Here is a 106,278-nt window from a genome sequence, read left to right as displayed (position 1 = left end):
CTTCTTGCCTGGAAAAGTCCATGGACAGAGGAGCCTGGCAGGCTACCGTCCATGGAGTCTCAAAGAGCCAGACACGACTGAGTGACAAAGCAGGGCACAGCACAGAGGTTATCACGCTAAGTTTTTATTGCAGTTTACAGCGAACAGAAAACATGCTCTGAACTATGTCAATCTTTTGAAATTTTTGAGATTTCTTTTCTCTTTGGCTGGCTGAAATGTTTTTATTTTGTCTTCATTTTTGAGAATATTTTTGCTGACCGTAGAATTCTAGGTTGTTACCTTTTTGATCTCTTTACACATTCAAAGTAGGGCTTCTGAGAACTATGTATTTCCAGTTGACTTTTGCTCTTAGGATGCAGCTCTTCATGGTCTCCACTGAAATCCTGGGATATTCATCACAGTCCTCTTTGGCAGGTACTGCACTCTAGGTTTTGTTCCTCAAGTTAATACAGAGAAGATGCCTTTTCTTCGGCGGCATTTGTCCCCGGCATCTGGCAAAATACCACTGTGGGCATCATAGGGAACCTTGATGGAAGGGAACCTGGGGACTGGAGAAGACAGATGCTGGCGAAGGCCATATGAAAGCCCAAGGAGCAGACCAAGGTCAGCAGGCCTCTGCTTCACCCCACACCTCTGACCTTGACCCTGGGATGACAGACCCATAACTAAACAGGCAACTATAGAACATGACTACTCCTTAGCCCTTAGCAGGTCTGACTGTTGCTATTTCAGAAGTTGAGAGGGACCAGGATGGCTGGCCTGGCACCCGCTGGGAGAACAGAGCTGCCATTTTTCAGAGCAGTGGGCCAGGGTCGGGGTGGGGGGAGGCAGATTGGGCAATGTCGGGGGTGGGGGGCACAGGCAGGAGAGATGCCCAGACTGCCCTCTGCCCCCAGAAGGACACGTGCCATGCAGCCAGGCTGCTGTACATGTCAGGCAAATACAAATTGAAGGAAGCTCTACAAAATTGTGACCCTGCAAAAAGGTCACAGTCATGAGGTCAGTGAGAGTCTGAGGAGTGGCCCTGATGGAAGGAGATGAAGATGCTCCTTTCTCCAGGAGCTTCTGGCAGGACAGGTACTTCCACATCCTGGTGCCCACTTACTGGCTGAAGCGGGGTGTGTGCATGTCCCCGACCCCTGATGGGTCTGAGGACCAACAGGGGATGCCTCTGTGTTCTATCCCGGACTCCTTGGTTGCACCGTGGTTGGAGAGGAGGACCCAACTGTGTGTGGGTGTCGCTCACGCACACGCTGAGGGTGATGGGCATCACGTTGGCAACCTCCTCTCCACCGTCTCAGGGGAAACACTTCTTTGCATTGTAATTACAGCATTCCCCTAAGTTGGAGATTCTTTGAGATGAAAACTAGTTTTGAAAACACAGCAGGACTGGGGCACAGCAGTTGCCTCAGCATGTGGAGTCGGGTCAGAAGAGGGGAGGTAAGTCCAGCAGGGGGGCCCGGCGCAGCACCAGGGGACCCCAACTGCACCGGGGGAGGGTGGGGTGTGCCTTGGAAGTCCTGGGCCAGCGCTCCCAATCCGGCAATAGGAACAAGCTTTGGCAATTGTGACATGGAATCGCACGTTGTTGCGGCTGGAGATGCCTTAAATGCAGCCCAGCACCGCTGTCTGGAGAGGTGGGCAGAGCTCCATGTGGGCATTTCTGGCCGAAGTGCCCAGGCCGTCAGAGGGGAACCCACAGTGCTGGTGGTGTCCAGGGCACGCAGCACTGTGGGGAAGGGCAGGCAGTCCAGGGATGCTGGTGAGCCGGTGATACTGGCCAAGAGGGCTCCATTCCACTGGGGTGCCTGGAAGACAGTGTGGAGCTTGTGCCTTGGGGTGAGGGGTCCCCTGAGCAGGGCATCAAGTCCCCAGCTCCCATCTATCCTGTGTGGAAATTGCTCCCACTCCCCACTGCTTCAGCCTGTCCCACTGGTGGGCACACGTGCCTGCGGCCGGGGAAGCGCAGGCCGGCTCAGGGACCCATGGTGGGAGGCCTGGGGAGCAGGTCGAGCCCCTCTGCTGTTCTGTCCCCTGGTGGGGCAGGATGGCTGCACTGGCCTGGCCTCGTGCCCTGGCTCCAGCCCCTGCGAGGGGAGAGTGGGGAGGATGGGGGCTTTCTGGGAGGGTCCTGGGGAGGGCCTCCAGCATACACCTCCCACTCCCCCATCGCTGCTGGGAGCCAGGCAGGGGTTCCCACCCTGTATATGTAGCTGGGTCTGAACTGACACCTCTGGGAGAAGCCCTCCAGGAGCAAGACGGGAAGCTTGAAAGCCAGGGGTCTGGGGAGTGGGAGGGTTGGAGGCAGAAATCCTTTCTCTTCCCTCCTCGGACCTCTTCTGTTCCAGCTCCCAGATGGTCTATAGCAGCAGGATGGACAGCAGAGCAGGGACGGCTGAACTTCAGCCACATAAATATTGAGGGAGTGGAGCGTCCCCCTCCTATCAGAGGCACTGTGGGTCTAAGGTGGTGAGACAAACCTCCACTGCTTTCTCCTGTCTCTGTCCTCCTGCTCTGTGGCCCCAGCATTAAGTGTAGATGTGAGTTTGCAAAGCCGAGCAAGAAAAGGAACATCCAGGGAACCAGAAAGGACCGGATGGATCATGCGAGCTCAAGAAACTGAACCTGAATGGCACGAGCGTTGTTCTAACCCTAATGGCACAAGGAAGATGTGAACGGAAGGAAGGGGCAGACCACCACCCAGCCAGCCTGGCTCCTGCAAAACACACATGCACAGACCCACAGCCCTGCAGGACTGACACAAAGCTGACATGACCCTGAAACCACAACCCACAGAACGCTGGTCAGAATTTGCGCCCTGAATGCAGCTGGGTGAATCACCCACTGAAACAAAAATACCGACATTCCCCAGAGAGCGCAAATAAGATACAGACTCTCATAATACAATTTTCAGAACATCCAGGATATGACCCAAGATTACTCAGTATACAGAGAACCAAGAAAATTTCAGCTTTCCTGAGTGGGTGGGGTGGGGAAACAATCAACAGATGCCAGTGCTGAGATAACTCAGGTATTAGAAATATCTGACAGACTTTAAAGAAGGTATTATCCAAAAATTCCAGGGACTTCCCTGGCAGTCCAATGGTTAAAACTCCATGCTTCCAATGCAGGGGGCCCAGGTTCGATCCCTGGTTGGGAAACTAAGATCCCACATGCTGTGTGGCCAAAAGAAAAAAATGAAAGTTCCAAGTGGGAGTAGGCACTTTCCAAAGATTGGAAAGGTAGGAACTATTAGTAAGAAATAGAAGATAGCCTTAAAAACCAAATGGTAGTTTTACTGATATCCTGGAAAATTAAATAACCAAAATAAAAATCTCATTAGTGAGCTCAAGAGCAGATTGAAGGTGTCGGCAAAAGAGGCTTATGAAGTTGAGGACAGGTCAATAGAAATTATCCATTACAAACACTAAAGAGGAAGAAAATGTTTACCAGCATGAATAGAGCTTCAGCAGTCTATGGGACAATTTCAAAAAGTCTTTCCTGTCATTGGATTTTCAGAGGGAAATGAGAAAGTGTTACAGAAAAAGAAGAAGAAGGGGGAGACAAAGGAAGAAAAAGAAGAGATAATGGCTGAGACTTTCCCAAATTTGTCAAAGACACAGGTTTATGAAACTCACTGAACCCCAAAACAAGTAAATTCTAAGAAATCCACATCAAGGTACTGCTAAAAAACTAAAGACAAAGGAAAAAAAACCTGAGAGCCTTTAGACAAAAGACATAATTTACAGAAGAACAAAGATTGGAACAACTGCAAATTTCTCAACAGGAACAGAGAAGCTAGAAGCAAGTGGAATAAGACTTTGAATTCTGAGAGATAAGAACTGCCAAACCAGAATCCCATAGTCAGGGGAAATATATGTTAGGAATAATCATGATATGAAGATGTTATCAGCTGAGGACAGGTTTATGATATCTCATTGCCAGCAGACTTGCTCTGGAAGAAGGGCTAAGGGAATTCTTCAACAGGGAGAAATTTTCTGAGTTCTTTATGGGCTGAGTAAACTTGGACTGCATTCTGGGCATATGAAAATTGTATTATGAGACTCTGTCTTACTTATCTCCTATGGGGAAAGTTGGTATTTTTGTTTGGGAGGATGGAGGAAGGGGTTCCACGTGAGTGATACAGGAGCCTCTGGAAGGAGAGCGGTCCCGCCCATGCCTCTGATATTCAGAGCTATGAGATAATAAATGTGTGTTGTCTTAAGCCATTGTTGGTGGTAGCTTGTCACCACAGCCCCCGGGAGCTAACCAGCTGCCCAGAGAGGAGAGGTCGCTGCCAAGGAGGCTGGGGGAGAGCCTGAAGGGACCTGCTGGGGCTGGAGCCCTGCAGCGGGGGCTTCTTCATCTCTCCCCTTACTCTCCTCCTCCAGACCAGGAAAGTTCAGGACGTGTGATGAGACAGGAGGCAGGGCAGATTGAGGGCCGCCAGAGAAAGAAGACATGTCTCTCTCCCACAGGCAGGCCTCTGATTTGGAGAACTGCATCTCCAAATGCCTTCTAAGCTCTGGGCATCTGAAGACCCTGCCTAGATGGTGGTACCGGTTGGAGGCTATGTGTCTACTGTCCGAGTGCCCCAGAGGGTCGCAGGGACGGGCAACACCACTGGCCCATCCACAAGGACAGCAGGACGTGAACACAGAACTGCGTTGAGGCCACACCCGCAAGTTTCCTTACGGGGCACACCCTCCATTTTCTGGGGAACCTCAGCTTTTCCGGGGAGTCCCAGACACCTCTCACAGCAAAGAAATAGCAGGAGGAAGATGCCAAGGTTTGGGCTCGTGGACAAGCTTGCATCCTGGCCAGCCCGGGAAGTGGAGAGGGGACCCACCGGGGGAAAATCTGAGGATGATCACAGAGACAGAACATGATGTTCGGGGCTCCACCTCGTTCCACTGCCCTGGGACCCAGTGCTCCCATGTCCCCATCGCTTCCTGCCCCTCCAGGCCTCCCACGGCCTGGCTGGGCTGAATTCAGTGGACGGAAACCCCAGGCTAGCTCCCACTCAGAGACACTAGGCTAGCAGGAGGGTCTAGCCTGCCCAGATAGCACCACCCCAGAGAGACAGGGGGTTTGGTGGGTGTGTGTATTTGAGACGAGGAGGCCTGGGAGGAGGACGCGAGTCTGCCCAGCTCTCCCAGCGGGCTCTCACCTGTAAGATCAAGAGGAGGAGAACGGCTGTGGGTGTGGGTGGTGCCCGGCTGCCTTGAATCCACTGGGCAGAGTGGCCCCAGGGAGGGCGAGCCACGATGGTCAGACCCCGGCAGGGCCCCCGGCTGCTGCTGGCTGTTGTGGGTGCTCTGGTGGCCCTCAGCTATCAATTAAAGCGGAAGAGCTTCATACTCGTCTACGAGGTGCCTGTGTCAGACCCCGTGGTGGTCACCACCATGGACTTTTTGACCAAGGACTTCAACAAGAAGAATGAGGACCTATACAACTTCAGGATCGTGCGTGTCCTGAAGGCCGTGAAGAGGGTCAGTGCCCCCCCCCTCCCCTCGTGCCCCTCTCTGGGGATCTGTTGGCTCAGGGCAGCCATGCAAGTGAACTCAGTCTCGTTTAGTCCAAAGTGGGTGTTTCAGGAGAAGCAGAAATCTCCGGGAGTGGATGAAGTGCAGTCGCTTAAATGATATCCAAGACAAGGGCTGCACATCCTGGTTCAAGGGCCTGAGCTGCGGGAAGGGGACTCCTGGGCACCGGGAGACCGTGTGTGTGCACGTCAGGGGCTGTCTCCATGCAGGGCAGCAGCACCCAGCACCCACAGCTGAGACGGGCTGGCTCTCAGAGTCTAGCCTGCTGCTCTCTGCCCTATGCATCAGCAACACATGGATCACCAAGTGTGACTTTGCCCACGGAGTGGCTTCTGGGGAATTCTGCTTAAATGGCAGAGGGGCCAGGGGAGGCAACCAGGAAGGAGAGAGGGGAACCCATGGGTCTGTCCAAGGAGGGCCTTCAACCTGGGATGCCCCATGAGGAGCTCCCACCCCCGGAAGCGACAGAGATGGGAGAGGGGTCCTTCATCCATCATCCTTGCCTCCCACAGACGACCGACCACCTAGAGTATCAGGTCAACCTGGAGATGCGGCGGACTACCTGCCTCAAGTCGGAGCTGACCAACTGCTCCTTCCAGGAAGGGAAGCTCTACAAGGTACTGGGCACATCACCAAGAAAGGGCTCACTTCCCGGGACTCTGCTCCTCAGTTGTTGGAAGAATGATGGGGAGGCAGGGGGTCCAGATAGGGGAGCAGAAGTGGCTGAACTGCAGGGTTGGGGTGGAGCACTCTGGCCCCAGGCAAGTAGCTGGTTATAATAATATTTTAGCAGCTGGGGGACTTTGCTGGTGCACCCACTGAATATCTGAACATCAGCCTGTTGTGAACACACAGTCACTAGGCTGTAGGCTCTGTTCCTTTCACCAGCAGTGTTGAGGCTAACAAGAGGAAGCGATAGGAAAATGGGTCAGAAATAGTTCAACCAGAGGTGGAGTGGGTCAGGGAGGGGAGAAGCCTGCAGGCACGTGACCTGGTGAAGGAGCCACCTCCCCAAAAATGGCTTCATCCCCACCCAGTTTTCTCATACTGGGAAGGTCAGCTGGGCCATCATCACTCAGGAGGTGGACCATCACACACATACACACACACATGTCAGAAGGGCCCATGTGCTCAGGGGCCTTGAAGACCTCAAGTCCTACAGGCCTGCAAGCTACAGATCTTTACCCAAAGGGACTACATGAGGGTGATCACGTAGTGATCTTGCCTTGGACAGTCCTGGTTGGTGTCTGACTTCCTAGTGTCATTGTTAATACCATCCCCATTTGCTTACAACGTGTCCTAGTTTGGTTCCTAGATTTCTGTTCATCCTAGTTCTAGTGGCCTGCATGTTCTGGACACAAACGTGTCCATCCACAGGCTTCTCCTCCCATGGAAAAGTCTTCAAAATTTAGCAAGTTAGACTTGTTGGTGAAGAAGATCATGAAGTCTATGAAAAGAGTAATTGATGATTACAGTAAACTTAGTCTTGTCACTGTGAGAGATTGAATTGTGGAGTCAGTATTCTGAATTCTATCTTAGGAGAAATGTCAATGTTTAAGCCTCCCACCCTACCATGTCCTCACCCTGGGATTTCCAAGCAAGAGCAGGAAAGCAAAATCACACTATGAAATGATAATAATGTACAAAATCTGTTGATTGAGCTTTCGTTGTTGGAAAAGAAATGGGATCTTGGGAGAGAACCAGGAAGGGGAAGGCGAAGGTGTGATGACAGGTGGATGGACAGATGAAGGAAGGAAGGACAGGAGGAGGGAAGGAGAGGGGATGGGTCACATGGGAGGGAGGTGAAGCAAAGCGTGAAGGGGTGAGGTAGGAGAGCAGGTGGAGGGAGAGAGGGAGGGAACCAAGCGAGGGCAAGTGTGACATGAACAGTGCATGAGTAGAAAAGAAGAGGAAGAAAAAGTCAGTCGTTCCCACAGTTATGTGGGCAGAGAGACACTTTATCTCCAGTCTCCGATTCCAACCACGAGCAGGAGGCGGTTTTGTGGGGGTGGTTTCAGCAGGGACACTATCAAATCCTTAAAATCGAAATAAAGATGGACCCACAAGTTGCCTGGAGGTGGGTTGGGGGGCTGTCATTTCCCCTTCCACATGTCTAACACCTTCTTCTTTCCCCTTTAAAATGTTTACCTTGTGTGTTGATCTTTTCTACATTTTGTTTTGTGTTTATTTTAGAAAATCGATTGCTACTTCTCAGTATTTGTTATTCCCTGGTTTGAAAAGTATAAAGTTCTGGCCCAAAACTGCACAGATGTCTAGGTGTCTCGAAGTGCAGCCCACAGATACTGTGCATCAAGGAGCTCTGCACCCAACAGGAACTCTCAGTGGAGAAAATAAATGTCGGTCAACCTGTGTTCTTCATGCTCTGATGCTTATGATTCCACTCTTTTCCCCCCAGATTCTTTAACTTACAATAAAATGATCTGGAGTTCTTCTGGGCTAGGGAAGGTTGGGGTCTAAGTGAGATGACATGTATAATTCTTGTCCTTATAGCCTATACACCTTCATGATAGCAGAACTTCAACCTCATCTTTATATCAAGTAGGATTGTTTAGACTTTAAAATAAGTTGAGAAAAGGGAGGAGAACAAAGGAAGATGCTCTAATTACTTAACTGAACAGCTAAAAGATACTGACAAGAATGCCTGTGATGACATCTCTGAGATTCCCAGTCTTGCTTGTCTAAAGTGTGAAACAAGAAGAAACAAGGACAAACAATGCAAGTAATTGAAAAGAGGAGGGAACGTGCCTTATTTTTGCAGGCACGAGCACTTTCTGATACCAGACTTCAGAATTAGACTCATACCCCAGCATCAGCAGCACTGGACTAGAGAAGGTCTCTTCTTGGAAGGATTTCTCTCCCACAATTGGCAAACTAACCACAATGATGTTTGGTTTCTTGTTTTCCTTCCTGTGGGAGGAGAAGGATGTGGGCTGTCATGCCCCATTTATTCTTCCCAACAAACCCATCAGATGAATTCCTCCGGGAAGGCAGTGTTTGAGGGTGGAGAGAAACCAGGAATGCTGCATTAAAGGGGGTGCCCTTTCACGGATGTCACGTTAGCAGTGAGAAATAAGCACCCCCACCCACCAGTTTGATTCAGGATGTCAAGTAATGTCACCAGGCTCAGCTCCCCACTCGACTTCCCCCGTGTGGTCTCAAGATGGCACCTGTGGTTCACTGAGTCACATCCGCTGTGGTTCACACAAGGCAGGGGAAGGATGAGCCTCCCCAAGAGGGGAGCAAAAGCCTTGGGGTTTAATGTCTCCGGGGAATTCTAGGGACTCTGTGGGAGACTCATAGGCCCACACAGCAGCCATCGGCTGGCAGAGAGAGAGGCAGCTGGGGCGTTTATCTCCAGATTCAGGCTGCCAGGCATTAATTCCCTGAAACCTCTGGCTCCTGGTGGCTCGAGGGCAGAGCAAGCAGCCAGAGGTGATGGGAACAGGTGTTGGCATTTGGAGCCAGTGTGCACAGAAGGATGAGAAGTGAGAAGACATGGGCAGATACTGAGGGGACATGGCATGGGTGATCTGTAAGCTGACAGCAGCCGCCAAGTACCGAACAGCTAGAGAAGGCTGCAGCTTTGAAAGAACAATTCTTTTTTTTTCAACTTCTACTCTCCCAATGAAAGTTCTGGAGTCCTCAGGACTCCATTTCAGGTGGTGCCCAGGTGAAAGTCCCCTCTACCAACCGTCTGGGAAAATGCTAACCTACAGTCTCCTTATCCTTAAACAAGAATGGCAGTACCTATTTTTCAGAATCATTGTAAAGATTGATGATAAATGCATCTAAGTTGCTCAACACAATGCCTAACACAAAGCCAATATTCAAACAAACATTAGTGATTTGTAAGAACACTGGCAGTAGCAGTGTAATCTAACATTAATCGGCTGTCAACTCTCTTTTGGCATTTTGACTACTTTGTCTGGAGCTGGGGGCTGTGGTGGGGGTGGGTTGGAGAATAAAGGAAAGGCAAGACATGTGTGCTCATTGACCTTGGACTTCCCAGCGCAGTGGGTTTTTGAAATTTCTTATTTTGAAATCACTGTAGATTCAGAGGAAGTTACAGAGAATACAGAATGGTCCCTTTACCCTTCATTTAGTTCCCCGCCCCCCACCATGGTTACATCTTTTGTAATTATAGAAAAATATCACAGGCAGGAAATTGACACCATACAGTGTGTGTGTGTCCTTTCATCCTATATGTAGATTTGTGTGGCCACCTCCACAAAGACCTGCCCGAACTCCACGGCAGTCGCACCCTTTCTTCACCCTCTCATACTTCCAGAAATCACTAACTTCTTCTCCATCTCTATCACTGCACCAATTAAAACATATTGTGTAAATGGAATCATACAGGGCTCTTTGGGAACTGGTAACAATGTCCTTGGGATCCATCCAAGTCATTTCATGCATTAGCAGTAAGTGCCTTTAAACTCCTGAGCGGCATTCCATGGTGTACTCAGTACCAGAGTTAACTATTTGCTTGTTGCAGCTGTGTTAGTTGTTCAAGTTTTGGGCTATTACAAAAGAAGCTTTTATGAGGAATCATGTAAGGCAGTGGTCCCCAACCTTTTTGACTTCAGGGACCAGTTTCATGGAAAACAACTTTTCCATGGGCTGAGGAGGGATGGGGGATGTTTCAGGATGACTCAAGGGCATTACATTTATTGTGCACTTTATTATTATTTTATTACATCAGCTCCACCTCAGATCATCAGGCATTAGATCCTGGAGGTTAGGGACCACTGATGTAAGATTTATGTGTGGAACTAAATTTCATTTCTCTAAGTTAAATGCCCAGGAGCGCAATTGCTGAGTTACGTGGTGAAGCATATTTTAAGATTAAAAAAAAAAAGAAACCACCAAGCTTTTCCAGAGTGGATGTATTATAATGTTGCTCTCTGTCTCTGGTGATGGGCTTCTCTGGTGGCCCAGTGGTAAAGATTTCCCCCGCCAGTGCAGAAGACACAGGAGACACGGGTTCGATCCCTGGGTTGAGAAGATCCCCTGGAGGAGGAAATGGCAACCCACTCCAGTATTCTTGCCTGAGAAATCCCATGGGCAGAGGAGCCTGGTGGGCTACAGACCATAGGGGTGCAAAAGAGTCAGACACAACTTAGAGACTAAACAGCAAAATCATCTCTGGTGACAATCTTTGCTCTGAGGTCAACTTCATCTGATACTAATGTAGGCTCTCCTGCTTTCAATGAATGCTTGCATAATAAAACTTTTTTCACCCTTTTATTTTCAACCTACCTATATCATTATGTTTATGGAAAGTTTCTTGTAGACAGCCCACAGTTGGGTCATTTTCTAAATCCACTCTATCAATCTCTGTCTTTTGATTGGCTCATTGAGACAATTTACATGTGACTTGAACGTACCATGCATATAATTATTAATATGTCAGTGATTATGTCTATTTTGCTATTTGCTCTCTATTCTCTCTGCTTTTTATTTCTGTTTTATTTTTCCTGTGAGTTTCTTGAACATTTTTTAAAAGAATTCCACTTGTATGTATCTATACTGTTTTTGGTTTTTTTCATATATTTTTATACTGTTTTTGCTATGTGTCTCTACATACACTTTTTAGTGGTCACTCTAGATATTACTTTACGTATATATAATTTGGTCTACTCGTATCAATATTCTATTGGTTTGAGAGACGTGTAGACAGTTTATCTCCATTTACATTCCATTTCTAGAAGTCAGCCACTAGGCCGAACTCGGCTGGCATGTTAGGATCTGGACACAGAGGTTTCCTGGAGGCTCTTGGCCTGTGGCAGGGTGATAAGATGCCATTTCAAAGGACTCTCACTCTGATCAATGAGGGAGCGAGGGTAGCAGGCAGTGCCAGGTCCCCAGGCAGCCCCCTGGGACATCAGATTTGCAAAACTGGACATCCCTCTTTTTTGCACAACAATTTCACCACCTTTAACCTTTTACCTCCATTCTCTCTTCTGCCTCAGGACCTTCTGGCAAATGTGAGGTTCTTGCTTGTGTGTTTACTCTCCCCCTTTGAGAATACTCTATCCAGTTGCCATTGTGACTGTGCTGGTGAGACCGGTCCCCAGGGTGGAGGCCAGCTGGTCAGGGGGCAGCGCTCAGCCCACAGACGATCCACTGGTGGTTGAGGGCGCACCTTTTCTGCTCGACTGTGAGTCACATGAGGGAAGACACCATGGGTCTCACTCCCCTAGCCGTGAGCCCGAGAGAGGCTCCAGAACCCTCTTTTCAAGAAAAGCTCCCAAGGCCAGCCCAAGATGGGGTCCTTGGAAAGGCCTGCTGGCAAAGCTGGCCTTGGCTGGAGCCTGGGAACTTGGATGATAAACCATTCCGATGCTGATATAAAACTTTCCCTCAGTGATAAGAGGGCCTCACTATGTCTACAATGTTTATACAAACAATGGGGTTTATGCTGAGCACTTGTTTTCTTTCTGCAAATCTGCAATTTCGGTACATGCTGGGCAGAGGCTGCCCATGTGAGCAGCACTAAGTCCCCGGGGAGATTCCCTGGCACACATTCCATCGAATTCCTAGAGGAATGAGGGGTGTCCCAATAGGTGGCCCCAAGAGGGGATGCTGGAATCCTGTGCCTGATGTCTGTGACGTCTCCCCCAGAGCCTCTTCCCTGTGTTGATTTTGTCCTGTATCCATCACTGTAATAATTACATCCCTGAGCACCCTGAGAGTCCTCCCAGTGAATTCCTGAGCCTGGAGGTGGGCACTGGGACCCCTGACATACTCACAGAGACCGGTGTCAGTCATAGAGTTATCCATACATGGGGCAGAAACTGGGCCCTCCAAGCTCAGGCCAGAGTCAGGAGGTACCTGAACTAAGAAAAGCCTCAGAGATGTGACTGAGGGTGGGAACTAAGTTATGAGATTCCCCCAAAGAATTAACCGCCTTCTGCTCAAATGGCATCAGCTGCCTAAAGACCATCGACTCCGTGCATGAGTGTGAGTGCACATGGGAGAGTTTTGGGTGGCCGTGAATGTGCACGTGTGTGCGAGTGCGGACAAGATCTCGATGAGGGATGAGGGCCTGGCGGATTCTACAGCACAAAGTACAAAGCACAGCGGCCCCAGGTTCCATCAAGGATCTTTACACACAGGCATCTACTCATCCAGGCATGAGTTATTCCAGAGCTGGTAATGGTTCATCCAGGGTAGAGTGTACACCAAAAAGTCGCAAATGAAACTCTGTGGGAGAAGAAAGAGAACAGTCAGCTTTCAGGGAAATGGTTCTTGAAGACGACAGGAAGTGTCTGCCCCTGCCCCCTGCCCCTGCTTGGGGAATCTGGACCCTGCGCTGAGGCCTGACCACACGGGCGAGGTGGGTTCTGCTCACTGGCACATGATGGGGGCGAAGGGGGTGTCCGAGTCAGCATAGGAATGTCATCCTGGGATCCCCCACCCGGTCCTCCTGCACTTCCCTCCCGGGCACAGAGAGAGAGACTCTCAGGCCTGCCACCTTGCAGAAGGGACCAGGAGGAGGGCAGAGGTTGGGAGACAAGGAGGTGACTGGACAATCCAGAGGGTCCCAGGGATGCGGACCAAGACAGAACAAGGTCCCCAAGGAAAGTAAAGCCACTTCCACCTGAGGTCCAGGTGTGGACCAGATGGGCAAGGGGTCCGGCAGCCCAGAGACCTGGGGCCGGGGCGGTGCCAGCCAGGGGCACAGAGATGCCCAGTTACAGCGCTTCCCTTTTCCCCTCCCCGCCCTGGGTGCTGCCCGTGGCGTCAGGCAGCCCCGTGGCCGCGTCCTGGCTCCGCCCCAGCCACAGGGCCCCTGACACCTATCCACGTTTCCTTGTGCAATTTTTACTGTCCCCTAGACTGGAGCCCCTCGGAAGCTGGTTGTCAGCACACACCTTCTTCAGATTCTTCTTGGTCTGAATGGGGCACGAGCGCTTTTTCGTGCTATTCCTCTTGCACTTGGTCCGGCTAAGCTTCACGGTAATCAGGTACTCCACGCCCGTCGTCAGCTACCAAGAAGCAAAGGCTGTTAGCTTTGACTCCCAGCGTGGCTGACACTCTCCGAGAGGAGCTGGGACAGGAGAGGAGCTTCAGGAGCCTCCACCCTGGTCTGTTCCTGGGGCTCAGCCTCCTCCCTACCTGCTGGAGGATGCCCAGTGCCCCCTGATCACCACCTGGGATGTGTGATGCCCAGTCCTTGCTCTGTACCTGCTCTACTGCTGCAGCCACAGGTGGCTTCTTACCTGTCTCCCTCTCATCCTTGGGACCAGAAAGGCAACCTGGCTGCAGTCCCATCATGCACCCAAGTCTGCACCGTGGTCCTCAGAACACGTGGACGGAGCCGTATGGGCTAGTCTAGTTCCTGGGCTCTGCCTCTGTCCTCATCTTCCCTCCCTGCTGCCTTGTCTCAAAGTTAGTAGTCAAAGTGGTGAGAAGGCTGGGTACTCTGTGGGGTGGCTCCTGGGAGGACAGCCCCCAGAAAACCTCAGGGCAGAGCAGCAGGGGAAGGGGACTGGGGTAGGACCACCACCCTGATCCCGGCGTCCCCTGGAAGGATGTCAGGACATGGGCCTGGTCCGACATCAGGATTCAGGGCTCCTGACCCTTCATCTAAGGATCACTCCAACAAGCTAGCAGGACTGGTGCCAAGAGTTTTCTCACTGACCCTCAGCACACCCTGCACGTGTGAAGAAACTAGAATGCTGGCTGCAAAGTTAACTAATCTTTTAGCATGCTCATGCCCGCATGCTCAGTCGCTCAGTCGTGTCCAACTCTTTGCGATCCCATGGACTGTAACCCCCCAGGTTCCTCTGGCCACAGGATTCTCCAGGCAAGAATACTGGAGTGGGTTGCCATTTCCTTCTCCAGGGGATCTTCTCGACCCAAGGATCGAAGCCAGGTCTCCCGCATTGCAGGCAGATTCTATTTTTGTGCATGTAAGCAGATTCTTTACCATCTGAGCCACCAGGAAAGCTTCAGTGTGCTTGGCATTTTCTTATTTATTGTTAGACTTATTTGTTAAATCATAATAGGAATGATCGTGATGATACAAATGTTTTCACAGGTGCTACTTCACTCTGATGTAGCCAACTTCGAAGGTCAGGAAGCTGAGGCCTGGAGAGTCTGGATGACGCTTGACCAAGACCCCACAATTAGGAGGAGCTGGGTGTCAAAACCAGAAGGGGCACCGGGAACTCAGCAAAGACGGCCACTGTGTCCCCTCCCTGCCCTTTGTGAGGTACAGATGGAAACAGTCAATGGGCAGCAGGCCCAGGACTGCCCAGGGGCCTGGCCCCAGGTCACCTAGCCCCTCAGGGGCACACTCTCTCTGTCCACTAATCTGGCTGAATGATATCAGAAGTTCGCTTGTAAACAATTACTTCAGTTAACCGTTAGTGATAGAGGACCGACAGTCCATGGGGTCCCAAAGAGTCGGACTCGACTGAGCGACTTTCACTTTCACTTCACTTTCACCAACTCTGTTACTGGCCTCCTGGAGTTCCAGCTTTATCCCAGAGACCAAGAGGGGGAAGAAAAGGCCAATTTGGGCAGAATTTGGTGAGTGGCTGCCACCTCGTGGCCACGTCACCTCAATGTCCTTGGGCCTGTGTGCTGCCTTCACGCAGCAGAAGTGACTCAGGTGGACCGGCTGCTGTCCGCACCCGGTGAGACCATTCGGGTCACACCAGCACTGCCTGAGGGCCCGCCCCAGCCTGGTCTCCATTCCTGCCACCCCCCTCTCTAACCAGAGCCTTGATCTCCAAGTCAGTCATTTTCCCAAATCCAGCAAATCGAACCACGGTTTATTATGGTCGCCGCCCTAACTCATAGAGTTTACCGTCTAACCTTGAGGGCAGGTTGGACCAACAGAAGTGTTTCTTAAACAGCTTTGCTTTCCTCTATTATCCTTCAACTGATGTATTTCAGAGAAACTTTATATGTTAAACAAAAGGAGAGAGGATGGGTAACTCCAGGTTCTGAAAGGACCGGACTAGAGGCCTTCTGTATCATTCTGGGCTTCTCAAGGACACAGCTATGATCTCCAGATCCAGATTTTCAAGCCCTGGATGTGATCGCTTATATTTTGCCAAAAGAGAGGAATAATAAAGGCAATGAAACCATCCTCGGTTGCTGTCCCTCTGGCAAATTTCTGAATGAAAGCAATTCTTAGGAGAAGAGCAGCTGAGAAGCTCAGGGGATATTCAGGGGGGTCGGGGGCTGAAGGACCCTGTGGGGCCCGCTCCCAGGAGGCCGCCCCCACCCCAGCCTTCTCTGGAAGCCACACCTGTGCCGCTGTCTCACCTGCACCTGGCTGCGGAGCAGCCTGTCCACGCCGAATAGGTAGGAGTCGTTGCTGTTGTTGTTGTAGTTCTCCAATAAGAAGGCGAGCGTGGCGTTCACGTTCTTTGGGCTCTCGGAATCCTGGAAGCCAGGCCACTGTTGATGCCGACCCAGCACCAGCGCCAGGGCCGCCAGCAGCAGCAGAGGGTTCCCCCAGCGTCCAGCTCCCATCTCTGTGGTCTCCTCTCCACGGGGCTTTCCAGGTAGGAAGGTGCCAGCCACGTCCGCTCACTTGCTCTCCCCACCACCCTCGTCAATGCAGGTTCTAGTTCTGCTGCCTGCGTGAAATAGAGAACTGAGACCTTGACCCCTTCTTTCTGGGGCTTGCTCGTGACTTGACTGGAGGACCCACAAGGGACCTGCAGAGGGTCATTCACTTTTCTCAGCCCCTGGGTTCCTCAGTAACTGAGGCAAGTATGATTTCTAAATGCCTCTCTCCCCCGTCATACCCTACAAGGAGGAAAACCCCCAGGACAGACCCCGCAGGCAAGAAGAGGTGATGTATCAGACAGAGAAGGGGCTTCTCTGGTGGCTCAGACAGTAAAGAATGCGCCTGCAATGCAGGAGACGTGGCTTGGATCCCTGGCTCGGGAAGAGCCCCTGGAGAAGGGAATTACTCACTCCAGTATTCTTGCCTAGAGAATTCCATGGACAGAGGAGCCTGGCAGGCTATATAGTCCATGGGGTCACAAAGCCTCAGACGTGACCAACTCCTTTCAGTTTCTTTCATCAGACGGAAAAGAGGCTGTCTGTGGGACTGGGGGAAGGTTACAGAGAAGGTGATGCTTGAACTGGGATGCAAGGGATGAGGGCCTGATATATTCCACTTACCTATAGTGGGTTCCAGCTGTCTAGGCCAGCAATCCACTATTTCCTGTGCTTCCCTTTTGGCACTGGTTCTCTGCCATCCACTGACCACAGAGTTCTGCTGCTGGATCCAACTGTGCCTGCAGGCCCCAGCGCTAGCCCTTACCATCTTGGTGTGACCCCAGCAGAGCTTTGTGAGGTAACCCTGGCCTTTCTGTGAGGGAGCAATGAGCTGTGAGCCTTGTTCAGAAATTAAATCCTGCTGTCCCCCGGAGGTTAGGTGTTACCTGTGCAGGAGGGGAAATTTCCTCTCCACTCTTTGGGTTTCTGTCTGGGCCTAAGAATTAAACTGACAGAAGCCAGATTAACAGGAGAAAGGCTACCAACTTTCTGGGCTTTCACGAGTACCTGGGAGCCTCTGCAAGAAAGTGAAGCCCCAGAGAAGTGACCAGAGCAGGGAGCTTTTGTAACTTGTAGACACAGTAAAACTGTGAAGTAGCCAAGATGAAGGGGTTGAGTTCAGGGCGCTCCGTGGTGAAGGGTAACAGGTTAGTTTACGCAGTCTCCTTGGCTCTGCGTTCGTCTCCAGTTACCGGGACAACCTCTGTTCTCACGTGCAGGGAGGGGATGGTTTCACTTGGGACATTTATCTCCTGCTTCAGGAAGGAAGGACTGGGAGGAGGTCAGAGTGACCTTCCTGCTTCTGCCATTTTCTCAGACTCCTCTGGCTTAAGACCGTCTTTGGGTCAAGGTGCCATATTTGGGGATAGTTTGTCCTGAACCCCATCACCAGCACCCATAAGCCCATAAGAGGTCCCTGTGCTTAAAACACTCATCGAAGTGGGATTCTGAATGGCATTTTGCTCCAGACAAAGAACGCTTGTGGGACAATTATGAAATGTGGATAAAGTCTGTAGACTAATAGCATAAAACTGCTGACACGGATAACCAATAACCCATCTATAATGGGGATAGAAAAGGGCTTTATTTGAGACAAACTGAGGCGTACAGCCAGAGACACAACACCTCAGATGACTCTGAGGAACTTCTGGGAAGGAGCATGGCTGTCAGCAGTTTTATGTCATATCAGAACAAAGAACATCAAACCAGTCAGGGATACATGCCTGCAGGGTTTCAAAAAACTGGATCAGCAAGTATACAGAGTCAGTTCAGCCATGTCCGTGGGAGAGGAGTCTTATCAGCAAGGAGTCTCAGCATTGGCCTCCTAGGAAAGGAGGCATTTATCTCTTATCTTCAGGCATTATAAAATTCTGGACAGTCTGCCCTTTTCTTTAGTGATTAAAGCAGATATACAATGTATGTCTGATGAGCCACAAACAGGCTGTTTTAATTAGCATAAAATTCAACACAACTCATATATAAGCCAGAATGACTAACTCCTACCTCAATGTGTGAACATTTCTTTTATGAATACAAATGTTAACTATTTGGTTTCCACTGTCATCCTAGAATTAACAGAGGATGTTAGCATGCAGGGATGGGAGAACTTGATCCTTTTTGTAAGTCTGAACTGACTTCAAAATAAAGATTAAAATGTTCAAAAATAAATACATAGGATCTTAGTCATTGAGAAGCAGCTTGATACGGTGAGGGAGACCCAGGTTTGTAATTGGTTCTGCTGGGGTCTTTGCTGGATTCTAGGGGAGCTAGTTCATCTCCTCAGCTTCAGATTCTTCATCTATAAGATGAAAACGGGGAAAAAGACTCATCTCAGATTAGGGTGGAGACAATGAAGGGAGGAACCTGTTCTCAAGCCAGGCAAGAACACCCTCCCCCATCATTCTGCCATGACTCTAAACACACACGCCCATGGCCCATTGGACCCCAGGTGTCCTGGAAACTAGGCCACCCTCCAGTGTGAAAGTCTTAACTATACCTGGCGAGGTGTCCTCCCAGACCCCATGGCTTCGTGATTTGTCCAGCTTGGGGAGGCAGCAGCTTTAGAACACTTGAGCCCGGATGGCAGGAGTGCAATCATGAAACAGATACAGAAGGATTCTGAGTTATGTGCGAGAGTGCTTGGGCCTGGACCAGCTCAGCCCTCCCCGGTCGTCTAGATGTACAGCCACCTGGATACGCCATCAGTCTGTGGACCTGGGGAGGGGAAGGTGATATCCACGGGCTGTGTTAGGAAACCCACAAACATACCAAATAGATCTGCTTAAGAAATGTGGGCTGATTATATGCATGGAATAAGGGGCGTATAGGGGCCCTGGTCAAATGCCAGGAAAGGGAAAAGGAGAATGAATACATCCAAGGAAAAGGAGGAAGTGGGATGAAGTAGGAGGCTTCATTAAGTCTATGCCTAAGGGAAAAACAAGAGCATTGGTCACATCTGTGAAAGGAGGAAGTAGCAGCACTCTAGTTCTTTCCAAGAGTAAGGATGAAACAGGGCATGATCGTGGACCAATGTCCTGTCCATGCAAAGTGAGGAACAGGGACTAGACGACATCCCTGGGGCAAGACGAGTCAGGCAGCAGTGTTCCACCCACAAATCAGAGGGCTAAGATGGGCTGTTTCCACAGTTGAGGGAGAAGTTGAGGGCTTAGTCATGTCCATGTGATAAGTGGAAAGCAGGGGTGGTTCTGTCCATGGTAGAAGGGGAAACCAGGGCTTGGTGAAGACCACGGAATAGGGGGAAATGTGGAACACGCTGCGGGGAAAAGCAACAACTTAATGTCCATAAAATAAGGGGAAATGGGGGCTCATCATGTCCATGAAACATGGTACAACTAGCAGGAGAAAAAGACAGACTCATAAAACCCCCAGAAAGAGAAAGCCCGAGGCCCCGATTGCTGTGTGTGGTCATGGGGACAGCTGGGTGAAAACAGAAGAGAAGATATGGCCGTGGCTGGGGAATAAGGGAGAATCTGAAGCCTGGGCACGTCCACAAGGTCAGAGGCCTGATCACATTCAGTGACAGAGCCTGAATAGACCAGGCTGGGCAAAACCACTGCTCATCGTGCTATGGTCTGACTGGACATCAAGTGGGGGTGACTTTGGTACCTGAAGTAGAGCGGGTCCTGGGGAGGGGGGAGTCACATGGCTGGTGAGAGCCAAAGCCCTAGGGTGCCCGGCAGGTTCCAGGACAGGCTGTTCGGGAGCAGGCAGGCAGATAGAGGGCACTCCTGCCTGGCCAGGCTGGGTGCAGACATCCCACGGGGCCGCGGTTGGTCTGGTCTCACCGTGGGGCCTGGGCCACTGTGAGGGGGAGACCACCCAGCAGGAGCCGAGCGTCTAGGTGGGGAGGCCTCGCCACTGCTGCTTGGCCAAGCTTCACCTTCTGAGTATGTAAAGTCAGTGTCATAGTAAAACAGCTTGGAAGATTGTGGATGTTGAATCATAAAAGGTACAGAAGTGCCGGCACAGTGCCTGGGGCTGTTTGCACAAGAAGGAGGTGAGGCAGGTAGAACGGCCCTGGGCTGCTGGCCATTCCTTCCCTCCATCCCTCTGGAATGACTGGCCTGGGGCTGGGACATGGGTCATGGTGTTACACTCTCCTAGCAACCTGCATTGCTCCTGTGCTGGGAGCTGGCACACGAGATCCTACCCATGACAAGGTCATGAGGGAGAAAACCTGACAGGCAAGGCAGACCAGGTTTTCAGGGGTTTCTAAGAGGCCAGCTCACGAGATCCCACCCATGACAAGGTCACGAGGACAGGCAAGGCAAATCAGGTTTTCAGGGATTTCGAAAAGCTGCCCTCGGTGCTCACCTTAAAGATGATATCTGTCTTTCTGATGCCTGCCTCAATAGACTACTCCCTAATTTCTGTGACACAGGCAGAAGGCCTTTCCCAATCTCTTCCCAAATAACAATCAATTTAGAACTTTAATCAATAAGTTTCCCAGGTGGTGGTATTTTATGAGATTATCCAGGGTGAAAGGACTGTTTTAATTTAAACTCCTTTGCTGGTAGTTTGTTAGCCAAATGCCCTTTGTACTAATATGCATGATTGCTTATAATATCCTAATCATAAAATAGCATAAAGAACCTGATTATATAAAAGCCCTAATAGACATAGAGCATTTTTGAGGGGTGAAGGAGTCCTATTAGAAAACATAAGAAAAATTATTCTAAAAGTAGCTATTGGGTTAACATTTGCTTGCTGTGTTTTGCTTGCTGTGTTTTTGCTTTTAATGTGCTAAGGTTGTGTTATAGAAACCATTGTTAATATAGTTAAAGATCTAGAGAAATAAGAACTTAGCCCTAGTGTGGTAACAATGAGATGGTTGTTAATTGTCAGCCAAGAGTGCTAGGCAGAAGCTGCCTCACCGAAGTCGCAGAGTCAGTCTGGGGTAAACTTCTTAGATAAACGCAACTGACAACTTCTGCAGAAGGATTAATTTTTGTATTAACAAGGTTATACTTCTACTCTGTACTGTTGCCCTATGAGACTGCTACCTTTCAGTCACCACAGAAACAGAAAATAGGTTTATATTTACCTGACCTGCATAAAATGTTAACAGGCCCCAAGGCCAGAAGATAATGTACAAGACCCTCATAAACAAAGAAGTATGCAGGAAACACCCTGGTTTCGTGAAGGACAAGCTGACGTAATGTTAAACTATCTTCCCCTTAGAAATGTACTAACTTAGGGTATAAAAGTCACGGTAAAAAATAAAGCATTGCCAGACTCTGCCAGACTCTGCTGCACCCCGCCCCCCGCGTCTGGTCACTCTCTCTCCCTGTCTCTCTCTCTCCCTCGCAGATTTGGCCCTATCAAAGCTGGTCTCACGTGTCTTCTCTCTCTCTCGCCGACGCCGTTCATCCTGAGGGTACCCCCTGGATCCTGCCGAGGCTGGACCCCGGCACTCCTGAGCCTCCCCTCCTCACTTTGGGGGAACAAATGAGCCCCTCCGAACAAAAGGTTGGCCCCCTCTGGGTTCTGCTTTCCACCATCTTCTTGTTTGGTTTGTGTTTGACAAGCTCCTCCTTGTCCTCTGAACAGTTCTGCTCTGGCCTGGCTGCTGACCTGGATAGAACCCAGGCAGGAAGCCAATCGATTTGTGGTTCGTCCTGCTTCCAGAAGCCCTTCAAAGACAGCCCAGCAAGGAGCAGCCCAGGGTGGATGAATGCCTGCCCAGAACGCTCCCAATGGAGGCTATAGAAGGCACTGCCGGCTGGCAGCGGCTGCCCTGGTCCCCGGGCTGAGGCAGAAGGACGTGGCTGATGCTGGCTAGAGGCTTGCTGGTTCCCCATGTGCAGGCCAGCAGCAGAGTGACAGCGGTGACAAGGCACCGCCCTGAAAGGCCCAGGGGAGGTTTGCTCTTTCCAGACTAAGACACCTAAGAAACCACGGGGCTCAGGAGGTCAGAGGTCACGGGGCCAGGTGTTTTGCCTCCATGGGACTTCTGCCTGGGGTGGTGGGTTTTTCACATGCCATTGTCCTCATGCAACCTTTCTACATATGGCGTCCGTAATCCTGTGATGTTGGTTTATCAGCTCCTAAGCAGGCTATAGTGAAGGACAGGGAAGCCTGGTGTGCTGCAGTTCACAGGGTCACAGAGAGTTGGACATGACTTACGACTGACCACCACCAACAAAGCAGGCTATGTCGCTTAAATAGTGGTCAAGACCCATCCTGAAAACAAAGAAGGGGCACCCAGGCCCCGAAGGCCACCGGCTGCCGTCGCCTGGTTTTCTGTGAACATACCTCCATTCTCCCCAGGCAAACAGCAGCAAAAGCTGAAGAGGATCCAGACTTTGTGGCTGTAACCTTCAGGTCTTCAAGCCCTTTGCCCGTGTTTTCTGTTTGGTTGTCGGTCTTCCACTGATTTGTAGAATTTCTTTATCCTTAATAATAATGATTTGTGGGTAGGTGTGCTGTAAATATCCTATTCTGGGTTTTGGTTTCCTCTTTCTGTTTGAGCTATGCTAAGTTGGTAAAAATACATCTTTACTGTTAATGATGTGTGTGTGTGTGTTAGTCACTCAGTCGTGTCCGACTCTTTGTGACCCAACAGACTGTAGCCAGCCACGCTTCTCTGTCCATGGGATTCTCCAGTAAAGAGTACTGGAATGGATTGCCATTCCCTTCTCCAGAGGGTCTTCCCGACCCAGGGATCAAACCCTGGTCTCCTGCATTGCAGGCAGATTCTTTCCTTTTTGAGCTATAGAGAAATCCTTGATGGAGTGAATGTATCAACTTTTTCTCTTACGGTTTGCAGTTCTGATGTCTATTTAGGAAATTAAGGTCATAAAGCTATTTTCCTGTATTTTCACTTAAAACTTCTTAAAGTTTAGCATTTCATATTTATGTCCGTAACTATCAAGATTTTCTTCTTTTGTGCATGGTGTGTTTACTAATGTTTGTTTAGAATTTTTGTATCCATGTTCATATGTGAGACTGGCTCCAAATTGTCCTTTCTCACACTGACCTTTTCTGTTCTGGGTTTCAAGGTTATACGGGCTTCAGACAACGACCCAGGGAGCATGTCTATCTGGGTCCCTGCAGGACACACTAGTTATGCGGGTACCTGCAATGCTGTGGGCGAAGGAGCCCAGGGCACAGGACTATCATTTCCTGCAGGATGAAGGGAGCCTCAGATGGTCATCTGACCAGGAGACCAAGGAAAACTGCCATGATGTTTCTTACCTTCTGCCCTCCACCTCTGGCTGGGCATCTTTTGGCCAAATGCAACAGGAAGTCAGAGGTCACAGCCCCATGGATGCAGTCCATGTAGGTCAGAACTGCAGAGCAGACAGCACCACAAGGCGGCTGGTGAGTGGGGCTGGGGGCAAGGTGGTCTGACATGGAGAGATTTCCCTGCTTTCCTTCTAGGGAAGAGTTGCTAGATTTTTAATTTTTGTCCATTTCTTTTGGGGAATGGGAAGAGAGATTCCCTGATCTGACTTCATTGTCTACCAGACACCCTCCCAAAGTGGTCAATTCTCACCATTAGAGGTAGTTCCGTAAAGTCAGTAGAGATCCTGAATTAACAAAGACTGAACCATCACCCCGCCCCACCTTTCAACCCCCAGGGAAATGCAGGTTTGCTTCCCGTGTTGGTCACCCATCAGTATGTAACTTTCTTGCACACAACATATTTCGTTTGATTTGACATCTCAGTGACTTGTTAACATGGACTTACAGCCCACAACCCCACAACTCATGCCTGAATGGAGCTCATTCAACACATGTGTTTTCTCTGGAGGGCACAGTCCAGCCTTCTCCCCTGAAGACACTACACAGCACTTCAGCATGGTGCTTGGGGGATAGTTTAAATAGTGAAATCACCAACAGAAAGTACAAAGTGGGGAAAACATGACACTAAATAGACGATGAGAAGGACATTGATTTGTAACAAGAGAGCAGCATGGTCTTGTCCTCATGAGCATCGGGCATGTCAAGGTCTCCTGCTCTGCCCATGTCCACAAATGACTGCAAAAGTACCCTGGTATTGATTTGGTTACAAACAGATGTTAGGGAGTAGGCACAGCGGCAAGTATGGAATCCATGGGCAACGAGCGTCACACGTTTCCTGATCCTGTCACCTGTGCAGAGCATGGACGGGAAGAGACCCCACATCCTAGAGCAGCCAGGTCCATGTGACTGCTTCTGGGAAAGCCTTTCTTGCATCTTGGGGTGGACTTGAGTATTTTGGTAACAGCCAAATGTGACAAAACTCAAATATGCCACAATGGTGTACTGATACGTTACATTCGGTGCATGAACTGGATGCTCTAGAATACTAGTGTGCTTTCTTTTTTTATAGCCATATAGTTGTTCTACAATGTTGTGTCAGTTTCTGCCCTACAGCAAAGTGAATGAGCTAGATGTATACATATATCCCCTCCCTCTTGGGTCTCCCTCCCACCCGCTGCATCCCATCCATCTAGGCCATCATAGAGCCCCAAGCTGAGCTCCTTGTGTTACAAAGCAGCTTCCTGCTACCTGTTTTACACACAGCAGTGCACATACATCAATCCCAATCTCACAGTTCATCCCACTCCTCACCACTCCATGTCTACCAGTCCATTTCCTACGTTTCTTAAACACACATTTCCTAGACTCTAGCTTCAGGAGATGCCGACACAGAGAGCTAGGGGGTTAGAGATTGGCATTTCTTGAACATCCTTTGGGAACTGCTTTAATCAACACGCTGATGCTGCCCTTGGAGCTTCTGGGTTGGTCCCGCCACCAAATCCACAGAGGCTGCTCTGCTTCTCAGATGCTCATGCCCACTTTTTGCAGTTTTTCTCTTTACTCCACATTGAGTACTGCCTCTAATTTCCTGCCTCCTTTCCCATTCCTCCTCCAAGTTAGCTTTTGGAAGTCAGAATAATGGATGTAGTGAAAATAAATAAACTCCACCTGAGCATCTAAGGTTTCCTTCTGCCTCTGAAGTGCCTGCACTGTAGGAACTCTGTGACATATGCTTTAGTGACCTTTCTTTCTAGGAGATTGACCCCGTTTGCCTTGCTGTTAAGACAGGCTTCATTTTCTTAGATGTATTTTGTGTGCCAGTGCCCACAGTGTATGTATTAATAGTTTGAAGCTGTCACAAGTTCTCCTTTGGCACTGACTTTCATAATTGCATCACCACCCCTGCTTTAGTATTCCCAAATATAAATGGTCTAGACTTTGCATTACAGAATAACTCCCTCTGGGACAGGCCAGGAAATCACTGGCACTGGAGAGCGTCTGTCTATGAATACTTCTCCTAGGAGAATAGAGGTCGTCCTGGCAGGCAGAGCTGTGTCCTAAGAGATCCACTCCACACTGTGGCCAGCATTATGTCAAGAATAAGAGAGCTCAATGGCTCGCGTCCATTGAAAAGAATCCAGTCAATAGAAGATTATGCACAGACCCTATATATGGAAGTCTTCGGTAACCAAGAAAGAAGACAGACATTAACATGGAGACCGAAAACCAACTCTGAATTTGTCTTGGGGCAAATGCTTCCTTCTTAACTGCCTGGCTCTCCAGATAAACTGGGTCCTCCCTGGAGCTGAGCGGTGGGCGCGTGACCCTCGCAGGGTTAGGGCCCCTGTTTCCCGTGGCCGTCCTGCATCTCTCGCGGAGTTCGCGTGCGGTCGAGCTTTCCTACGGGTACCCGGGCACCCGCCGTGTCCTCACCCGCTCCGTTATCCCGCGCCCCCGATCAAACCCTGGCCACGGTCGGTAGTGCTGGGCAGGGACTCCTGATGCAACGGGATGCTGCCGTTTCAGGCCGTCTTCCCTGGAAGCCGCGGGCCCTTTTCCATCTCCGGCATCTTTAAAAGCCAAGCGCTCTCCTGGCCCGAAGGTCCTACAGAGAGAGTCAGGCACCCGCCTCCAGGCTCCAGCTGCCAGCCGGCTGTGCACCCTTCAGGAAACGAGAGCGGACGTCTCGCGAGCTCCGGCGGACCGAGCGCGGACTACAATTCCCGACAGGCCGCGCGCCGCGCCTCTGCGCCCAGCCACTGCGAGAGGACGGCCGTGGCACCGCCTGGACCACAACTCCCGAGAGGTCGCGCGCCGCGCCTCTGCGCCAGGCCGCTGCGAGAGGGTTAGGAGGTGGGGCGGCGCGTCCGGCCTGCTTAGGAGGTTGTGGTGGGGAACGAGGCCGGCGACATGGACAACGCGGGGAAGGAGAGGGAGGCGGTGCAGCTGATGGCCGAGGCCGAGAAGCGAGTCAAGGCCTCTCACTCCTTCCTCCGAGGGCTGTTTGGGTGAGCGCCTGACCGCGCGTGCCCCGGGGAGGGTTTCCGTCCCGGCCTGGCGGCCCCCAGAGCGCCCCGGGGACCCTCTAATCCCCACACACCCTCCAGAAATTCCCCTAGTCTCCCCGGCTCCCGCTGGGGTCCCCAGAACGCCGCAGGCCCCCCCACGCCCTCCAGGGATCCCCTAGGATCCCCAAAGCCTCCCACCTTACCTCCAGGGGCTCCTGGAATCCCCGGAGCACCCCCCACACCCACCAGGGATCCCCGAAGCCCCAAAACCCTTCCAGGGATGGCCCTAGGACCCTCGGAGCTCCCCACCTTGCCTCCAGGGACCCCCTAGAATCTCCGGAGCCCCCCATCTTGCTTCTAGGGACCCCATAGAATCCCCGGAGTCCCCCACCTTCCCTCCAGGGGCCCCCTAGAATCTCCGGAGCGCCCCCCACGCGCCCACTAGAACCCTTCAGGACGACCCCAGGGCCCCCCACATGCCGTTCCGAGATCTCCTACGACCCTCGGAGGGGGCCCACCTACCCCCCCCCACCCGCCGGGCGGGTGGCGAGTCCCGGGTCCCACTGGCCGAGCACGAGTGTGCATGACCCCGCGGCGGCCACACCTGTTTGTTCTTTCGCCTGGAGTCGGCCCGCCCCTCTCGGGAGCCCCGCGTGGGCGTGAGGCTCGGGGAGAGGCGGGCCCCAGATCCCCGCTCGGGCGCCCGGCCCGCGGTCCGCCGCCCTGTGCCCGCGCGCCTTGCGCCAAGCACACGGGTAATAGCCGTGGGGTGAGTGAGGACGTGCTCTCAACCCGGTGCCATTGCTTCGCCAGAGATTGATGAGATAGCCAGGGTCTCCGGTTGACCTAGGGATAACGCAGCTCCTCGAAGTCTGCGTCTCTTGGAAATCCCGTTCATTTTCACTTAATTCTTCTGCCCCCTCCTAGGGAAGGCCTTAAATTCGGACTTCCCAAAAAGCAGAGCCTGCACTAACAGTTCTTGGAAGAATTCTGGGCGGTTGAGTAGGTGAATGATTCAGCTGTTTAGGATGAGGGAGGCAGAAAATTCCTGGTGGTTTTCTGTATTTTCTTATGAAAGCGAAAGGCCCTTGGCCAACACCCAGAGCATTTGCAAATTCATTTTGGAATCTCCTTGTTTTGCCACCTTCGTTGTTTGAGTTGTGATATTTTACCAGTGTTGATAATCTCCAGGAAACGCTTAAATGCAGGTTTCATGCTGTGCGTAGTATAGGATGCAAAGATGCAGGAAGATAAAGGTTCCTGCCTTCAAGAAGCTCTCTAAGCATTTATCCCAGGTGGTTTCTAAATTTATCATGTGATGTATGGTTTAGAGTATAGCCATGAGTTACAAATTTGTACTCCTTTAAAAGTTGTGACAGTACTATAAGGAACCCTGTCTTATACCTGACCTTAATTAACACCAAGCAGTAACTCCTTTCTCTGGTTCACAAAACAATTACAGTTTATACCAGTGAAATTTAATGTCATAGCACCTCGAACTGGGAGGTGATCTTAATGGCACAGCATTTCCAGTCCGGATCCGCTTCCCTGGAAGAGAATCTGAAATCAACAGAGAAAAAAGCGCCTGACAGCACTTGATGATTCTCAGAGGGATGCTCCCTTCTGGCTCCTTTCGGTGAAGAGGTGTTGCATGGTTGTTCTTGTGAAATTTGACCACATCTTGAACCAGTAATCCTAAAAGGATTTTAGAAATGCTTTTTGTCTTTAGAGAAACATCTTTTCTTCTTCTTCTTCTTCTTGACTGTTGATCACCTGTTTCGTTGAGGAGCATTGTAGGAAGACTTCATCCTCAGCATTCAGCCTCAGTTTGCACGGAAGTCATTGCGTCTTAGGACTGACCTGGATCCAGCGGGTCGGTGTACTGTCCTTGGTCTGGGACCAGGGATAAGTTCCTTAGCCCCTCCGTGCCTCAGTTTCCTGTGCTGTATGAGTGTAAGAGAAGTGAGTGAAGGTTCCATGAATATATGCGTGTAAAATGTTTAGTCTTAAAGATGAGGATTATTAATTAGCATCTTCATCAGAATTATCAAGCCCGGTTATTTATCAAGGAAACAGAGAACCAAACAGATCAAGTTGACTTTGCCAGGATTTCAGAGTCAGAGACTTTTTGGACTGCATCCTTGGGCTTTTAATGAAGTAAAATATCAATATTTGAAAGAGCTTTGCACCATGTAAGGATTATTTATACCGTGGAGGACTGTGTTTTTAGTAATGTTTGTCTCCGGAAAAGCTTGGGGAAGAGGGGTACTCAGAGTTCTTTGAGCTTTAATAGCGTTACATAATTCTTTGAAGCCAACAGCTAGATCTAGTTTCTCTACAATGACAATGGGAAGACAGATTCTGTGTCAGTTTTAGGTGTTCAGAATCTTACCTTACGTCGGGCGTCACTTGCACCTGTCTTCACCCTTCTGGGCTGGGATACATGTGTTAATCCTCCCTGCCCTAGCTCCCTTAGCCAGAGATTTTCCCCTCTACTTGTTTGCCTTTATTTAAACCACAGCGCAGTCCATCTGCATGTCAGACTCCTTAGTTGACAGCACAGGCCCACATGAGCGTCATCGGTGTCACTGAGCCCACCTGTGTAAGAGCTGACGGCGCTTTGCTGGGGCAGGTTATGCTGTTTGGGGCTCTGGTGGTCGTTACAGGCGCTCAGCCTACTTTACTGCAGGTGATTCACGCCTGGGGCTGCTTCACCCAACTGCAGATTAAAACCTGTGTAAGAGTGGATCCCCTTTGCTCAGTGTCGATCCACACACTGTGCCAGTTTTGTGGCAATGCCACCTTCTCACTGCTCCTCTGTGGCTCTTGCTTTTTTGTTGCTTTCAGTAAAATTAGCCAAAAATATGAAGAAGTCAGTCATGCATTCTTTTGTACATAAGGCACAAGTCCAGGCTCACCCGCGAGATAGGTCTGTGTTCCTTGCCTGCATTCCCCTGCAGGAAAGGACCTGCTGAGCCATCGCAGGAAACCGCTGTCATGATAGTCAGTCTTTCTGCTTGACTGACAGATCAACAGTGATGTGTTCTTGGAGTCGTGGAATTCAATTAAAACTTAACTCCTTCGCTGGCTTAGCTTAGTGTAGCAAAATTGCCACCAAAAGGGCTGTGCTTTGATTTTGTTTCCAAAGATGAGCTGTTGAATTTTGTAGTTAACGTCAAATTTTAGTTGGCCATCTTAATGAACTGATAGTCAGTTGACCTAGGTCTGACAGCAAGATGGCATTTCCAGAGCCTGTACTATCTCTGCCACCCTGTTTTAGGAGACCACAGTGGGGAATACTGCCTGTGGAAGAGAGGGGCTTAAGACTGACTGTGGGAGCAGGTTCTGGGTGGTTAACCCTATCTTCCCATGCTCTTGACTGTTCCCCAGGCTCAAAGCTTGTAAAGAGCCATCAATCTGGCACTGTCAATTTAAAGTAAATTTAATGAAAGGTCCTATAGGGTTGTGTGCATGCTCAGTCATGTCTGACTCTTTGTGATCTCCTGGACTGTAGCCCACCAGGCTCCCATGGAATTTTCCAGGCAAGAATATGGGACTGAGTTGCCATTTCCTACTCCAGGGGATCTTTCCCACCCAAGGATCAGACCCATGTCTCATGCATTGACAGGCAGATTCTTCACCACTGCGCCATCTGAGAAGCCTCTTACAGGTTTGCTCAGAAATAACTGAATCTATATTTCTTAGCTACTTGTGAAAATTGGAAGTGTTTCTTAAGCATTGTGGGTCATTAATTATCAGTATTTTTCACTCAGCTTTATTTCGGCAAAGACTGTATTTAAATTTTGCCAAATTATGATGGGGACATATGATGGCATTTGTAAAGCATTTAGGTCCACCTCAGTTACAGTAGATACTCAGATGCAGATTGAACTTTAGAAAAAAAAAATAATATTAAGCTCAGATTTAGACACAGGTGGTATAGTGTAAGAAATATATATGTTATATTTTTATGTATATAATGTATGTTATATGTGAGCCATAATAATATGTACACACACTGTATGTGTGAGTGTGTGTTTTATATATATATATATATATATATATATATATATATATATATGTAAGAAGGCCAAATACAGGTTCTAGTTTACTGGCTTGGTGACCCTGGCCAAGCAAATCATACTCAGAGCTTCTGTTGTTTTTTTTTTTTTTAGCTTTCTCATGGGGAAAGGGAAAGAATTTACTTGTCAGAGCTGTAAGGATTGAATGAGGTGCTGCACAGAGCTATATTATAATCATTTGGTTTTTTGATTTTTAGTGTCAAGTTATTCCGTATATCGAATGATAATCACGATTGGCCTTTCTCTGTTTGCATTTTTGCAGGGTTCACCATGTTCTCTCATTCCTGTGAGCCCTGGGAGGTGCAGAGTCCTTTACCAGTGGTAGGGAGGACCAGGACTGTTGTGGCCTGTGGCTCCCAGGTGTAAGGTCCTGGAGGTCTGCCTTGTTTGGTGGCTGTGGCCCAGCACCTCCCTGGGACTTCAGGGGACTCCACTGAATGCCTCGCAGATGCTGATTTGTTTTCTTGTGCTCTTTTGTTTAATTTGAAGAGCAAAGGTAACAAAGTGAAGGGGAGTCCATGTTTCTTTCTTCTGTGTTTCCTTCAATACCTGTTCATTGTAAATGTAGCAGCTACATATGGTAGGAAATGGCAATAACTGCAAGGAGTACAGAATGGTTTCAGTTGAAAAGTAGAGTTTTCCCTGACTCCTCATGCTCCTAAATCTTACTCAGCAGACGTAACATTTTTAACTTTCTTTTTGATTCTTCTGATGGTTGCTACCATGATTCTAAATAATTTTAGAATACTTTTGCTACCTTACTAATTTAGGTACTGTTTGTTGATTCTGCTGAAAATGAAGAAGGTAGCATGGCTTACGTGACAGTGCATCTTCTTCTGATTTTCGTGATTTCTCAATCTCTAAATACTATCTTTTATATGTAAATAGCATTTAAACTTTATATAATTCTGCTTTAAACTTTTTTGAGATATTTCCCCGTATCTGTGAGTTATAGAGTGACCGTGAAGGTAGTGTTCAAACTGGGATATTTTTGAGATGCCGAGAAGATGGGTATAAACTAGGAGTGTCCCTGCAACCAAGACAGAGGATCATCCTAGTTAAAGGAGACTTTATAATTCATTTTTATGCTTTCACTTTGAGTTCATTTGATCAGCATATAAAATCAGCAGGACTTTTGTATCTTAAGAATTTTTGGTGAGTGATAACATAGGAGTTCACAGTATGGAGATTTTGTAAGCAGAATTTCAGAATGTTAACTGTGTCTGTATTTGAATATTAATAGAAAGTATCTTAGGAATGTTAGTTTAATTAAAATCTAACAAGTTAATAGATCAGTACTTTATTGGATTAAAACATATGTTTTTCACAGTAAGGAGGTATCTGCCAATTCTGGTTTTAATGGGTGTTTTCATTATGGATTGAATGAATATTTTAAGGCCTTTTCAATAACTGTGAGGTAAGCATGACTTTTTTCCTTTAGTTATTAGGACATTAACCAAGGGATATCCTCATACTGAACTGTCCTGGCATCCCTTGAATAACCCCCTGAGTTATAATGCATGAATTTTTAAATGGGCTGTTGGATACTGTTTTAAATGATTTTATTTCAAGTTCTTTTATTTACAGTGTGTGTATGTGTATAGTCTTTTTCAGATTGAAGTACTAATGTCACAGGGGCCTCATAAAAAGAATTTGTAAGTTTTTTTTTTTCTTTCCCATGCTCTGGTCTCTGCATTTTTAAATCGAATCCTCTTAAGTAAAGTCATGTTGAGCTTTTTGGTGTTAGTTTCCTTGATACTTTTCTTTTTTCCCCTGGAAATGTTTAAATGTTTAACCTTCCTATCTCTACTGAGGTCAGTTTTGGTAAATTGTATTTTTAAGGAAATTAATCGTTTCACCCATGAACATGATTGTACAGGTATCTCTTCAAGATCCTGCTTTTCATTCTCTCATGTATGTGCCCCAAAATGAAATTGCTGGATTATGTAGTAATCCCATTTTTAATTTTTTGAGGAACTGCGATACTGTTGTCCACAGCGGTTGTACCATTTTACATTCCTACCAACAATGCACACAGATGCTGATTTCTTTACACGCTTCCTTCTAGCACTTGGTATTTTATAAATAATGCCCATTCTAACAGGTCTGAGGTTATATCTCATTGTAGCTTTGATTTGCATTTCCCTCATTATTAATGCATCTTTTCATATGCCTATTGGCCATTCATATATGTTCTTTGGAGAAATGTCTATTCAAGTCCTTTGTCCATTTTTTAAAATTAATTTATTTTTTACTGCAGGATAATTACTTTACAGGATTTTGCTGTTTTCTGTCAAACCTCAACGTGAATCAGCCATAGGTATACATATGTGCCCTCCTTTTTGAACCTCCCTCCCACCTCCCTCCCCTCTAGGTTGATACAGAGCCCCGTTTGGGTTTCCTGAGCCACACAGCAAATTCCCGTTGGCCATCCATTTTTGGATTGACTTTTTTTTTTGTTATTGAGTTTTAGGAGTTTGCTATGTATTCTTGATGTTAATCCCTTATCAGGTATGTGATTTGAGGATATTTTCTCCCATTCTGTATGTTGCCTGTCTTCTCTGAATAGTGTCTGTGATGCACAGTTTTTTCATTTTCATGAAGTTCAGTTTGTCTCTCTTTCTTTTTTAACCTGTGCCTTTAGTGTCATATCCAAGATACCATTGGCAAATCTAGTGTCATGAAGCTTTTTCTCTGTTTTCTTTTAAGAGTTTTTGCTGTTTTAAGTGTCACATTTAGGTCCTTGATCCATTTTGAGTTAATTTTTGCATAAGGCAGGGCTTCCCTGGTAGCTCAGACGGTAAAGCGTCTGCCTACAATGCAGGAGACCCGGGTTCGATCCCTGGGCTGGGAAGATCCCCTGGAGAAGGAAATGGCAACCCACTCCAGTATTCTTGCCTGGAAAATCCCATGGACTGAGGATCCTGGTGGGCTACAGTCCATGGGGTCGCAAAGAGTAGGACACAACTGAGCGACTTCACTTTACTTCACTTCATGCATAAGGCCGGGGCTTCCCTCACAGCTCAGTCAGTAAAGAATCTGCCTGCACGGCGGGAGACCTGGGTTCGATTCCTGGGTGGGGAAGGTCCCCTGGAAAAGAAAATGGTAACCCTCTCCAGCACTCTTGCCTGGGAAATCCCATGAACAGAGGCGCCTAGCAGGCTACATACAGTCCATGGGGTGACAAGAGTCAGACACGACTTAGCGGCTGAACCACCACCACCATGCGTAAGGCTCCAGCTTCATCCTCTGGCAAGTCAGTATTCGATTTTCCCAGCACAGTTTGTTGAAAAGACTGTCTATTCCTTGTTGAATATTTTTGACACCTTTGTTGAAAATCATTTGACCATAAATACAAAGATTTGTTCATGGGCTTTCTATTCTAGTCAGCTGGTCTGTATGTTTGTCATTATTGCCAGTACCACACTGTTTTGATTACTATAGCTTTGCAGTAAGTTTTGAAATCAGGAAGTGTGAGCCCTCCAGTTTGTTCTTCTTTTTCAAGATTATTTTGGCTTTCAGGGCTCCTGTGATTTTTGCTTTATAAAGAAAGATGGCTGCTGTGTTTGGGTGCCTAGATGTTCACAACCAGTATACTTTCATTTGAATTGTATCTTTAGTATTATGAAGTGAATTTCTCTATTTCATTTGATACTTCTGAGCCCAAATTCTACCTCCTCTAATGCCAGGGTAGCAGTCTTTGCTTTCTTGTTACTGTGATTGCCTGTTTTGGGGCTGTGTTAGGTAAGAGGATTATCTGATGCCTGTGGCCATGTGGCCTGTGCTGCCCGGCCCCAGGGAGAGGGCAGCTCCCCTCCCTTGTCGAGTCCAGGCACAGTGGCCAGGGCTGACTTGGAGGGAGGGAGTGGGAGCAGAAACTGCAGGGGTCGTCTGTGCTGTCACAAGAAGAGTACGCTATTACCCCATGAATCTTCTTTAGTACCCTTTGCCTGATTTCCTTACTTGGGAATCTAGTGTTTTGTCTGCTCTGGGAAGCATGCATTACCTACCTGTGTGCCAGTCAGTGAGCGTGCTCTACTTATCCCTCTATTCAGGGTGTGTGAGTGTCAGGGGGATTCAGGTATTTGTATAGGTCTCTCTCTGCCTACAGTAGGATTATGTCCCCATAAACCCATTGTAAGTCGAAAATGTGTTTAACACACCTACCTGGCCTACCAGAGCGCTTCCATTAGCCTACAGTTGGGCAAAACAATCTAGCACAGAGCCTGTTTTATAGTAGAGTGTTGACTGTCTCATATAATTCATTGAATACAGTACTGAACGTGAAGGTAGAGTGAGTGTCTGGTCCAGAATGATTGTGAGTGTGTCAATGAGCACATGCCTGACTGAGAGCTCAGATGGTGCCCTTGCCAGGCCCGTCACGAGAGAGGGTCTACTGCAGACCGCTCACCTGGGGAAGGGCAAACATTGGAAGTGTACTTTCTCCTGAACTCATATTACCTTTGCAGCATCTTCTGTCCATACGTTGGTGTGGTTTCCTTGATGCCTAGGATTTTGGGGGTGGTTTGGGGCTTGCTGCCACTCCAATTCTGCCTCCACTGTTTCCCAAAACCCTGAGTTTATTTCCAGCTCTGCTTTCTTTCGCTAACTGCCAAGCCTCCTCTCTCCTTCCCTCCCCTAGAAGCACATCTTCTGGAGCCTGACACCTCTAGCCAGGCCCCCCTTCCAGGCCCCCATGCCCTCCAGGTCTCGTACTTGCCTCCTGGATCCCACACTGCAGCCCCTGTCTGAAGGGGTGTTGCTGCCTGTGAACTGTGCTTGTGGGACCCTGCTGCACCCCGTTCTGTGTCTAGGTCTCCCCTCCTGATTGCTAGCAGGGGCTGTCTCCTTAGCTCTGTTGCGTGCCTGCTAAGTCACTTTAGTTGTGTCTGATTCTCTGCGACCCTATGGACTGTCGCCTTCCAGGCTCCTCTGTCCATGAGATTCTTCAGGCAAGAATACTAGAGTGGGTTGCCATGCCCTCCTCCAGGGGATCTTCCTGACCCAGGGATCGAACCTGCGTCTGTTATGTCTCCTGCATCGGCAGGGGGGTTCTTTACCACTAGTGCCACCTGGGAAGCCCCTAGCTCTGCTGGTTCAGGGTTTTTACTGCCCCAGCTTTCTTAAATGAAATCGTGTTGACTTCTGACTCAATGGTCTCCAGTTTGTTGAGTGGATCCAATCCGTTGGTTACATCCACTCCTTGTTGATCTGTGTAGTTCCAGAAGATACAAAGACGTGTTTTTGTATTTAGGCAGCTACCATTGTCCTGTAGGAATCTCAGGTCTCAATGATTAAATTCTGTTTAAAAAAATTAAAGTTATGAAGATTGAAATATAAAAGTTTCTCTTGACAAGTCATGTTGTGTATGAGTCATTTCTGAGTTTATCCAGTAATTCTTATTCTTAGCTTCCTTGTAATATTTAAGTATCTCGGTTTGTTTTACTAAAAGATCCAATCTATACATATCTCCCCTCTACAGGAAGCGTGACCCCTCGTCACACTTGACCCCTCGTGATAAAAATCCCACCAGCTTTCTGTGCTGTACCTGTTTTTGTAACTTTATTTCAAGAAGTTATGCTTAAATGCAGATACTTTGGTCAGACAGTCCTTAAACGTCTCAGATTGTTTCCTGCATTTGAGAATCTGTGATTCTTTTTTGTTAAATAGAAATAAAGTGAGACGTTCTCAGAAGGTGGAATCCCAGGATCCAAGGCAGAGCACGTGGTGGTTGAGGTTGAACCCCCTGCTCAGCTTCTGCTGGTTGCTCTGGGAGTGCTGTGGATCTGGGGGTTGCACTTGTTCTTGCGGGCAAAGGGTCGGGAGCTGATGGATAGCTGCATTTGTCTGTCGGCAGTCCGACTCCAAAGCCTACCTCCTTGCAGCCACACCTCTTGTTACTGGTTTGTGAAAAAGCGAAGGATTTGAGTCAGGCAGTTAGAGGCACCGTGGGCCATTGGTGCCCACGGCTCTTGCCTTCGTACCTCCCCGCCCTCACAGTCCACGTGCTCAGTTACAGTTTGCTGGGGCTTCTAGATAGCTTTCACTCATCACGAGTAAATGCAGGATTTTGGATGAGTCGAGGGCTAATAGTCTTGTCTGCTTGTAGATGTCATCTGAGCTGTCTGGACTAATAGGCTGTGATTTTCCCAGGCTCAGTTTTTCCCTCCTAAACAGGAAGGGGCAGGGAGGAGAGTCAGGGGCTTGGACCCAGCTCTGCTGTTCTGGGCTCCTGGGCGGTGGGGGCGGGGTGGAGCGCGCATGTCGCTCTCACCCCACTTCCTCTGTGGAACCTGGGGTGGGGGTGTCAGGCAATCAGATTTTTCCAGCCTGCAGTTAAATATTTTCTCAGCATTTTGACCTCCTTGGTAAGAACGTTATTTTCCTAATGTTTTCTGGCAGGTTAGTGCCATGTGCTGTTTTTGTTTAGTTGCTAAGTCGTGTCCAACTGTTCTGCAACCTTACGAACTATAGCCCGCTAGGCTCCTTTGTCCATGGGATTTCCCAGGCAAGAATACTGGAGTGGGTTGCCATTTTCTTCTCCAGGTGATCTTGCTGACCCAGAGATCGAACCCTAATCTTCCACGTCTGCTGCACTGGCAGACAGATTCTTTACCACTGAGCTACCCGGGAAGCCTGCCATGTGCTGTACTGTATCACTTATAATGTAGACTCCTCACTGAAACTGGTTTCTGTTTTCAGGGATCTTCTCCCTCAGTTCTAGGGGCTCTGGATAACAATCAGTCAAAAATACTTTTCTTTAAAATTCACAAAAATCAACTTTCACAGGTATAGAACACAGTAGGCATTTGGAGTGACTTAAAAGTAAATGTTTTCAGTTCAAGTTCACTTCAGTCACTCAGTTGTGTCCGACTCTTTGCGACCCCATGAGCAACAGCACGCCAGGCCTCCCTGTCCAACACCAACTCCCAGAGCCTACTCAAACTCATGTCCATTGTGTCGGTGATGCCATCCAACCATCTCATCCTCTGCTGTCCCCTTCTCCTCCTGCCCTCAATCTTTCCCAGCATCAGGGTCTTTTCAAATGAGTCAGCTCTTCACATCAGGTGGCCAAAGTATTGGAGTTTCAGCTTCAACATCAGACCTTCCAGTGAACACCCAGGACTGATCTCCTTTAGGATGGACTGGTTGGATCTTCTTGCAGGCCAAGGAACTCTCAGGAGTCTTCTCCAACACCACAGTTCAAAAGCATCAATTCTTTTTGGTGCTCAGCTTTCTTTATAGTCCAGCTCTCACATCCATACATGACTACTGGAAAATCCATAGCCTTGGCTAGACGGACCTTTGTTGGCAAAGTAATGTCTCTGCTTTTTAGTATGCTGTCTAGGTTGGTCATAACTTTCCTTTCAAGGAGTAAGCGTCTTTTAATTTCACGGCTGCATGGAGCCCCCAAAAATAAAGTCTCTCACTGTTTCCCCATCCATTTGTCATGAAGTGATGGGGCCAGATGCCATGATCGTAGTTTTCTGAATGTTGAGCTTTAAGCCAACTTTTTCAGTCTCCTCTTTCACTTTCATCTTTAGTTCCTCTTCACTTTCTGCCATAAGGGTGGTGTCATCTGCATATCTGAAGTTATTGATATTTCTCCCAGCAATCTTGATTCCAGCTTGTGCTTCACCCAGTCCAGTGTTTCTCATGATGTACTCTGCATATAAGTTAAATAAGCAGGGTGACAATTTTTTCATGAATTCTTTAAGTTGTGTCTGTTTATGACACGTGAGTTCTCTGGTGCTGTTAACGTCAGGATTTTTCTGGTGATTCTGTTCAGTGAGAGGTGAGGGTCTTGAGTCTTGTAGAGTTCATTCATTAGTTTTGTAAATATCGCTGAACCTGACATCAGGTGTCCACTCTGACCACTGACCTTGGCTGGATGACAAGCCATTGACCTCCAGGTACAGTGATTTCCCTTCTGTAATACAGAGACTGCATTCTGCAGTCCATAGGATCACAAAGAGTCAGGCACGACTTCGCAACTGGACAACAACAACATGGAGATGTCATCTTTTGTGGTCGTTGTAATACTGAAGGTGGCATAAGGCACATGGAAACAGCAGCATAAAACTTAGCATGTTGTAGGCGTTCTGTTATTCTTAGCTGAACCTGCTTCTGAAAATAATAGGATAAAGTACATTTAATTAAGCTAGTTTTATTTGGAAACCTCTAATAAGGATGATTGCACTGTAATTACAGTTCAAGATTCCTGGTACGCTTTAGAAAAATAAGACACAGAAAGTGGCAAGCCCTCTGTTAGCTCCAAGGAGCTGTGGCTAAGATTGAAATCTTTCTTGAGTTAGGAATGTTCATCAGAATAATTAGCTTTTTAATTTTTTTATTTTACTTTTTCATCTTTTTAATTTTTCATACTTTATTCTCTATATTGATAGGTTAAGAAAGTGAAATCTTCCTAAGTACTGATTCACAGATAATGCTTATAAGCGACACACAAAGCATTCAGTTTCACAGAGTAATATCAGTGATCCCTTTAAATGCAATTTTAATCCTTACTTTTAGCTAAGTGCAAGACTAATAAAATGAGCTAAATACACACAAAACTTGTATATCCTGAACTACAAAAGTGGTTTCCATAGCCACACATGGTTTTAGTCAAGTATACATTTTCACAATAAATAAATACTAACAAATATGTTAATAAAACACGACCCTAAATGCTTATCTGCCATCAACTTTTTTCAGCAATGCCATTCCTGCTACTGAAAGCACTTTCAGAAGTTTTAATCTGACCTGGGGAAATGAGTTCTTTTAAAACCTGACAAACAGTATATTATAAACCCCAAAGATTTTTAATCCAGTATGTCTTCCAACACAGAACCATTCATAGGAAATTCTTAGTTTCTCAAAAAATAAAAAATTAAATCACTCTTGTTATCTAAAGAAGAGTATTAAAACAAATTATCTTAAGACAAATAAACACTCCTACAAAAGGCTGTATTTTCTAATATCATTTTCTCCTTAAAAGAAACACAAACCAGTTCACCACCTTTTAATAACTTACACTACTGTGGTCTAAAAGCTTTAGAAATACATGAAACACATCTTAGCTATCAAAGTCAAAGGTGCCATTTAGATTTCACATATTAAACAGCTACATTACAACCTACAATGGCACAAGTACACAAATATTAATTCATCATTGAGATGGTCAGGAGTCAGAAGAAACTGAATGGTTTGCAAACCCAAGGTACTTTGACTTACATGTGGTCATTAAAATCTAACATGTAATTCAAGTAGGGTAATGTAATGGCAGGCAATTAAAGGCTCATATATCACTCTAAAATTGAAAACGTGAAAATAAAGCCTGAAAACTTTGTGGTTCTCCATTTTTCATTCACATGGTTAGGTATTAGGCAGGGCCTTACTGTGGAAAATACAGTTATTAAGTATGGTTTCCCCAGAAGATAATGAAACTTCAGAAAGTACAAAAGGTGTCAAGATCCGTAGTTTGCTTCATCAAATGCTTTTCTAGCACGTCTCAATTCTTCATTCATAGTAAGCAAGTCTTTAACCCTAGCAAACTTTCTTGGGTCCTTTTGACTCAAGAAGACGATATCTTCAACTTGTACCCGAGCTTGTCTTCCAATTGACATTGCCTTATGAGTCATTTCAGTGATGAACTCTATGACAAGGTCTTCCAAGAATATCTGATTCAGTATAAGGATTCTGGTCATCTCCAAACCCATACATCATAATTCTTTAGAAAAAAGTCTGTCTTTTACCCTGTCCACCTTCTGCACCTCCTCCAATTTCTTCATTTTCTTCCTCAAAGGTAGGATCCTCTTCATCTGCCATCCCACCAGCCAGCCACCTCTGCTAATTAGCTTTTTTTAAATGTAGCTTTGAAGTGAAGAAAAAGGAGCGTGAAGGTGTGAACGAGAAGTCTTTGCTCCTTCTGCCGCTTTATTGTTGGCGTGGTTTGTTGCCATCCTGTCCCTGGCTGTATGACATACCCACCCACAGGGGATTTTTTTAGAGGAGAGAGAGAGACAGCTTTACTGATATGTAATTCACATACTATACTCTTCACCCATCCAGGGTGTCCAGTTGAGTAGTTTTTAAGCATATTCGCTAAACGATGTAGTTACCACAACAAGTGGTTTTAGCACGTTTTCACCACCCCAGAAAGAAGCTCTGCCTACCCCCTCTATTTCTCTCCGGCGCTCCCAGCTCTAGAACCAGCCTGTTGCAGCCCTTTCCAGTGAATGCTGGGCTCCCCTGGGACTGGCCCTTCACTCCACACGATGTCGTGAAGGCCGTCTGCTTTGTAGCACAGTCAGTGCTTCCTTCAGCACGTCATTCCTTTTTATTGTCTGACCTGCTCCACTGTGTGCACCACCTTCAGTTATCATTTTCAGTTGATGGACATGTGGGTTGTTTCCACTTTTGTCTGTTATAAGCAATGCTTCTGTGAACATTTGTGTACAAGTTTGTGTGTGGACCGATGTTTTTATCTCTCTCAGGTATGTGCCTTGGTGTAGAATTGGGGGTCATACAGTAACTATGTTTAACCTTTTGAGCAGCTGCCATGCTTATCCAGAGTGGCTTTTTATACAATTTGCCCCTTGTACTGGCAGTAAATGAGGGGGCCAGTTTCCTGCATCCTCTCTAACATTCCTTAGTCCTTGCTTTTGATTCTAACCAGCCTGGTGGGAGTAAAGTGCTATCTCATTTGTGGTTTTGATTTGCATTTCTCTGATGTTTAATGATGTTGAGTAGCTTTTCAAGGGCTTATTGGCTATGTCTTTTTTTTAATCTTCTTTGGGGAAGTGTCTATTCAGATCTTTCACCCATTTTTACTTGAATTATTAGTCTTTTTGTTATTGAGTTGTAAGGGTTCTTTATATATTCTAGATACAGATCACTTACGAGGTGATCTGTATATTCCAGAGTTTGTCTGCCTTCAGTACACAAATCTAGTTACAGTGATCATCCTGACTGACTCTGAGTCCAGCCCTACAGTGACAACTCCATGTGGATTATTTCTTCTGATCTTCATAATAACCCAGAGGTAGAGACTGTGTATTACCCTCAGTTTACACATGCAAGATTGGGGACCCAAATAAGTTAAAGAACTAGTCTGGAGTCAGACTGTCAGTGGTGACTGCCCCATGTAGAGTCACACGTGATCCGTGCCTGCCCTCTGCAAGCTTCGTGGCACGGGGGTGCCCCCGCTCCAGACTGCAGTCAGCCTTGGCCTCGCCCTCTCTTAGTCCTTACATCTATTTTCCACTGGGAGTTCCCCGTGGTGTGTGGTGTGTGTTGTGCAGAGCCCATCTTGTTCTGGTTCTCTCTGTTCTTTCTTGTGTATAGAGTAGACACATGAGACAGAGGAGCAGCAGGCGTAGGGGCCTCAGCTTGGTGCAGTGAAAACGCTGTAAGCAGTGAGGTTCCCCCCAAGGGATGTTGTAGAGTGCATTTCCACAGGGTGGGGGCCAGACCCCACGGCCCCTTTCTCGTCAGGTATTATAGTCCTTGAACAGCCTGGTGCATTGCTGCTCCTGCTTCGGGTTTTGTTTTTACTTTTAAGTCTGAACACAAACAGTGCTGAGCTCTTGGACATTAAAAGTGTCAACACATCTTTATCCTTCAAAATTCAGCCTCCTTTGAAAAATATACTTCTCATTCCTCGGGACAAGTAAAACTTCTGTCTACACGCATGGAAAGGATGCTCTTGAGGGTGTAGGCCCTGGGTCCCGCCACAGTGGTGTTTGTGTCTCAGTGCTCTGGCATGCTCACAGGGTGGCGTTTACTCTCTTAGACCTCGATTCCCTCACCTGGAGTAGCAAGGATGATCAGAGTGCCCCGTCCGAGCAGCTGGCAAGGTTCTCTGGCGCTGGTCTGGCACGTCCTAAGTGCTTGGTAGATATCCATTACTTGAGGGATATTTAGGGACGTGGATGGTTGTTACTGTAAAACTTAACCTCATCTTTACATTTTTCTCAGAGGAAACACAAGAATAGAAGAGGCTTGTGAAATGTATACCAGAGCTGCGAACATGTTCAAGATGGCCAAGAACTGGAGTGGTATGTACGAAGGTGTTGTTTGTTTGCTTTCCAGGCAAATAACTTTAAAATCACTTTGAAGAAGGGCATGACTGTCCACCTTCACCTTAGAAAAACTGCTGGCTGTGTGGGTGGGGTGGGGGAGGAGGGCTGTTGATCCAAGGGAGCAAAGCTTGAAATACTGATTGAAGTTTAGGCATAAAGGCGTGTCTGCTTTAGTGTCTGCAAAATACTTACTATAGTGGGCATGTGCTGATTAAAAAGACTTACTATTATTTGGAGTTATGAAGGGTAACCTTTGCTGTTTACTCATGTGCTTAAATAAATTTAGTAAAAGGAGTGAAAGTTGAAGTAAAAGTTACTGAAAAAAATGTTAGATAAATAGGAATGCCTGCTTTTCTTTGCCTAAATCTTGGTGGAGACTTTCTAACCATACTTTACCCTGATAACTGATTGTGGTCCCCTGAGAAATGAGGTAGTGGGGGTGTTACTTCTAAACCCTGACAGACTCTTCATTTTCTAACATAATACTTTTACGCAGGGAAGGTACACAAAATGAAATCAGAATTGTTTTCATTATTGTGAGAGAGGGTGGCTCTTTTCCAACACTGATTCAAGAAGCAGATTCATCCTCTAGCCCTGGAAAAAAGAGGTTACATGAAAGGGTTTTTCTTTAGTGAAGGTGGACATGGCTTTTGACCAGGTAGGATGTGGGTCTCTGGCCCTTTGAGCCTGCAGTTGACCTGAGGTGGGGGCCTTTCCCTCCCAAAGTGTGTTTGTTTCCCCCGGGGCTCTCCCAGCTTGATGGAGATGTCCGTGCCACGCCGAGTCATGTGAACGTAAGGTGTGCGATCTGTCTACTTGTTTCTAAGGCGGATGCTTCCAAGTCAGTTCCATGAAGTAGATGCTGTTGTGCAAGTGGCCCTGAAAGGTCCTTTCTGGCTGTAAAATTCTTTTTAAAACATTTAGATAAGAAAGGTATGTTCTGTTTCCAAAGTGCCTTTGCCCCTGAATTATAATGTATTTTAAAAGAGAGGAGAAAAGAGGATCAGCGTTCACCTCTCTTTTTGGTTCAGGTCCTGTCAGCATTGTTGTTCAGTTGCTCAGTCGTGTCTTAACCTCCTTGTGACCCCACAGACTGCAGCACACCAGGCTTCCCTGTCCTTCACCATCTCCTGGAGCCTGCTCAAACTCGTGTCCATTGAGTCAGTGATGCCATCCAGCCATCTCATCTTCTGTTGTCCCCTTCTCCTCCTGTCCTCAATCTTTCCCAGCATCAAGGTCTTTTCTAATGAGTCAGCTCTTCCTTCAGGTGGCTAAAGTATTGAAGCTTCAGGTTCATCATCAGTCTTTCCAGTGAATATTCAGGTTTGATTTCCTTTAGGATGGACTGGTTGGATCTCTTTGCTATCCAAGGGACTCTCAAAAATCTTCTCCAACACCACAGTTCAAAAGCATCAGTTCTTCAGGGCTCAGCCTTCTTTATGGTCCAACTTTCACATCCATACATGACTGTTGGAAAAACCAGGTTCAGATCCTATAATAAGTAAAAAGTGATCTTATCTAAAAAGACCTTTTCCTTCCTTTATCTGGGGCCAGATGGTCTAACCTTTGAAAATTCCTTTCAGAGGAGCATTACTGTTTATGTAACTGAAGGGGATATATGTGTATCCTCACCCTCACCCTTGTGATCTTGCCTGGCCTGATATCACCCTGCCTCTTGACTTTACCTGTTTGTTTTAATGAAGAAACCAACGTAGCCCTGTTAAATCTCTAGTCAGGTCATGTTATCTCAGAGCAGAGCTATGATCCTTCAAGGTGGCCTTCAGAGTCTAGCTGGTCTCCCATCCTCTCCTCACTCTGGACGCTTCTCCTGCCCGCCGCCTCCTTCCCCAGCTCCCTCCTCTGACTCTGCCTGTGCTGTGCCCTCCCTCTGATACCGTCTTCCCTGCAGTAGGGTGTGGCTGGTCCCTGTTTTCCTCCAGGGCCTTCTACAAATGTCATCATCCTCTTCGTGAGGTCTCTCCTGGCCATCCCTGGCAGTCCACTCTTCTGGGAAGCCCCTTCCCCTCTTCCCCAATGCCCTTACCACCATCTAGCAAAAATAAATGAAGTCCATTTGTTCGTTTGTATTGTCTGTGCTTTTATGATGTGCTGTCCCTCCCCGGAACACAAACCTTGGAAGGCCAGTGTGTTTCTGCGTTCTCTCTGCCCTGCCTGCAGGGCCTGGGCCCATGTGTGCAGCACAGTGGAAGGTGCTCAGCGTATTTTATGGAGTATTCGGTTCCTTGAATTTGGGACTAACGGATACCACTGTTTATAAAATAAACAACAAGGACCTACCATATATCACAAGGAACTATACTAGATATTTGTAATAGCCTATAAAGGAAAAGAGTCTGAAAATGAATATACGCACACACACACACACACACACATAACTGAAACAGTTTGCTGTACATCTGAAACTAACACAACATTGTGGATCTACTATACCTCAATTTTAAAAGTGGTTAAAAAAGGAAATAATAAACTGAAAGAAAATTAGGTTCTTTGAAATCATTTCCATGTTGCTGTGGTGGTGATCATGATACCGCTGCATCTCATCTCTTTATAGTTTTAAAAGTTATTTTATGAGGATAAAAGAATTCATTTGATCTGTCTGCTACTCTGCTTTTGAGAGATCATCCCGGCAGGAATTAGATGTTTACAGTTGAGGAAACTGGGTCTGAGAAGATGTGTAACTTTATTTTGATAATATACTCTTTTAAAGATACTTCCACATTGGTAGAGATGGAAGTTAGTGGTGTTTGGAGTGAGTGCTCAGATTGAAAAGGTGAGCCAGCAGCTTGTTTTGGAATGTGGGAGCATGAAATTGTCAAATCAGCACTTTCAATACTGTCCGGGGAAGTGGAGCCAGCCTGGGAGAGCCTGGGTGCTGAGCTGTTACCCCCAGCCAGGAAGGGCTGGAACACCATTGGTTCTGGGATGGCCAGCATAGATAAACTGTCAAAAAATGAAATTACTGGTCGGAGGAGGAGGATTAAGTTGTAAAAGAAATGATGACATTTCAACCTGGCAAAGCACAGGTGCTCTGAGGGCAGATATACATGTGGTTATGAAAATGGCCAGCACGTGAATGTGTTTCTGGGGCCACGCTGTCCTGAGCACTTTGCCTAGAAGGTCCGAGTGATGCTACATACTTCTGAGACCCAACTCATCAGAGCTGCTTTTGGGCTGTCGCATTCCCGAACTGTGGTGGAAGGTTCCCAGCTGCCCAGGGGTCCTGGGTGCCTGCCCACCACTTGGCAGCAGCTTGGACCCTCCTCTGGGCCACCAGGTTCATGATCCACAAAGGTAGGGGTCAAGGCCTGGTGGGCAGGCTTCTCCGGTCCCACCTCCAGTCTTGGGCCAGCGTTGGCTCAGACTGGCAGGGCCCAGGCCGCGCTGGTGGGTCCATATCTTCAGAAGTGCCTGGGCGTTCTCTCATCCTGTGCAGAGCAAGACTTGAAGCTGGGTGGTCTGATCTGGGGGCTTGTGCTGCCTCTTCTTGTGTGGCCATTTCTCTGGCTATGCCGGCCGAGTCAGTGGAAGTGGACCCTCCCAGCTTCATGTCTTCTCGGAGACGCCCCATCAGTGTGGGTACTGCACTGGGCGTGGAGCTGAATGCTGAACGCGCAGTCAGTATGGAAGGAGGCCTGAGGCTAACAGCGGCCCTTGTTGCTGGCCCATTGGGTCCCGGGTGTCTTTGTGGCCACCAGAGGTGACTGGGTCACATGCACATGTGCCGCCATCAGGACGGGGCCTTCCCCAGGCATGGGCTGGAGCGGGGCTGCCCTGGGGGTGGCTGCCCCTGTGTTGACTCACCCACATGTCGTCTTCAGCTGCAGGAAATGCATTCTGTCAGGCCGCCAAGCTCCACATGCAGCTGCAGAGCAAACATGACTCAGCCACCAGCTTTGTGGATGCCGGGAACGCCTACAAGAAGGCAGACCCTCAAGGTGAGCCTCGCATCCCCCAGACCTCCCGCGAGTTCTGCTGCTGGAGGGAGACGCACTCCCAGACGGTGTGGATTTGGAGATTTTTAACTCTGATCATCTGAAGTTTCTGTGGAGAAAATCTGTTAAATTTATCCTGTTGTCAATACCATCTTCTGAAACACCATCTATGCTGCATTGTGGACAGTTTTTTGGAAATTAGCTTTAGCTTTATCTAAGTCTTCTAATGTTAATGTCATGAATGTGTACCTTGCTCGCTAAGGGAAACAGAGGTTCGTTCCCTTACTTCTGAATAGTTTATCTGGAGATGCAGTGAACGGGAGGTCGTAAAATCCAGTAATTACAAACAGTTTATACACACAGCATTCATCTGACTTTTTTAGTATACGTGCTGCCAAAGCGAGTACTATCTGACTATTTTAAAAAGCATTTTTCCAAGTGTTGGTTTTGAGGAAAGAATGACCTTGGATATTTGAAGTGGTGAAGTTTTTCAGATGTCCTTTGTTTTTGAGTTGGAGAAGCACACACTCTGCAGTTGAAGGCCTGCCCTCGCTCCACACATGCCCTGTGGTTGTGGGATTGCCCTCCTGTTTCAGCAGCCCATTTTAACACAGAAATCCCGAGTTTCCTGACAGTCTCACACTGAAATAAGGGCTGTGGTATAAGAATTAGCCGTAGCTTATTTCCAAAGGGAAAAACTGGGCACAGCCCAAGTGCACAGTAGAGTCGTTGAACATCAGTGTTTAGTGCCACACCATGTGGTGCAGGCACTCAAGCCCTGACGTCCGGGAGGCCCTGTGACCTGGGGCATGTTTGCACGGCAACTGGAGGACCACAGGAAGCCGAAATCTCGGGTTCACAAAAAGCGTGTGCTCATGGAAATGCGTCCAGAAAATGGAGGAAAAGGGCATCAAATTCCTAGCTGGGGTATTGAGTGGGATTTTGTGGGTAGCTCTTCAATTTTCCTGTATTTTTAAAGGCACAATTATCCATATTTCTCAGGCAGGTTGGGGGAAATCGCTCTCATTGTCACAAATTTACTTACTTTCCTGATTCTTCCGTTGGGTCTTTTTGCTTTGCTGCCTCTCCAGAGCAGAAGTGGTGCCCTGGGTGCTGCCAGCTGTGTGCCTATGTTGTCAACGCCTCTGCTCTGTGAGGTGGGCACTTGTTGGCCCTGTGTGCCCAAGCTGTGCACGCCTCTGCTCTGTGAGGGGGGCACTCATGGCCCTGTGTGCCCGTGCTGTACACGCCTCTGCTCTGTGAGGCTCACTGTTCTGGGAAATCGATGTTATTCATGAGCTCTCTCATTTATTAGGCTTTTTCTTCCTGTTGATATTTGTTAGAACACCGAAAGTTAGCTTCTTCTAACGCTGTACAAAGAGTAATTGTCTTCCAAAAATCACTGCATGCACATGGTGTCAGTGAGGAAGGAGCTGCCCTCAGGTTTTAGTGGATAGGTGGATGGGTGTTGATGCTGGCTCCGGCTCCATTGTTCTGTCTTCGTGATGCAGGCTTCCCTGTGAGGTCCTCAGGGTCGGGGTAGGTGTCATTGAGCCAGCCTCCCCTCCCCACCCCGCCCTCCTCTCTGATGCTGCAGCCGCTGTGTACTGGCTCGTGGAGGGGCCGGGCATGTGCAGATGCGTGTTTGCTTCTTACCAACCATCCTGCCTCCCCTTCGCCCCGATGGGGCCCCATTAGTGCTCTAGAAGCCCCCAGGAAGACAGGCTTAGCAAACCCTCTGACTGAATGGATTTTTCATTGTTTCTCTTGAATGCCTTCGCTTCAGAGGCTATCAACTGCTTAAATGCAGCCATCGACATTTACACAGACATGGTAAGACCTGCCTTGCTTGAGCGGCCGTGGGGTGGAGCCTTGAGATGGCTCACAGTTAACCGGGATGTGACCGCTGTGTTTCCTCCCCAGGGAAGGTTCACGATTGCGGCCAAGCACCACATCACCATCGCAGAGATCTACGAGACAGAGCTGGTGGACATTGAGAAGGTGCGCAGATGAGGGACGCTGGTGGGCGGGGACCCCATGCGCCCCTGTGGTGGGGACGCGAGGGCAGAGGGAAGCACGCGCAGGTGGGGTCCCCTGGAGACCTCGGGTAGCAGCGGGAGGGAAACCCCTTGCCAGGGCCCCAGGCTGCCTTTGCTCAGATTTGGGACAGCGTTTACGTAAGACCGAGCGCCATGGGCAGCAGGCACGCATCAAGGAGGAACGGCTGGTTCTGTTGGTGGTGGACGCTGAGCTCGGAGGTCCCTTCATTCCATGCCTGCTTCCGCCCCAGACTGCTGTCACTCTCGCTTCCTGTTTCACCTCTCCCTTGGCCTCTGGAGCATGGTCCTGCCTGCTGCTCACACCCCTGCCCGTGGCTGCTTGCTCCTCTTCCCTGGGGGCTGGGCTCTCATCCCCTCCCTGCCCTTGCTCCCGTGATCCTCGCTGCTCACATAACTTCACGGCCTGAAGTGCTGTGTCTGGCAGCAGCTCGTCCGCGTCAGCAGTGAATCAGGCGGTTTCTCCACAACTCACAGTCGCGGGGCCCGCCTCCTCACCCAGCACCTCCCCCCGCGTGCTCCCCTGTTCCTCGTGTGATGGCCACCTTGACCTCTCCAGAGCCTCTCACGTGTCAGGCGTGTGCTGCCTCAGGGCCTGTGACTGCTGTTCACTCTGCTCTGAGCTCTTCCCCCACACGTCAGTTCTCCTGCAGAGCTTTGCCCATTTGATACTGTGATGGAAACTGTCCCAGCCACTTCATGAAAACTGGGACCTCCGCCCTCTCCAGGACACACCCATAGCCCCCACCTCAGGGCCTCCTTACAGGCACTTTGACGGCCCGCTCACCACCCCCGTCTCGCTGTCTCCCTCCACTGCAGTGGGTGCCCTACTCCAGCCTGAGCCTGCCTCTGGTATACCAGTGTGTCCGAGACCCTGGCTCTGCTGAGTGAGCCGAGGGTGCCTTCCCCACCAGAGCAGATGGGGTCCCAGGTGGGGCGCCCCTCAGGACTGCCGTGGGACAGGCTGCTTCCCCGTCTGACTTCACGGGGATGCCTCTGGTGGTCACGTGGCTCAGAACTTACTGGCTTGTGTCATGGACTGTCTCTGGGCCATCGTCGTACTGTGCCCTGCTCTTCTGAGGCCACCCTCAGACCTTGACCACATCAGGGCTGTGTGCCCTGTCTCCTGGGGAGGTCTTCTCTGACCCAGGAGCAGGTGGTGAACCCCAGCCTTGAGCCCGTCTTTGCGACTCTGAGTCTGCAGAGTCGATGGCAGAGCTGGAGCGGGCTTGGTCTTTACTGAGTCTGAGCTGTCCTGAGGAGGATGAGTGCTGGTGGTCAGAGCATCCGGCCAGCCGAGGCTGCTGTGTCCTCTCCTGACCTCAGCGTTCAGTTTTCAGTCTGAAGGGCGAGGTCTCGGGCAGCCTCTTCACCACATGCGTCTCTGTGAGATTCAGGGTGGTTAATACGATCTGTGGTGAATTCCTGTTTTTCTTTTTGTTAAACAATGTTGACAGTTTGTCACGGGAGTTTCTGCAGCCCGTCACGTCACCTCCAATGCTCCTGCTGTTTTGCAGGTTGCTCATGGGCCCTGACGGGGTGGGGGTGTCAGGGTCAGGGGTGTCAACAGGATGGGGTGAAGGCACGTGGAGCAGCTTGCCTCCACTTTGGGCTCCTGTATCTAGAAACGTCCTTGCCCTTGCCTCCCTGGAGGGACTCTTCAGATTGGGTCGGTGGCGCACAACATTTGTTTGAAAAATCAGTTCCACTAAGGCACCTTGTGTCTGATTCATTCACGAGTGAGTTTCTTCCCTGTTAATGTGGCCACAGTGTGTCCCTGGTTCACTCGGATTTTAGCCGGTGAACAGGGATATGTGAAGTTCTGTAAACTTACATTTCTCCTTTGATTTCAAGTAAAACATTAATATGGTAACAGTCCGTGATCATTAGTGACCCAGAGGAGCCCTGGTTCAGGTCCCTGGAGAACGGGGTTTCTCTTGTCTGTGTTAGCATAGGGTAGATGTCTATAGGGTAGGGTAGGCTTCTTAGGGTGTACATTCTAAAAGAATGATCCATCTGAAGGCTGTTTTACCTACACAGTGGGCTCTAGAGCTTGACTCTCAGCCACTGTGTTGTCTGTAAAGCCCTGGTGGTGACCGCGGTCCTGGAGTCCCGTCTCTGTCTTCAGGGCCCAGTGCTCTCCAGCATGCTGTGGCTTATCAGGCTCCTCAGGGAGGAGTGTAGTGTTTGCTTTATCCAAATCAGAGTGTAATAATTTTGTCTGGATTCATTGTTACATACGCTGTTGTTCTTGATAGTTGTGTTCTACTTTTGATATTTATTATCCTCGAGGGCTTCCCAGGTGGTACTAGTGGTAAAGAATCCTCCTGCCAATGCAGGAGGCGCAAGAGATGTGGGTTCAATCCCTGAGTTGGGAATATCCCCTGGAGAAGGACGTGGCAACCCACTTCAGTGTTCTTGCCTGGGGAAATCCATGGACTGAAGCGCTTGGAGGGCTACAGTCGATGGGGTCGCAGAGTCAGACGTGACTGAAGCGACTGAGCACACAGGCACACCCTCCAGAGCAGCAGTCCCACTGCTCCAGGCCAGCCCCGCTCCTCAGGTTTTGGGCGGTGAGAGCAGAAAGGTGAGTAGTTTGGAGAGAGGGCACACAGCCTGGTTCCCTGCACGGTGGCTTGGTCTTGTTTCCCATGCTTATCCCATCATTACAATGGGAAGGAGTGCTCATTAGAGGATGCGGACCATTCAGAGATGATGTTTGATTAGTTAGAAATTCATGGAAAACCTGGTGGTATCGTAACCAGGACTGCCGGTGAAGTGCAGCTGCCTTTGTCTGCTCAGCACCTGTTTGCTGAGCACTTGCTGTGACAGGCATCGCACTGGGCCTCCCTACCCTCAGCGCTCGCAGGGTAGTGGGAGAGGAAAATCCTTGGGAGTGTGTGTGTGTGATGGCTCTGCCCCTGCTCCAAAGGAGTGGATTCTAGATGTTTTTTTCAGGTATATGTTTTTCTATGGCTGTTTTTAAATGTGCTGTTTCATAAAGAACTTTTCGTATTGATACTTTCTGTCATTATTCTTCATCTTAGCACAGTAGCCCATTATATTTAATCACTTAAATTGTTCCCAGTTTTTCTCCTATTGTCAGTTATACTCAGAAAACTTGTATGGGAGCGTGTTAGTGAGGGAGGGCTGCGTGGCTGACCCGTAGACCCCAAAAGTTGTGACTCCACACAGAAGTGCCTGCTTCACAAATGGGCCCCGGCGCCCTGCAGTCCAGTCGAGGCTGGCTGGCTCCAGAGGTGGCTCTGCTCCCTGGTCGTTCTGCCACCACCTGCGGGAGAGGGCCCAAGGCCCTGCAGCCAGCTCTGGGGGTTCCCAGTGACCCAGCTGGAGGGCTCTTCTGATGGGGCTCCCCTGCATCCGCACGCCCCCCTCTCGGATCCTTGGGGCTGCCCTGCAGACACTGAGCCGCTGGCCTGAGTCCACATCAGGCCTCGCCTCGTCTCCACTCCTTGGGTGAATCTGGATGTTAAGGCAGGAGTGTGCACATCAATTGCCTATTTACACCACAAACTAAGGACGGTCCTTACATTGTGTGATCACTGGTGGGAAGAACATTGCATGGCACATGAAGTGTGTGGGTTGAAATCCCACCATCCACAGTCAGGTCTCCAGGCACAGCCCTGCCTCTTCACGCCCGTGTCCTTGGTGGCAGCCTCTGTGCCGCTGTGGGAGAGCCACGGGGGCAACGGATGGAATGGCTCATGAAGCCATTGTGTGTATCATGAGGCCTGCTGCAGACCTGCTTGGCCCTGCTGAAACGCCATTTGACTTCTCTTGCCAGTTGGGGTATAGAAGACATTGGCCTTTTCAATCTTATGAGGTTCTGTCCTTGTATAATTGCCTACAAACTAGCTGATCTTTCCAGAGTTCTCTCTTACGAAACCTTGCTGAAAACCAGGCACTGTTGTCTGTCTCTTCCCCTAGAGTTCCTGCTCCAGCAGCATGGGTTCTGCTTTCTGAGTCTTTGGGTGCTTTATTTCACTGTGTCTTATGCCGCAGCATGACCAGGGCTTCTAGCTCTCCAGACTGCAGCCTGTTTCCTCTCCAGCTGACAGTTCACAGCATCCCCATCTAGATGGAAGGCAACACCCTGATTCTACAGGATCCCTAGGTCTCGTAGGAACGTCTGTGCTGCTGCAGCAAGCCATAAAGCTGAGTGGAATAGCTCAGCTCTGTCACCACTTAGGGTTTGGCAGTGGTGGGGACACCACTTGGGAACCAGGCTGACAGAGGGCTGCCATCTTCAGTTTATGGCTTCCAGCATCACTAGACGTGGTCGCTGCCTTCAGCTCATAGGAAGGGGACAGGCCTGGAGAAGGCTGCAGAGTCAGCTATATGGACCATGCCTGGAGGTGGGCCACAGCATGTCTGCTGACATCCCCTTGGAGAGGATGGGTCACGTGGCTGCCCCTGACTGCCACAGACCTGAGGAAATGGGGTGGTGGGCATTTGTCTGGGTCAGGGGTCAAGAAGAAGAGAGTCTGGTGGATGGCAAGCCACCTGCCACCAGTTTTCTGGAAGCACATGCTTTCTTGTGTTCCCAAAATAAAGCAAGCCGGGTTATGAAAGTTGTGCTGCTGAAAACGGTTTCTTTATAGGAAAAATACCTGTGCAAATGTAAATGCAACTCTTCAAACAAGTAGTTTGAATAAAATGTGTGTGTTTTCAGGCTATCGCCCATTATGAACAATCAGCCGATTATTACAAGGGGGAGGAATCCAACAGGCAAGTATTGTTTTTTTACAATTTTGTGATATGTGATGAAAGGTTCTGATAGTTTTGTGATGTGTGAGGAAAGGTTCTGACAGATTGGTGTGTGATGAAAGGTTCTGATAGATTGGTGTCATGTGGTGAAAGGTTCTGATAGATTGGTGTCGTGTGATGGAAGGTTCTGATAGATTTGTGTCGTGTGATGGAAGGTTCTGACAGTTTTGTGTCATGTGATGAAAAGTTGTGACAGTTTGGTGTCGTGTGATGAAAGGTTCTGACAGTTTTGTGACATGATGAAAGGTTCTAACAATTTTGTACATGTGATGAAGGGTTCTGACAGTTTTGTGATGCAATGAAAGATTCTGATTTGTGTCATGTGATGAAAGGTTCTGATAGATTTGTGACGTTTGATGAAAGGTTCTGACAGTTGTGTGACGTGTGATGAAAGGGTCTGACAGTTTTGTGATGTGTGATGAAAGGCAAACCTCTGCTTTTTCTCTGGGAGTCTCTTGCACTGGACCTAGTGAAGGTGCGCCGAGGTGCCTTGTCATTTTTCTTTGGGACTGTCACCCTGCCCTGGTTCTTGGTTTCAGCTCGGCTAACAAGTGTTTGCTGAAAGTGGCCGCGTACGCCGCCCAGCTGGAGCAGTACCAGAAGGCCATCGAGATCTTCGAGCAGGTGAGGCTGCTGTCTGCACAGCTTCGAGCAGAAGGCCTGCTGGAGTTCGTGTGCTAGTATTTTGTTCAGGATTTTGCATCATGTATCCATACAGGCTGTTGATCTTTAATTTTCTCTTGTGATGTCTTTCACTTCGGTAGCAAGGTAAAACTGGCCTCAGAATGAGTTAGAAAGAGTTCGCTCCTCTTCTGTTTTTTGGAAGAGTTTGTAGAGAATTGGTGTTAATTCTTTAGATATTTGGTAGAATTCAGTGGTTTTCTGTACTGTTTTTCTATTTTCATCGATCCTTCTGTTATTCTGATTTCTATCCTCTACTTTCTTTGGATTTATTTTGCTCTTCTTTTTTAGGGCGTTGATGATGGAAGCTTAACTTACTGATTTTCCTCTTTGTTGTATGGGCATTTTTAGTGCTATCAGTTTCCCTCTAAGTGCTGCTTTGACTGTCTGTCTCGATTCTGTTACATTGTTTTATCTTTATTTATTTTTATAATAGCAATAAATAATTTACTGATTTCTCTGGGTTTTTTTTAATAAGTGTTTTGTTTAGTTTCCAAGTGTTTGGAGATGTCCCTGTTTTCTTTGTTTTTGGTTTCTAGTTTGATCCTGTTGTGGCTGGAAAGTGCAGTCTGTGTGATTTCAGTCCTTATAAGTTTATGTTCTATGGTGCTGCTGTTACTGGGTGACATGTTCTACAAATGTTGATAAGCTGTCCGTGGTTGATAGTGTTGGGTTCTTCCGTATACGTGCTGGTTTTCTGTTTCTGTTGTTGAGAGTGGAGTGTTGCAGTCTCTATCATTGTGGATTTGTCTAGCTTGCATTTCTGTCAGTTTTTGCTTCATGTTATTTTGCAGCTCTGTTTGCTGCATACTTATTTAGGGTTGCTGTGTCTTGCTGCATTGGCCCTTTTATCATATAATGCCCCCTTCCGTCTCTGGTAATTCTCTTTGCTCTGAAGTCTTTATCTGCTACTAAATATAGCCTCTCCTGCTTTCTTTTGATTAATGTGTATATGACATATCTTTATGCATTCTTTTTCTTTCACCCTGCCTATGTTGTTACAGTTGAAGTGAGTTTGTTGTAGACAGCATAGAGTTAGGTCTTGTTTTTAAATCTACTCTGCCAGTTTCTGTCTTTTAATTGGTGTATTTGGCCCATTCACATTTAATGTAATTATCGACATATTAGAACTGAAGTCTGCCATTTTATTTTTTTGTTTTCTGTTTATCCTGTTTTTTGTTTTTCTGTTTCTTTTTTCCTGCCTTCCAAGGGGTTGCTTGATTACCTATAGTATTTTTTAGTATCTCTCTCTAAATAGCCTTTGTAGTGTTTGCTCTAGGTGTTACATTTACATAATGTATCACAGGGTAATGATGTCATTTTTTTCAGTTCCAATGTAATATAGAAACCTGACCTCACTTTCTGTTCCTTTATCCTCCCCCTTTCAATATATAATTGTCTTTAGTATTTTCTCTATACACTTTTAGAAACATACCAGTCACTATTACAGTTTTTACTTCAGTTACCCAATTTAATTTACAAAACTGAAGAGGAGAAGAAAGTCCCGTTGTATTTTCCCATATCTTGCTTACTGTGTTCTCTTTTGATGTTTCAGGATCTCTTCCTGTATTTTGTTCTACTTAGAGGGCAACGTTTGCCATTCTTTTAGGGTAGGTCTGCTGGTGACACATTCTCCTGGTGTCTCTTCACCTGTGAATGTTTTGATTTCCCCTTCATTCCTGAAGCTGGGTATACAGTTTTCCCTGGGTATACAATTCTGGGTTGACAGCTCTTTTTCAGCACTTGAGAAATGTGCCCTTATGGCTGGCTTAGTTTCTGATGAGAGGTTTACTGTCATTCAGGCTGTTTTCCCTGTAGGTGTGGTGGTGTTTCTCTCTATCTCTTTCAAAATGTTTTCCTTTGTCTTCAATTTTCAGAAGTTTGTATGGCTTAGCAAGGGTGTTTTTGCTTTGATGCTGTTTGGAGTCACTAAACTTCTGGAATCTGTGGTTTATGTTTCTTGCCAAATTTAGGGAATTTTCAGCTACTATATTTTCAAGTGATTTTTAGCAACCCCTTTCTCTCCCCTTCTGGGACTCAGACTGCCCAGATGTCAGGCCTTATTTTATCATCACATGTATCCCAATGCTCTGTTCCTCTTTTCTCAGTCTCTCTTTGCTGTTCAGACTGAGTAATTTCTAATGTTCTACCATCAGTTCCCTGAGTCCTCTCTCTCTTCCATGGGTTCTGCTGTTGAACCCATCCATTTTTTATGTCAGGTATTATGTATTTCAGTTCTAAAGTTTCTGCTCATTTCTTCTTTGTATCTTCTAGGGGTTTTTGCCAAGAATTTTTTTTCTTCCTTCATTGATGCTTGGGTTTTCCCTCTGGTCTCAAGCATTTTTGTAATGGCTGGTGGAAACATTTTAGGAGGATTCCTTTAACATCTGTTAGATAATTCTAACATCTCTTCTGTGTGAGAACTGTTGTTTATTAGTTACCGTTTTTTTCATTCAATCTGAGTTATTCCCTTTTCTTGGTATTGCAAGTGAGTTTTCCTTGAAAACTGGGTATTTTCACATTGTGTTATAGGACAGGGTCTTGTTTAAACTTCCTCTCTCAGCTGGTCCTCTTTGACACTTAAGGGGTATGACCTGTTCCTGCCAGGTGTAGGTGTAGTACCAGGCTCCCCACCCAGCCTCCTGGTTCCTAACAGGTGATGGTAAAGCCAGGTGCGCTGGGAGGCGAGGACACCTCATTCCCTCTAGGAGGCATGGTGCAAGCCCCACATGGACTCCAAGGCCTCTGTGGTGGGGACACAGACTGGCTCCTAGCTGGTTCCCTTGGCAGGAAAATTGAGCTCTCTGCCCAGTCCCAGGAGGACAGGCCGTCCTGTCTCTCTCTGGCTTTTATTGCTGTGGGTGGGGTGGATCAGAGCAGGTGCCATCTGAACCTTCCCTGTCTCGTGCACTGCTCCTCTCCTGGTCCTCTGGCTGGAGAAAGCAGACTTCCATCTATTCCCTTACTCTTTTATTTTTTCTTTACCACACCTGCTGGCATTTATGGGTTGTTGGCTTTTTCTGTTCCAAGTCAGGGATTTGTGCAAGAAAAAGCAGGCACCTCCCAGCCATTTGCCCTGTGCCCCATGCTGATCTGCTGTTCACTCTACCTTTTAGTCTCCTGACGTTAGTTTTCTATAAAAGGATCAAGGCTTTTAGTTGTTCTTAGCGGGAGGGACAGAAGGCAGCACGTCTGTTCCATCCTCCTGGACATGGAATTCTGAGTTGCTTTGAACAGGTTCAGCACTTCATGTTTCAGATACTGTTTCCTGTCTAGTAACATTTCTGGTATATGACTTTGGGTTAAAAGAATGGATTTCATAGCTTCTCTAACATAAGATGTAGAGAGAGCACTTGCTAAAGAGCCAGTGAAGGTCAGCATGCTTTTTGTAGGAAAGCCAACCTTTTCACTCTGATCCCACTTTCTTGCCTAGATTGGGGCCAACACCATGGATAACCCTCTGTTGAAGTACAGTGCAAAGGATTACTTCTTTAAAGCCGCCCTCTGCCACTTCATAGTGGATGAGCTGAACGCCAAGGTGAGGCACCCTGAGGTACAGCTTCTGATGTGCTTCATTCACCCTGAATGCGGGTGCTCAGCCGTCGTCTGGAGCAAAACTGCGCTGCATCCATGAAAAACAAGACAAGGATGAGTCCCTGACCCCATCCTGGCTGTCCTGCAGCTGCTGGAATCCCAGCTGTCAAGGCTCTTAAGTTAAAGCAACCCAGGGGCCACACCTCATTTAGGAGTTTGGTTTAAAGAAATCGGGGCTGAGGGGAGACAGGAAAAGTAGAATCACATCTTTTTTAAACTCAGAAGTGGAATTGGAATGAGGATTGGGAGAAGTGAAAAGCAGAGTGGAGGCTGGAGGCAGGCGGGGACAGGGTTGGCGTCCGGGCCTTGGCGTCCGGGTGCGGCGTCCGTCCAGAGCACAAGATCAGACGCCTGCCCTGGCAGGTGTGGTGATGACGTCTGTCTCATTTGGTCTTCTCTACAGCAGCCTCTTTCAGGAAAATTGGTTTAGATGTTTACTCTTAACTGAAATTGAAATTCAAAATAAGTAGATTTGGTCAGTACAGGTTGCTTTTGTTGTTGAGTGTAACAAACAGGATGTAAATAAATTGTGTTGATGTTAATAGAACATCAAAGCTTCATTTTCTGGTTCAGTGACTCAGATGTTAACAAGTGGTTTTCTTCCCTAGCTTGCTCTTGAGAAATACGAGGAAATGTTTCCAGCATTCACTGACTCTAGAGAATGCAAATTGCTGAAAGTGAGTAAGTGGGATTGGATCCAGCAACGTTTTAACCCTGTGAAGCCGTGAGTCCTGCTCTCTCACGCTAGGCCTCAGATGCCATTAGGGTTGGGTGTGCACCATGCTCTGAATTGGGCGGATCAGAAATGTTAGCACAAGGCTGGATCCCTGACCTGGGTGCCTCTTGTATTTGAAAACTTCCCCATTTTTGTAAGTCATTTGGCAACATCAGTTAGTGTCGTAAGAAGGCTCTTTCACTGTTTAAAGTATTCATTCATAGATGGAACTTTTTAGCCAACCAAGATAATTTTTCTGTATTTATGTTCCCAGAAACTTCTAGAAGCTCATGAAGAACAGAACAGTGAAGCTTACACAGAAGCAGTAAGTTCCCCTTTGGGATTTAGTGCATTCTCTGAAAGATTACATTATAGATACAACTTCTCTTTTTCATCGTGTAAATGCTAAACATCTATTTGGACATTATTCTGCTATACTTGTGTTGTTTTCCAAAAGACATGTTTTTAGATTCCACCAGCCTTCAAAATTAAGACAGTCTATGAGCTCTGCTGACTTTAGCTGCAAGGCAAATATATATCACATACATAATCACAATGTATTTGGATATTTTCTATGGAAAATAATCTGATCCATAAATAAATGAGAAGTACTATCAGTTAAATCAGTTAAATTTAAAACATAAAAGTAAAGCAGTGAGAGTTTATTATATTCTTGGCATAAAATGGGAAAAAAAATTTTACATTCACCAATTTCCTGTTTTCCCATCTTTTTCCATCTTATATTTAGAATCAAAGTGAATTTCTTAGTGCCCTTCAGTAATTCATTCAACCTGGCTTTGAAGCCATGGTGGGCAGCGAGTTTCCGCCTTTAACTTTTGCTACAAAACCGTCTTCACCCTGTGAAAGTCCATTCTTTAATGACTCATGGAAATGAGTTGAAGGAATTTTTCCTTTTGGTCTCTCTCTGCAGCTGTGTTTTGTGTTCATTGGAGACTGGGGCCACATTAATTTTCCTCGTCCCCTTGTCCTTATACAAAGTCTTAAGTCCTTTGTCCAGTTACAAAGGCTGCTGTGGATTTTTGCCATAGCATGTTAGCATAAAAGCAATGTAAAAAGCTCTTAATGAAGAAAGTTGTAAACTAGAATGAATGATTTTACAGAGTTAGTGTGGTGTAATTCTGTGTTTGACTGTGTTTCCATGGACCACTTTCTGCTTCTCTTCCCTTCACCAGGTGAAGGAGTTTGACTCCATCTCCCGCCTGGACCAGTGGCTCACCACCATGCTGCTACGCATCAAGAAATCCATCCAGGGGGACGGGGAGGGGGACGGAGACCTCAAGTGAGGCGCAGTGTCCCTGCGGCATGCCGCCGAGTCCTCGTTCATTTCGTGTGAGAGCCAGTGATCATTGTGGGATGCCCATTCAACGGCTTCATTTCGTTGCACATGAGCCTGACAATGTGTGTGTGTGTTTAAGCTGCCGTGTGTGTCACCGTGCTGTGGGCGGGTGGGCCGCTCCTATGCATACTGTGAGTGTGTGACGGGCTGTCTCCCTCTTGTCAGAGTCCCCAGAGTTTTCCAAGAGCTACTTCAGAATCTTCCTCCTCGTTATTTCAGTATGTGCAGAGCTCGTGTTTCATTTTGCCACATGTTTTTATGTCCCTTTTCTTGGACTTGCGTACCCAACCCAGTTGTTCTAATAGATGCTTTGCATGTTCTCTGTGAACTTGCACCTTGGTGGATTCTCTAAATGTGTGTTTTTAGTGTAGGATGGTTGTTCGGAATGCATTTATGGCTTTCCTCATTAGAATTATTTATCCTTTTTGTTATCTCGTGATTCTTTTGATGGTGCCAGTGACCCGTTTCCCTGCTCTTGTGTATTGTTCTGTAGCTGACGTGCATGTGAGAATTCAGGTCAGCCAGGCCTGCTGGCTGCTTGCGGTAGGGGTGAGGGAGCTTCCTGACAATGGCCCGCTGACGTGTGTGGCTGTGTGGAGGTGAACTTGAGCTCACAAGTGCACTGTGCCTGAGATCTTGGAGAGACAGGCGTCTTCCTTTCCTGGAGGGAGTGTCCACTTCTAGTTGGGGCAGGACCCTTGCTTCACCTTCACAGAAGGGTGTTTGAACTGGCATATCCTTTTCCTTTCATGTTCACACACCTTCCCACGTTGAGAGGACACCCCATGTGTTCCCTTGTGTATATCCTCACCAGAGCCAGGAGGTTATCTCAGTCGAAGCTTGTATGTCATTCATTTTCATTTTTAATTGTCTGTCATTCATTTTATCTGTTAATGGACACGATGGGCTTGGTGGGCTGAGTACAGTACAGTTTACTGCACCGTTGGGAAAGAGCCCCAGTGAACTTCTGAGGGGACCTGCCCTTAGCCAATGGATTGTTTTATCTGGTGTATTTGAATATTGTCCTGTTGTTTTGACTTATATATTTGCGCTGTTGACCTGTGACCTTAATCTCTGCCCTTTATGTTACGTGCTAATAACCTTGTGCTTTAGATGTGCTCTTGTTTCCTGAATCTCTTCTAAGTGATTTGTTTGATGTGCATTTATTGCTAGGTAGCGGCAGCGTTGACAGATAAATGGGATTTCCTATGTCCTGTCAGATGTTAACTGGTATTTGAAAGGTGTTGCATTTTTGGATGGCTAGCAACTGGGATTTGAAGGTGCCGTTGGGCAGAAACAGAGAGTGGGTCCAGGTTGAGGGCTGAGCTGGGAGGAAGGTTTGGGGATGGGGAACAAGTCCTACTAGGAGGGAGGAGAAAGTGGCAGAAAGGAGGCTGAGAAGGATCAGCGGAGGCCTGATCATGGAGCAGCCCTGTGGGCAGTCGTGAGGATTCGGTGGCTTTAGTTGCAGGTTCATCTGTGCGGCTTGGGCTGGTGGAGAGGTGGGGCAGTGGTGGCTCTGTCCCAGCCCACAGGGCAGTTGCAGTGGACCAGGAGACATGGGGTACTCTGACCCTGGCCCCTGGCATCCAGTGAGGATTCCTTCTTTCCTTCAAAGGTTTAGGATCCTTAAAAGAAAGCTGGCTGTTGGTTATGGTCCATTTTGGAACAGAGCCGCCCACTTGGTACTTCTTCACATCCTATCGGAACCTCTTAAGAAAAAAACTCTTAAGAGAAGTGGGGTTTTGTTGCTCTACCTGATTCAGTGCCCAGCCTGTCAGAAGCACGCGGGTGAGAGGAGCATGGGTCCTCCGGCTGCAGGGGGACAGTAACCCTTCCTGCCAGCCATGCATTTTGTTGCTGGTCTGGAAAGTCTGCTCTCACTTGTTAAGGAAACTTGTGGTCTGACCATGGAAAGGAAAAACCGAATGTTTTGTTTATTAGCTTTTTATCCTGATCCCCTGACAGACCCCTGTCTGAAGACCTGGGGTTTTGAGAAATACTGTTGGCAGCATTTTCAGTCCCTGGGATGGGAAGATCCCCTGGAGAAAGGAATAGCTACCTATTCCAGTATTCTGGCCTGGATAATTCTATGGACTGTATCGTCCATGGGGTCGCAAAGAGTCAGACACGACTGAGCCACTTTCACTTTCGTCACATCAGCGTTGTGTTGAAATGAACACTAGGACCAGTGACTGAGTTAAGATGCTTTTGTTTTTAATGTTTCACATGAAAAAATAATTGTAATGGCTAGAACAGACCACTAGAACATGAAAAAAGTCCCAGGAACAGCTCCAGGCTTCGTCCCTAGAAACGTTCCATCAGAGTGGGTAGCCCTGTGATTTCCAGCATTTATAAATTGTTATTTATGAACAAAATATAATGACTATGTTACAGTCTTTGTATTTTAGCGAGTCCTGTTTAGTTCATTGTCAAAAGAGTTGAAATTTCTTATGGGAAAGCTTTGCTTTTTGTGGCAACATTTTTATAGCTTGTGTGAACTTTTTTATTGAATGATTTGGAAGCAGTGTCCTTGCACAGTCGTGACCACGTGTGACAGTGCCCCCTGTAACCACAGTGTGTGTGTTTATTGTTTCCTCTGACACCATGCATTTCAGATGCCCGGAGTCAATCCCCATGGCTTCCGCGGGGGCCTGGGACTCTCTTCCCCAGGGCTGTCGGGGAGGGTGTATTATGAAAACTCACCCTGGATGATAAATCCACCTTCGCAGAGTCAGTGTATTTTGTGTGAACCTGTACAGTAAATAAAGTCCCAGTTATGAGCAGCGTGGTGCGTCTTTCCTAGCTGGTTTGCACAGGTCAGGGCTGGCTTCTCGTCCTGGAAGGTGTCCCCGGGCAGTGGGCACAGCCATCCGGGCTCTGCAGGCCCTGCATTCCCATCCTTGCTGCTGCTAGGTCAGGGAGCTCACAACAAAGTTCAGGGAGGAGCGGCCCCTTGGTGGTGGAGGCCAGCGGTCGGTCTGTCTTGGCGGAGCCGCGATGACTTGGGGCCATCAGGGCCTTGTTCAGGTCCCTCAAAGATCATTCGAGGCAAACCCATAATGTATGGTCTAACAGGTGGTCCCATTTAGGAGCTCTGCCCCGTGGTTGATCCTCAAGGTTAGTTTCTCATTCAGATGCCTCTCAGAATCTTTGTGTACTAACAGAAGCCCTCCTGGTGGGTTTTGCCAGCCTCGGGGAGGGTCCCATAGTCCCTTGCTGGTGGAGGGAAGTGGGCAGTTCCCAGGCATCAGCTGGGTCTGACTGATGTGCCAGCTGGCCCTGTGCCTGTGTCCACCTGCCCGCCTTGGTGCCGGTGGACAAATCACCTTTCACCTTAAGCGACAGGAACACCATCAAGTTAAGGGGACAGGCACTCTTTTGGTCTCCAAAAATGTCCCTGCTGTGGCAAGGCACGCAACATGCAGGTTGGAGTTTAAATTGTAACTCACACTCAGATTGGTCAGTTTAGATGACCACCTTTGGCAAAACCACATTTCTGTGAAGGTCATCTTTAAGAAAGGTGGTAAGACCTGGCCAAATTTTTTTTCAAAGTCTGTACAACAAATTTTGGGTAAAAGCAGAGGCAGGGGAGCTTTGGAGTTTGGGCTGACTTCATCTTCCACATGAAGGCCAGAAGGTGCAAAACTGGGTAGCATGTCCTGTGGGTCTGGGGCTGACACTGACTTGGCAACACAACACCCAGATGGGAGAAACGGAGATGTCCTCAAATCCCTGAAAGATGCACCTTCAGCAGAGTTTAGGGAGCAGCCCTCCCCTCCCCTCTGCTCCCCAGAAGCAAACAGAGAAGTGACCATAGACAGAGGAGGCCCTGTGGAGCAGACTCACCAGGGCCGTGACGAGCCCGGGCCCGTGCACTGGGCCAGGCTGGTCACATCTCAGAACACAAGTGCAGCAGACACAGTTGGCGAGACTCTCCAAGGACCAGAAAATGCAACTACCTGTTTCAATCAGGAATCTGACTTCTACAGAAGGTGAATTCTAATCATGGAAATAAACAGCCTTGCAAAACTATTTTTACAAAACAAACATTTATTAACACATAAAACTTTTGTAGAATCTCTAAAACAAATTCAAGACAAAAATTAATTCCAGTAGGTAACAAAATAATCTATTATTTAAATTCCTTCTCATTAAGATGACTTTATCCCATGAAACAGTTCATCAGTGGGTAGCTTCGTTCTGTTGAGAGCAAAACGTGTGTGAAAATAACTTCTGTAAATACAAGAGGGTGATGCTGTCACAGCAAGAGACAGACGTGGGACTCAGTACCCCAGGAGCAGGCGTGTGGCCTGTGTCAGCCCCCCGGGCACTGTCAGCATCTCATGGGGAAGAAAGCATCTTGGGTCTTCCTCTGGTGTCTTGTGCACTTGTGTCTCCATCTTGGACTTACACATAAAGTACCTTTCTCTTAGAAAATGAGTGTTTTCACAGCAAGTTTAATAAATTAAAATATAAGAAAAAGAGCGACTAGTGACAGAGGAATTCTTTGCTTTTGATCTGGGTCACCTGTGAGTCAAAGCACTGTGCGCACGGTGAACTGCCCTTGCCAACGGGTCAAGAACCAGGCAGGGCGGGATGCAAATGCCACTTTAGCAAGAGTGGCCAGCGTGAGACAGGCACATTTAAGACAAGGCTGGCCGTTCCGTGGTCCACTGTTAAGGCTAATCAGAGAGGAAGGAGCGTGCCAAGGCGCTTGGTCCCTGCTGCCCAATCTACTCATGCTCCCAGGGGAATGTGTGTCAGTGACTTGCCTGTGTCAGGCTCCTCACGCGTTAATGAGAAACACTGGGTTTCTGAAAATCACAGAAATGAAGTAAAAAAAATCTAGCAAAACTACCAATACTCTTGTGTTCTTAGATTTGCCACAACCACTGCATTGCTACTTATGGATAAAATAACTACACTATGTTTCAAGTGTTCTCAGCCCCTGGCTTTTTTCATACCTCTTTGCAAAAACTACTCCACTGTTTTCTGCTAGTCTTTGGTAGGACAGCTTTTACCTAATTGGGTTTTTAGGAAGGAAACCTGATAGCCACAGTCACTTCATGTCATTTTAATGACCAACTTCCTAGTTGCATGTGTGCTACGAGCAGCTACTTAACAAGTGTTCAGTTAAGTGCCTACAAGCAGGGGCAGGGGCCAAGTGCTGTCATTCATCTCTTCAGCCCAGAGCATCTCTGATGGGCTTCAGTTTGACAGGAAAGAAACAGCTGAAAATAAATACGTGGTCCCAGTTTTCTTTCACCTTGGTAGAAAAATAGCTTTAAAGTATCAGAAACAAACCTACACAAAGCCTAAGGCAGCGAGCTGGTGCACAGCTCCGGGAGCAGGGTTGGCGCTCTGCTCCGTGACGAAGCTGAGCGGTAACCGCGGCCTTGCGAGCGAGCGTCAGGGTTGTTGGGCATCAGGGTGCTGCCACCAGAAGTCAGTGAGGCGACGCTAACTGCCTTGTTTGCTGATGAAGTGTGGCTGAGGTCATGCAGGTCAGGATTTCTAAGGGAAAGCTTGAGAAATGACTTGATAGCAACATGCAAGTAGCAGTTCAGGAAACTGGAAGCCCTCCCTGCCCGCTTCTTTGCCTGCAGTTCTTCTTGGCCCCTGACAAAGCTCACATTCAGCCCTCCCGTGCAAGTGCAGGCTGGAACCCTCCAGGCAGGTGACCCCGCTCCAGTCCATGTGGGTCAGAGAGCGGAGCTATGTGGGCCCGGTTCTGTCTGTGGTGTCAGCTCGCTAAGCTCACTGATGGCAGTGGCCAGCAGTGTGTCCTGGGACCCCACGGGACCGTCAGACTTGCAGGCCGGGTCTGCGGGACTGTCCTCATGCATGGCAGGCATGCTGCCCTGGACGGTGGCCAGGTTGTGAAAATGGCCATTTTCTGCAAAAGATAGCAATTTATCGGAGAGTTTGGATGCTGCATACTCGTCATCAGGCTGCTCAGTCTTGTGGCCATCGCCATTCTTGGGAGAGCCGTCCACAATGACCAGGAAGGACTTCCACGGAGTTGTCTTGTCATGGATCTGTGGAGCAAGCGCACAACGGCGGTCACCCACGTGTCCCTGCCCAGGGTCTGCAGACCCCCGGTTCACGGCCACGTGTCATTGGGCCCAACAGCCTTCTCCACCCATCAGACCCCTGTCTTCCCGTGGTCCTGGTCAGAATGGACTCAGCCGGCACAGGCCCCCTTCCCGGACAGAGGGCCCCAGGGCAGAAGTTCGGGCACTCTGCCATCCAGGCCGTGCAGCTGAAAGCAGCGCCCCCAGGGCCAGCCTGGCTCACCGAGGTGTGCCGCCGCAGCGTGGACTTGTCGGTGAACGCCCGCCCGCATGCGTTGCACATGAACGGCTTCTCCCCCGTGTGGATCCGGTGATGGCGCTGGAGGGCGTTGAGCTGTGTGAACTGCTTGCCGCACTGGTCGCAGCAGTAGGGCCGCTCCCCTGAGGGGAAGGGACAGAGGACACGGGGCAGCCTATTGCTCTGTGGCCACATGCCGGCACCCCCCGCCCCGCCCCCGCCATAGCAGGGCCGCAGGAGCACACGCCCCCCACTGCCACAAGGGGCCCCGGGGGCCGTGGCCTCACCCACAGCCCGCACGATGGCTGCAGGCAGCTCACCTACTTTCTAGTCACACCTGACCATGCACACTTGTGGTGTCCCAAAAGGACATGCACACCGTCACCCCTAATTCTAATCTGAAGGTTTGAAAACGTTCACATGTCCACATCTGTATACACATGTTCAGACCTTTCCAGTTTGTCAGAGAAACTAGAAACTCAGGAAATTTTTAAATGCTATTAAGACACACAATGTAAAGTTAAATTCCAAATAATTTTTCAATAAAACCTTCAGGATGTTTTTTTGCATACTGACCTCCCATCTCTGGCAACACTCCAGCCATACCTGTGTGGACTTTGATATGCTGGTAAAGTGAATTCCGCTGAGCAAAAGTCCTGAAACAAACTTCACATTTAAAGGGTTTGGACCCAGTATGGATCCTATTGTGATGTTTTAAATACTCCTTGGAAGCAAAACTCTTGCCACACGTTTCACACATGAAAGGCCTCTCACCTACACAGAGAGAGGAGACACGGAGTTAGACATGACACAGGCGGGAGGACTGGGTCCACCCTCCCAAGTGCCCCGACAGGCTGCGGGTTACCTTCTCTCGTGAAAACTACCCAGAAACATCTACTCATGTACGGTGCTTGCTACCTGCTCAAAGTTGGTAGAAATGCCCCCTGGAAATCTCCAGAAAGATTCCAGTAGATTAGGATGAAAGAGCACATCCAGCCAGCTCACATTTTGGAAATTCAGTCATTCCCAAACAAGAACAGCCTGCTGGAAAAGCTGAACCTTTCCACAGGGCTGTGGTGGGTCTCTAGCAGAAGCCCTTCCGGAAGGGAGCGGGGTCTGCCATGAACACATGTGGCTGTCCTGGAGCAGCGCCTGCCCACCTGGGCAGGTGAGGACCAGGAGGGCATCCGCCCTCCATGCTGTTAGGTTTGCCCTGATTTCTCAAATGCCAAAACTGTCTTCAATAAAATCTGAACATATTAGCATGTCCATCAAATGACCGATTCTAAATGAATGCCTCAGTGTGACCTGACCTCCCCTCCCCCACTCTCATCAGACACCACTTCTGCTTTTTCAGTCTAGTAGTTCACATCATTAAGTGGCTCACCTATCTCACCATCTGAACTTGAGGCTCACAGGACAGTGCAGAGAAGTAAACAGTTTTATATGCAGGCAGGCAGGAACTGGGCTAGTATGATAAGCACAGTACCAAATAGCTGGACTCGCCGGGGCTCTGACCCCAGAAGCACTGCACAGAATCAGAATGGAGAGCTTAAACGTTCTCCCTTGCCTGATGAAATCATACCATAAAACTTCTAAGAACCCCATAGTTCCACTACTTCAACACATCATATAACTCTTAAGTCTGCAGGTTTTCAGTAAAGCTGGGATTCACTGTATGCTTCACTGTGCATTTCTCAAGCTGACAACCAAGCATTGGCATTTTTCATAATATTCAGAGACCTTAGGCTGAAAGGCTAAGGGTGTGACAGGATGGATTTACCCAATTATTGAACCACTTTCTTGGGGCTTGACAGTCAATTTGTTCCTGATGCTGTGTTATTAGAAACAGTAAGAATGGAGATAATAGCATATGTCTTTCCCTACATTCTGAGCAGTTTCCTTCAGAAAGATTCCTGGAAAGGGAACTTGGGGCTGAAACATCAGGGTACCTCTGGATGCCTAAGACACAGGACCAGCAGTACACAAAGGCCATGGACACACAGTACTGGAGGCACTGGGGCAGTGGGCATATTTTATTAATTTACTTGTGCTCACTTACTAGATGAGAAAGCAAATCCGGGCTTTAACCTGAACCCCAGGCAGACAATAACATCTAAACTAATAAACTGAAGTTTCCCTTCTACAGCCAGAAAAGACATTCAATCACAACAGCATATTTACCTGTGTGACACCTTTTATGATAAATCAGCATATGGTTCTGAGTGAATCTTGCACCACATTCATCACAGACAAAAGGTTTTTCCCCCGTGTGAATTCTGAAAGCATAACAGAGAGTAATTCAGATTGTGTTCCAAAGCTCACTCTGCATCACCAGCTCCTCCCTCACCTGCAGAAACACTTTGCTCCACGAGCACACATGTGAAGGACTGAAAGTTAGCGAGGCCCAGGACTCTCACCCCCAAATCAGTCTCTGCCTGAGGCAAGACTGCCAAGTCCCGCCGCACATAGAGCCCCGAAATACACCGTGTGGTTAGTGCTGCCCCACATGCAGGCAGAGGCTGCACCCCCATAGGTTAAGATGCTCAATAGCACCACATGGTATTTATAAAACTGCCTCATTGAGAACAGTCACCTAGACTGACAAAGAACCATGTGGTCAAAACCTTTACTGTCCTTTTCCAGTTCAACATAACAGTCTAGAAAGAACTGTTAACACGTGAAGCTAGCTGGTCCCAGGGGCACACACGTCAGCCCTGCATCTCAGGGCGAGGACGGAGTGACCATCACCGCGTTTCCTGAGCCCTTCCTGAACCGGGCTGGGGCAGGAAAAGGACAATGAACACCCACCTACCACCCCCAGACTGGCCCAGGGTGAGGGCAGATCTTGGGGAGAGTGGAAAACTTCTTTGTCTGAATTTCAAGTATAAGTACTGAGCACCAGAAAGGAATTTATTTAAAAACTGAAAGTCACCTACTTGTACGTCAGAATCAAAACACGGAATCCCTATCTGTCCTAACCCTGGAGCTTATCAGACTGACAGGTGGCAGGCACTCTCCAAGCCCAGAGAAGTGTCCCTCCACTGAGGTCTCCAGGGGGACCGCGCCACCGGCTGGTCTCAGGCCGGGGTCCCAAAGGAAGGGGGGCTGGGGTCTCTGGCCTGACTCAGCAGGGGTGGGGCTATAAGGGGTGGGGAGGAGCCCCTGAGCCTGAACGGGAGGCTGGGGTCCCCATCAGCCTAGGCCCGACCCAAGGAGCGCCATCCCCGCATCTGTCTCCACGGAGAACCCAGACGAGGGAAGCAGCAACCAAACAGTGACCCCTCCGGGGAGAGGGGACCACGCCGGCCGCCAACGCCTCCAAGCCCACCAGGGGAAGGCGCAGCCCGGGCCTACCTCAGGTGGGTCTTGAGGGCCGAGGGCTGCGAGAAGGTGGCCGGGCACTCGGAGCAGCCGTAGGGCTTGTGGCCGGTGTGCGTGCGCTCGTGCAGCCGCAGCGCCGTCTTGGAGCTCAGGCCCTTGCCGCACTGCTGGCACTGGTGCCGCTCGCCGCCCCCCTCGTGCACCTGCACCACGTGCCGCTTCACGTCCTTCTTCCTCTTGAACTTCTTGCCGCACAGCTCGCACGGGAAGTGGCGCTCGCTGCTGTGCACGTGCCGCTGGTGGCCCTTCAGGTTGCAGCGGTTGGCGAAGGTCTGGCCGCAGGTGTCGCAGCGGTGCACCACCTCGGTGGCCACGCCGTGGTGCAGCCGCACGTGCTTCAGGAAGCTCTTCTCGTACAGGAAGGCCTTCTCGCAGCGCGTGCACTGGAAGTTGCTCCTCCGCCGACCCGGGCCCTCCTCCCCCTCCTCCCCCTCCTCGTCCCCCTCCTCCCCTCGCCCCACTTTGGGCGGCACAGCCTCCGCCCCTGCCCCGGCGCCGCTGTCCTCCTCGTCCTTCGTGACTGCTTCTTTCTCGGTTTCCAGGGCTTCTGGGCTGGGCTCCTGGGGGCCCCCGCAGTCCCCCATGTCCTGCTCAGCACTCTTCTGCTGCTCCCGGAGTCGGCGAGTGTACTTCTTTTTAGGGATTTCCACGAACACCTTCCTCCCAGCCAGCCGCCCACTGGCCCTTCTGAGCTTGGGGTAGGGGGGCTTAGCCACCTCTTTCCTCTTGTCTGGCTTCTCCCTGGACTTCCTCGGGGGCAGATCTGGCAACAGGCCATTGCTGATTCTCTCTGCTGGGGGATCCAAAGAACCGGCAACCCCGTTGGCCAGAGGGCCATCAGGGGCCACCCCTGCCCAGGCCTCTGGGGCTAGAGCAGCGGTAACCTGGGAGCCGCTGCTCCCTTCTGCCTCCTGAGACTCTGAGAAATTCTGCAATTCCAAAAGTACCGACTCTAACATCTGCTTCTTCAGCTGAAAACAAGTTTCGGATAAGTCCAAACACTTCAGCTTTTCCGCCATTTCCAGCATGCGCTGTACCCGATCTTCCTCGACCTGTACCTTGGCCGTGTAGACAAACTCAAGAAACGAAGCGAAGTCGGCTACCTGCACTTCATCTAAGTAGACATTAGTCCTGGCACCATCCACAGTCTTCTCGTTAAGGAACACTTCCTTAAAAAACTTGCTGGTGGCTGCCAGTACTGCCTTGTGGGCCATGAATTCCTCCCGGACACCCTGGTATTCCACGCTGACGGTCACGTCACACAGGTGACCCAGCAGGCGGAGCTGATGCATCTCATGCAGGAGGTTGATTGGGGAGGACTTGGATTCCAGCAGGACCGCACCACTCTCCATGTTGCTTCTTCCCAGAAACACCTTTGAACACAAACCAAGAATTATTCATGCATGAGCACCCTCCAAAGCATTAGAAATTAGAATTGTGAGGATTACATATCAGTTCTTTAGAGGATATAAACTGATTAAAGACCTAAAAAACCTAACTTTCCTCCCGTACACTTTCAAGTCACACATCAGGTCTCAGCATTTTTTCTGAAGTCCCAATGTACCTCCAGAGACATTTGTATGAAAAAAGACTAAGGCTGCCCTAAAGTTATTATTAATGAAACATGTTAAAGCAACAATTTGCTTCTAGAGGTGATTGTTATTTGCCTGCAGACCCAGACCCCCTAAACAGAATTTAAAGCAACAATAAACAAGGTGTGCTGCTTTCATCAGGAGGAAATGGCAACTCACTCCAGTATTCTCGCCTGGGAAATCCCATGGACTGGGGAACCTGGCCGGCTAGAGTCCCCGGGGTTGCAAAAGAGTCGGACACACGACTTAGCGACCAAAATACAAACACTTTGATCTGGAAACCAGATAAAATACATGGCCACGACGGTTAGGAGAGCAAATCCTGTCTGACTTTGAAAACAACCGATTGAAGAAAATATCTTTCTACGAAGAAAACTTCCAAGAAAGTAGCGGACGATCCACGGCATCTCCACCCCCGGATGCCCGTCCCACTGCACTGGAGCGATCGGGGACACAGCGCTGGGGTCCAGCTGTGCTACCTGGAGCAGGGCCCTCAGCCCCTCCGGCCACAGAGGCTCCTGGGCTGGAGGCTGGACAGGGCGCCGTGGGGGTGGCAGCCACCCCGGCCGGCGACCCCGGGGCAGGCTTCGCGGGGGCGGGGCCTGACACGATCACAGAGCGGCCGGGCCGAACTTGGGCCTTCCTCCCCGCACACCGCCTTCCAGTCGGGTCCGTCCGCCCAGACCCGGCCTCCGTCCCCCCGGTGCGGTCGGGTCCCTAGGCCGGCCTCGCCGGTCCCGGTCCAGCCCCTCAGCGCCCGCCGGACGCAGGGGCCGTGGCCGCCTCTCCCCTAGCCCGCCGCCCGCTGAACCGACCCCGACTCCTCGACGGCTTCCCAGCCCGCGGGTGGCCACTGAGCGCGAGGCGGGGGCCAGGCCTGCCGCCCGCGCCCCGCTGGCCGCGTACCCGCCGCCCCGCCGCCGCCTCAGACGTGCTTCCGAGGACTAGGCCCCGACACTAATAGACGGACAGACAGGCGGCCCGACGGACGGGGGGGGGGCGGGGCGCGGAGCCGGCGAGGGTGACGCCGATTGGCCGCGTCGGGCCAGGCCCCGCCCCCAGCTGGTAGAGGGGAGGGCCCGCGCACGCACTGGAGACGGTGGAAGCCGTTCGGAGAAGTTACGTGATCCGACGCACGGTGCCGCCGCGCGCCCCGCCGGCTGCGCGGGATTGCGTCACCCGCCGCGAAGTAGAGTCTGCGCCTGCGCAGAACACTGTGCCGGGAGCGCTGAGCGTCTCGCGACGCGGTTGGGGGGGGAGGGGGCAGGGCCAGGAGAGTCACGTGACCCATGGGGGCGACCGGCACCTCACGCGCCGGTCCCTCCTCCCGGGCCCCAGCCGGGTAGGCGGGACGGCAGGAGGGCGGGGCACCGGATGGGGCGGAGCGTCTGGTGGGTGGGGTCAGAGGGGGCGGGCCGGTGGGAGGAACCAGGAGGGGGCGTGGCGCCGGGAGAGGGAGGGGCGGTGGGGAGGAGCCAGGATGGGCGTGGTACCTGGGGGGGCGGGGCGCCGCCACGTGCCGCAGGAATCTGTAGGTCTAGTTGGGCAGCGCCCGGCGGAGCTGGGGGTTGGGGTCGCTGTGGGCGCGCGGGCGGCAGGCGCGCGGGCGGCCATGAGTTGAGCCGGAGCCTCCTGTGCTCTGAGAGCCCGGGAGCCTCGCTCTTGGGCCACCGCTCCCGGGGGTGTGCGCGCATTCGGCTGTCCGCAGGCGATCCCGAGACCTGGGCTGCACCCCGCCCACCCGCCCCATTCCGGAGGCTTCACGTGTCCGCTCCGAACCTCCCTTTGTCTTCATTTGTCCCAGAGGCCCAGCATATCCTGCGCCGACCTCTCATCCGGTGTCTTCTGGTTCAGTTTGCACAGTGTAGACAACGTCCAGAAACGAGGCAGATCCTCTGCATGGTCCTTGTCTAGAACAAGCCCTCTCTTACTGTCTCTGTACCAGTCTGGAAAACATCTGCCTGAAATGGCTGGGATGTAGTGTGGACCCGGGTAGCGGGCCCGGATGCCAGGGTTCAGGCAAGGGCGGCTTAGGTAGCAGCCTCTTTTCCATGTTGTCAGGGCAGGAGGAATGGGAGCCATTGAAAATAACTATTTATCATCCTTCAGCTTCAATGTTTAGGACTATAAGTGCTCAAGTCCATCACAGAGTGGGAGGCCTCGCTCTGATGATCGCAGTGTCACTAGTGGAAGGAGCCCAGTACCAGGGAGCCTGGAGGTCCTGTGGCAGAAGACAGCTCAGCTTGCCATGGCCCGACGCTTCCTCCATACAGGGCACATGTCACACGCCCTCCCTGCCACCTGGCACTGTGCCCACCTGCCCTCCCTGGTTGCAGTCAGCGCAGAAGCCCGTGACCTTGGGGAAATGGGCCAGCCGCTGTTCACAGTGAAGCCCAACAAGATAAGTAGTTCCACCATCTGTTCCACCCTACTTTCTAGCTTCTGATTTGTAGGTACCGCACAATCTCTGCTTTCTACTGCAGCTAAAAAAACATGATGACTCTGCCAGTTCCCTGCCCTCCTCACACACTTGTGGGCTCTTCCTTCCTCCAGGTGTGCTAGGAAGTGGATCCCACAGTTGTTCTCCTTCTCAGGAGGTTTTCCAGAAATCATCCCAGTTTCTGGAGGTTGGTCTCAGGCCCAGATGCAAGCCCTGAGCGTTTAGTCTCTCTCCAGCCTGGGAGTCTCCTTTCCTCCCTCACCAGGGGCCCTGACTTCCTCCTGCAAACAGATCTCCTCCCAGCAACTTCACCCAAACTGGTCTCAAATCTCAGGATAACAACAACAGAGTATGCTTCATGGTTACAGAAGGTGGGCCACTACTACACCATTCCCCCATTACTGATGTTAGTCACTGCTCACAAAACTCTGAGGGGGTAGTATTATTACCCCCATTATATGAATGAGGAGACTGAGGCAGAGGGAGGTTGGCCAACTTACCCAGGATCACACAGGGAGAGCAAGACAGCCAGGATTGAACTTCCATAACTCAACTCTGTGCTGGCCACACGCCTCTGCCGCTACAGAACAGAGCTGTCTCTTGTTGGATCAGGTAAACATCAAATGGGAACCAGAGAGGGTATGATTAAGTATCAATAGCATCCTAGAAGTTCCATGTCTGGTTTGCGTGAATCCAAAAGTGAATACTGAGAAGTGTGGTTTCTAAGGTGCTGGGGGGACATGGCGGGGCTTCCCATTAAAGTCCAGCAATCCAGCCCTGCTGCCTGGCCACATTGCTGCTCTCTCTCACCTATGTGCTCTCCTGGTATTGGTCTGCCAGTGACTGCTATGAATACTGGTGTACAAGAATCTGAGTCTGTGCTTTCATTTCTTTGGGGGATGTATCTAGAAGTAGAATTGCTAGATCATATGGTAATTCTCTATTTAACTTTTTGAGGAACCCCCAACCTGTTTTCCATGACAACCACACCATTTTCCATTCCCACCAGCAGTGCATGGGGATTCCAACTTCACATGCTCACTGATGGATGGAAGCAAATTTAAGCAAGGGATTTTTACACATACAGTGTCTTCAGCATGATATTCTGTTTATCAAAACTCTCAATAGTTTCAAAAAATAGTTTAAAAAAAAAATAGTTTTCAGTCTTCAAGATGTGTGCCCAAATAAAATGTTTCCAAGAAAAGTGTATATGCTAATGATAGGAGATAGGAAACATACAAATAAATAGCACCTTATTTGTGGAAAGAGTTCAGATTCCATTAAGCCATGTATGTTTTAAAAATACATATATCCTCTTATCATGAGCACCACATTTGGATAAATTTAATGTGGCCACACACGTTTTGAAATCAACTTTGCTTCAACACAAGATGTCAAAATAGGCGATGCACCACTTTTTATAGGACAAGTTCATATAAAATGTAACACCACTGCAATCTTACTTTGTCACTAACAAAGAGTCTAAGTGTTTAAAAGAGCACATTAAGTATTTAGAATTGTTAAAAGTCCAAGTAGACGTAGAAGCAGGATATGTGGAAAAAGCAGCCAAAATTCTGTGTTCTACCCAGAACCCACTAAGTTGGTTAGTGTTCAGTGCTGAAAGGACTTCTTTATTCAGGGTCATAATAGCTTTAATGATTAAAGTGAAGAAACTGGATGTGATTATTATAAGTTTTATCTTCAGTTCCCTTTAGAAATGCTACCTGATCAGGTTCCAAGGTAGAAATTACAGCAGGCTATTCAAAGAAGCTTTAGAAAATTAGGCTGAAGAAACACCAACAGCCTAATACAAAACAAAGAATACAAATAGACAACTCACATACATGTACGCATGGCAGAGACATCACTATAAAAAGCAATGATAATGAATAGGACAAACTGACCCAAAGTTAAACACAACCTGTGATGCAGCAGAAGTTTGCATGGGAAATGCAGTCTCAGGGGAATAGATATTTATCTCTATGTAACGCCCTGTAGTCATCCTGAGGAAGTGGAGTGAACAACTTTCAGGTAATTATGTAAGTGAAAATTAAGAAACAACCTACTTGCCCAAAAGGATACCACTGAATATATCCATGCACTGGTTTATTATGCAGTCATTAAAACAACGTTTTAAAAAGATTTTAATGGAACTCGTGGTAATTATTCCATAATGTATGTTTATCAAATCATCATGTATACTTTAAAGACAGTTTGTCAATTATACTTAAACAAAGCTGGAAAAATGTTTGAGGAAACCCTCACTATACTGTAATGAATAAAGAAGGTATGCTGTTTTACCCAGGAAAAGATCTGATTTAAAAGCGAATCGTTGGAACCAGACCTTAAGCAGCTCCCCACATCAAATTCTAAACTGCCCAGGGAGGGTCGCCGGAGCTGCCCGCTCCGCCCACCCGGCGCTGACGAGGGGCGGGGCTGGAGCCTCGGGTTCCATTGGGTCCTCGGAAGTCGCCAGTGAGGCTGTTGGCCGCCCTTAGTGCGCTGGGATCCGCGGCTTAGTGGCCGGCGGGTGGGCGGTGGCGGATCGGGCGTCTGTGCCCGAGGCTGGTGGCCTCGCGGTTTGGGTTCAGGGTGGGGGCCCGGCCCTCTGTCCCACCCTCAGGGCGGCGGGGCCGGGCAGAGGTTTTCTAGCGTGGTCCGGCTGTATGGTCCACTGCGAGATCCGGTTCAAGTGGGCCAGGTCAAGCCGTATTGGGTAGCTGGGGCATCAGTGAGATGAGGCACGTCTTCACCTGCCTTAAATTTGGGCAGCGTTTCCAGACTAACTTCTCACAGGGCCAGGTGGTGATCTTTAATAAAACACCCCCCCCCCTTTTTTTCCCCCCGAGAATCCAGGATGTTTCAAAGTGGTTATCTACTTGGATACTTCACTGGTAGGGTCAGGCTCAGGTCGGGAAGCTCTGGGGCGGGGGAAGCCATTCCTCGAGGTGTCCGCAACTTAAATGCCCCTATTTCTGGCTGTGAAAACAGCCTTGATTATTAACTGAGATTTTAATTTAAAAAACATGATGCGCACATTGTATGAAAATCGACGAGGCCAATCGACGAGGACATTCGGCATCAAGTGCCTTGTCTCCGCGTTAAAACTCTAGAACCCAGTCCCTAAGGACAGCCGTACTTAACGGTTTTGCCAATCCTTCCAGCGGTCTGTGCATATAGGGCAAGCCTATATGGAATCTTTTTGTCTTTTTAAACACAAAGCAAGTTTCCTCATTTGTAAAATGGGGCTGAAAATAGTGCAAAGTATTTTGAGCTGTTCTTGGGATGTTGTTCTTGCTGCCTGTAACAACTGTTGTTAATATTCTACCAAGTATTTGAACTTCAGAAACTCTCAAAGATTTTTCATATTTGTATCACAGGCAGGTCTGCCTCTTCAAGCCCCCTTCAGAGGGGCTGTGAGCCCCTGCTACACTGAAGTGCAGGCCTGCGTGCTAGCTGCACTAGCGAAGACCCACAGAGCAAGTGATGTCTCACCTAGCCCTCAGTGGACTTGGGTCAGAGGGCAGCTGATGCCCTTCAGTGGGGCACCCTGATGACATGTGGCACTCACTTGCAGATGAGACAGTCTTGCATTCACCTAAAGCCCCTCAAAGCCTCGAGGGTTAGAAGGCTCTGTGTCCGGACCCTCCCTCAGCCAAGCTGGTGCACCTCTAGCCCCCTGCACCAACCTCCATCATTGCTGAGTTTCTGTCATGAGCCTTTGGAGGGGAGCATTCTGTAAGAGGAGTTGGCTTTCTCTGAACCTGGGTCTTTTTTCTCTTGGGGCACTGCAGTGGGTTTTCTGAGGCCTCAGCACTGCTTAGTTTGTGTGTGCTAAGTCGCTTCAGTTGTGTCTGACTCTGCGACCCTATGGGTTGTAGCCCTCCAGGCTCCTCTTCCATGGGATTCTCCAGGCAAGAATACTGGAGTGGGTTGTCATGCCCTCCTCCAGGGAATCTTCCCAACCCAGGGATCAAACCGCCTTTCTTACATCTCCCGCATTGGCAGATGGGTTCTTTACCACTAGCACAACCTGGGGAGCCCAAGACTGCTTAGATCTGGCCTTAGAAAACAGACCTCCTGCACTGGGGGGTTCTTGCTCCTCTAGCAATTCTGAGCCCTGAGGACCCTGTCCACTCTCTGCTTGGCTTCTCCCAGAGGCCCAATGATCAGGCATTTGAGATACCCTACCACCACCCCCGACCCCACCTGCCACACATACACTCACCGGGCTCTGTGTTTAGGCCTGCATCTCAGCCTGGGACACTGACCAGGGCTTGCCCTGAAGTACAGGCTGCCGCTGTCCCCCACCCTCTGTGCAGCAGCCACAGTCCAACCTCCTGCCCTGTCCCTCTGTCCCGCCAGCTCCCAGTCCAGTCCCCAAGGTCAGGCCCCCTTTCCTCTATCAGAGCGGAGTGAGATCCTTCCAGACACGGCAGCAATGCCCACCTTGCCCAGCCATCCCCGGTGGACACCATAGCCCAGGCCTAGAGGTCCCTACCATCTGTGCAGCCTACACAAGTCCCCCATTCCTAATCCTAACCCACAGCCCCCAAGCCCGACCTTTGATTACAGATTTACCTGGGGAAGCCGCGTGTCCGCCAAGAGCTTATCTATTAATCAAAGGATGATGGAAACGGCTCGTTTTTTTGGAGAAATGGGGTGAGTTGGTCCTCAGGGTCAGTAAAACCAGCATCTAATTCTGATGCCCCCTAGCCCCACCTCAGTACTTCTTCCTCTTAAAAGCAGTTCTCCTCCTCTTTGTAAGGGAGTAGTCAATGTAGCTTCCTTGTTTACAAGCAGTTATTAGCTAACTCCAGGTCTTACCTGTTTTCATCTATGTAACTCCCAGCACAGGTGCGAAGTCCTAGCTCGGGTCCAGCCACCTAGTCAGGGGGTTCTCTAAAGTGTTTTAATAGACAGCTAGGGGGCTTTTGTAAAATGTCAAAAACGCTCAGGCCCACCCTCCGAGATTCAGGAGTAGTTCGACCAAGATGTGTGCCTGGTGATTTTCGAAGAGTCCCAAGGGTGTCCTCTGTGTGTGCGGGCTGAGTCCGGCTCTGGTACACCTGTGTGCACACCTGTGTCTGGGGCAGGTGCTCAGCCCTGGATCTCAGTCTCTGCAGTACCTTCTGCTGGCCTTGCAGCTTTAACCCTCCTTCCCCTGGGCCCCTCTCCCCAGTATTTCCCAAACACATCCGCCAAGGGGAAAAGAAGCAACATTTATGTGAACCTTTTATTCATCAGAATTTCCAGAACCAGAGTCTCTACTGGGCAAATAGAAAAATAGAATATTTTACTACTTCAAAAAGGCAGCTGTGACAAACAGCTGTATGCCCAGACAGGGGCCCCTCAGGCTTGAGTGAGCCCAGGGTTCAGGCTGGGGGTGTCCTGCCGCCCCGCTAGCAGGCCCAGTCCTGGAACCGGAAGCAGTCGCTGGCGATCTTCCACACTGTGTTGCTGGGCGAGGCCTGTGCCGTCAGGATGAAGTTCTGGTTGAAGTCCCGCTGTTTGTTGCCCTCAAACTTCACTGTCCCACAGATCACCACAAGGACCGTGGTCTGGCTCGGGGTGGCTTCATCGTGGACAGGCTGGCAGTCTACCACATTGATCTGGAACTCGCTGGAAGGCAGCATCTCAAAAAACTCACTCAGGGACTCTTGCCCGGAGACGGCGTTGCCATTCCACACCAGGGTGGCCGTGCCCATGTACAGGCGGGACAGCAGCCGCCGCCGCTTGTCCATGGTGCTGTAGTACACGTTCACGAACTCCTCCGCCGCGCGGCACGCCTGGTCCACGTAGGTCTTGAAGTCCACGGACGCCATCACTGGCCCCGCCAAGGGAGGCCTTGGCCCAGGTGCCTCCTGTACCTGAGGGGGCTGGAAGGTGGAAGAGACCCTGTGTGAATGCTGATGACCATCATGCCCCACAAGGGACCAGTCCTCCCACTGTGGAGAGGCGAACTTCTAGGCGCACCCTGCTGCCTTTGACGCCTTGTCCGCCTGGGCCCCAGCTTGCTCATTTGAGACAGGAACATCCCTACCTGTGCGTGACTGCAGCGCAGGATGAAAGGAAGCAGGGGACACCACGCACTCAGTTAAAAAGCCTGAGACCCACCACGCACTCAGTTAAAAAGCCTGAGACCCACACGGTCAGCAATGACAGCTATTACTATGAATTTTAACAATCTTATTTTATAAGCTGTAGTACAACTGACTGTGGAAGACTGCTTTTTCTTGGAAGCATGGAACAGCTGTGACTGCCCTCATGTGTCTGGTGCAGACACCACACTCTGGAGAAGGGAACAGTGGCTCAATGAAGGCCGATCTGTCTATCATGAGCTCACCTACCGGGCCTGGGAAGAGAAGGCGGGTTTCCTAACAGGGCAAGAGAACAAACGTCGTGAGGACAGGACAGTACCAATACTGGTGGCCACAGTTCTCACTATGGGCTCTATCTAAGGAGCAAGGCTGGAGTTGACTGGAATGAGCGAAGACTCAAGAGCTCCAGGGAGCACAGGGGAGTCCCGTGAGCCAAGAAAGGACAGCCAGAAGGAAGAGACTCTGGGGTGAGGGGGTGGTTACAGCAAGGAAGAATTTCAGCTTTAGCCAAAATGAAACATTTCCTTAAAAAAAAAAAAAAAAAAGGTCCAAAAGCATAAGGAAAAATTATTTGCTTTTTTTTTTCAGAGTATACAATAACTATTGTAGTTGTATTCTTTCTTGCCTGATTAAAATATTTCACTACAAAAAAATCCAACAGAGGACAACATTACTAAAATATTGGATGCATTTAGATTTACAAACTTAAATACTGAGTTTGTTTTTTTTTTCATTTCAACCTTGTGCATGCATGCTCAGCAGTGTTCTTTCGACTCTTTGCGACCCCATGGATTGTAGCCCGCCAGGCTTCTCTGTCCCTGGGATTCTCCAGGCAAGAATCCTGGAGTGGGTTGCCATTTCCTTCTCGAGGGGATCATCCCGACTGAGGGATTGAACCCGCATCTCTTATTTCCTGCACTGCAGGCGGATTCTTTACGGGAGCCACGGGGAGTGTCTAACTTTAAAAAAAAAAAAAATCAGCTTATGAAAGAGATAAGATCCCAGGCAAGGTTAAGAGGCAGTCAGGGAGAGGAAGGTGGAGAACTGGCCAGGGGAAGGAGAGGGTAGGCGGGGAGAGCGCCGGCCTTGAAAAGAGCGCTGAGGGCCAGGCGCCTACGCGGGTCCTACCACCCCCTCGGGGAGGGGGCGGGGCCTCAAGTCCAGCCTCGTAAACACTCGCTCCGAACTCTACTTCCCAGAGCTTTATATACACCCCGTCATTCAATGGTCACCGCGAACTGATGAAGCGTTACTGTAACAACTTCGCAAGGAGGAAAGAAAACCCAAGTGTGGACGAGGTGGACACGCCCCTGATCTGTCCCTCTACTAGAACACTCTGCCTGCCGGGACTGCGCGGTCGTTTCACCGGCTCCTGCATCTCTGGGGTCCACTCTGGGGGCGCAGGGTTCCAGGATGGCCAGTTTGTAACCTCCCACTCCAGGCCCGTCTCCCTCGCTGGACACCACCCCCTCGCCCCCAGCCGAGCCCCCATCAGCCGGCGTCCAAGCCGATCACCGGCATCTCGGGCCTCCGCAGCTCAACCAGCTGCCCGCCCGGGCGTCCTCAGGGAGCGGTAGTTTCTGCGGGGCTGCGACCGCCCCAGACTCGCGGCGAGACCAGGCGGCATCCACGCCATGCGGGGGCCACGGACGGTGGGGCACCTCCTACGTACGCGGGGATCATCTCACCTGCGCGGGGGTCATCTACGAGACTAGGGAGCGCCGACCTGCGCAGGGGCACCTACCTGCGCGGGAGTGACCGCCCTGCTCAGTGCGGGAGATGACCGGGTCAGCGGGGGCCTCAGTTGGCCGGGCCGGTGCGGGGGAAATCACCGCAAGGGTCGGCGTGGGCTGCTCCGTTCACGCGCCTACGCGGAGCCCCCTGTGACCGCAGGCCGGGCCAGCCGAGGCTCCGCGGTTCTCTGCTGCCTGCCCAAGGCGGGCCGGGAAGAGCCACCTCCACCGCACCCCTCCCTCCCGGGACCTGCCGGGTCCAGCCAGAGCCTCTGCGGGTTCCCGCGCGCGGCCAGCCAGAAACGCGCAAACTCGAGCGCCCGGCTCCGCCTCCGCCCCCCGACGGATAGCCGTTCCAGCCAGTGGGGCGGCCGACCGTAAGGCTAGCCCCGCCTAAGTGTGGCACGGGAAGGGCAGCTTCCGGGAGAGGCACGTTCCCAGAAGACCGCGCGCTCGAGTCTTCATTGGTCTATAGACGCCGGCCCGAGGTTAGGTGCGGCCTCTGATTGGACGAAGCCTCGCAGGTCCCTGGCTCTGGGCGGGTGCTCTGGGGCCGTATCGCGGCTGCGCGGAAGCCTCCAGGCAGGAGTTAACTGACGCAGCCGTCTGTTCTGGGTGTGTTCCCCTTGGCCACACTAGGGCGCTTCTTTGCCTGCTTTCCTAATGGAACGGTTTCTCTCAGAGTTCAGGACCAGTTTAGAAAGTGGATGGGCTCTTCAATATAGGCTCCCGCGCCCCCCCCCCACCCCAGTGAAAAATGTGGTTTATAAACAAATAAGTTGCAGGTTGAGTAGAACGTTGAATTGAACTAGCCTCTTTGGAACCGTATTCACAAGACAATGTCTTTACAAAGCCCGATCCAGTGAAATTGGGATTTAATCTACAAAACTCCGAATCCCAGCATCACTAGTATGAAAACGAGAGTTGACCTCCTGCATGCCCACTGTGTTGGATGTCGCTTTTAAGTTTCCGTATGTTTCCCATGTAAACCCGTTTCATTTCATTCTCATAATTTCAGGGAGACATCATTGTTCCCGATTTTATAAACTAGGAGGTCGAGAGACAGAAATTAAGTGACAGCCTGGAGTCACAGAGCTCTTCAGTCCTAGAAACACTGGTCGGGAGGATATTTAACCAGCACTAGGTTCTGATGAAAACAAGAGTTTAACCCTGAGAGGCAGCCCAGCCAGCAGCAGGAAGATGGGAGGTCGGGAGCTTTCAGATTAGTCTCTACCATCTAAACTGTGCCTGATCCACAGCAAGGGCTCGGTAAATACTGTTTGAATGAGCAGAGTTCAAATCATTGCTCTACAACATTCTAGTAGGCTTGCAAGCAAGCCTGTTTTATACTCTCCGGTGCTCCTTGAGTTTAGAAAGTTAGACACACTCCTGGCTCTAAGGCAGCAATTCTGGGGTGGTGGGCTGCCTGACTAGGGCTGCTGAACCTAGAGAAGGAGTTTCCCGGGAGTTTTGGAAAAGATGCTATTTCTCTTTTTCCTTCTGGACATGTGATGTGTGGTGGTGCTGCTCCAGCCATCTTCCTATGCCAAGGTGGGCACCCTTGTACCATGAGGCAGACCAGAAAGAGGGGGAGAAAGCAGACTTTGATGACTGTTTGGGGAACCAAATCAACCCTGAAGTTTAGACTTTCTAGTTTCAAGAGTCAGTAAATTCCCTTTATTATCAGTACTATTAAAAATTGGGCATAAACAAATACAGTGTTAGTTGTTCAGTCGTGTCTTACTCTTCGCAACCCCATGGACTGTAGCCCACCAGGTTCCTCTGTCCATGGAATTCTTCAGGCAAGAATACTGGAGTGGGTAGCCATTCCCTTCTCCAGGCGATTTTCCCAACCGAGGGATCGAATCTGGGTCTCCTGCATTGCAGGTGAATTCTTTAGCAACTAAGCTATCAGGGAAGCCTGTAAACAAACCTGCTTGTAAGTTAATTAGTGTGGCTTCCTGCACTAGCAGAGTGATTGTGCAAGTGAGTTAACCTTCTTGAGGTTCAGTGCCTCTTGTGTAGAAGAGGGACAGTAATGCCCTCATTTCCTTGGGTCAGGAGCGACTGGAAGAGGGTGTGGTCAGTGCTTAGCCCAGGGCCAGGCACAAAGCAAGCAGCCAGGAATCATTGGTGTGCTTTGACATTTTGCATTGACAACAGCTTCCTTATTTGCCAATGATCCTTCCAACAACTGGCTTTTAAACTTGGAACAAGTGTACCGACAAATTGGCGGGATTTGTCACCAAACCACATGGGTGCCTTCTGGAAAATGAGCCTGGCTTGAGCAACCGTGGAGCCAGTGGCCTGTTTGCCTCATGGAGTCTGTCCAGGGAGGAAGGACGCAGCTGGTCAGACGTGCCGAGCCGCTGGCAGCTCTGAAGACAGGCTGGTATCCTTGGGTCTGTAAACCCGGGACTGAGCTTCTCCCCTTATCGGCTTGGTTCTCTGCTGCAGGATCTGATGGCGTTTGTTTGCTTGGTAAAGCTGCGTGACTTGGATCTGATCTCCTTGGATCTGATCTCCATGGTCCATGGTGAAGGCTGGGCAGTTGTGCCTGCAAAACAGGATGACCAGCACTGTCATGTGCTGTTCTCTCCCCCCTACCACCACCCCCTACCCCCTCACCCCACCCCCACTAGAGGAACTATTAAAAATTGAGCATAAACAAACATAATTTTAGTTGTTCAGTCATGTCTTATTCTTTGCAACTCCTTGGACTGTAGCCCACCAGGCTCCTCTGTCCATGGAATTCTTCAGGCAAAAATACTAGAGTGGGTAGCTATCCCCTTCTCCCACCCCACCCCCACCACTGGAGGAATCATCCTAACTGCTGCTGGACCAGAGTGAGCTGGGACTGCATTTCTGGAAGGTCACTTTGGACCTGTCTTTTCTGCGGGTCCTAGGTGTGAGCAAGAGAGAGATAGGGATGGAGAAGGGGAGCAGGAGTGTAGTGTGTGCGTACACACACACACACACACACACACACACACACACACACACACACACACACACACACACACACACACACACACACACACACACACACACACACACACACACACACACACACACACACACACACACACCAGAGAGGAACAGCAGAACTACAGAGGAAGCAGTCCTGGGAGTGGGCTGCCTTAGGAATGTACCCTCCAGTTCTGGTCGGGCTGCTGGGGCTGGTGCGGCTCAGGGCAGACATATGCCTCCCTGCCAAGCCCTGCCCTGATAGGTGGCGGACTCCTGAACAAATACATGGCTGGTCCCCTGTGATGCACCGAGGATCATATGGCCTATTGTGCAGCACTCTCAGAGGCCCACTGAAGCCCCATACAGAGGCCCGAGGAAAGCCTCCGGAATAGCACCTCACAACTGTATGACCTGGGTGGGCCACTTGCCACTAAAGGGACCCTGAAGACAAAGTCCCTCCAGGCCTTTCATAGTGACACCACCTGAAGGAGCTGCCCACAGTCCAAAATGGCTCCCTCCTTATCTCTGAAATTGCACCCAGATGAAAGTTTGATCATCTGCAGCCTGAAGCTGTGTCCTGGGGACTAGAGCACCCCGTGAGACCAGCACAGGCTCTGAGGGAGCAGAGGAGGTGGGGGCCATGGCGGCATGGATGGGGCCGCAGGTCTGGAGCCACGACCAGGACCAGGGGTGATGGTGGATGATGTGATCTGAAGGGTCTGAATTCCCAGGAGAGAAAGTGTTACTAGGGAGGACCAGACATGGCCCCTTGAGCACAGCTGCCTCCAGCAGTACTGCCCATGTTTGTCCCATAAGCTTTCCACCTGCTTTGGTGTCTCCTACTGGGCTGCTGGATCATAGCCAGACTGGCCTGGAGCTTCCTTTTTCTTATGGATGGCATTGTACAGGAGGCAGGGATCAAGACCATCTCCGAGGAAAAGAAACACAAAAAGGCAAAATGGTTGTCTGCGGAGGCCTTACAAATAGCTACGAATAGAAAAGAAGTGAAAGGCAAAGAAAAAAAGGAAAGATATACCCATTTGAATGCAGAGTTCCAAAGAATAGCAAGGAGAGATTTAAAAAAAAGTCTTCCTCAGTGATCAATGCAAAGAAATAGAGGAAAACAACAGAATGGGAAAGTCTAGAGATCTTTTCAAGAAAATTAGAGATACCAAGGGAACATTTCATGCAAAGATGGGCACAAGAAAGGACAGAAATGGTATGGACCTAACAGAAGCAGCAGATAATAAGACGAGGTGGCAAGAATACACAGAAGAACTATACAAAAAAGATCTTCACGACTCAGATAATCATGATGGTGTGATCACTAGCCTGGAGCCAGACATGCTAGAATGCAAGGTCAAGTGGGCTTAGGAAGCATCACTATGAACAAAGATAGTGGAGGTGATGGAATTCCAGTTCTATTTCAAATCCTAAAATAAGATGCTCTGAAACTGCTTCACTGAATATGCCAGCAAATTTGGAAAACTCAGCAGTGGTCACAGGACTGGAAAAGGTCCGTTTTCATTCCAATCCCAAAGAAAGGCAATGCCAAAGAATGCTCAAACTGCCACACAATCACACTCATCTCATATGATAGTACAGTAATGCTCAAAATTCTCCAAGCCAGGCTTCAACAGTACGTGAACTGTGAACTTCCAGATGTTCAAGCTGTATTTAGAAAAGGCAAAGGAACCAGAGATCAAATTGCCAACATCTGTTGGATCATTGAAAAAGCAAGAGAGTTCCAGAAAAACATCTATTTCTGCTCTATTGGCTATGCCAAAGCCTTTGACTGTGTGGACCACAACAAGCTCTGGAAAATTCTTAAAGAGATGGGAATACCAGGCCACCTGACCTGCCTCTTGAGAAATCTGTATCCAGGTCAGGAAGCAACAGTTAGAACTGGACATGGAACAACAGACTGGTTCCAAATAGGAAAAGGAGTACGTCAAGGCTGTGTATTGTCACCCTGCTTATTTAACTTATATGCAGAGTACATCATGAGAAGTGCTGGGCTGGAAGAAGCACAAGCTAGAATCAAGATTGCTGGGAGATATATCAATAACCTCAGATATGCAGATGACACCACCCTAATGTCAGAAAGTGAAGAAGAACTAAAGAACCTCTTGATGAAAGTGAAAGAGAACAGTGAAAAAGTTGGCTTAAAACTCAACATTCAGGAAACTAAAATCGTGGCATCCGGTCCCATCATTTCATGGCAAATAGATGGGGAAACAGTGGAAACAGTGACAGACTTTATATTTTTGGAGTTCCAAAATCACTGCAGATGGTTACTGCAGCCATGAAATTAAAAGACGCTTACTCCTTGAAAGGAAAGCTATGACCGACCTAGACAGCATACTAAAGAGCAGAGACATTTCTTTGCCAACAAAGGTCCATCTAGTAAAGTGAAAGTGAAAGTCGCTCAGTTGTGTCCAACTCTTTGCGACCCCATGGACTATACCATCCATGGAATTCTCTAGGCCAGAATACTGGAATGGATAACCTTTCTTTTCTCCAGGGGATCTTCCCAACCCAGGGATTGAACCCAGGTCTCCCACATTGCAGGTGGATTCTTTATCAGCTGAGCCACAAGGGAAGACCCCGGGTATACTGGACTGGGTAGCCTATCCCTTCTCCAGTGGATCTTCCTGACCTAGGAATCAAACCGGTGTCTCCTGCATTGCAGGCGATTCCTTACCAACTGAGCTATGAGGCAAGCCCCTGTCTAGTCAAAGCTATGGTATTTCCAGTAGTCATGTATCAATGTGAGAGCTGGACTATAAAGAAAGCTGAGCACCAAATAATTGATGCTTTTGAACTGTGGTGCTGGAGAAGACTCTTGAGAGTCCCTTGGACTGCAAGGAGATCCAACCAGTCCATCCTAAAGGAAATCAGTCCTGGATATTCATTGGAAGGACTGATGCTGAAGCTGAAGTTCCAATCCTTTGGCCACCTGATGTGAAGAACTGACTCATTAGAAAAGACTCTAATGCTGGGAAAGATTGGAGGCTGGAGCAGAAGGGGATGACAGAGGATGAGATGATTGGATGGCATCACCGACTCAATGGACATGAGTTTGAGTAAACTCTGGGACTTGGTGATGGACAACGAAGCCTGGCGTGCTTCAGTCCATGGGGTTGCAAAGAGTCGGACACGATTGAGCGACTGAACTGAACTGATGGGACCATAGCATGTGTCCGCTCCAGTCAGAACTCTCAGGACTATCTGATTCCTCCGCGTCTTAGCATCTTCCTTCAGCGTGTACAAAGTGCTGGTCCGTGGCTAGTGTCCTGATCTGGATCATCCAGGAAGTGGATACAGGAAGTGGATACAGGGATGCAGTGAAGGTGGTAGGTGTGGGAGCATAGGGGAGGGAGAGTTGAGACAGGGCAGGTATGGTACCAAGATTTAAAAAGAAGGTACAGATTTCCTCTTCATCCTGTTCCTGGCACAGAGCTCCTAAATCCCTTGGAATTTCCTAAATGAACAGTAAAGTTGTCTTTTGTTATGTTGATAAGCTGACTTTGGGACCAAACCTAAGGGTGAAGCTGATTTCCAGAAGAACCAACCTGGTGATGAGAGGTTTAGAGGGTAGAACTTTCAGCCCCAGGTCTGGACCTCTGAGGAGAGGAGAAGCTTGGAGGTTGAGCTCAATCACCAATGACCAAAGATTGAACCAACCATGCCTATGTACATAATAACAGACTGGTTCCAAATAGGAAAATGAGTACGTCAAGGTTGTATATTGTCACCTTGCTTGTTTAACTTATATGCAGAGTACATCATGCGAAATGCTGAACTGGATGAAACACAAGCTGGAATCAAGATTGTCAGGAGAAATATCAATAACCTCAGATATGCAAACGACACTACCCTTATGGCAGAAAGTGAAGAACTAAAGAGCCTCTTGATGAAAGTGAAAGTGAAAAAGCTGGTTTCAAGCTCAACATTCAGAAAACTTTGAAGCTTCAAACTTCAATCCTTTGGCCACCTGATGCGAAGAACTGACTCATTAAAAAAGATCCTGATGCTGGGAAAGATTGAAGGTGGCAGGAGAAGGGGACGACAGAGGATGAGATGGTTGGATGGCATCACCAACTTGATGGACATGAGTTTGAGTAAACTTAGGGACTTGGTGATGGACAGAGAAGCTTGGCGAGCTGCAATCCTTGGGGTCACAAAGAGTTGGATACAACTGAGCAACTGAACTGAACTGAAGAACCCAAAAGGATGGGGTCCTGAGAGCTTCTGGGTTGATGAACACCCAGAAGAAGGAGCCTGGTGAGCTTGGAGGGGGCAGGGAAGCTCCGCTCTTTCTCCTCATCCAGCCCTGAGCATCTCTTCCAGTTAGCTTCCTGAGTTACATTTTTTGTAATGCATTGTCTCCTCTCTGGCCCCTGCAATGTACTATGAAAGAATGTAACTCAGGAAGTGGGGACAGTAACATTCTTTCATAAAGCAGTGGTCTAGTGAGGACTGATTTCTGTGAGTCGCTCCAGCAAGTCAGCCTGAGGGCATGGGGGAGGGGGGGTCGTAGGAACCTCTGATCTACAACCAGTGGTCAGAAGCGCAGGTGACCACCTGGACTTGTGTCTGGCATCTGGGGAATTTTGCCTGACTGAGCCCTTAGCCTGGGAGGCCTGACACCATCTCCAGGGTAGAAAGAATTGTGTGGAGTTGTTGGACACCAGTTGTGAAGACTCCCACTCCAGTGAACCTCAAGGATGGTGATGTTGACTTTTCTGACTCTTGTGACTGCAGTCAACTAAAGCTTGGGTTCTGTCAACCTTTGCCCTAATGCTGTGCTGAATTCTGCCTGAGCCCCTTCAAGAAAACACATGTACCCACTCTTACTGCCAGGCAAACACTCTTTTGGGGAAGATCCCCAGTGTTCTTTTTATTTCCTGCAAGTAATACATCCCTCCTTCTCCCACTCGTTGGCTTGACTGTGTCTTTTGGCCTGACACCCACCAAGAGGAGGACCCAGTTTTCAGGTAACAGTCCCACCTTGGAGGCCAGAGAGGGGACAGAGCTGGGGTATCTGGATCCAACTTCTGAGGATCCTGGGCTGCGGGAGGGTGTCGTTTCCTGGCACCAAGTTCTGGAAAAGCCCTCGGGCACTTGGAAGTTAGTTGGAGCGTCTGATGTGGGGGACCCCTGGCTGTGGTGGGGACAGTGGAGTTGAAGAGGCAGGCATTGTAAGAGGGTGGTGACCCTCATACTCAATGTCCTTCACAGGCCACCCCTTGGTGGTGGGCCTGTGAGGTGACTGGTGCCAGTGTTACCACTCCTAGATGCCCAGCTGGGTCGTCTGGCTGTGTCCTTCCTTAAGCCACATCTGCTCCGAGCTGACCACCCCGGGGAGAATGGAGTGCTTCCTGGGCCCCGCCCTCAGTGAGCTGACCATCCGCGTGAGGTCCTCAGGGGGAGGTGGCCTGGTAAAACTGCCTGTTCCCCAGGCCCCACTTCACTCCCTCTAAGGTGTTTCTATACAGCATCTGGTCACCTGTGGAGGGACCCTTCTGGTCCAAGAATTGACAGGGCCCAGAATCAGTGGAGATGCGTGTCTGAAGTGGCAGTGCCCCATCTGGAGATGACAGGGTGTCCAGGGAAGAGGGAACTCGAGATGCCTCGGCCAACATGGGGAAACTGAATAAGGAACCAGAGTCTCTGAACCTTCCTTCTCCCTGGCAGCCCGGGGAAGCTTGGTGGAGCTGACGATGGGGGCTTCCATGCTGTCCTTTCTGGATATGGGTCCTCCGGCCACAGACTCCAGCCTCATCCAGGGTGCGGCAGGACACCCGGGGGTCAACACCCCAGAGCCGCCCTCAACCCACACAGGGGCTGGAGGACTGATGGCCCAGCTCCTGAGCCCTGGGAGGGACATCTCTGAGGCTGCCTGCATCGTCTCCAGCACCCCCAGTGCTGGCCTGTTCACCACACCCCATGTGCTGACTCCTCCCCACGCCCAGCACGTCTGTCCTGGGGGCACCTCCCCAGGGCTCCACTCGCACTGGAGTAATTGTCGGGGTTGCTGCTGGGAGAACCCATCCCCAGCGGTGAATGAGAAGACAGGACTGCCTCAGCATGAAACATCCTGCGGAGTCTGCAGGGGGTCCTCCTGACGCTTGCAGGGTCAGTCCCTTGGCGTCCAGGTGTGTTGCAGCAGTAGCAAAAGACAGCAAAAAACCCAAACACACCTAACAGAGCATGGGCATCGGGACCATCTGGAGGGCATCTGTAACTCACAGATGCTGGAGCCTTGGCCTCATTTTCTGCTTAGGAGGATGGGTGAGGCCTGGGTTTGCATTAGTAACTAAGTCCCAGGGCTTGCTGGAGCAGCAAGTGCTGGTCTGAGACCACGCAGACAACCGTCTTCCTGACCAGAGGACGTGCTGGGGGATGGGTCTCTGAGGGGCTGCAGGGTGAAGGCTGGGGGAGAAGTCCCCAGAAGTGGAGGCCTACTAGATTCTGCTGATGGCGATGACCCCCTAGCCCATACCCAGGATTCTTGTGTCTCTTGTGATCTTAGCACCTTGAATTGGCTTTACTTTCCACTCCACCTCTCCGCCCCCCGGCAGTTAGTTCAGACCTGACTGCACTCCTGATTTCCATACCTCACAGATGGACTTTCCAGCCCTTAAATTCTGAGCTGCTATTCAAGCAACGGCCACACGAGTGTGGTCCAGACTTTGGAAAGAGCCTCTGCCCGCACGTCTGCTGAGCTCTGTGGCTTCAGGCCTATGATGACAAAGCGGCTCTAGAGCAAACCCAGGAAAACGTGGAGAAGTCCAATAATATTTCTTGTGCCTTGGCAGTGGGTCACTGAGGGGCTTTGGGTTTTTCTTTACTGGAAGGAAGTGTTGGAAAATTTTGGGAAAGTGGATGCCCTGTGCCCTCCTGCAGCAGCAGAGCCATCCTGGAAGGTGAGATCAAAGAAATAGTCCACCAGCGTGAGGTCTGCTGCCTCCCAGAAAAAGAGGAAAAGGTGTCCCAGAGAAGAGGGCTTGATGGTGACGGCGGTGGGCACGCTGGACCACAGATGATCCTTGCTGGCACAACCCCCACCAACAGCCCAAGATCTTCCCAAAGCTCTGGATTCTCTCATTTGTTTTTCCAGCCCATGCTCATTGCTTAGGAACGAACTTTGTGATTTGGAAGTCAGGTCAGATGATGCTGTGTAGCATCATCAGAACTGTGTAGAAGGATTGCAGACTTATCATCGCTCACCGTCAGGATCATGTCTGATGGCAGCTCCCAAATAGCAGAGATTTTTTTGGAGGGAGGGAAGGCAAATGGATGCTCCAAACCGAAAACTGTTTTTCAAGATTCTGGGTGAGAAGCTGATTTTACTGTCTCAGAGAATAACTGCTTCCATCTGTGTATGGCTTTATCCAAAAACCCCCACAACACTTCTGTGAGAGGGGTTTTGTGAGTGTTGCCATTTTATACAGGAGGAGACTCAGGCTGGGAGGGTGAGGTATTAGTCAGCTTGATTGCTGTAACAAAGTATTGGGTTGGCCAAAAGTTCATTGGAGTTTTCTATAACATTGTGCAGAAAAACTTGAATGAAACTTTTGACCAACCCAGAATAGTGGAGTGGATCACCCTGCTTATCTTGTCACTTATATGCAGAGTACATCATGTGAAATGCCAGCCTAGATGAAGCACAAGCTGGAATCAAGATTGCTGGGGGAAATATCAATAACCTCAGATATGCAGATGACACCACCCTAATGGCAGAAAGCGAAGAAGAACTGAAGAGCCTCTTGATGAAAGTGAAAGAGCAGAGTGAAAAAGTTGGCTTAAAACTCAACATTCATAAAACTAAGATCATGGCATCTGGTCCCATCACTTCATGGCAAATAGATGGGGAAACAATGAAAACAGTGACAGACTTTATTTTTTGGAGCTCCAAAATCACTGCAGATGGTGACTGCAGCCATGAAATTAAAAGATGCTTGCTCCTTGGAAGAAAAGCTATGACCAACCTAGACAGCATACTAAAAAGCAGAGACATTACTTTGCCAACAAAGGTCCATCTAATCAAGGCTATGGTTTTTCCAGTAGTCATGTATGGATGTGAGAGTTGGACTCTAAAGAAAGCTGAGCACTGAAGAATTGATGCTTTTGAGCTGTGGTGTTGGAGAAGACTCTTGAGAGTCCCTTGGACTGCAAGGAGATCCAACCAGTCAATCCTAAAGGAAATCAGTCCTGTATATTCATTGGAAGGACTGATACTGAAGCTGAAACTCCAATACTTTGGATGCGAACTGACTCATTTGAAAAGATCCTGATGCTGGGAAAGACTGAAGGCAGTAGGAGAAGGGGATGACAGAGAATGAAATGGTTGGATGGTGTCACTGACTCAATGGACATGGGTTTGTGCAAGCTTCGGGAGTTGGTGATGGACAGGGAAGCCTGGTGTGCTGCAGTCCATGGGGTTGCAAACAGTAGGACACGACTGAGCCACTGAACTTAACTCCCAGACCTTGCTGCGCCCGAGTGTCATCTGTGGATCTGAGATTATTGATATTTCTCCCAGCAATCTTGATTCCAGCTTATGCTTCATCCAGCCCGGCACTTTGCGTGATGTACTCTGCATGTAAGTTAAATAAGCAGGGTGACAATATACAGCCTTGACGTATTCCGTTCCTGATTTGGAACCAGTCTGTTGTTCCATGTCCAGTTCTAACTGTTGTTTCTTGACCTGCATACAGATTTCTCAGGAGACAGGTAAGGTGGTCTAGTATTCCCATCTCTTGAAGAATTTTCCACAGTGTGTTGTGATCCACACAGTCAAAGGCTTTTGAATTTTTGAGGTCTTGGAACCTGAGGCCATTCTCAGAATACTTTCAGAAGGTCAATTGAGAGGGTGGGGCCCAAGCCCCCGGCAAGGTTAGGAGAGGAGGGTGCCTCCAACCTCTGTATATGATAAACACAGAGCCTTTTCCACAACATGGCTCTGTGCTGAGAAGAGTGGAAAAGTGAAGGAGCCATCAACACCCAGCCCCACTTCTGATTCTCTGTCTTTCAACTCCTCCCTCCCTGCCTTCTTCAGCTGTTGGGTCCACTTGCTGAGCACTCTTGAGGGGTGAGTGGAGGAAACTGGGCAGGTCACACAGATGTGGCCTCAGTTTCCCCTCTGCATGGCACCCAATGCTGTTCCGGGGGCCTTTCCTCTGCCAGTGGATGCCCGTCCACAGTCAGCATCCCAGCATGTGACCTGGCCGTCACACAGGGCCCTGCATTTGGAAGGCCTCGAGCTTGCTTCCATGCTTTGTGTCTTAGAATCCTAACAACTTCTGAGCAGGGAACCCTGGGTTTTCAGCCTGCCCTGGACCCAGCAGATCCTGTAACCCTTCTTCCTGGGGCTTTGATTTTCTACCAGAGGAGGAAGGAGGGACTGGATTGGGCCCAGGGACCCTGAGAGAAGTGGGCATGACCTCTGAACTCAGCACGGTGGACAGGCTTGAGCAAGGCCAGAGGCCAAGATGCTCCTAAGACAAGGACTCATGTGGATCAGGGACAAAGGCCCAGCTGCTTTGGGGACCAAGCGACTGAGTATGAGATAGGGTTGGAAAGAGGGGACCCTCACTGCGTGAGAGCCCAGGCCTGCTCCAGCATCCAAATAGTGTGGGAGGCTGGGAGTAAATTGTGGGGTGCCTACAGGGCTCTTCCCGAGTGGCAGTGGTTTGTGAACAGCAGGAGACAAGGAATAGCTACAGAGGGGATGAGGGGAGTAGTGGACAGATGCTGTGCACCAAGGCCTGTGGGCCCAGGTGTGTGTGTGTGTGTGTGTGTGTGTGTGTGTGTGTTCAGAAGCTGTGCACCAAGGCCTGTGGGCCCAGGTATGTGTGTATGTGTGTGTGTGTGGGTGTGTGTGTGTGTTTGGGGGTATCTGAGCCCTTCTACTGGCATGTGGCTATGCTGGTCCCCTGAGAGCTTTCTGAAGCCAGGTTAATGGGAGTCCAGGGCTGCTGGCTCACAGCCGTTGGCAGACTCAGAGCCTCAATGTTGAGATCACGAGGCAGGAGCCAAGCTCCACAGGTGCTCAGGAGATAGGCACTGCTGTGATGAACGCTCTACAAACCTGGCCGCGATCCTACAAAGCCGACATCAGAGACCGGAGAGCCTGGACGCTCTGTGGCCAAATAGGGTGTGAAATGGGACAAGCCTGAGATTCATTGGGAACTGCTGCTCCCTGACTGTGAGGGAACCAGGGCCCAGAACTGCGAGGTGTCATTCCCAGGGTCTCAGACCAAAAAATCCCCACCTCCTGGCCCCAAAGGGTGCTCTTCCCCTCTCCATCCCCCTCCAAGATCAGACCAGAGGAGGCCACTCAAGTCACCTTCAGGCCTGCATGACTGGTTTTCTTTTGTTACAAAGTCCAGCTCGGGAGCGATGGTGGGCAGGACAAGTGGGCAGGCCACTCTGGTTCATCCTCAGGTCTTGGTTCAGGGGTCATCAACTGGGAAGGCTTCCTGGAGCCTCTCAGCCACCAGGGGTCCTGAGAGTAGCAAGCACGTGAAATAGCAGTTCTCAGCTTCCTGTCTAGTTCTTGAACTCTGGTAGTTCATGAAATTTCCCTTTTGGCCTAAGTTGTTCGACTTCACGTTCTGTTGCTTGCACACCAGACCCCTGACTGTTTCCGGTGGAAGGGACAGCCTGGGAGGAAGAGAGGGGATGCACAGGGCAGGACATGGGGACGTGCAGCAGTGGGCTTGGCCGGCGTGGGGCCTAGGGCCGGCGACTTGCAGGAGGCTGTGGGCTTTGGGAGCCTGCCGAGGAAGCAGGACAAGGTCCCTGATCCCATAGAATGGTCAGGAGCTGGCACCTGGCGCTGTTTCTCATTTGTCAAATATCTCCCATTTGTCGCCAGGTGGCTCAAGTTGAATCTGTTGGTGGGTGAGTGGGGTGTGGTCTGTCCCTGTCAGACCTCTGGCTGTTCTGCAAGTTTGCTCAAGAGTCTTGAGCAATATCCCCCATGGACTGAGCCTGGAACCGGAGCATGAAAAGCCTCAATCCAGAGAGCAGTCTGCAGAGGCAGGAGTTTTGGGTTCGCCAAGAACAGCATGTTTGTGTGGGTCAGCCAGGGTCCACGGGCGCCTCGGGCGGTCCTGTTCTCCCCCCAAATAGCAGGGGACATTGGACCTTCACCCCAAATCCAGGCCAGGAAAAGGTGCTTTCTCCGAGACCTGTTCGCTGAGCCAACCAGACAGTCTGGTTGGGGTGTGTCTTCTGGGCCAACAGGTTTGCAAGAGCACTTCTGAGTGATGGAGCCTCAGGCAGTGACACAGAAGGTGCCCCCGGGCCCTTTACTTCAGAGTTTGAAGGAGCCGCTAACAGGCCCCTGAGACACGGGGCAAAGGTGTGGCCTTGTGGCTCCCCTCCCAGGTGTAGCCGCCCATCCCCTGGACACTCGGGGTCCTCTCTGGGGTCATCTGCCTTCCTACAAACCTTCATCAGATCTCTACACTTGCTCCGCTCGACACGCAAGAGGTGGTTGCCATGGGGCCCCAGTGAATCTCGGTGAGTCGCCGTCTTGCATCCACACCCCTTCATGACAGACATTTAGGGGTGACATATCATGACATCTGGGGGTTGCTTTTTTTTTAAATTGGAGTGAGGGTTAACAAACTACTGATTTTTGCCATAAATAATGGAGTTTTTTTTTGGTTTTGTTTTGTTTTTTTGCTGTTCTGGGTCTTTGTTGCTGTTCTCAGGCTCTTCGTTGTGGCGCATGGATTTTCTCCCATTGTGGTGGGGGGTTCTCTAGTTGCACACGGGCTTCGTTCCTGAGCAGAAATCGAACCCACGTCCCCTGGCTTGGAAGGCAAGTTCTTAATCACTGGACTACTGGAGAAGTTCTTGGGAGTTGCTTTATATATTTAGCAATTATTTTAAAAAAGACTTCACTGCGTACTCTAGAGTTATCACATTACGGTTGCAGAGGGAAGAATGGGGGAAGGGATAGTTAGGGAGTTTGGGATGGACATGTACACACTACTATATTTAAAATGGATGATCAACCAGGATCTAGTGTACAGCACAGGGAACTCTGCTCAATGTTTTGTGGCAGCCTGAATGGGGCGGGAGTTTGGGGGGGAATGGATACACGGTAAGTATGGCTGAGTCCCTTTGTTGTCCACCTGAAACTATCACAGCATTGTTAACCAGCTATACCACAATACAAAAAGTTTAAAATAAGTAAATAAATAAAGTTATCACAATCATTAAAATATTTTTTTCAAGAGTTTATGGACATCTACTAAACGTGATGATATAGAGAAGTTATTGCGATTTGGGGTCACACTTCCTGGAAACCCTCTCCATCTCCTGGGGGTGTGTTCCCCCAAAGACAAAGATGGAGAAGAAACACCCAATAACCACTCTGGTGCTCCTGCTACACTCGTCTGAAGGTGGGCTTGGCCTCCAGGGCTGCTCAGCTATTGCACTGGTTGCTGACAACTTCCTCACCTTCACACCTCACACACGCCCCAGATCCCAGCTGGGATTCTCCTCACGGATGTTTGGGGGACTGTGGAAAGGAAACAGCTTCCCAAGTCCTCTGGGGACATGACAAGAAATGAGACCAAGTCTCCACTGAGTGCTCTGCAGAGAGAAGGTGAGAGACCCTGACAGAGCCAAGGGTTCCTACAGATGCCAGTCCTAGAGCCAAGAGGCTAGGTAGTCTGTTTAACTCCATTCCTGCCTAACCCGACATCACGAACCTCCTCCTCCTCCCAGATGGAGTTTTCTGGAGCCCTCCCCTCCATCTCCACCTCTGCCCTTGCAGTCCTCACCAGCCCCGAGGGAAATACCAGTTCTAGGTACAGACAAGTTCTTGGAGGGCAGCGGGTGTCTTGGTCACTCCTGTTTCTCAGGCTGGAGCTTAGTGCTTGACCCAGGGCAGGTGCTCAACTTAGAGACATTCGAAGTAGTTGAGGAAAGAGGTCACGGTGGCTGGGGGAGATCCTGGAAGAGAAATGGGGACAAGGGGCCACCGGGGAGGTGTGCATGGGGGCCATGCGGACAGGACTGCCTGATGGGCTAGGAGAGGGAGGGCTTGGGGTCTCCGTCTTGGGGGACGTGGGAGCCCCAGCTGTACCCGTTTGGGGCGTGAGGTCCATAGGGCACCTGAATGGGTGATCACAAGGCAGCTGGACAATGAAAACTGGAGGTTGGGGAAGGAATCGGCCCTGAGTTCTCGTGGTTAACTGGGTCATTCCCACTCACAGGAGTAGACGAGCCTGTCTGCAGTGGGAATTTCAAGGGGTAAGAAAGAGTGTTTCGGGCGAGGCACAGTGGGAGGGTGGCTGGCATCTGGCTGAAGCTCCACAGGGCGGTGGGGCACTGATGGAGGGAATAAGCTGGAGGATGTGAGTGGTGGGCATCAGGCTGGAGCAATTCCCCCTGGTGAGATGGGTGCAGAGGCAGAGCCCCACCTCAGGCCTTCCATCAGAGATGCCACCTCTGATTGGGATCCTGGACCACACCCGGCAGTGGGACCATGGCCACAGGGATGCTGAGACAGGAAATAGCATAACCAGCCACAGACAGACCGGCAGACTGATGGGGAAAGCATTGGGCCTGCGACGTTGGGCCTTTAGGCAGAGGGGACGGAGTATGGGAAGAGCGGCAGGTCAGTAAGGGCCACTAGGAGGAGGTTAGAGGGACGGAGCGGCCAGCTAAGGCTCGGAGATGCTTGTTGACCATCTCCCCTCTGCCCAGGCAGTTGTCTGTCGCCACACAACACATCCCCCAAACCCTGGCCTTGAAACGGCAATGACCATTTACTGTCTGCCGCTGTGACCGCAGGTCAGGAACTCAGATGCAACACAGGACGGCTTGTGTTTGCTCCAGGATGAGGCCTTGGCTGGGAGTTGTGAGGGAAAGAGAGTCTCCTGAAGGCACTCACCCACAAGCCCCCAGGGGCTGCTGGCTCTCAGTGGTGGGGGGCGTGGTCCCACTAGACCTCCACGTGGAAGCGCGAGCCTGGGGGTGGGGGAGAGGTTGGAAGGGAGAGACCGAGGGACAGAGCGAGACACACGCTTCTCCAGGGTCCGAGGGCAGCTGTGGTTTGAGTCGACCCAGTTGGTGGGGCCATTTCTGCTTTTACTCACTGATCCTTGGCTCCTGGAAAACCCACGTCACCCCTAGGGTAGAGTTAGAGGGCTGATTTGGGGTGTTCTTTCTTTCTGTAGCCAATGTGTGTCTGGAAAAGAATTGTCAGAGACTTCCACTAAAAATCAAAGCTTTTTCTTATTTTTCAACACTGTCTGTAATATTGTCATACGGTTTTCAGAATAAAAAGCTTAAAGCTGTACCTTTAAGCCCCGATTCTGCAGTAGGAGAGTCACATAGCCTGGGATGTTGTGCTGATTAAGAGGGTCCTTTTTTCCCAATCCTGTATTCATGGCTCCTCAGCTTTTGTGTGACAGAGCGGGGGCATTGTGTTTGGAACAGTGCATCAGTGGAGCTGCCACTGCCCGATAGATTCAGGCGTGATGGGTCTCGTGGCCACCCCACATCAACTACAATAGTTAAGCAACTGACTTCCTTGAGATATGTGGAGCAAATTTGGACTTTTGTATGTTTCAGATATTTTGCATATTTTTCATATATTTTGCAGTGATGGTGAAATCGCCTTGGCCTCTGGTTCTGGTCTCAAGACGTTAAGTGGATATGCAAGCTTGGCGTGGGGAGAACTGGGCTGTGGTCAACTGGAAAACAAGTTTTAACCACAAGCAGTCGATGGAATGAGGCAGGCTCGGGCGGTCCCTGACTTGTGGAATCAGCAACTGTCAAGAGGAGTCCACAGGGTGCTGTGGTTAATAGACATGTCCAGGCAGCCAAGGTTTCCACCCCAACCCCACTGTGTTTGCAGGGAGACGACTGCAAGTGGTCCCACTTGGTGCCACACCCTCTGTCTGACTTCAGCTGATGGCACGAGGGGCCCCGGTGGAGAGTGGGGTATGTTGGGTGGGGACCCCTGTGCTTCATCACAAGGCCTGGAGCGTGAACCCAGAGCTGGTGGGGAAAGTGAGAAAGTGAGTCTTGGGCTGAAATCTAAGAGTAATTCTTGGGGGAATCATGGGTCGATGCAAAATGAGGACTGCAGCAGGGGAGCTGCCCAGGAACCCGTAGTGGGCACCAAGGAAGGGACGTAGCAGTTTGCTGCGTGGATGCTGCTCTTTGCTCTCCACTCCCATCTGTCCCTGTCCTGGTTGATGCCCTGCAGATTGCATCCTTAACTTAACCCCTGGCTGGTACCACATCTCATAGTGGGTCTGTCCTTGAGGCTCCGGTCCCATGGGGCTGCAGGAACATAGCCCCTCTTCAGCCTTAGGGTGTCAACAGCCTCAGGTGTGTTTTCTCACACCCATCTGCATCTCCCTCCATGAAAGGTTCTGCCCTAAACATCCGAGTGGAAATCTATTTTCTGCCAGCACCACGATCAAAAGGTGCGAAAGTATTTTGCATCACACCAAAGTGGAACGGGCTTCCTGATGGGCTCTTGCAGCTAGATATGCTCAAGGCTGACGTGGGCGGTGTGTCAGCTCAGGAAGCTGATGCCAAGATGGGAGATTTAGAGGAGAGCCACTTGTCTGTGGAGGAGATGGGGTTGAGGGGCCTGTGTAACATGACTCTGACACCTGTGAAAGAAGGGAGGCTTGGGGACAGGCACCCCTTCCGCTGCCTCACCTTGTAGCCCTTGCATTTCTGCAAACCTGCTTCTTAGCACAGCAGTAAACACGGCTCCTTCACCCTGTTGGACTGGAGATGTGGCCCCTGGGAGATGGTCTCTGCAGAGACCCTGAGGTCTTAGCTGCAACTTCCTACTGGTAAGACTATCCTTCTCTCTTCAAGCTCGCCATCACCTGCCACATGTTTTGTGCTATTTTATTCTTTTAAGGTAAAATCTGTAGGGTGACAAAGCAGAGGTCCTCCAGGCATTTTGTCCAAACATGGTTCTGCTGCCTGGGAGAGGGGGTCAGCTCCCTGGAGTGCAGACTCCCCAGCCCTCATTTCAGGAGGAAGAACCTTAGCATCCACTGGAAGACGAGCCCCAGTGTCATGTCGGTCTCAGCACACTGCGAAGGCTCTGGCCAGCTCATCGTCATACTGGCACCTCGGCTCCTAGACAAGCAGGTTCCAGAGTCATAGCCCCACCCACCTGAGGATGGGCTGGTTCAGGCAAGGCTGGTGGGTGAGCACCCACCTCCCATGGCCCGTCATGAAACTCAGAGTGCGCAAGTTGCATGGACTGAGTGACACCCCAGAATCCCTGGATATACCTGGAGGAGGTTCTTGTTAGGGGGAGTCCCTGGTCGTGGCCATGTTGTTGGGGTTTCTGGCTCTGGCCATTTCTGTGGCCCATTCTTGTTTGGTGGTGTTTTTGTGAAGCTACACTTTAGCCCATTATGTTTCTTTCTCTCCAGTTCACGTCCTTGGACCTTTCCCTTAAAATAGCTGTCCGTTAGTGCCCCTTCTAGATCCTGAGTGTGGAGAGCCTGTCCTCGCGATGGGAGTGGATTCCTTCAGTCTCCTCTGACCTTGCTGTCCTTCTGCCAACAACCGCACTGACGACAGAGCACAGATGCACAGACCATGCGAAGCTCGTGTGGCCGACTAGAGACAGCTGGACGCTCTGCTGCTCTTTCCAGTGACAGGTGTGGTCTGGTTCCCTGCCCTCCACTCCAGGCTGCTGGGCCCACAGACAGCAGCGAGTGTTTAAGCATGCTTTAAGTGTGTGTTAGGCGCATTCTACACATTTCGCATTATTCAAATGAGAGGCAGCTGGCATCCAGGGCAGGCCTCTTGCTGTGGAAATGTGTCAGAGAAAGTGACAGAATTGAATTCGGAGAAATAGGGTTTGCACAGCCTCCCTCAAGGTGAAGCACAATGGAGGGCCCCTCCCCCACCCTCCCAGGGGTCCCCAAGGACTCAGATGTCATTTGGGGGGGACAGACACTGAGGTCCTTTTCCAGGGAAGAGAGTGGGGACTCTGGAAGATTCCTGCTCAGATGCAATCTGTCCTGGGAAGAAGCTCTTGTCTCCCGCACACCGGGACTACTGGGGAAGGGGGGTCCAGAGGTGATGCCCTCTGTGTCTGGCTGAGGGCTCATCACAGGTCTGCATTAGCTGAAACACACCTCATCTCAGGGGCTTATAAGGTGGGTTTCATCACAGATCCCACCCCCACCCCACCCCCTGCCAAAAGCTACCTGCTTCTGAAGGAAGAAATCATTCTTTCCCTGGAGACTGGCTGGTCTCTGAACTCCATCATCACCATGTCCCTTCACCAAGAGCACTCTCTCTGCACCGGTGCCCTGACACCAGGATCCCTCTGCACGCTCAGGGACCACCCCTTCCTCCCTGCCCCCACTGCACTGCAGTCAGGGCGGAAGGGCTGGCCTGGGGCCCCGGGTGCGGTGGCCTCCCAGCACAAAGAGCCTTTCCTCTGACAGCCGTCGTGGCTCAGGGTCATCGTCCATCAGGCCCACACCTGCCCCAGCACTGTTCCCTCTGATCCTTTCCTGGGGAGTTTCTCTGAAGGATGACAGGAAGGGAGGGGACGGAGGTGACCCTGCACGGAGGCCAGTCCCAACAAAACAGCAACATAGACTTGGCGCAGAGCTGCCAGAGGAGTCAAGCCAAGCATCCCAGGGCAGCCTCAGGGGTCATGGGCACCCAGGCTGGGGTCGGGCTCTGGACTATGTGGTCCACCTGAAAAGACGTGCAAGGGCTGGAAGCCAAGTCCCTCCCAACTGCTCTTCACTGCCTCCCCTCTGGGGCTCTGACAATCCCACATGGCTGCCCTGGCTCCTCTAGTAGGGCCCTAATCAAGGGATGTCCTGGTCCTAGCAGGGCTCCTCCTGCCCAGAATAGCGCCTGGGCTGCCCGTGAAGACCAGCCCTGGCAGCGTCTCCTCACCCAGTCCAGACTCCTTTCACTGTGTGGGTGAATCATCACCAGAAACTCCAGAACCAACAATGGAGCAACACCCTGAGTCTGCTGGTGTGCTGGGAGGGAGGTTGGGGGAGAAGGATTGAAAGCCATGTGGGGAGGGGGGCAGTTCTCATTTTCTCGAGCAGTTTCTGGGGTGCTGTCCAGGAGCAGAGCCTTAGCAAGGAAGCTGTTCTACCTCCCTTGCCACTGGGATTGGGCCAAGTTAGAGTCCGAGGCCAAAGGCAGCACCCAGAAGGGAACCAGATGGGGGGTGGGATTCAGGGGCTGGATGGATGCACAAATCAGAAAGAAAGACTGGTTGAGAACAGGCTCAGCCCTAACCAGTCCCAGAAATGGGGAACCTTGCCTTGTCCTTGGGGGTGCCCTGAGAGTGGGCCCCTGGACTCTGAGATCCCATTTCACCAGGTTTGCGGGGGTGAAAGAACTGGTTTATGGGAACCTACTGTGTGCCATGTCTGAGCCACCAGAACTTCCCTGGTGGCTCAGACTGTAAAGCATCTGCTTAAAATGAGGGAGATCCGGGTTTGATCCCTGGGTCGGGAAGATCCTCTGGAGAAGGAAATGGCACCCCACTCCAGTACTCTTGCCTGGAAGATCCCATGGATGGAGGAGCGTGGTAGGCTACAGTCCATGGGGTCGCAAAGAGTCGGACACGACTGAGCGACTTCACTTCACTCATTGCATGCCCTGGGCAGTTCATGTGTGACACATGTGACACAGTGGTCAAGATGGATCATCACGGTTGGCATCAGAGTCCTTGTAGGGGAGAATGTTCTTTGTTGAGGAAATGCTTGGATCAAGGCTGAAATCACCTCTTTTTCAGTGCTGCTGTGATTTATAAGAAACACATGTTTGGTCTTTATCCCCCTCCTGGCCCAGGGCTCCTAACCCATGAAATTTCCTAAGAGACAAGAGCAATAAAGGTGTCACATTAATAAGGTGACTTTTGGAAATGTCTAAGGATGGAGACCCAACCATGTGATTGGGTCCCACCCTGTCATCAGAGGTTTGAACTTTCAGTCCTGAACTCCTATCTCTGACCTCAAGGAGGGAAGAGGGGCTGGAGGTTGAATCCATCAACAGATGCCCAATGACTTAACAGATCATGACTGTAAAATGAATCCTCCTTAGAAACCCCAGCTTCCCTGGTGGCTCAATGGTGAAGAACCCGCCTGCCAATGCAGCAGATGAGAGTTTGACCCTTGCTTTGGGAAGATCCCCTGGAGGAGGATATCGCACCCCACTCCAATATTCTTGCCTAGAGAATCCTTTGGACAGAGGAGCCTGGTGGGCTACAGTCCATGGGGCTGCAAAGAGTCAGACACAACTGAGCGACTGAGCACACAGCACCATAAAAACCAGGACTCAGAGAGCTTCTGGGCTGGTGAACACGTGGAGATTTGGGAAGAGTGCTGAGCCTGGAGAGGGCTTGGTACCCCTTCACCACACCCCACCCTGGGCATCTCGTCCATCTGGTTGTTCCTGAGTTACATCCTTTCATAATACACTGATCATCTAGTAGGTCAAAGTCTTCCTTGACTTCTGTAAGCCACTCTAACAAAGTAATCAAACACAAAGAGGGGGTCATGGGAATCTCTGATCTAGAGCTAGTTGGCGCAGAGCACAATTGATAACCTGGTCTTGAGACTGGTGTCCGAAGTTGGGTGGGGGTGATAAGTGGAGGGTGGAGTCAGGAGAACTGAGCTTATATCTGTGAGAATTGAGTTGAACGTGGGACACCCAGCTGGGGTCAGAGAATCGACTGGATGTGTGGGAAGAAACCCCCACATTGGAACTGGGCACAGGACATTAGTCCCCCTCCCCAAGGGCTGAGGGTCTGCTGATTCTAAGGCTTTTCGCCCAGGGAGAGGAGTCAGGAAGGGTGGGGTGAGGGGAAAAGGGAGGGCTGGGTGGGAGGGGCCAGAGAGACAATTTCTGAGTTCCAGCAGTGAGGCCCCAAACCTTTCCAGAGTCCTTGAAAACGTTGTCTAAAGACCACAGCAATGGTCCATAAGTACTTGAAGAGGTCCTCAGTTTCCCCTGACATTGGGGAAATGCAGTTAAATCACAAAGAAGTTGCCCACCTCCTGCTGCAGGCCTGGCTTCAGCCCACCCCCACCCCCAGCAAAGGAGCCTCCTCGCAGCCTCAGCCCAGGCCTGACCCCGATAGCACTGATCAGTAGCGCCCACCGTCAACACTCTCCCAGCTGGGCAGAGCTCCTCACAGAAGCATGGTGGCCACAGTGTCCCAGGACCGGGAGGTGAGGCTGTGGTGCTGACCAGGGTCCCCTGGATCCATGTTCCAGGCCCAGCGTGAGCCACCTGGTTCTCCTGGGACTCCAGAGTGTCTGGTGAGCGTAGTACCAGTGAGGTGGACTTTGTGTCTGGCTGAGTGAGATGGGGGTTGAAATCAGACTTATAAACATTCGAGAAAATAAAGACTGTGTATTGGTTTGTGCGTGCGTGCTCTGTCGCTTCAGTCATGTCTGACTCTTTGTGACCCCGTGGACTGTAGCCCGCCAGGTTCTTCTGTCCATGGGATTCTCCAGGCAGGAATACTGGAACGGGTTGCCACGCTCTGCTCCAGAGATCTTCCCGACCCAGGGATTGAACCCACGTCTCCTGCACTGCAGGTGGATTCTTTACCATTGAGCCACCGGGGAAGCCCTGAATTTGTTTGCAATGAGTAGAACTATCTTGAGTACAGACACAAACAGGCGGCCTCCAAGGAAGGGAGCTGGGTGTTAGGGAGCTGGAGAGGCAGTTTGCCCTGTGTGGTATTTTGAGCATTCTGCCCTGTAAATACATCACCTATGACAAGACCAATGCCGTTAAAGTGAAAACACAAAGAAACCTGACTTTTCCTTCACATGCACGTTTTGGGAGTCAGATGCCAGCCACGCGAAGCCTGGGACCTTCAGATGCCTGCTGGAGGAGCTACCAGAGCACCTCAGGAAACCCTTTCTTTTCCTTTTCTGTGTTTGCAGCCACACAGAACCTTGTGCCTTACACAAAATGGGTGGCATTCAGTCACAGATGTGGGATGTACATAAAATCCGGGCATCACTCATCTCCTGGGGAGTGGGACCCCTCAGCAGGGGGCACACCTGCAGGAACCAGGAAAGAAGCCTTTTCTAGTTGAGTGACTCTCCCACAGATTTCACGAAGATTCCCCAGCGCCTCCCCCGGCCCCCTCCCCCCCACCCCTGTCACTGGCGCTAACACCTGAGTGCGGGGAGAGGTGGGAGGGGAGAAGGACAGACAACAAAGGGTTGTAGGCGAGGGTGGGTGAGTCTCTTAGGGACGCAGACTTGGAGCAGGCAGGTGGATGCTGTGCAGAGCTCCTGGGGCAGAGGGGGCATGGAGCTCGGGAGGCAGTGCCTGTCTGGGGCGGGAGGGTGGACAGAGAGGCCTGGGGCCTAAGCCTCAGCTGTGGTGGGGAGACAGTGGGTGGGGTGAGAGGGTGGGGGACACAGGGGCCATGATGAGCGTGCTGGGAGGGCAGGACGGCTGTGAGCCGCAGGTAGAGGCCCACGCGCCCGCTCACTTCATCTGCCCTCGACTTGTTCGGGACTGAAGGGGAAATAGAACAACTTCATGAGGGCTACCAGGAGCCATGTGCACCATCTGGGCCAGCCCACAATGACTCCTGCTTTGTCATTTACCGAAAATGCTGCAACAAATAAAATTCTCCGGAAATTAGAAGTGGGGTCCACCCAGGATTCTATACTTTCTCATGACGATAATCCATAATTGAATAATTCTTGTGTTTGATAATTATCAGGGAAATTTATTTAAAAATTTTTTATTATATATATATAATAAAAATACATACATATATGTATATGTATATAGCTGAAGTCTAGTTGATCTACAACGGTGTATTAGTTTCAGGTGTAGAGCAGTGATTCACCTATACACAGACACACACATATTGTTTTTCAGATTCTGTGAAATGTATTTTTGAATTACTGAGGCAGCTCTAACAAATTTTACACAAATTTTCTTGAGTTAGTTTTCAGTTAACTAGACTGAGTTTGTTGGAGCTTCCTAGATGATGGATGGATGAAGCTTTGC

General features: G+C 49.8%; 5 protein-coding genes, 1 non-coding gene and 1 pseudogene across 20 annotated transcripts; 3 read left to right on the top strand and 4 right to left on the bottom strand.

Annotated features, from left to right (window-relative positions):
• The first annotated feature begins 5,141 nt into the window (after positions 1–5,141).
• Positions 5,142–7,917, top strand: CST11 (cystatin 11). Its single transcript, XM_043480348.1, has 3 exons — positions 5,142–5,492; positions 6,059–6,163; positions 7,740–7,917. Exons 1-3 carry the CDS (start codon positions 5,268–5,270, stop codon positions 7,821–7,823), a joined length of 414 nt encoding a protein of 137 aa, XP_043336283.1. The 5' UTR covers positions 5,142–5,267; the 3' UTR covers positions 7,824–7,917.
• Positions 7,918–12,654: 4,737 nt separating this feature from the next.
• CSTL1 (cystatin like 1) lies at positions 12,655–27,064 on the bottom strand. 7 transcript variants are annotated; one of them, XM_043478828.1, is made up of 7 exons: positions 26,979–27,064; positions 25,800–26,028; positions 18,595–18,812; positions 16,722–18,396; positions 15,852–16,168; positions 13,445–13,558; positions 12,655–12,773 (listed from the first exon to the last, which is right to left on the bottom strand). In XM_043478828.1, the coding sequence occupies exons 5-7, from the start codon at positions 16,059–16,061 to the stop codon at positions 12,690–12,692; spliced, it is 408 nt and encodes a 135-aa protein (XP_043334763.1). In that variant the 5' UTR covers positions 16,062–16,168; positions 16,722–18,396; positions 18,595–18,812; positions 25,800–26,028; positions 26,979–27,064; the 3' UTR covers positions 12,655–12,689. The 7 variants fall into 7 exon arrangements, 6 of the variants coding, with proteins under 6 accessions (XP_043334763.1, XP_043334764.1, XP_043334767.1 ...); XM_043478829.1 differs by lacking the exon at positions 26,979–27,064 and adding an exon at positions 23,316–23,410 and having other exon boundaries at positions 25,800–26,037; XM_043478832.1 differs by lacking the exon at positions 26,979–27,064 and adding an exon at positions 23,316–23,410 and having other exon boundaries at positions 18,595–18,666; positions 25,800–26,037.
• On the top strand, positions 26,157–62,470 carry NAPB (NSF attachment protein beta). 4 transcript variants are annotated; one of them, XM_043478824.1, is made up of 12 exons: positions 30,740–30,952; positions 31,787–31,873; positions 42,436–42,515; positions 46,379–46,495; positions 48,279–48,325; positions 48,416–48,493; positions 53,243–53,298; positions 53,877–53,961; positions 57,452–57,556; positions 58,221–58,289; positions 58,602–58,652; positions 59,521–62,470. In XM_043478824.1, exons 3-12 carry the CDS (start codon positions 42,467–42,469, stop codon positions 59,629–59,631), a joined length of 768 nt encoding a protein of 255 aa, XP_043334759.1. In that variant the 5' UTR covers positions 30,740–30,952; positions 31,787–31,873; positions 42,436–42,466; the 3' UTR covers positions 59,632–62,470. The 4 variants fall into 4 exon arrangements, with proteins under 4 accessions (XP_043334756.1, XP_043334760.1, XP_043334759.1 ...); XM_043478821.1 differs by lacking the exons at positions 30,740–30,952; positions 31,787–31,873 and adding an exon at positions 26,157–26,374; XM_043478825.1 differs by lacking the exons at positions 30,740–30,952; positions 31,787–31,873 and adding an exon at positions 26,157–26,374 and having other exon boundaries at positions 58,221–58,293; positions 59,521–59,566.
• TRNAC-ACA lies at positions 33,239–33,310 on the top strand. Its single transcript has one exon. It is a non-coding gene; the product is annotated as a tRNA-Cys (tRNA).
• LOC122447997 lies at positions 38,955–40,284 on the bottom strand (annotated as a pseudogene). The gene has a single exon (XR_006271472.1). The product of XR_006271472.1 is annotated as a transcription initiation factor TFIID subunit 13-like (transcript).
• Positions 62,471–63,719: 1,249 nt separating the features above from the next.
• GZF1 (GDNF inducible zinc finger protein 1) lies at positions 63,720–72,183 on the bottom strand. Of its 5 annotated transcripts, none has more exons than XM_043478820.1 (6): positions 72,067–72,183; positions 69,357–70,756; positions 68,184–68,278; positions 66,606–66,773; positions 65,985–66,142; positions 63,720–65,725 (listed from the first exon to the last, which is right to left on the bottom strand). In XM_043478820.1, exons 2-6 carry the CDS (start codon positions 70,733–70,735, stop codon positions 65,390–65,392), a joined length of 2,136 nt encoding a protein of 711 aa, XP_043334755.1. In that variant the 5' UTR covers positions 70,736–70,756; positions 72,067–72,183; the 3' UTR covers positions 63,720–65,389. The 5 variants fall into 5 exon arrangements, with proteins under 5 accessions (XP_043334755.1, XP_043334753.1, XP_043334751.1 ...); XM_043478818.1 differs by lacking the exon at positions 72,067–72,183 and adding an exon at positions 71,882–71,978; XM_043478816.1 differs by lacking the exon at positions 72,067–72,183 and adding an exon at positions 71,791–71,970.
• Positions 72,184–78,623: 6,440 nt separating this feature from the next.
• On the bottom strand, positions 78,624–81,581 carry NXT1 (nuclear transport factor 2 like export factor 1). The gene is made up of 2 exons (XM_043480279.1): positions 81,261–81,581; positions 78,624–79,294 (listed from the first exon to the last, which is right to left on the bottom strand). Exon 2 carries the CDS (start codon positions 79,238–79,240, stop codon positions 78,818–78,820), a length of 423 nt encoding a protein of 140 aa, XP_043336214.1. The 5' UTR covers positions 79,241–79,294; positions 81,261–81,581; the 3' UTR covers positions 78,624–78,817.
• Positions 81,582–106,278: the final 24,697 nt, after the last annotated feature.

The sequence above is a fragment of the Cervus canadensis genome, chromosome 10 (genome assembly GCF_019320065.1).
Source record: "Cervus canadensis isolate Bull #8, Minnesota chromosome 10, ASM1932006v1, whole genome shotgun sequence".
NCBI lineage: Eukaryota > Metazoa > Chordata > Mammalia > Artiodactyla > Cervidae > Cervus > Cervus canadensis.
This window is presented reverse-complemented; position numbering and strand designations above follow the sequence as displayed.

Bases quoted from the DNA above. Each gene is read 5' to 3' on its own strand.
- CST11 (XM_043480348.1), top strand. From the start codon at position 5,268: ATGGTCAGACCCCGGCAGGGCCCCCGGCTGCTGCTGGCTGTTGTGGGT. The intron at 5,493-6,058 runs GTCAGTGCCCCC...TGCCTCCCACAG, and splicing joins TCCTGAAGGCCGTGAAGAGG to ACGACCGACCACCTAGAGTA. The intron at 6,164-7,739 runs GTACTGGGCACA...TGTTTATTTTAG, and splicing joins AGGAAGGGAAGCTCTACAAG to AAAATCGATTGCTACTTCTC.
- CSTL1 (XM_043478828.1), bottom strand. From the start codon at position 16,061: ATGGGAGCTGGACGCTGGGGGAACCCTCTGCTGCTGCTGGCGGCCCTG. The intron at 13,559-15,851 runs GTGAGACAGCGG...GCTTCTTGGTAG, and splicing joins TGCTCCGCAGCCAGGTGCAG to CTGACGACGGGCGTGGAGTA. The intron at 12,774-13,444 runs GTGTGTGCTGAC...CTTCTCCCACAG, and splicing joins CCAAGAAGAATCTGAAGAAG to AGTTTCATTTGCGACTTTTT.
- NAPB (XM_043478821.1), top strand. From the start codon at position 26,277: ATGGACAACGCGGGGAAGGAGAGGGAGGCGGTGCAGCTGATGGCCGAG. The intron at 48,326-48,415 runs GTAAGACCTGCC...TTTCCTCCCCAG, and splicing joins TCGACATTTACACAGACATG to GGAAGGTTCACGATTGCGGC. The intron at 53,962-57,451 runs GTGAGGCTGCTG...TTTCTTGCCTAG, and splicing joins CCATCGAGATCTTCGAGCAG to ATTGGGGCCAACACCATGGA.
- GZF1 (XM_043478820.1), bottom strand. From the start codon at position 70,735: ATGGAGAGTGGTGCGGTCCTGCTGGAATCCAAGTCCTCCCCAATCAAC. The intron at 66,774-68,183 runs GTAAATATGCTG...CTCTCTGTGTAG, and splicing joins TCATAAAAGGTGTCACACAG to GTGAGAGGCCTTTCATGTGT. The intron at 65,726-65,984 runs GTGAGCCAGGCT...CTTGCTCCACAG, and splicing joins CGCTGCGGCGGCACACCTCG to ATCCATGACAAGACAACTCC.
- NXT1 (XM_043480279.1), bottom strand. From the start codon at position 79,240: ATGGCGTCCGTGGACTTCAAGACCTACGTGGACCAGGCGTGCCGCGCG.